Source organism: Vulpes lagopus, chromosome 3, assembly GCF_018345385.1.
Source record: "Vulpes lagopus strain Blue_001 chromosome 3, ASM1834538v1, whole genome shotgun sequence".
NCBI classification, from domain to species: Eukaryota; Metazoa; Chordata; class Mammalia; order Carnivora; family Canidae; genus Vulpes; species Vulpes lagopus.
The window spans coordinates 66,923,488-67,027,897 of record NC_054826.1 but is presented as its reverse complement, the minus strand read 5'-3'; the positions used below and the strand labels follow the sequence as shown (position 1 = coordinate 67,027,897).

Here is a 104,410-nt window from a genome sequence, read left to right as displayed (position 1 = left end):
GTGACAGTTGAGGGGATGGTGGATATAGTGGTAGTGGGGATGGCTATAACGGATTTGGCCAGAGAAGTGACAGGAAATCTATAGGTTACAACAGATTTTTGAACTCAGTCCAATACAGTGGTGGCAGGGCCTAGCTGCTACAAAGAAGACATGTTTTAGGCAATGCTCATGTGTTTGGGCAAAAAACTCAAGGACCAGGGGATCCCTGGGTGGCGCAGCGGTTTGGCGCCTGCCTTTGGCCCAGGGTGTGATCCTGGAGACCCGGGATCGAATCCCACGTCGGGCTCCCGGTGCATGGGGCCTGCTTCTCCCTCTACCTGTGTCTCTGCCTCTCTCTCTCTCTGTGTGACTATCATGAATAAATTTAAAAAAAATTAAAAAAAAAAAAAACTCGAGGACTGTATTTGTGACTAATTGTATAACAGGTTATTTTAGTTTCTGTTCTGTGGAAAGTGGGAAGCATTCCCACAAAGGGTTTTAATGTAGATTTTTGTTTTTTGCACCCATGGTGTTGATTGTAAATGTTATAGTCTGCTCATGACACTGAATAAATGTGTCTTAAAAAAAAAGGAATACCAAAGTCTTCTAGGTCTGTAGACTCACTGGAGGAGTATGGTGCAAAACAGCATCATCTCTTTCTCTTTTCTACTCTCTCTTTTGTCTTTCCACAAACCCAGGAGGTAGCTGCTTCTGGGCCTGAGGCTCAGAGGGGCTGGGTAAATTGCCCCAGGTCATGCAGGTAGTTAAAAGCAGGGCTGGGATCCAGGCCCAGGTGGTCTGACTCCCAAGCCTGCACTCCGGGTAACTCAGGCAGGGTGGTGGTTGGGGGGTGGAGGTGGGGGTGGTGACACACTCTTATTTCCAAACTCCACCAAGCCCCATGCCCTGTTGGCTACTGACCACAAGGCTGGCAAGATCCCAGGCTGGTGCATCCCCCACTCACATCAAAGGGCCCCGGGCTTCAAAGGCAGGTTGAGGGGAGATGCACATACCTGGCTAGGTATGCAGGAAAGCCCAGGAGAGCTAATATGATTAACCAGGGACCCAGTGGGGCAGGAAGAGTCTTCATGGAGCAGATCATTCAATGGAAGGAACTTGAATACATTCTCACCCACTCCCCCACCCTCAGGATCTTTCACTCTGTGGCTACTCACAGACGCTGTAGACACCTGGGGGTTAGGGGTGAGCTGGGGGCTGTGCCAAATGCATGTCCATTCCATAGATGGAAAAACATGTTGGAAAACAGTTGTTACCAAGTTTGTGCCAGGCACAGTGTTGAGTGCTTTGGATGCATGCCTCATGCACAACTCCAAGGAGCAACCTCCACGCTGTATTATTATTTTTTAAGATTTTATTTATTTATTTATTTGCTAGAGAGCAAGCACAGGCAGGCAGAGTGGCAGGTGGAGGGAGAGGGAGAAGCAGACTCCCCACGGAGCAGAGACCCCCTATGCAGGGCTCCATCCCAGGACCCTGGGATCATGACCTGAGCCAAAGGCAGATGCTTAACCAACTGAGCCACCCAGGCACCCCCTTCACATTGTATTCTATAGGTATAATTATTCCCATTTTACTGATAGAAAACCGAGGCTTGGATTGCTTAAAGACTTGGCCAAGGTCACACTGATATTAACCAGCTGAGCTGGAACTGGAGCCCAGGTCCCTTTTGACTCTAACTTCCATTCCCCATCCTATCATTTGTAAGGGGACAAACAGCTAAGACCCCAGGGTGTTCTTCTGGTCTTGCCTTCACTCTGGTGTGAGGGTGGCGGGCACAGGAGGTGGTGGCACTGTGCCTCGTTGCCCACTTACTACATTCGCATCTTTGGGGGACAGGGACTGGGTAATCCAACACTGAGATAATGTCCCCAGGATTTGAGGTGTTATAAATCTTCAAGACTCCCCCCACCCACATTATCCTGTGGCTCTCATATCCATCCCCTACACCCTGATCACTCCCCTGACAGCTGACACTCAGAGGCTGCAGCCTCAGAGTGCTGCTCTTTGCCCACGGGTAAGATTTAAGATCATAGGACCCTTTTTTTTTTTGGTTAAGATTTTATTTATTTATTTGAGAGTGAGAGCCAGAGAGATGACGGAGGCAGAGGCAAAGGGAGAAGCACACTCGCTGCTGAGCAGAGAGCCTGATGCAGGGCTTGATCCCAGGGCACTGACATCGCGACCTGAGCTGAAGGCAGAGCCATCCAAGCACCCACATCACAGGATCTTTCACTGCCTGTCCCTGCCTCAGGTCCTCAGCTGCCCTAGCAGGGCTGGAGGGGCTGGTAATAGAGACTGACAGGGCCCTGCCCTGCTGGGGTATCCAGCCAAGAAACCCCACCCCCACCCCAGGTCAGGGGAGCCCAGACAGGGAAGAAGGTATTGGTTTAAATTCATACCAGTGGGGACCCCTGGGTGGCTCAGCAGTTGACTGCCTGCCTTCAGCTCACGGTGTAATCCTGGAGTCCCAGGATTGAGTCCCACATCAGGATCCCTGTATGGGGCCTGCTTCTCTCTCTTCCTGTGTCTCTGCATCTCTCTCTGTGTCTCTCATGAATAAATAAATAAAATATAAAAACCTCTTTCTTAAAAAAAAATTCATACCAATGAGACTTGTGTGTATGTTGAGGGGAGGTGAAGGGAGCTGGGACTCCTAGGACCTCCTCTCCGCTCCACCCAGACCAGTCTGACCTTGGCCAAGGCACGTGGCCTCGTGGAGCCTGTTTGCGCATCTGGCCCCGTTCCAGGGCCCTTACATCATGCCCCCTATTGCCTACCTCCTCTTGGATCCTGAGCTTCCAGGGGGCAGACGTCTCCTTTGACCCCTGCGCTCAGTGCCCTGTGTACAGTAGGTGCTAATACATGAGGCCCAAAAGGGTACTCCTCTTACCGGAGGGCTCGCTTTCCCCAGGAAGGCCGGTGGCTGTCACTGGGAGGTGGTGGCCTCGGCCAGGGAGAGGAGGAGCCGGGGCCTTGGAGGCAAACCTTGCGTGCCTGCCTTGTTCCCCAGAAGGGTCTGGAAGGGATGTGAGGGCGCCCCCAGCCCTGCGCTGGCACCGCGGGGGGCGCGGAGATCGAGGACCAGACGGCGGGCCGAGCGCGCCCCCTCCTCCGTGGGAAAGCGGCCCAGCGGCGGGGGCCCGAGGCCGCGGGCCGGTGAGTGTCCCCACCGGGCGGGAGGGCCGCGGGGGTCCCGTCCCCTCCCCTCCCCTCCCCTCCCCTCCCCTCCCCTCCCCTCCGCCGCCCCGGGGCCCTCGGATGTGAGGCCCCCTTCCCCCCCCTCCAGCCGGGTGGTCAGCGGCGGTCGGATGGTCCCCCTGCACCTGCCGCATCCCCCCCTGGGCTCTGTCCCTTGGCCTCATTCTGCTGCTGCCTCTGGCCTCTGGGGTTCAGGGCCATCTGCAGAGCCCCCACTTGGTGCCGGGCTGGCTCTGGGGTGGGGTCCCACAGGCAGCCTGGGTCACACACATAACCCCCCCCCTTTTTAAAGATTTTATTTATTTATTCATGAGACAGAGAGAGAGAGAGAGGGAGAGACACAGGCAGGGGGAGAGGCAGGCTCCTCGCAGGGATCCCAGGTCTCCAGGATCACACCCCCCCTCCCGCTGAGCCAGGGCGCTGCCCTAATCCCCCTTTTTGTCCTCAGTGCTTCCTGCCCCCAGGAGCTCCTGCCGCCACTGGGCTCCCTGAGATCAGGGCTCTCCCCACCATGGTCCAGCCCCGCAGGAGCCGGGCTACACGAGCAGCTGCTGCGGTGTGTCACAGGGCACGTGCGCCTGAGCCAGACCCACGGTCAACACAGGGCACAGTTGTCTCATGGAGTGCTCAGAGCTCTACAGAGTGGGCACTGGGAGGTCCTGGGAGTCCCCCTAAAGCTCCTGAAGTATAAGCTTCCAAGGCCACCCACCCTATTTTGTATTTGTATTTTTGTATTTTCTTTTAATAGCTCCCTCCCCCCGCAGTACGAGGCTCAGGCCCTACAACAAGTGATTTTTACCTCCTCTGTCTGCGGTCCTCTGCCACGTGGGTGGGGGAAAGGTGGGGGTGGGGGATGGGGGTGGGGGTGTGCAGGCCTGGCAGGAGGGCCGGGCATGCAGACCCCGTCAAGGGGCTCATGTGACCGCCCAGCCCACGTGATTCTTGGCTTCCCCGGACTCCAAAAGGCCTGGCACCCTCTGGTCACCCACCCCCTTTGCCACCTGTGGAAGGAGCCAGCTTGGGCAGAGCCCTCGTGTGACCTGGAGCTTCTCTGTGGTGCTCAGTTTCCCTCATCAGAGGAAGGTGTGGTCCTTACAGGATTGACTACAGAACAGGGGGGTGGGGGGTGGAGCAGAAGGAAGAGGCTCTGGAAAGCTGCTGGGTCCTGCAGCCCTGCCAGTGTCCTGCGTTTGCCTCCATGCCCCTCATCCCACCAGGACACACCACTGTGCCCTGACACCCCATCTTTACAGCCACCCACCCCGATTCCCTTCCAGCTGCTACATCTTCTCACCGCCGAGTTGTTGACAGGTTCTGGCTCCGCACAATCCCTACCTCCCAGGGTCACTCCTCACCCCCTAGAGTGCCTCCTGCTGTCCCCACCCACCATGCTTGGGTTGTGGGCCACTTGCCAAATTGGTTCTGGCCCTAGTTGACCTCACACCAGCCTGTGACACAATTGGAACACTTCCCTACCCCCTGGGTTGCATGCCACTGAGCTTCCCTTCCACCTCCCTGGTGTTCCTGCTCAGTCCCTGTCCCCATAGCCTCTTCCTCCTTCGCTCTCCCACTCCCACACTCTGCTCCCATGACTCTCCTCTCCTCCCACTACTCGCTTCTCCTCGAGGCTTTAAAGCCCCCCCATACCAGTGGTGCCCTGACTTTCTCTGCCCCAGGCCTCTCCTCTGAGCCCGAGGGCCTTGATCCACCATCCCCTGCTCATCTCCCTTGGGCTCCCTGGAGGCATCCTGTGCTCCCTCACCCTGTCCAAGACTGAGCTCTGTGTATCTTGCCCACTGTTCCCATCCACTCAAGCCCCTCCCTCCACCCAATTACTCAACCCCCGATTCCCTCAACACCCCACATCCAATCCAATACCAACCCCGCTGATCCTGCTTCCAAAATGGTTCTCTAGAGCCTGCCTGTCCCTCTCCATCTTCTCTGTCTGCACCCTGGTCCCAGACACCATGGTGTCTCACCTAGACAACTGCACTGGCCTTCTTGCTGGTCTTCCTGTGCCGCCCCCCATGATCTACTCCCACGGGGGCTGCTGTCATAGGTGGGACTGCAGCACTTTCCTGGTGTAGAATCTTCAGAGCCTCCCACCGCCTTTAGGAGCACATACAAGCTCCTGAAGCTCCCGCCTGTGGGCCTCATCGCTCCCTGCTACACCAGCCATCCTTCGGGTCCTGGACTTTGATGAGCTTGCTTCCACCCCAGGGCCTTTGTCCTTGCCGTCCTGTCTGCCTGGAATGCTCTTTCTCCCACTCTACCTGGCAGACACCTGATCCACTTCCAAGTCTTTGCTTAGATAAGACCTCAGAGAAGCCTCCCTCGGCCACCCTGTCCAGTGATGCCCCCCTCACCTTCCCTCTGAACACCCTGTAGCTTTTCTTCAAGAGCACTTATTGTCAGTTCTAGTCTGTCTTTATTTGTGATTGGTTTACATCTGCCATTGGTTTATGTCTGCCTCCTCGACCAGACGGTGAGTGCCGCCGGGCTGTTGACTTTACTGTCTGTGTTGTTCAGCATCTCTACGCCTAGTACTAGTACGGGGCTTAGCCCACACCGTGGGCACCCAGGAGCTACCTGTTGTGAGGGAGAGGACAGAGGCTGGCTGCTGAGGCTGTCCCGTTGCTATCTGTCCAGCAGGTGGCCTCCCAGGACAGAACATGGGTCCTTCCATTCCAGGACCACTCCTCAGGTCCCAGGGCCTCCTAGTTGGAGATCTAAAAGGCAGGTACAGGGCAGCCCCGGTGGCCCAGCAGTTTAGCGCCGCCTGCAGCCCAGAGTGTGATCCTGGAGACTTGGGATCAAGTCCCACGTCGTACTCCCTGCATGAAGCCTGCTTCTCCCTCTGCCTGTGTCTCTGCCTCTCTCTATATGTCTCTCATGCATAAATAAATAAAATCTTAAAAAAGAAAGGCAGGTACAGCAGGGACGCCTGGGTGGCTCAGCAGTTGAGCAGTTGAGTGTCTGCCTTTGGCTCGGGGTGTAATCCCAGTCTGGGGATCGAATTCTGAATGGAGCCTGCTAAATAAATAAATAAATAAATAAATAAATAAATAAATAAGGCAGGTACGGGAGCCAGTCTGCCCCCCCTCCACACTTCTTTGAGACTTGTGACTCCACATCATGGTTTTTTGTTTTTTTTTTTTAGATTTATTTATTTATTTGAGGGAGTGGAGAGAGGGGAAGAGGGAGAAAGGGAATCTCAAGCAGACTCCTCACTGAGCGTGGAGCCCCATGTGGCCCATCTCATGATCTTGAGATCATGACCTGAGCCGAAATCAAGAGCCGGGAGCCCCACTGACTGAGCCACCCAGGCACCCACTTCCCCCACTTTTTTTTAAGTATTGCGCCCTGGTTGTTTTTGCCCACATCCCCTGCAGGGGTTTTGTGGTAACTTAAGCCAGAGACCGGAGCTAACCCATTTTTCCCCTTGGCGACAGTGCAAAGCTCCGTCCCTAAACTAATGATTGGTGGAAAACAAGGTGACTTGGTCCCATGGAAAGGCTGTTCCCTGGGTGGTTAATGTTAAGGCTGCGGAGCCCAGTTGCCGGGCCTCTAATCCTGGCTCTGTTGCTTACTAGTTGTGAAATTTGGGGTAAGTCAGTTAACCGATCTGTGTCTTCTTCTCTTTTTTAAATATTTTATTTATTTATTCATGAGAGACACACAGAGAGAGGGAGAGACACAGGCAGAGGGAGAAGCAGGCTCCCTGCAGTGAGCTCCATATGGGACTCAATCCCAGGACCCCAGGATCACGTCCTGGGCTGAGGGCAGATGCTCAACCACTGAGCCACCCGGGCACCTGCTTCTGTAAATGTGAGACTAGCACTTGCCTCCTAGGGTCATTGTGAGACCAGAATGAGGAAATACGTGGAAAGTATTTAGAATGGTGTGAAATAAATGTCAGGGAACAAGGGCTCAGTTGAACAATTCCCTTCCCCCCTGCCAGGCCCCCCGATGGCAGATGCGGGAGGGACTGCCCACCGTGGCACTGGGCAGCACCGTGTGTGCAGATGCGCAGCACGTGTGCACACAGCCATATAGGAAAAAGCCCAGGAACAGCCCCCAGCTCTCTCAGCCACAGCTCAGGCAGACCGAGGTGCCTCCCTTGCCAGGACAGGGGAGCCCAGCAGATGCCCTGTCACCTTCCTGGCACTGTGGCCCCGCCCCCTGCACTCAGTGCCACTGGCTTGACAGAACAGGTTGCCATGGCAGCAGGTGATGGGGCCTGTAGCGGGACAGGGGCTGGCCTTGGCTGAGCTCTCTGGCTTTTTAGAAGGCGGTGGCTTCCTGCCAAAGCACAGGCCCTCCTGCTGCCCAGACGTTCAGCTGGCTTCGGCAGCCGCGGCCACACCCGGAGCCCACCACAGCGTCCCTGCCCTGGGAACTGGGAAGCTGAGCATCGCCGCTCACTCTGGGTGTTCCCCCAGCCCTGGGCACAGGCCCCCTTTTGCCCATTCCCCACACTTTACTAGAAAGGTCTGGCATGGGCCTTTCTCCTCTGCTCCGTGGTGAACCCCTTAGGAATTTGGGTTGTGCCCAGCACATAGTGGCCTGTCTGGCATGTTTGTGGGATGGTTGAGAAAACAAAAAATGAATTTCCTCTCACTACCTTGAAGAGAGTCAAGATGCGAGACATAATCTGGCCTGCTCTAGAGATGGCCTGTTGATCCCACAAATATTTATTAAGTGGCTTCCACCGTCTGCCAGCCTTTCCTCTAGGTGGAGTTAAGATATGAACCCAGAGGGACAAGTTCCTGCTCTCATAGAGCGGACATCATCTCAGTGGGGAAAAGACTTGAACAAGCAAACCAAGCAAGGGAAACATCTGATGGTGATGGGTGCCATGCGGGGATCATTCCAGGGCTTGGAATGAGTGGTGGGGTGGCAGGGGAGGCTGCTCCAAGGAGGCCACATTTGATCAAAGGCCTACGCAGACAGAAGGAAGGTCTGGAGGAGGAAGAGCATTCTAGGAAGAGGAACCAGCAAGTGCAAAGGCCCTGAGGAGGTCTTGTAGTTGGGCAGTTTGAAGAACTCAAACAAGTTAGGCTGGAACTCGGGGGGTGAAGAGGCTGAGGAAAAGACCACAGTCCCGAGCTGATGGGCTTTCCCAGATGTGTATGTCCCCGTAACCCCTACCTAGAGCAACACGTGGAATGCCCAGCGCCCCAGAAGATTCCCTCAGGCCCCCTCCCAGTCAGTGTCGCCCCTCACGCAGAGGTGACCGCTGTCTGACCTCGACCCTCACAGGCTAGGACTTCAGTTCCATGGAGGACATCTTTTGGCACTTCTTCATCTGCCGTCCTCTTACTCACGGAGTCTGTGGTACTCATGCAGGATATTGTGTGGGTAGTTCATTCATTTTAGCTGCTGGGGCTCTTCCATTATGACATGACACCGCGATTTGTTTATCTACTCTCCCCTGATGGGTATCTGAGTTGTTCCCAGGACTTTCTCACTTGGGGTGGGGACTGGGGGTCTCCTGGCCTTCATTGTCCTGACAGGTACCCGTTACTCCTGGGCTGCTACCAGGGAGAAGAGAGGGGAGAGAGGTGTTGGGACTTTAGGGTCGTGCCCCCCTACTTACCCCCAGCAGCCCTGGGGCTGTGTGGGGTCTTCATCTCCCACATCCTACTAGTCTTCCTTCCTCAGAGCTGGACCTTGGGACCTTGGAGGCGTTTTGTGTGGATGTGGGTGTGGGTGTGGGTGACTGTTTCCTCCACTCCGTGGGTTGTCCTTTTTTAAAAAATTGTGGTAAAATACACATAAAATTGATCATTGGAACCACTTTTAAGTGTATGGTACAGTGGCAGCAAGTACATTTGCATTGTGCAACCATCGCCACAGTCCATCTCCAGAACTTTCTCATTATCCCCAAATGGAACTCTCTACTAACTCAAAGAGGCTTTTGGAATAGTGGTTTTCAGAGGGGCGGTGGGAGGTGGCCTGCCCTGAGTAATCTGGGGGAAGCCGAGAGGAAGCGAGGGAAGATGGAACAAAGGGATTTGCGGGGAAACCAGGGCCCCTGAGTGGGACGCTCAGCACGCTCTCCTCCAAGACCCCGCTGGGGCTTTCCTGACTGCCTGCACTGGGCTCTTCATTTCCTTCCTGCCCCCATCCGGGCTGCTCCCTCTCTCTTCACACTGGAATGGAGGGCATTTTAACCCTTTCACTGCCTCGCCCAGCAGCAGCTCGGCACTGCACCCCCACGGGCTGGGAGGTGGCTGCTGGCCCCAGAAGCAGATTTGTCTAGAGGTTTCTAAATGTCGAACATCAGCTTGGTGTGAAGTCAGAGCCAGAAGAGCAGCTTCCTGGGGGGTAGGAGGCGTGCTGAGTGGTGAGAGAAAGAAGCGCTTCATTCTCTTCTTGACCCTCTTGGGAAGGAGCCTCCTGGGGGAGTCTGGAGGTACAATAATAGTTAAGGTTTCTTCTGGTTCTGGAAGTTTCCCACCAGCTCGGAAGCCCTGGGCGTGTTAACAGCTGAAGACATCTGGGGCCCGGCTATGAGATGGGTATTTTTTCAAATATTTGAAAGAAAGTGGTACTTAGTGAAATGTGATCTGGTGGTCCCGGAGGGGAGGGGATAGGACCAGCTGAGGACTGAGGGGAATGACGGGAAGTGGGTGTCAGATTCATGTGAGGAAAAAGAAGAAAGACGGCCTCATGCCCATGCCCGTTGCAGTTCTGCAGGGAAGACTCTCTGGGGAGTGAGCTCCCCGTGCCTGGGGAGGATTACAGTCAGGTGGCAGTTTACTGGCTGGACACAGGGCTCTGGAGTCAGAGAGGCCTGGGGGCCGTTGGGTGAGTTCCTCAATCTCACTCTTTCTTCATAAAATAATAAGAGTAATGGGATATCCTTTTCAAAAGTGAGGAATGAGGTTGTGAATATGACGTCTAACACAGTGTGGAGCACCTAGAAACCACCCCGTGAGGGACAGGACTATTGTGGGGAGCACTCTTGGGTGAGGTGGGGAGTTCCATTAAATCCTCACCCAGGGGATCCTTCAGCCCTGATGTTTCATGGAAGGGGAACCATGGGGCTCATCCTGACAGAGTTCAGAGTTGTCTGAAGCTTGTCACCTGCCACCAGATGGGCAGCTGTCCACCTACCCACCACAGATGGGTGTGAGGAGAGTAGGAGATTACCTCTTGTGCTTCTGTGTAAGACAAGAATTACTTATTCCATTTTACAGACAAGGCCAGAGAGGTCCCTTGACTTGCCCCATGTGGACTTGGTGAGGCAGGAGCTGGGGCAGGGTCTTGGGTCTCCGGAAGCCTGGTCAGGGTCCCGAACACCCAGCCTGCCTGGGTGTGACCCCTTGGTTTTCCACTTAGCTGGAGGGGTTGCCTGATTGTCTTCCTGGGAACAAAGCTGGATGAGGGGCACCAGGCAAGGTTTTGAAGGAAGCTTCCTTTGGGCCTCAGGTGTGGAGTTTTCTGTCTTTGTCCCAGGAGGAGCCCCTGCCCGGGGCCTCTGGTGGACCTGCTGTCTGGACACGGTGTGGCCTCAGGAGAGCCATCCTCAGATGAGTGACATCACCATCAGAGCCTCATTGCTTTGGGAGGTGGGAGAGGCAGCTACTTCCCAGTTTGGCTGAGAATAACCAACATGATAAATTCGAGAAAGCCCTCTGTAACCCAAAAAGCATTTTATGGACCTTGGTCCCAAGCTTGGCATATGGTAAGTACTCCAGGCTTGATTTTGTTCCTTGTTTTCTCTGCCAAGAACATCTCTTACAGTGAAAGCAGCTGCTCTGCAGTGGTGGCAGGGTTGGTCTGGCCAATTATACACGAATTCATTAAGCTCCTAGTATATGCCATGCCCTGGGCTGGAACACAGTGATGAGCACTGCACAGTCCCTTGCCCTCCAGGAGGCCTGGCGGTGGAAGGGACAGGTAAGCCATGACCAATGAGTCATGCAGGGGGCGGGTGGCAGCCTTGAGGTGTGCTGCTCTGAGCTCCCTTCCAGAGAACTTGCTGCAGGATGCCCTAAGCAGACTGCCCCACTCCCTCCGGCTGCCCTGCCTTCAGGATCGGCTGCTGCATTCACACGCGGGGCACCATCTCCCTAGGCTGCTCCTGGCCAGTGGCTGAGCCCAGCCAAGGTACTAGCAGGGCCACATTTGCCAGATGAGGACTGCTTTACTGGGCAATCTTTGCCTTGGCCGCCCTCTGGGCCTGGCAGTGATGCATTCAGGGCTGTGCCAGGTCTTGGCTCTTCCTTCCCATCCTCCTTCCTGCCTGATCCCCCCCACAACCCATTCATAGATGTCAGGCCTGCAGTGCATTCCGAATGCTCTCCCTCCTACTCCTGCCTCTCCCCAGTCTCTCACATGCATTCTCCCCAGTAAGGCTCTTGAACAGCTCACTCTGCCTTACTGTCTGCTTTCCTGTGGGTCATTACTGACACATGGTATAAAGTGGCACTGCTTTTGGTGGCAGGCCGGAGGGGACCTCAGATGTCCCACTCGATTGCTGGAGTAAGAGGGCAGCCAAGTGTTATGGGGACAGAAAGGTGAACTTTGAAGTCAGGTGGCCTGGTGAGATTCTCAGCTCTGCCCCTTTCCAGCTGTGTACCCCGGGCTGGTTAATTCACTTCCTCAAGCCTCAGTTTCCTCGTCTGCTAAAGGAGACCAAGGAGACTCCTGCATCATGGTATGGAGGCAAGCCTTCAGTGAGTTAATGCACACGAACCGTGACACAGAGTGAATGCTCAGTGTCTGTCCTTTCCTGGAGGAGAGAAGACTGTGCAGAAGAGGGAGCAGGATGCCATCTCTGAATCTGTTGCCTCTAGCTCCAGAAAGCACTCTGGATTTGGGGCGCGGCATGGGCTCCTCTGAGCCTTGGCCTGCACACTCTTAAGAGGAACTGGCATCACCATGGGCCGTATCAGCTGCAGGTGGGAATGTTGCATCGGTGCTGATGGGTGGGGGAGGCCAGCATCCTCGTACAAGGGCAGGTGCTAGAGTTGGCATGGCCAGTTGCAGCTGGAAAAGCGCCTCGGAGTTACTGGCTCAGTGGTTCCCAAACACCAGACATGACTACAGCCTTAGCACCAGCCAGCCAGGGGGGCTTTCCCAGTCTCCGGCCCTGGGGATCTTGGCGTGGGAGGACTGGAGTGGAGCCTAGGGGTCTGAGGTTGAACCTTTCTCTACGGCAATTCAAATGCACACACAGGCAAGCCAGAGACCAACTCTCCAGTCCTGGCCCAGGATTTGGCCCTGACTGCCAGCACAGTGAATGCCTGTCTCAGATGGCCTGGGGGGTGCAGGCCGGGCCCTCCAAGCCAGCAGAGCTTCAGTGGCCTCCAGTTTCTGTGAATATGCATGGCGTGCCATTTTGCTTCCGAGTTTGTTTTGGAGAGGAACAGCCCCTAATGAGCTGGCCTGTTTCCCTGTGGCTTGGAGCGGCCTAGGCCCACTGCTGGGTGCCTCTAAGACAGCAAAGGGACACTGGGGTGGTGTCTGTCCTTTCTGAGAGGCCTAGTTCTAGGCCATTAGGGACAAAAAAGAGACTGGGTCAGTTAGTGAGCTCCTGGTCTCTGGGAACAGTCAAGCAGAGGCAGGGGTTTCATACAGGGAATCCTTCTATGCCTGGCGAAGTGCATGGACTCGCCCTCTCAGCCTTTGTTCCTTTAAACTGCATTTATTACATCCATTGTATGCATCCTGATGTGGGTGGGGGCAAAACGGTGTGATGTCGAGGGATTGCCTTAACATACTTCAGCGAGGAAACCCAAAGAGAAAAAGAGACAATAGCAGGTGAAGCAGGCACGGCAAAATCATGATAGTTGTCGTGTCCGGGTGATGGGTACATAGAATCAAGTGTACTGGTGTCTATTTTTGTGCGCATAGAAAATGTGCAGAATAAAAACTAAAAATGACTTAGTTAACAGAACGTGTCCTAGATGCACGGGGTAAAGAAGTCTACGGCACCAAAGGACAGTGAGTGGAAGGCAAGTTGGCTGCCGTTCCTGGGGCCCATGTCCCCTGTGGGGGCTGAGCCCCCTTCCCAGCATCCTCCGCAGCCCTGCCGGACACCGAATGTGTATATACAGACCTATGAGTTCACTTTTTTCCCCCCATTATTTTAAGACATATTTTAAGAGATAACAAATCACAGAGGCAGAGACACAGTCAGAGGGAGAAGCAAGCTCCTTGCAGGGAGTCCGCGGCAGGACTCGATCCCAGGACCCCAGCATCACACCCTGACCAAAGGCAGACGCTCAACTGCTGAGCCACCCAGGCGTCCCTCATTCTTCTTTCTCACAAGCACCCATGGCACTGTGTTTGACAAATGTTTTCACATAATGTACACATCCTGACTTCAAAGGACTTTGGTATTTTTCTATAGATAAACGTCGTTCCTTCCTATCCATGGTATTATGTGGCCGATCGAGTTCTGTTTATTAGTTTGTCCCAGAACACTGCATTTTCACCCTCACTCCCCATTTCTGTGTGTACACCTGGATGGTTGGGTGGAGCTTGCACAGAATTCCCTGGTTGGGGTCCATGTGACTCAGCCACTCTTGTGGAGATGGGCCCTGAGGCTGCCTCCATCCCTGCACCGTCCCAGACAACGCTTCCCTGACCATCCGTGGCCTCGTCCACGTCTAGACTTTGCTCCCGGCTCTAGACATCCTTTTCCATCAGCCCATATACACCTGTCTCGTGTGTTAAGAACTCTGCGTGGTATTTCCCAATTCTGGATGCTCCGGAGTTGATCTAGCCATCTAGCCATCTCTCCTTCTCCCGATCTTTCACCATTGCAAAGCGTGACTAGCCTTGTGCAGTCGTCAATCTGTGCTTGTGTACACATGTAGGCGAAACTCCTGGAGGTGGAGCTGCTGAAGCAGAGTCTGTACATTTGTCATTTGGATAGACGTTGTTGGAAAGTGTGACAGTGCTCCTTTTGTGCCCCCCACTGAAGCTGTCTTCTAGCGCTACGGTTCTTGGAGGCTCAGAGAGGGTGAGTGACCGGGCTGGGATGACACAGCTAGTGGGTGCTGACACCGAGACCAGAGCCCAGGAGGCTGAGCCTGGGCTGGCGATCTTTGCAAGGCACTTGGCTGGCTCCTGTGTGTCCCGAGCTGCTTGGGGCCTGGGACCTTCCCTGTAAGTCTGAAGGCCTCCATCTCTCCTGGAATGTGTCTGGTAAGCAAGCACCGCCCACTGGCCTGGTGAGGGATCAGCCCAGGAGCTTGTCACACGGAGGCCCTGGGAAGACGCGGTGTCCAGCCTCTGTAGCTCCCTTTGCCCCTGCCCTGCCCCCACCTTCCCTACAGCATCTTCATAAACGGCTCTGTCACAGTGAGGCATCCTTGGGAGCCCGAGTGGTGTTGCTTGGAGACAACTGGGCAACAGATCTGGGTTATTTAAAGGAGGGAGAGGGAGGGAGGGAAGGGGTGACAGCCTGTTTATTCAGGAGTGGACGATCTCCCTGCCCCAGGGTTTGGCAGACCCTGTCTCAAGCTCCCCCCACCTCCTGCCTCATTATTCCCAGTGTCCAGGGCCTGGGATTCTGCAGGGAGACCCAGCAGAAGGCCACTGGGAGCACCTTTCTGATAGTGGGGGCGGCGGATTCACTGCAGGTCCTGGGGAGGCACTGGACAAGTGCTGGCTGGGGGAGGCAGAGGAGGGAGGACGTTAAGGCGAGGAACAGGCCTTGGAGGGGCTCTTCTGATGATGATGGTAGCCACAGCTACTACTATGTATTGAGCTTCCTCTCAAACAATGCATTTTTAAGAGCTTTAATTACCCAGTTGAGGTAGATGTGTCTATTCTCTCCCCCCCTTTTTTTTTAAAATTTATTCATGAGAGACAGAGTGAGGCAGAGACACAGGCAGAGGGAGAAGCAGGCTCCCTACAGGGAGCCTGATGAGGGCCTCGATCCTGCGACTGCACGTTCATGACCTGAGCTGAAGGCAGATGCCCAACTACTGAGCCACCCAGGTGCCCCGTGACTATTCTCAATTTATAGATATGGAAAAAGAGACTCAGAGGGGCTCAGAGCCTCGCCTGAGGTCACACAGCTGACAAGTGGCAGCGACTGAATTAAAACTCAGGTCCATCTGATGCCCTGGGAGGAGGTAAAGTGTGAATGCAAGCTGGAATGAAGCACTGCACGTGGTTAGAGTTGGCAGGGCCCTTGCAGCGCACCCACTTGCATCCTGAGCTGACCTGGAAGGTCGTGCTGGGTGCCCCCCATCCCCACTCCCTGCGCAGGAAACACCCGGCTGGGAAACTATCAGTTTCTTTGTCGGCCTCTCCCACAGGTCTGTGAGCACCTAGGGCGGGGTGAGGTCTCGTTTACCTCTGTGCCCTGAGCCCAGGGTCAGGTGTATTGTATGTAGGTGCTTAGAGAACATTGTCACATGGAGCTGGGGTGCTTGAGCAGCTCTCCCTGAGACAGGGTCCTCATGGTCACCCTTATAGGGCCGAAAGGATGGTATCCTCCCCTGGAGCTTTCTCTGCCCCAGCTGGATAGACCTGGGCCCTTCGGCATTTCCCTGGGGCTGGGTTTCAGATCTGCACCCTCTGGCTGTCTTGCTGAGATCCGGCACCCATGTTCCTGGGCAGGTGTGGTCTGATCAGCCGGGAGCCCTTCAAAGCACAGGGTAGAGCCGTGAGGGCTGCTGGGTATGGGAGCACAGGGTATCTGGCTTTGCATGGTCTGGGACGCCCCACTAGAAGGAAGTTAACTCCTCAGTGCCCTAGCTTTTCGAGAGAGGACAACGCAAACTGAGCTAGGGTGGATCGTGGTGAGGAGGGTTGGAATAGAGCAGTGGGGGCGGAATGGGGAGGGACGAGCCAGGCGGGTGTGCAGAGGGACAAGTCAATACATGCATAGGTCGGGGCAGCCCTGGTGGCTTAGCAGTTTAGCGCCGCCTTCGGCCCAGGGCCTGATCCTGGAGACCTGGGATCAAGTCCCACGCTGGGCTCCCTGCATGGAGCCTGCTTCTCCCTCTGCCTGTGTCTCTGCCTCTGTCTCTTTCTCTCTCTGTCTCTCATGAATGGATAAACAAAATCTTAAAAAAAGAAATACATGCATAGATCCTGGGCTTGTGCTGCAGCTGGCACTGTCCCCTCATCCTCCTCTGAGCCCCACTGCACTGCCTTGTGCAGCTCATCACGGCCTGCCTTCAAATCGGGCCTTGGTATCCACCTAAACACGGTGGTGATAAAGGCTGCTCTGTGCCAGGGTGGTGCCGCAGGGTGGTGAATTCATCACCCCATTTAAGGGTAACACTCACCTGCCCAGGTGTCACTGTCATCCTTTTATAGATGCGTGCCCGGAGGCTCAGAGGCCTCCATCATTTCTCAAGTAGCCCTGTAGTACGCTCTTCCTTACTATTCTCTTGTGTTACTTACTTCATAGCATGAGTCCCTTCGGAATGATCTCACTTCTGGTGGTCCCGATGTTAAACCTATTTCTTACCTGGAGTCTTGGTCAAAAAAGTTGGAACCAGGTGTGTGAATTTCAGTCACAGGAGATGTCATCCCTGAACCCAGACCCAAAAGAGGGTACAACCAATAACATTAATGATCCTGCTGATGACTATGATGCCAATTGTTGAACATGTATCCCGTGCCTGGTAGAAGTGCTCAGGTCCAGGGCCCTGTGCAGAGGTGAGGGGGAAAGAGTCCAGAGAGACAGAGATCCTGTCAGCAGGGAAGACTGCTTGGAGGAGGTAAAGTGTGAATGCAGCCTTTGAAGAACACCTCTGCCCTGGCAGGTTCAGGGCTGGGTCAGAGTGCAAGCTCGGGTGGCAATAATAGTAACGCTAGCCATAGGTGTCATCAGTGAGCTCCAGCTGAGTGCCAGGCACCCCTTCAATCCTCCAGACATTCCTGGGAGGCAGGAGCCACTCACATCATTTTACAAATGAAGAAAAGGAAACTTGAAAAATGTGGGGACTTTTAGGGTAGGATCTCATGGTGGTAACGTTAGGGAGGCTAGATCCAGAGCTCTGCTCAGAGTCCATGTCTATAAGCCCCAGGCCGTACACGGAAGGGGCTTGAACCGAAGAGGGGTGCTGAGTCCTGGAGATGGGGCAGTGGGTCTGGAGGGCCAGACAGGCACCTCAGGCAGCCAGGGCAGGTGGGAATTGGTCTGTGTTGGGACTCAGACAGCAGGTGTGTGATAGGGAGGCTCAGGGGCCATCTGGCTCAAGGGGAAGACCGCAGGCTCCAAGACACCCCCCCACCCTGGTGGGCCCACCAGAGCAATGCCATGGGGAGCGAGGCTGGGTCAGCTCCCTGCCCTGACTCTGTCCCTTCCTCCAGCCCAACCTCCTGCGGTTTGTGGTGGGCTTAGCCGGGAGCAAGGAGCCGAGAAGCACAGGAGGGCCTGTGTCTCATCTTCCGCCAAGTCTCATCTTTGCTGTTTGAACTCAGCTCCTCTGCCTTCCGGCGAGCCATTTGTGTGCCTGTCAGGAAATAATTCTTGGCTTGAGTGTTCCCATGAGGCAACTGGGGTTCCCACAGTTTGTGTTTCTGTGCGGGGACTGAACATGAGAGTTCTCTTCCAAGAGCACCAGCACCTTGCCTGCTTGGGCCAAGGGGGCTGTGGAGGCCACTGGCAATTCTGGAAGTGTGAGTAGTGGGCCTATTGGTTACTCTCTGCAGCTCTGGGCTGCAGTAGGTTGGTTTGTTGCACACACACACAGGCTCATTTGTATGTCCACACTCACGCCCATTGGACTTTTGTGCATACATGTATACCCCTTATTCACATCTCTGCAAACATGAGCTCATACATGAGCAACACAAGCATGTATGTATGCACACACAAGTGCCCACCCATGGGGCCCTGGCATTTTTTTTTTTCCTGGCATTCTTTAGATGATAGGGTGATGTCTTGGGTGCTTATGTTAGGGTGATGTCTTGGGTGCTTATGCATGTAGAATGTGGGGTGGTGGTAGAACTAGCTGGTGGGGGTGCCGGCAGAGTGGGCATAGGTCCTGAGCCCTCTAGTGTTTGAAATCCTGTTCTGGGACCATTGATCCTTTCCCAGGGACCTTTGGGCTTCTGCTCCAAGCTTCCAGATGTCTCAGAAGCTTCTGGGGGCAATTTAGGCTCAAAGTATTGGCGTAGGGATTCTTGCCTCCTGCTTCAGGCAGGGGAGGGAGCAGAGTGCCTTCCCTTGGGCATACCTAGGAGTTGCTCTGTGTCCCTTCCTTGCTCTCTTCCTCCCAGGTCCAGGGTGGGCCCATCTGGTCCTGGGCCTTTCTTGTGGTTGGGAGGACCCTCAGCCCCATGACCCGCGGGGACTTGGTGGAACCTCAGGAGCTGGGGGTGGGCTGGTGAGGCTGAGCACTGTGGTCTGGATGGAGTCTGGGACGTGACCCTGAAATAGCTTCAGGCCTCCGGTCCTTTACCTCTGGGTCTACCCGCTGAGCCTCGAGGCTGTCTGTTGGAGCTAGAAGGGCTGTGATTGCTGGCTGTCCTGGGGACACCTCTGCCCTGGGTTTTTCTGCTTGATTCAACAAGAATAGTAGGTGCACACCTACTGTGTCCATGGTGAAAACAAATGAGTGAGTGGCACTGCGCTGGAGACCAAAAGACAGGTCAGAGTCAGAAATTTGTCTTCCAGGGGCTCAGTCTAGAGAAACAGACGGATGCAGACGCAGCCCCCAGCATCTGCTGGAGAGTGAGGGAGAGGGAGCAGCATGTATGCACATGTGTGTATTTGTATGCACGTGCATGCATGTATGTGTGCATGCACCCGTGTGCACGTGCTCATGCTCGTGCAGGGTACACCCTTACTTTAGTCCTGCCTCAAGGGGGCATTGTCCAGGAATGCAGCATCCTCAGGATGGCAGGCAGGGATATCCTGGGGAATCTGGCAGGGGGTGGGGTGAGTTATGTGGTTGTGGCAACAGGAGGAAGGAGGGGAATGGCCCAAGGATGGAGCCTACCATGTGCAGCATGCTACCCTAGGCATTAGGCACCCCAGCTCTGGGCTTCTCAGCACCCCCTGGAAGGAAGCCAGGCCGGCTTATGGATGAGGAACCTGGAGATCAGAGAGCTTGTATCACGCATCCCAGACCACACAGCCTGTAGACTGTGGGCCTGTTTGAGCCTAGCTCTGCCCGATTCTGAAGGCTGTTGGGTGTGTTTCTCTGGCCACTCCTGGCACATCTTGGGTGGGCAGAGGCGGGCCTGCAGCTGAGGGCAGGCCTTCCGGGGGCCTCAGTTTCCTCATCCACTAAAATAGGGTCAGTGACAGTAGTTAGTTCACAAAATCATTCCAGGTGAATGAAGCACTTGAAACGTGGGTGCTGGAGACCTGGTGAGAGAACCACCAAGGACAACAGTTCCTTTTGTCTTCATTTATTCCCAGGGCTAAGGGGGGGGGGTAATGCGGGAGCTGGGTACCCCCTCCCAGCCCAGCGCCCTCCGGCCTGACGTTGGAAGGAGGTGAGGCCACCGTCCTGGGGAGAGCCGGCTCCACCGGGGCCCCTCCGGCCCGCGCGGGGGCGAGACAGGTAGTGACAGGTGAGGAAGAAGGATTTCCCGAGCGCGGAGAGAGGGAGGAAGTGACTCGCTAACCACAACAAAGCCGGGCTGGGGAGAGGAGGCGGCGGCGAGAGTGAGCGCACGTGGGTGCGGGCGGCGGGGGCGGGGGAGCCACGGGCCCGCGTGGGCCGCAGGGCGCCGAAGGGGCGGGGTCGCGAGTGTCACCGCGGGGGCCGGGGGCCGGGGGCCGGGGGCCGGGGTCCCCTCGCTTTCCCAAGTGTCTGCCGCGCTCTTTGCTTTAAGCCTCGGGCCGCGGGGCGTCCAGGGCTGGGGAGGGCCCGCGACGAGCGGACAGTCCGCCCCGTGCCCGTCGGAGCGGCCGCGGCCCAGAGAGGGCCGTCGCCCAAGCTCAGGGTGCACAGCACAGGGCGGCATTTCCGGGCTCCCCGTGCTCGCCTGCGCCCCGCCGAGGCCCGGCCCCGCTTCAGGAAGCGGAGCGCGCGGGGGAGCCGCGGCCGCCGAGCTCCCGGGGAGCGGCGCCTGGGGGTGGCGCCGAAGCGGCCCGGGCTGGATGCAGGGTTTGGGCATCTTCCAGAACAAGCCGAACTAATGACAAGGGAAGAGGAACTGGCTTCGCAGGCAGGCTCCCCCGCCCCAAACTTTTCCTCCCGGCGGAGGGTGGGCGGGCGGAGGGAGGAAGCGGGGCGGAGAGGGTGGGGCCAGCCGTGCGCTCCCCGCCCCGCGGCCCCGGCCCCGGGAGGCCGATCCGGACGCGGCCGGGTGAGTGTGTCTTTAAATCCGCGCCCCCCGCCCCTCGGCGGCCGGGCGGGGGGGGCTCCGGCGGGCCGGGGGCGGGCGCGGGGATTGGCGGCCCGGCAGGGTCCGCCCCTGGGCGTGGGGGGCTCGGGCGCAGCGCGGCGCGCGGCCGGGGGGTCGGGGCGCGCATCTCCCGCCCGGCGCGCGGGCTGCGGTTCCCCCGGCTGCGCCCGGCCTGCCCGCCCCCGGAGCCGCCTGTGCCCACGGATGGGCTGGGGAAGCGGGGAGGAGCGAGCCCGAGCCCGAGCCCGAGCCCGAGCCCGAGCCCGCGCGGGGCGCGCCCAGCCGCCGCCCGACTTGGCGCCCGCAGTCCGGGCGCAGCGCGCCAGCCGCAGGAGCGCGGATGCCCCCCGGAGCCGCGGGCTGGCAGGTACCCACGCGGCCGGACCGGGGCTGGCGACGGGAGGGCAGGCCCGGAGTCCCCGGGCACCCCCGGCCGTGCGCGGGGCTGCTCGGACCCCCCCCGCCGGCCCCGGGAGCGCACGCCTCCTGGGCTCGCCTCCAAACCCGCCCGGGATTAGCGCCCGAGGGAGGAGCGGGACCTGGGTAAAGCGCGGGCGGTTGTGGAGCGGTTCGCCGTCCCGGGCTGGGTCCTGCCCCAAGGCTTCCCTCGCACTGGGGTGAACGTGGGCGGGCAGCACTTGCACCCTTGGGCCAGGCCGGGGGCACTGCCTTGAGCCAGGTTCCCCGCGCGCGTCGGAGGGGGGAGCCGGCTCCTGATCCGCACGTGGGGGGTCTCCGGGCGCATCTTTAAAGGACTGGAGGCCCATGGAACGGGTTCGAGTTAGGAGGGCCCAGTGGGCTCCAGCTTTGATTCTGAGCTCCTCTGGCCCTGTCCCTCTGCACACCTGGGTCTCCCAGGAGGATCCCTTTTCATCACCAGAGGTTTCTCCTGAAGAGCCAGGGACTTGTCAGAAAGCAGAGTGGGGTGTGGGAGGCCGGCTGCACCTGCCACTGTAGTGGCCAGGACGGTTGGAACCTGTTCTTATCCCTTGGGGACTGAGAAATGGAAGAAAGCTTCATGGCTTCAGGAAGCTTCTGGGATTCTTGACTCTTCCAACCAAAGGTCTAGGCACCAACTCCTTGGCTTTGCACAGAGCAGCTGGACCCAGTGACCCAGCACCTCTTAAGTGCCTGGCCCCGGCCTCTGCTGGGGAGGGTGGGACTGTGGGCGGACTCCCAGCGCGCTGTCCTCAGGTGGCTCAGGCCTGTGGAGAGTGCAAGACTCACATACAGAAAGTTTGCTGATACAGGCTTTCCATACCAGTCGCAGACTAATAATAGTGGAAGTGCCAAGAGGCTACATGTGATTAATTGCTACATGAGTGATGTAGGCTGCCATCAATGGGGGGGGGGTGCAGTGGGGCAGGGGTCCTGGGATCCCTTCTCAGGCAATCATATGTATGTTTAAATCTATACCATACCCATCCCCTCCCTGTTACCCTGCTGGTAGCGAGGACCTCTCCACCTCCGTGGACAGGGAGCAGCAGGAGGGATTCTCTTGCGTGTATGTGCCCCCATCCCAGTGTATGTGTCCCCAGCCCCACTCTCAGCGCCCCCCCCAACCCCCCGGTAGATTTCTATAGAAACCCATTTGGTTTTTGGAGTCAGGCCGAGCTCGGGACTCTCCCAGCTTCCCTGGGGCCTCTGAGGTTTAAGGTCTGGGTCCAACCCTATAGGAGGTTCAGAGGCCAGCAGGGAGGAAGTCCTCACTTCATTTCTGAAGAGCCTCTATTGCCCGGCGCTCCGGATGAGGCTGGAAGGCTAGAGGCCCTGAGCCAGAGTTTCCTGTGAGCACAGACGGGCGCTCTCCCCTTTGCTGGCCATCAGGTATTGGTGTGGGTATTGATGGAATTGGGGGTGCCGAAGGACTGGGCTGGCTTGATGTGGGTGGTCCCAGGCCAGCACTGACCTCACTCTGAAGTTCTGCTGTGTCTGGGGTCTGCTCCCTCCCCCATCGTCCCTGGCAGGTTTCTGCTTTTCTGGAACACTTGGTGGAGGTGGCATTGTGCTTGAGCTCATGGCCTTGGGCACTGTTCTGGGAGAGGGGGTTGCCGAGCTTGCCCCACAGCCCATGGCTGGCATTGTGAGCACTTGTGTGAATACACCACCCGCTTCCAAAGAGTCGGCACATGCAGGGGCACCCGGGCACAGGTGGGGGATACTGTTGCGCATGCTGGGGTTTACGGCTGTGTGGGCAGAGGCAGAGGGGAACTGGATGCAGACAAGAATGAAGACAGATGCAGGAAGGCAGCAGAGGTGGACCAGGCAACCCAAGAGTACAGATGTGTGCAGGTGACCATGTGGACACCTAAGCGTGGACCACACATGGGCCACAGACATGAGGTGGATTACACCTTGGTGGGGACTTGAGCCGCCCCATACAAGAGGCATATGTGTCATGGGCAGGCATAGGGATGATGGGCATGGATGTGAGCTGACATCCACAGACTTGGGGCCTGGAGTCACATGGAAGGGGCTCAAGTACCTGGAGCCAGATGTGGAGTTGGCCGTGGGCTCCTGGGGGAAGTGGACACATACACATCAGGCCAGGACATGGTCAGGTGGGTTCCAAAGTGTAGCCTGCAGTGTGCACTGCTCAGTTGCCCTTGTGACTCCGTGTGGCAGCGGAAAGTTGTCCCATTTTGGGTGGTGGTGGTAGTACAGGTGATTTGTGATGTGGCTTTGTTTCTAGGCCCCCACTGGGGTTTGAAGACCCCACAGGGCTTGCTCTTTGTTTTACTCTGAGCGTCATTTGACCTCTCTACTTCCTAAGTTACATGGCTGGGTGCGTGCCCTCAGCACCAGCAGGGGCTCCTTGAACCTTAAAGTCTCATCTATCCTGGGTTTCCAGAAGTTTCCTGAAGTGAGGCTGTATGGCCTGGGTAGGGAAGGAACCTGGCCGGGGACTCTCCTTCGGAGCCCAAGCCTGAGGCTCTCCAGTGGGGAAGGGATCATTCTTTTTTTTTTTTAAATACGTTTATTTATTTATTTGTTTGTTTTTAGTAATCTCTACACTCAACGTGGGGCTTGAACTCCTGACCCTGAGATCAAGAGTCACAGGCTGAGCCAGCCAGGTGCCCCAGGAAGGGACCCTTCTTAGGGAAGAGAAAAGTCAGACTTGTGGCAGCAGGGGGGCCGGGGGGGTATCTTTGTTGAGACTGTTGCCCTCAGGTATGGACTGCCCCTCCCTGAAACCCTGGGCTTGGACAGGGAAGGGGGCCCCCCCACCTTCTGGCTGTGGTCACTTCTGTTCTGTCCAGCCTGGAGATTGGAGCCAACCCAGAGTCTAGACACAGCCTGACACTAACTCACTGCGTGACCCTGGGCAGGTTTCTTAATATCCAAATTGATTTACCTTTAGCATGAAACTCCTCATCTTTAAAATGGGACCAGCATGTCCCTAGTCCTTGAGGGTGTTTTGAGGGCTAAATGGGAGAAAATAAGAAGAAGGCGTACGGCCCAGGGTATGGCACAGAGTGAGTGCGGCCAGTGGATCTTTGATTACGAGCCTTCCCCTGTGGCCAGGACCCCCCAGAGCTGTTCCAGCGGCCAGCTGCCTGGCCTTGGGAAGGCTGGGCAAGTAGACACCTCTCATTTGAAAGCTGGAGGGCTTTGTCCTCACCCCTCGCCCACCCGCCACTCCGCTCCTTAGTCCTGCGGGGCTCCACATGCAGGGTCAGGAAGTGGCAGGCGGGGCGTTGGGAAGCTTAGGCCTGCTGCCTGCCAGGCCTCTGGGAGGGGAGCCAGTGGTTTGCTAAGAATAGCCCCAAATCATGGCTCTGCCTCCCAGCAGGCAGCCGTGTGCCTCCCTGGTGTGGGCCAAGGTGCTTGCGGGGCCTTTAACGTTTCTTACGACTGGCACTCAGCACAGGGATGGGCCTGGGAGCAGCGGGCTCGGTCTGGGAAGAGGCTCTGCGGCTCTTCTTGGGTTGTTGGCTGGGGCCTGGAGAGAGAGAAGGCCTGGGAGGCACTGGTCATTAAAATCTCTGAGTTCTCTTCCACTCAGAGCTTGTGGGCTGCTCCCTGACCATCTTCCTCCCCACCAGGGGATCTGTAGTGGCTAAGAACACCGGTTCTGGAACCATACCACTAGAGTCTGAATCCCGGGTCCTGGTCTCATTAGCTGTGTGCCCCTGGGCAGCTCACGTACCCTCTCTGTGCCTGATTCCTTGTGTAACAGGGTTAATGACCGTAACTCCCTTATAGGGACATTGCAACGATGTAAGGAGGTGGTGCGTGGAGAGCCCTTGGGGTCGCATGAGGCTCATAGTAAGTGCTCACTAAACACCCAGTGCTGCTGTTATTTCCACAATTACTACTTTCTCCAAGAGGGAGAGATTGTGTGAGGCCTGGGTGCTTGCACAGTGCCTCATGGCTGGAAAGCCCTGGCATGCCTCCCGATTGGGGCTCCTGGCTCTGGGTTCAGTAAGAGGTGCGGGGGACCAAAGGTGAGTGAGATTGAGTCCCTGCTGGGTCACGGGGACACCTACATACATTGTACCACACCCGACTGGCACCTTCCCAGGGCCTGTGCTAGCTGTGATCGCAGCTGGAGGGAGGGGATGGCCTGCCTGGGGGTGGGGCGATGCTTCAGGTGGGCTTTAAGGATGGACCAGAGTTTGCAAGGGTGAGGGAAGCCTCCCCAAGCAGAAAGAGAGGCCTGTGCAGATGTGTGACAGCTTGGTCTATGCCCCTAGAGAGGGGACCCACACTTAGCCCCTCACCCTGTCAAGAAAACCCTTGTCCCTCCCACTCTGGGCTTGGAGACAGCCCTGGTTTCCCTGTTAGGACACAAGCTGGAGGCCCACCAGAATTCTAAGCCTCTCACTTCCCTTTTAGGAATCCCATTTGCTGTACCCTCATTCTCCAGAGACCCTCCTGCCTCTTGAAGTGCCTGCCAGCCCTCTCCAGGGGCCCTTGTTCTTGAGCTGGGGCTCCAGACTGCTCCTGCCCCAGGAACATGCCTGTTTTTTGCTCCTAGTTAAGAAACCCATGGGTTAATAGGTCTCCCATCTTGGGAATGAACTGAAGCCTTTGAAAACTCCTTAGCTTTTCCTAGGGAGTGAATGTCTAATGGTTGAATTCTGGGACCTCAGGAAGCATTTATATATATATGTATATAATATATATGAGTTATATGTATATTATATACATATATGTTATTTATATAATTTTATATAAATAATATTATATATATGTAACTGATGTGTGGACTGGCTTTAGCTCCGAGGGGTGTCCCTTCTTGGCTAGGGTACTCCAGTGAGAGAGGCACGGGGCCTCTGGGGTTACCTACATGTCTGAGGCAGGCAGCAGGGAGCATCTGGGAACTGGGTGTGTCATGCTGACCCTGTGGGCTCCCAGAGAGCTAGGGCTTTTGGAAACTCCAGGGAGGGTGTGGTGCTCGGAGGGCTGTGGGTCTGCTGCTGGGCCTCCAGCCCTCGCCCCTGAGGAGCAGCCCCACTGCCAAGAGCCTGCGCTGGCCCCATGCAGGAGGAGAGAGGTGGATGCCCCTGGCTGACCTTGGCCTTGCCAGCCTCTGCTGCCTGCCGAGCCCCAGGCACTGCCTGTCTGCAGGCTGTGTGGCCTCTGTCCAGGCCTTCTCCAGAGCGCAGGACAGGGACTCTTGGATGTTTTGAAGATTGTTGGATGTTTAGAAAGCACAGAGGGGAGTTTCCTCATCTTTTCTTTTCCTTTTCCTTTTCCGGGAACTGTGGATCCCATTGAAGAAGTTAACCCTTTCCTGCTGGTCACAAAGTGACTGCCAGGGGTGCCTGGGTGGCTCAGTCAGTTGAACATCTGGCTTCAGCGCAGGTCATGATCCTGGGGTCCTATGATCAAGCCCCATGTTGGGCTCCCTGCTCGGTGGGGAGTCTGCTTCTCCCTCTTCCTCTGCCCCTCTCCTTGCTCCTTCTCTGTCACTCACTCTGTCTCTCAAATAAATAAAATCTTAAAAACAACAGCGACAACAAAAAACTTCCAAAGTGACTGCCAGACATGTCCCCTTTGACTGCTGCCCTGTGGTTACTGAGTCCTGCCTCCTGGGGTCCCTGACGTGGGTGCTGACCTCTTAACTCTCCGGGGCAGCCCTCCGTCAGGGCCCTGCCATCCAGGGCCTGGAAGACCTCATCCAGGCTGGATCTGATGACCGCCCCCTCCCCACCTGCATCCTGGCCTAGCGGTTCAGCCTCGATGTGAGCACCTGCTTGGCAGCCCTGCCTTTGCATGGAATCTCATGGGCTTTGGAGGTCTCCTGCAGGGGCCGCTCTGCTGGCTCACCCCAAGGCCTGTTGGGAAGCTCTGGTTTCCAGATGTCCCAGAGAGAAGGGCCCTCCCTGGAGATGCCCCCCCCCCCCCCCCCCCCGAGGTGCAGAGCCCTTGAGGGAGGTGCAGTGCAGGTCTCTCTTCTCCCAGGCCCTGAGTTGGGCCTGAGGTGGATAAGCCCTGGACTGGCATTTCACCGCTGCCTTGGAGCCCAATTTCCTCATCTGCAAAATGTATGCAATGTTCCTCATCTGCATAATAATGTTTTCCCCTCCCTACCTTAAAAGAATTTTTTTGGGGGGGACACCTGGGTGGCTCAGTGGTCCAGCATCTGCCTTTCGGCCCAGGGCCTGATCCTGGAGTCCCAAGATCAAGTCCCACATCGGGCTTCCTGCATGGAGCCTGCTTCTCTCTCTGCCTGTGTCTCTGCCTGTCTTTCTGTCTCTCTCATGAATAAATAAATAAGATCTTAAAAAATTTTTTTTTGAGGTGACATTGACTTGATATAAAATTAATCATTTTCAATTGTACATTTCAGTGGACTGTGCATTTACATGTCATTCAACCACCGCCTCTGCCAAGGTCTAAAACATACTCATCACGACAAAGGAAAGCCCGGACCCAATGAGGAGCTAATTTCCATTCCAACCTCTTGCCTTACCTTAAAACATTTTAAAAAAAGATTTTATTTACTTATTGGAGAGAAAGAGAGAGAGAGAGCAAGCAAGAGCATGAGCTTGCTCATGGAGGGGCCGAAGGAGAGGGAGAAGCAGACATCGGGCTGAGCAGGGATCCCGATGTGGGGCTTGATCCCAGGACCCTGAGATCATGGCCTGAGCCATGCAGGTGCCCCTAAAAAAGTTATATGGAAGCATATGAACCATAAAATTCATGCATTCTCAGTGCACAGATGCATGAGTGCTGGTAAGTGCCAGGGACATGCAGCTACCACCTTGGTCAAGTCTGAGAGCACGTCACCATCTGGAAGGTTCCTCGAGCTCTGCTGCAGCCAGTCCACTCCCACCCCTGGCACTGGGCCCACTTATATCCTTTCTGTCCCTCTGGTTTTGCTTTTTTTAGATTGTCACGTAAATGGACTCACATCATAGGTAGTCTCCTCTCTGACGTCTTTGCTCCACGTGGTGTTGAGATGTGCCCACATTGCTGGACGTTTCGGCTGTGCCTGCGTTTTTGACTGCCGAGTAGAATTTCTGGGTGTGGGGGGACTGCTTATCAGGTTCCCAGGGGATGCCTGCCTGCCCTGCTTTTGAAAAAAATTTTTTTAAGATTTTATTTATTTATTCATAAGAGGACACAGAGAGAGGGGCAGAGACGCAGGCAGAGGGAGAGGCAGGCTCCCTGCAGGGACCCTGAAGCGGGGACCTGATCCTGAGACCTTAGGACCAATCCCTGGGCTGAAGACAGATGTTCAACCGCTGAGCCACCCAGGCATCCCTGAAAATGCTTTCAAATAAAAAAGAATACAAAGTAATTTATGAAAGATTCAAGTAGCAGCTTCGCACAGAGAGAGTAAAACAGACCCCACCCCTGCCCCACTTCCTCTCTTCGCCGGAGATAACACCGTCAGCAGTTTGCTGAGTATCCATCCACTTTGCTTCCGTGCCTCTGTGACTTTGTGTAGTGTTGATTTGGGGGTGTCAGTCACACTGGTCCATGACCCTGGGGCCTGCTTTTTCACTCCTTAGCCATTGCTCTTAGGGAGGGTCCCAGCACTGCCAATGGTACTTCACGTACCCTCCCTGGGAGCCGTACCCTGAGAGCCGAGGGCCCAGAGATGGGGGCCTGGGCCACGGGAGCAGGTGTCCCTGCCCTCTGGCTCTGGCTGGGGCTCAGCCAGGCTTTGGGGAGACAGGATGCAGGCTTCCTGCAGGTGGTCCATTCAGATCAGGTTTCTGGAGGAGGGAGGCATTGGGACACAAGAGATCAGACTGTCCTGGGGTGGGTGTGTGGGTAGCTGGGCATCTGGGTGGGTGTGCGTTCCTGCTTCCGTCACTACCACCTCCCACGGGGGGAGGCTGCAGGGGCTCCCTTTTCCTGGCTCTGTGGCGTATCGCTGGAAGGAGTAGGCCCAAGGAGAGGGTGATTTGTTGGACGACCAAAAAGGGACCCGGAGACCTCCCTTCTTGTTGTGGTGAAAATGCACCGTGTTGAGGTGACAGGAGCCCTTGGGTGTGCGGGTACAGGGTGGGGATGTCTGTGGCCTCCTGAGGAAGAGTGGCCTCCTGTGCCCACATTTGCATGAGCCTGGCTCTACGACCCCCCCCCCCCCGCCCCCCCAGATTGGGTCATGAAGGCTCTGCATCTGTGTTGTCCTGCTTCTTTCCTTGCCTCTTGTCATCTGCATATAAATGATTGACTTTCTGTGCATACTCACTAACATAGATTGTTTTAATCATTTTAAAGTTTTTCCTAGTTTAATAATTCAAAATAGGGTCTTACTGTTGTTGTATGAGGTGAGCTCCATGAGATGGGAGTTGTGTTCCATGATGGGCTTGTCTTGTGACTAAAGGTTTCATGTCAGCCTCTGGGGGTTTCTCTGAGCCCTTGGGGATGGTTTAGGAGGAGGGAGAGGGGAGTGAGCCTGGGAGGGAAGCTAGCAACAGGTGGGTTTCCTGATTTCCCTGTGATTTCTCCAGCTTAGTGCTGCTCAAACCTGGGTAACATGTGGACCCTTCCCCTTGTAAAAATAGCTTTTTGAGGGGTGCTTGGAGTGGCTCTGTTGATTAAGCATCTGCGTTTAGCTCAGGTCATGATCTCAGGGTCTTGGGATCAAGTCCTTACATTGGGCTCTCTGCTCAGTGGGGATCCTGCTTCCTTCTCTTCCTCTGCTGCTCCCCACCATTTGTGCTCTCTTGCTTTCTCTCTCAAATAAATAAAATCTTTAAAAAATTAAAATAGTGTTTTGAGATACAATTCACATGCCATACAATTCACGGATTTAAAGCACAGGATTTGGGACGCCTGGGTGGCTCAGTGGTTGAGTGTCTGCCTTCGGCTCACATCATGATCCTTGGGTCCTGGGATTGAGTCCCACATCAGGCTCCCCACAGGGAGCCTGCTTCTCCCTCTGCCTGTGTCTCTGCTTCTCTCTCTGTGTCTCTCATGAATAAATCTTAAAACCCACAGAATTTAGTAGCTTTTAGTATATTCAGAGTCCTGCCTCAGTCACCGCTGTCTGATTATATTTTCATGGACCCCAGAAAGATATTCTGTGTACGTTGCCACTCCACACCCCCAGCCCACTGGTCTGCTTTCTGTGTCTGTAGAATTGCTTCTTCTGGACATTTTGCATGGAATCATACGGTGTGTGGGTTTTTTTTGTGGCCTCCCTTTTAAAGTTTTTATTATTTTATTATTTTATTTATTTTTTGAAAGATTTTATCTATCCATTTGAGAAAGAGAACAAGCATGATGAGGGGAGGGGTGGAGAGAGGGAGAAGCAGACTCCCCACTGAGCAGGGAGCCCAACTTCACTCTGGGCTCCATCCCCGGAGCCCTGGATCATGACCTGAGTTAAACAAAGGCAGATGCTTAACCCACCGAGCCACCCAAGTGTCCCTTGTGCACTCTTTTTTAAAAGAAAAAAAAAAGGGAATCCCTTTTTGGGGACCTGAGCCAGGATCCCAAGACCCTGGCTCAGTCAGTTAAGTATTTGCCTTTGGCTCAGGTCATGATCCCGGGTCCTGGGATCAAGTCCTGCCTCGGACTCCCTGCTCAGCGGGGGAGTCTGCTTCTCCCTCTCCTTCTCCCTCTATGCTTTCTCGTTCGCACGCTCTCAAATAAAATCTTAAAAAAAAAAAAAAAAGTAAAAAACCTCACTTGTTGATTTAAGTTTTCTTATTAGAATAACTGAAATGTGTACAAATATAAAACTAGATGTAAATGCCTTAGAGTTACGTAGTTTCTCCATAACCATGAAATAAATGTGAAATACCAATAAAAGGAGAAAGCCAACCCATTGCAAAGGAACAATGTTACTGTTTTGGAAGGATGTAAGGGGCACCCAAATTGCCAATGTTGGGTTGATGGTAAAGAGCTGGGTCTCTTTCCCTGCTTCTGTCACCTGAGCTTGCTGTACAGAGTGACATTAATGATGTTGGCTGGTTGGATGGTTTGGAGTGAATTCTGATCACTCACGTTAGAGCCCAGCCTGCCAGTGACTAATGTTTCGGTAGTGCCCCACTTGGTATCTGGGAAGCTGGCTTGTTGGAAGATAAGAGCGGAATACTGGTGTTATGGAACTCTGCATCTAGTGGCTCTTAAACCCGCTTCCTGTGGGAATCAGGCATTTGGCATAGACAGAGGTGGTCTTTGCTCCGCAGGTGGTCTGCTTTTTCACGCAGATGCTGTCAACATGAGCATGGTCCTGACTCCTGAGAGGAGGGCCTTTGAACTGGCCACATCCAGGCTTCCATGGGCTAGCTACCGGGTGGCTCAGCCTCCACCCCACCCCTCCTCTGTTTGGACCACCACCTTTGTTTGTACCATGTGCAATGATGTCATTTGGCCTTCACAGAAAAGGAACTCGATTGTAAACACGGGGACCAACTTCAGCCCCAAATTGCATGGTGGTGCTTGCTTATGAGGTCATTTAGACAACCCAGGGGATGTGCTCTTTTTTTTTTTTTTTTAACAAATTGAAGTAAAATTCACATTAGCCCAAATTAACTGTTTTATAAACTTAAAAAAAATTATTCATTTATTCATGAGAGACACAGAGAGAGAGAGGCAGAGACACAGGCAGAGGGAGAAGCAGGCTCCATGCAGGGAGCCCGATGTGGGACTCTATCCCCGGTCTCCAGGATCACGCCCTGGACTGTAGGCGGCACTAAACCACTGAGCCGCCCGGGCTGCCCCCAAATTAACTGTTTTAAAGTGCGGAGTTAAATCAGTGGCATTTTGTACATTCACAACGTTGTGCAACCAACCGTTACCTCTGTGTTAAGTCCAAAACATTTCTCACAATTTTATTTTCTTGTGGTAAGAGCACTTACCATGCGATCTACCTTCTTAATAAAAATTTAAGTGTACAATACAGGATGACTATAGAGACAATGTTGTTCAGCAGATCTCTAGACTTACTCATCTTTGCTTCACTGAAACTTTATGCCTGTGGATGACTAGCCCCGTTTCCCCTCCCACTGGCCCCTGGTACCAGCATTCCACTCTGCGAGTGTATGAATTTGTCTACTTTAGGTACCTCATATAAATGGAATCTGTAGCATTCGTCTGTCTGTGACTGGCTTATTTTACTTTGCATAATGTTCTCAAGGTTCATCTACCTTGTGGCACATTGCAGAATTTCCTTCTTTCTTAAGACTGAATGATACTCTGTTGTACGTACAGACCACATCTTTATCCATTCATCCGTCAGTGGGCATCTGGGTTGCTTCCACCTCTTGGCTATTGTGAATTGTCCACAGTGAACGTGGGTATGTGAATATCTCTTTGCGATCCTGGTTTTAATTCTTTTGGGTAAATGTCCACAGAAGTGTGATTGTTGGATCCTATGGTAAATTCTATTTAAATTTTTTGAGGGACTTCGGTACCCTTTTCCAGAGCGGCTGCATCATTTTACATCCCTGCTGACCATGTGCGAGGATTCCAGTTTCTCTTAATCCTGCTAATAACACTTGTGGCTTTATTTTTTTTTTAAATAATAGCTGTCCTGACGGACGTGAGGTAGTTTTGATATGTATTTCCTTGATTGATGATGTCAAACATCTAAAACATTGTCTTTGCCCCAAAAGGAAACCCCCTGTCTCGGAAGCAGTCACTGGGGATCACCCTGCCCTCCACCCCTCTTCCCAGCTTCTGGTAACCACTAATCTGCATTTTGCCTCTGTGGGTTCACCTGTTGGATTATATAATATGTGACTTTTTGTGTCTGGCTTCTTTCCCTTGGAATCATGTTATCAAGCAAGGTGCACATGTGCTATAGCATGTAGCCGTGCTTCCTTTTTTTTTTTTTTTTTTTATAGCTGAATAAGAAAGCCATTGTATGGAGAGACCACATTTTGTTTATCCACGTATCAGTTCAGGGACACTTGGATTGTTTCCACCTTTCGCCAGCTGTGAATGGGGCTTCTGTGAACATGGGTGTGCAAGCATTTGTTTGGATACCTCTTTTCAGTTCTCTTGGGTATATACCTCGAATGGCATTTCTGGGTCATATGGTAACCGTGTGTTTAACTTTTTGGGTTTGATATTTGCAGTCAGACAGCGGTGATGGTTGTGCAACATTTTGTGAATGTATGAAATGCCACCAAATTGTACTTCAAAAGGGTGAATTTTATGGTATGTGAATTAAATCCCGATTAAAAAAAAAAGAGAGAGAGAGAGAGAGAGAGAGCTCACAGATCCCAGAGCACACATCGTGGAGTCTGGATTGAGTTGTGTTGCCAATGCCTGAAAACCCACAGCCCTGCATTGCCTCGTGGGTCCTGCAGACTTCCTGCATGGTGCAGATGTGGGACCTGAGACCCATGGTCCTTGCTTGGGGTGGTAGGTGGGAACTACAGGAACCAAATGGGCTAGCTTCCCACCCGCCCTCCTCTTTAGCTCATTCCGTGTCTTTCTGGCGTCTAAACGACAGGTGTCCACTGTAGAACCTGCTTCTCTCAGTTTCCCCACCTTGGCCGTGGCCTAGGCTCTGTGGGCAGTGAAGCTTGTAGGCATGCTGTGCTGGCTTCTCCACATTGGCCTTACGACCAGTTCGTCCTTCTTCATGGGTCTCCAGGGCCTGCTGCAGGATTTTGTTCTGCATCCTCCACTCCTAGAATAATTCCTCCCGCATGGTAGGTGCTCCAGGGACATCCGTCGAATGCAGGAAGCACGTATGAGTTAGTCCATTTTATAGATGAGGAAGCTGAGTCTCAGGTTGCCCTGACTAGTTTCTTGACTCCCACCCAGCCAGTTCACTGCTGTATGCTGAGCCATGATTTCAGCCTCCTTCTCCCTCTGTCCCTGTTTCCAGGGAACGCCAGGCCACACCACGGGGGTTGACCCTTCACAGCTCCCCTTAGCAAGTTGGCCTGATTGGTATGGTGATTATGGAGGTGACACGTGTGTCTCCTGGCATTTGTGCAGAAATGGTGGTAACAGGCTGCCCCTGCTTGTTGAGTGCTCCCTCTGTGCAAACCGAGCTTAGCAAATTAGGTGAATTTATTTCTCTCTTAAATCTCACAGTAGCATCCTGAGGCCGGGAGCGGGGGCACTGTCATCGACCCCACTCCACAGACAAGGATGTGGAGAGATTTTATATGGTCGGAAAGGACAAAGATCGATGACTTCTTGAACTGGTGAAGATGGGAGGAAACCGGCCCTTTTCAGCCGTGCTGGCTGCTGGGCAAAATGCTACTGCCTTTTGGAAAAATAAGACTACAGAGTCTACTGTGGTTTTATTTTTTTATTTTTATTTTTTAAAGATTTTATTTATTCATGAGAGACAGAGAGAGAGAGAGAGAGAGAAAGAGGCAGAGACACAGGCAGAGGGAGGAGCAAGCTCCATGCAAGGAGCCCGATGCAGGACTCGAACCCAGGACTCCAGGATCACGCCCTGGGCCGAAGGCAGGCGCTAAACCGCTGAGCCACCCAGGGATCCCCCTACTGTGCTTTTAAATGCACAGGCCTTTCTATCTCAGCAGTATGAGTTTCGGTGGCCCGTGCTACAGATGTGCACTATCAGGATGGAAGGCCGTGTGCACGGGGATTTTGCAGCAGTTCGCTGGAGACCACATGCTTTCAGTTCCGAGTTCCCCCTGCCCCAGGGCATTTGCCCGTGCTGTTCTGTCTGCCTGGAGTGCTTGGCCCTGTGGCTGGAACCTTCCCTGTCTTCGGATCTCATAGCATAGACCTTCCGTGACCGTGGTCCTTTCCCTCATTTTCCATCTGAGCTTCTCAGTCCCTTGGTGTCCACGTTGCGATGCATATAACGTATACACGTGTCATCATTGTATTTCTTGGTTGACTCCTTTGTCCTTCCATCCCTCTCGCCCTCTCTTTTCTCTCTCTTGTTGGAATGTCGGTTCCGTGAAGGGGCAGGACTGCGTCTGGCTGATTGACATGGTCGATGCTTAGTAGCTGTTACTTGAATGAGCAGTACCGCAGTCAGTGGCCTGCCCTGTCAGCAGACAGGGTGGGAGGTCTGTGTATGAACCGGAGGGGTGTTCGTGTTGTCTACTTAAGGGTTTGAGAAGCCTTGTTGTAGGAGGAAGTTTTTAAGAGGTGGCCTCAAGGAGGATGGGAAGGGCATAAACCTTTTCTTTATGCGTCTTCACCTGGTTTGGATAGTAAATACAAATACTCCCGTAATAAAAAATCTGGCCAACACCACCAAAAATAAACCGAACAAGGAAAAAAAAAATGGACCCGGTCAGAGGGAGCCTTAGGATTTGAACCCTGGTCCTGCTGTCTCACAGCCCATGTTCTTATCGCCACCCAACCCTGTCCACATGCGCACTCAGCAGAGCCTCACCGTGGTCCTCAGAGGAAGACAGAGTAGGAGTTATCGCTGTTGGCATTTTATCTTATTTATTTATTTATTTATTTATTTAGGCATTTTATTTTAAATTGAGGTCTCATTTACAGACGGTAAATCGGGCACAGTTTGAGAAGGATGCAGGTGTATCTCACCTGTGTGACCCCTACCCTGACCAAGATAGAGAACGTTTTCAGTGCCCTGGAAGGTTCCCTGGGGCCTCTTCCCAGTCCGTTACCTGAGCCCCACTCTCAAGTGTCCGTGCTTTGGAGCGCCTACCAAGGGTTAGTCTTACTTGCTCTTGAACTTTCTGTAAATGGCACCAGAGAAAATGAGCTGTTTTTTGTTAAAAAGATTTTATTTATTTATTCATCAGAGACAGAGAGAGAGAGGCAGAGACACAGGCAGAGGGAGAAGCAGGCTCCATGCAGGGAGCCCGATGTGGGACTCGATCCTGGGACCCCAGGATCACACCCTGAGCCAAAGGCAGACGCTCAACCGCTGAGCCACCCAGCTGCCCCAGAATGTGAACTGTTTTTATCTGGATTTTTCTGGCTTCTTCCTGTTGGCATCAACTCTGTAAGATTCATCTGTGATGCTGTAGGCCTCGGCGGGTTGTCCCTTTCCATTGCTCTGTAGTGTTCCGTTGTAGAGGCGTTACTACCTCACATTGGTTTTTCCCTGTAGATGGACTTTCAGTGTGTTTCCAGCTTCTAGTGATGGCGAGAAAAGCTGCTGAACACTCCTGCTCGTCTTGTGGTGGATGCTCACACTTCTGTCGGATGTATGGCCATTGGGTGGTGGGATAGAGGCTCATTCTACCAAGAAGGAAGCTAAGGAGTGTTCAAAAGACCCAGAGGGGAAGTGGCTTGCCCAGGGTCACACAGTGACTCACGATGGACCTCAGCCAGTCTACCCCTCCCCCCACTGGCCCTCTCACTCCTGTTCTTACCCATCTCCTACCCCCTAGAGGTGGCCTGCTTCTCACCCAAGCCCTATGAGTAGGGTTGTCAGGCAGAGGTCAGGGGGCTTCTGGAAGGTCATATTTCTAGGTCTCCTTACACGGGTGTGTCCAGTAAGCAGTTCTTGTTCACACACCTCCTTCCCCATTGCTGGCCCTGGAGATGGTAGGCAGGCTGCAGTTTACCTTCCAGGGTGGTGGGTGCTGGGGTTCATAAGGAGCCATTGTTACTGGACGTTGGTGCCTAGGCTGGCCAGACACAGGTGGGATTGGCCTGTGAGGGCTGCTCTGGTGTCTTTGGCCTTGGGAGTGTATGTGTGTGTGCCAGTGTGTGCACACACAGGCACGAGGTGTGAGAGGGGCCCTGCATCTCTCACACTCACTGTGCTCCTGGTGGGTGCAGGAGCCTGGGGCTGCCTCGCCCAGACCCCATCATGTCCTGGGAGGAGCCTGGCTGAGTGGGCTCAGCCAGGCCGGGTCCAGGAGGCAATGCGTGCCCCTCTTTCCTCAGCACCTATCATCGGGTCTCTGATGGCACCAGCTCCCTGGGAGGTGGCACCTTCTGCTTTTTGCATGCCTGTTCTGCCTCTTGACCCTGGACTATCCAAGGACAGGGACAAACCTTAATATGGGCATCACAACCACCCCCCCTTTTTTTTGGAATGAGCCCTTTAAAAAAAATTGAGATAAAATATATGTACCATAAAATGTACCCCTTTAATCATTTTTAATTGTACAGATCAATAGCATTACATACATTCACGCCGTTGTATAACCATTATCGTCATGTCCAGAACTTTTTCCTCTTCTGAAGCTGAAACTTTGTGGCTTCTAAACACTAACTTCCCATCACCCTCCCTACCCCGACCCCTGGCAGCCACCCTTCTAACTTTCTATCTCTGTGCTTTGACTATGCTAGGTCCCTCATGTAGGTGGAATTATACAATGTTTGTCCTTTCGTGTCTGGCTTATTTAAACATTTAGCATAATATCTTCAAGGCTCATCTGTGTTGTAGCATGTGTCAGAATTTCTTTTTTTTTTTTTTTTGAGGCTATAATTGTTCTTTTGAGCTCATTTATTTAATTTTATTTAAAAAATATTTTATTGATTTATTTGAGAGAGAGCACAAGCAGGTGGGGGGAGTGGGCTGGGGCAGAGGGAGAGGGAGAAGCAGACTCCCTACAATGAGCAGGGAGCCCAGGGTGGGGCTTGATCCTGAGATCCTGAGATCATGACCGGAGCTGAAGCCATCCAGGTACCCCTGAGTTTATTTGAAACATACCTCAGAACTTTTAATCTGCTGAGCCACCCAGGTACCCCTGAGCTTATTTGAAACATAGCTCGGAGCTTCAGGACTGAGCGAGGGGGTCAGCTTGATGGTAGGAGTGGGAATTGATAATATTTGTTCACATTTCCCAGGTGCCAGCCCTTTCCCCACATTGTCTCCTGTAATCCTCAGTACATCCTTATGAAGCAGGTTCCAATATTATCCTCATTTTACACATCAGGGGGTTAGGCTCCGAGAAGTTTGGTACCTTGGGCAAAGTCACACAGCAAGTCGGGGGTCAGTCAGGATCAGACACCAGGTCAGCCTGGTGCACAACCTGTGCTCTGCATTCCCACCCCCGTTGCAGCGCCCAGGCCAGGCTCGGCCTCATTTCCTTGAATCCTTCTCATCACCTCTCTGCAGCTGAGTGTGGAGCTGATTGGTGCCAGCTGGGGCTGAGCAGGCGGTGGCAGCAGCCCCCCCTCCCTGGCCGGGTCCTTGGTCCTGGGCCCCAGCATCGGTCGAGAGCCCGGCTCTGCAGCAGCCCCCCTGGCGAGGCAGGGTCTGCAGGGAAGTGGTCCCCGCTGCCCCCAGTGCAGGCCGGGCAAGGGCTGCTGGGCCCAGGGCGGCGGATGGCAGGATGTCACTCTTGGCAGGACTTTCCCTGGACAAACAGCTACCAGAAGCTTCTGGATCAAGAGGATAGATAAACAGGAAGAGGGAGAAACTTGAAAATATTTTTCTTCCCCTGCCGTGCCCTACTGTTTTCTCCCTGCCCTGCCCTTGGTTCCTGGAGGTTTGGGGTGGGAACCTCCCAGAGCCCCGCCAGAAGCCGCCCAGAGGCCTGGAGAGCCCCAGCTTTTGGGTTTCAGGTTTTGTTTTGCTTGAAGGGCTGGGAGAAGCCTGGGTGTGAGGGCCAGGTGGGCCCGAGTTTGAATCCTGGCTCTGCTGCTGCTTTGCCATGTGACCCAGGCCAGCTCACTCCGCCTGCCCGTGGGTCAGCGTGGCCGTGACACACCGTCTGCATCCGATGGATGCGGAGGCACAGAGAGGTGAAGTGTTTCTGTCAAGATCACGCAGCCGGTGGTCGTGGCGCTGAGGCTGGCGCCTTCGGTGTCGTCGGCGCCCTGCTGTGTCACGGTCTGGCATGCGATGCACACCTCGGCTCGCAGTGTGTGGGTACTATGGATTTCCTTCCCTCTCCTTTACAGAGAAGCCCAGTGTAGTTGGGGATCCTGGGCGGAGGTGGGGGGCACGGTGAGGCCTGCTGAGCTGTGGGCCTCAGGGGTCCCAGAGTAATAACAAGCCCTTGCTGAGGTGGTTCCCTGGGTGTTGCCTCTTCCGTGCAGCCCTCTTAGGCTGACACACAGGCACCATCGTGCAGCTCTTCTCACGCCCCAGTCTGCACAGCACATCTCACCCCACAGAGCAATATCCTGACTCTCTGGCACAGTTTCCAAGGCAGTTGGGGTTCAGCCCAATCCCACCCCATCCTGTATTCTGGCCTCACAAGTACCATAATACTTGGACTTAATACTCTGTACAGCACCAAGCATCTCTTTTTCTCTATGCGGTTTCCTCCCTGCAGAATGCTTTTCTTGTCCGTCAAATGTTGCTCCTCTTTTAAGTTGCAGCTCAGTGGTCTCCTCTTCCAGGAAGCCTTCCCTGAGTTCCAGACCTTGAATTAACATCTCCCTTCTCTGTGCAGCTCAGTGTAGTGGGGAAGGTCCTGGAGTCCCTGTCTCGTGGACAGCCTCTCTGAGCCTCAGTTTCCTCATCCGTGGATTGGGGATACCAGGAGTAGGGTAGGGGAGAAAGCCTGGATTCTCCTGCCCTGGCTCGTGTGGAGTTGGCAAGAGCCCAGGGAAGCATGGCCCTCTCAGGGTTAACTCCTTGCCACGTGAGGGACGGAAGTGAGGGCGACAGACTGTGCAATGAAGTCACTTCCCTGCCTGGGGAAGTGTGCCATGTGGCTGGCCTTCTGCAGTAAATCCTGTTTCCTCCTTGGCCTCCGTGTGCCCACCCACTCCTGGCTCCCATGACCCCGAAGGTCCCCAGCAGGTGGGGCTCCCGGTGGAATGTTGGCCTGTCATTCATCCGGCGAGGTCACTTCCTGTCTGGATCCGCCACCCACCTTTCCTGCCGTGGCCTTCCACGTGGAGGTTTCATGGGGATGATGGGTGTGGGTTCCAAGGGAGGCTACCCAAGGTCAAATCCAGTGTGCGGCGCGCACCGTCCGGTGGGGGCACTGATGGCCGGGGAGGCTCTCTGGGCGTCTCCCAGGGCTGTCACTCAGCCTTCTGGGCCCCCATTTCTTCTTCTGTGGAAACTGGGAGAACCTGTGTGTCAGATGTGCTCTGGGCCCTGACTGGGTCAGGCTGGGACATCTGTAACCTCATTTAACCCTTTTTCCACTACAGGGAAACTGAGGCTAAGGAGGTGGCCCAGGCCTCTGGTAGGGGGACAGGGCTGGGGTCTACCCGGGGCTTTCTGATTCCTATATCCGAATGATTTCCATGGGCAAGTGTTTAGCAAAAGCCGTTGGCGGCAATTCAGGACCACCCTCAGTCGCCTGAGCTTTTCCAGTGGGGTCAGGGGCTCTTCAAGCTGTTTGGGTTGACACACAAACAGGATTGCTGTTGTCAGTGGCCATACTGTGCAGTTCTTGGGCTTGTCTCTTTTTTCTTTTTTTAAAGATTTTAATTTTTTAAGATATTATTTATTTATTTGACAGAGAGAGAGAGAGAGAGAGAGAGAGAGAGAACACAAATAAGGGCAGTGGCAAGTAGAGGCAGAGAGAGAAGCAGACCCCCTGCTGGGCAGGGAGCCCAATGGACATGGGACTCAGTCTCAGGACTCCAGGATCATGACCTGAGCTGAAGGCAGATGCTTAACTGACTGAGCCACCCAGGTGCCCCATTCCTTCTTTTTTTCTATTAATAGTATATGTTCATTCATCATAGAAACATCAGAGAGGGGTTCCTGAATGCCACAGTCAGTCAAGCATCCGACTCTTGGTTTTAGCTCAGGTCATGATCTTGGGTCCTGGGATTAAGACCTGTGGTAGGCTCCATGCTCAGTGGGGGGGTCTGGTTGACACTCTCTCTCAAATAAATAAATAAATAAATAAATAAATAAATAAATAAATAAATCTTAAAAAAAAAAGAAACGTCAGAGAAAATAAAGATATGCAGGAAGATTCGAAGAACCATCTGTGACTCCACTTTGCAGCGATAACCACAGCTCACCATGGACAGTTCACCATGCACGTTTTGAGATGTGTCTTTCTGGAGATTTTTCCTGTGTGTGTGTGTGTGTGTGTGTGTGTGTGTGTGTGTGTATACTTCGCCTTTTTTTGGTGACTAAACATACAATAGACATTTTCCTATGTAAGTAAACTGTTACTTCTTATTTTTGAAACTTCTAAGTTGGAGTTTCACATGCCCAGAAAAGGACGCCCATCGCAAGTACACACCCTGATTACACAAAATGAGCACAGCCTTCAGAGCCTCCCCCCAAGTCAAGGGACAGAAGTGTTCCAGAACCCTGGATCCCCACACCTCATCGCCGTCCCTTCCTTCCTGCTCCAGATGGGACATCTTGTCTGACTTCCAACACCATAGATTAGTTCGGCCTGTGTTTGAGTTTTAGATGAAGGGAATCAGACAGTGTTTGTTGATGTTGGCTTCTTTCCCTCCACATTCTGTTAAGTGACGGCCATCTGACACTCTATCCATTTTAATGACTGCGTGATGACGTCTGAGATACATTGGACTTTGACCACTGTTCATGTGAAAGATGTTCTCAGTCTTTGACTAAACTAGGCAGAGCTGTGTCGAACATTTTTGTGGCCATGTCTCTGATTATTTGCATTGACTCAACGGATAGGAAACTTGGCTGGATCAAAGAGTTGCGTGCTCTTAAGGTATTTTAGAATTATTGCCGGATTAGCTGCTAGAGAGCAGTGCCAGGTTGCATCCTGCCTGGTGCTTCAGGGAGAGCCCATCCTGGCACCCATGCTGACACAGGGTGTGTCCTGCTGTTGTACCTGTGACACCATGATAGGCAAGACGTGGCGTTTCATCGTTTCCAGTTTTCAAATTACAAGTAAGGTTGAACATCTTTTTCTGACATTCATTGTCCATTTGTATTTCTGAATTGGGCTTTTGGGGTTTCTTGGGTCTGTTACAGTCTCAAGATATACTTGGTTTCTGGTTTGGAAGAAAAGCTGTATTGAATATGATAAATAATAAAAAACTGTCAAAAATATCTTTATCCAGTTTGCCATTTGCCTTTCAGCTTCGTAGTTTTTCTGTGTTGGTTAAAAGCTGGTCATTTTAAAAAAGATTTTTATTTTTCCAGTAATCAACGTGGGGCTTGAACTTACAACCTTGAGATCAAGAGCTCCACTGACTGAGCCAGCCAGGCACCCCAAAGCTGACCACGTTTTATGTAGTCTGATCTACTGATGTTTACCTGTATGTCTTCCCTAGCATTTTGTACAGAAAGTTCTTTTCTGCCCCAAATTGTCTTCTTTCACTTATGTGTGTGTGTGTTTTTTTTTTTTTTTAGTAAGTCATTATTCATCCTTCTACACTTCCTTTGGGAGCATGGTATTAGGGGAGGGATAATTTGGAGGGTGAAAGCACGTACTTGGAAGCTCTCTGCCACCTGTGTGCCCTTGGGAGGTCACTCAGACTCTCTGTGCCTCGGGGTCTGTACTTACAAGATGGGACCAGCTCATACATGATCACCAAAGGGTTACTGTGGGAGTTAAATCATAGCTATTTGGAAACTTCTTAGTTTCAGGACTCCTTCCTTTACACTCTTAAAATGTGAAGACGCCAAAGCATTTCTGTTTATGTGGGTTATATACATAAATTGATATTTACCATATTAGAAATTAAAACTGAATATATTTTAAAACATATATGTATACATTTACTTAAAAAATAATAGCAAACCCATTACATGTTAACATAAACAATTTTTTTTTTCCTGAAAACTGAGCTGTTTTCCCAAATAAACTACATTGGAAAGAGTGGCATTGTTTTGCAGTTTACAAATCACTATAAAGATAAAAAAAAAATTTTTTTTGAAGTAATCTCCCCACCAAGGCGGAGCTCAAACTCATGCTCCTGGATCAAGAGTTGCATGCTCTGCTGACTGAGCCAGCCTGGTGCCTCTGCAGATCACTTTAATGTCTGGTTTAATAACAGACACTTGTGTTCTCCTATCTACTCCTGTATTCAATTGTTGTGATATGTTGTTTTGATTGAAGTATATGAAGAAAATCTAGCTTTTTTGTTTTTTAAGATTTAAAAAAAAATTTATTTATTTATTCATGAGAGACACACACACACACACACACACACACACAGAGGCAGAGACACAGGCAGAGGGAGAAGCAGGCTCCATGCAGGGGTCCCAATGTAGGACTCGATCCTGAGACCCCATGATCACGTCCTGGGCCGAAGGCAGGTGCTAAACTGCCGAGCCACCCAGGGATCCCCAAGAAAATCTAGCTTTACCCAGATAAGTGATTGGAAAAGGGAGGAATATTTTATTAGCCTCTGGATATTTTCTTTTGAGACTACATAAAAATTCAACATGTGATAGTTTCTTAAAGGCCATTTGAAATGTAGAATCTGCAAACATATTAATGAATTTTTCATAGTTTGTTGCATTAAAATCCATCAGACCGTCCTGCCTGGATGGATCTTTGACACAGGTGTAATTTTGTAACATTTACATATTGGTCATCGGGAAGATGCTGGTTCATGGAATTACACAGGTCTTCCAAATGTGGACACATTTCATTTCAGCAATATCCAGAAATTACGTATGTTAACATCATCACCCGTATCATTGCAAAGTCTTTATGTTTGGGGAAGTGGTCAGACTCACAACGGCTGATGCCAGTTTTCCAAAGTTCTGATGTTTCCCTTAAAGCTCAAACTTGATCATTGGCAACAAATGTCAGTTGTTTTCCTTGAAAGGACAGGCTCACCTTGTTCATTTTTGAGAAAATGTCTGCCAGCTACCCAATTCTGAGTAACTGGTGTTTGTCTGCTGGCTGTTCTTTCTGTGAACAAAGATGCTAGTTGAGCTGACAGCTCAGCCTGGCTCACAGGTGCCTTTCCCTCAGACACCTGCCCAGGTACACGCCCGGTCATCTCACAGAGTAGTAAAAAGATGCGTACTCAAGGCCTTTGCTTCAGTGAAATTAATTTTACTGATTCATTAAAGACTTTTTAAAAGCGATTTTATTTTTAAGTAATCTCTACACCCAATGTGGGTCTTGAACTCATAACTCTGAGATGGAGAGTTGTGTGCTCTATTGATTGAGCCAGCCTAGTGCCCTCATCAAAGGCCTTTTTTTTTTCTTTTTTAAGATTTTATTTATTTATTCACAAGAGACATACAGAGAGAGAGAGGTAGAGACACAGGCAGAGGGAGAAGTAGGCTCCACGCAGGGAGCCCGATGTGGGACTCGATCCCGGGACCCCGGGATCATGACCTAAGCCAAAGGCAGATGCTCAACCACTGAGCCACCCAGGTGCCCCTCATCAAAGACCTTCTTAATTGATAGTGGCATCTTTTGTTACGTGAGTGACGGGTAGCTTTGTTGGGGGCCAGTGCCATGCCTCTTGCTGAGTGTCCCCCACTGCTGTGGCTTTGCTCCATCAGCATGCTCATTAGTGGCGAGAAGGCAGTGATACTTGGTACTGTCCTGAGAATAGTCTGGACCTTGTGGACACTGGAAGGCACTGGGGACCTGGGCTCTGCGGAGAGTGCCGTTGGAACTGTGATGCAGTGGTAGCCTCCCTAGGGCTCCAGCCTGCTACGCATACCTGGAAGTGCAACTTGGGGTGAGGGGGTGGGGCTGTAAGCCCTTTGGGGTTAGAAGTTCATCATTTGTGATTTTATTTTTTTTTAAGATTTTATTTATTTATTTGTAAGACACACACACACACACACACACACACACACACACAGAGGCAGAGACACAGGCAGAGGGAGAAGCAGGCTCCATGCAGGGAGCCCAACACGGGACTTGATCCCGGGACCCCAGGATCAGGCCCTGGGCTGAAGGCAGCGCTAAATTGCTGAGCCACCAGGGCTGCCCTCATTTGTGATTTTAAATCCTGGTCATGCTACTAATGTGTTCAATCCTCAGGAGTGAGTGAGGAGCCCAGGGGACTTTTTAGGTGCCGCATTTTTCTTGTCCCCCTGGGAGTCTGAGTCAACGCGAGAGATCAGGGGTCTCAGCGAGGCAATTCTACAGGGGAGGGTCTGTTTCTCAAACAGGGCCCTCAGAGTTACCTTCGCCCTTTCCTGGCCGGAAGGGGCTTCCACAGCCTCTGGCCTTCACGTCCCTTCCTCATTAACCTTCTCTGCCAGATGGGACCCAGGGGTCAGTGTCTCCCCCGACCCCAGCCCCATTTTCTTACTGCACTTGAAACAGGGCTGCATTTATAGAGTGCCTTTTGTGTTCTGGGCCCCGGGCTAAAACCCACCTGTTTTGTCTAATTTGTGCTCACAGCATGGACACCCACAGAGCTCATCAGTTTTTTTGTTTAAAAATCTGTCCAATTTGGTCATTCAAGTGGCTACTTTGTGCCAAACACTGGGATGCCATCGAAGGCCAGCCCCAGCCCCAGCCCCAGCCCCAGCCCCAGCCCAGTGGGTTTCAGGGAGGCTACGGCCATGGTGCGATGTGGCCTGGGGGACGTGGAGGAGGCTCCTGGTTCAGGGGATGGGAGTCAGCTAGGCAGAGGGAGCAAGTGGGGCAGGAAGATGTGCAGCAGATGAGCAGAGGCCGGTGCGTGGCTCTCCAACCTCATTTGCTGCTCGCTGGAGGATAACTGTATTGGACCAATTGAGAGATGGCCCAGCCTTGTCCTTTACGGGTTATATTAAGATTTTTTTTAAAAAGATTTATTTACTTACTCATGAGAGACACAGAGAAAGAGGCAGAGACACAGGCAGAGGGAGAAGCAGGCTCCCCATGGAGTGCCTGATGTGGGACTCGATCCCAGGACCCTGGATCATGACCTGAGCCAAAGGCAGGTGCTTAATCACTGAGCCACCCGGGCGCCCCTGAGCTGAAGTCTTTTGTGCTAATCTGTCTCCTGTGCTTGGTGTGCTTCATTCTGCGGAGCGGGAAGGCCCTTCCTGGTCAGGGTCTTTCCCGGCCCTGGATGGACGTGCTCTGGGAAGCAGATGGCCAGGGAGTTGCAGAGGAGAGGGGTATGGAACCCCGGCTCCTCACCCTGGTGTCCACTGTCTCCATGACTGTGGGCAGTTGTTTGGTCTATTCTGGACCTCAGTTTCCTCTTCTGTAAAATGAGAGGAACAGACTGGGGTCTCAAAGACGCATCTGACTCTGACTCGGAGATACATGTTGGTGCACAAGGTGTAAGTGTGTGTCTGTAGCGTGTGTGGGGAGGGATGGGGCCCAGGGCGGGTGGGGGCTGGTCTGAGCCCCTGCCCAGGGTGCAGACCTGAAGGTTTGACTTTCCCCTCCCCCGCACCCAGCTGTCCCCTGCCCCACGGTAGAGACCCTGCAGCATGGTGACTTCCCTCATGTTTGTTCTGCAGCAGAGGCAGATGTTTCCGGCAGCTGGCCACTTAGCCTCCTGCCCTATTTTTAGCTCCATTGTTACCCGCCCCGGGCATCTGGCTGCCTGGGGTGCATGAGAGCCCGTGGCCCTGGAAGGGGTCCTCTTTTCTGGGACCAACTTGTTCTGTGCCTCCTGCCAGGTCCCTGGTTTAACCTTCCCATCGTGTCTTGGGAAAGTGAGAGTCGCGTCAGGAGGAATGGGAGAGGGTGCGTGGGTGATGATGCAGTAGAACCAGGCTGTGGAACCAGAGGCCGGCTTCTGTTGTTATGTCACCCAGTGAACTCTCAGAGGCCTCAGTGTTTCCATCTGCAGAATGGCACAGTGGCCTGGGCTTCTGGCTCTCTCAGAGGATTGTTCCGAAGCAGAAATGAGGTCGTGAGCATGAAATTTGTTTAGGGAAATGACATTTGTGGGTTCTGCTCTGTGGGGGCTCTGGAGGAGTGCTGGATCCAGGGTAGGGAGATGGAGCATGTACTTACCAAACACCAGGCCAGTGAGCTCAGGCTGGGGTCGTGTGGGGCACAGGCTGCGTGCTGCAAACCCTGGAGGAAGAGGGAGTGAGGGGGTGAGGGATGGTGTTCCTGGTTATGGGACCAGGGAGGACAGATGCACGGGGACAGGGAAGGGTTGGATGTGTCCTGGGAGATTGGAGCAAGGGAGGGCTTTGAGCATCTCTGGCCAGTGGCCTTGGAGCTATTCGTCCCTGGGAGCAGGCCCCGGGTGGGGCTGGGGCAGGACACGCTGCATCTCCCTTCCTAAGCTGGCAGCCAGCGGAGTGGCTCTGCGGCTGGCTGTATTGCACATCGGGCTGCATTACACATTGGACTTTCATCAAGGATTGAAAGCGCTCAGCTGCTAAAATGTTTGAAAGCCTCCCATCCTGTCCAGCCCCTTCACTTTCCAGATGGCAATGAAGTGTGGCGCAGGGAGGGATATGCTGAACTTGAGACCTGTCCGAAAGCCCATGCTGGCGAGAAACACTTACTGGAGCTTTTTCTGCTCTGTACCATAGGGTATCTGGGACCAGGGCTTGCCTGGAATGTTGGGGATGTGGAAGGCAGTGGGGGTGCTGAAGACGGGAAGGGGGTTCTTGAGTGCCAGGCAGGAGAGTCTAGACTGGAAACCACAGAAGTGGAAGGATGGGGACAGACCCCAGAAGTGGGCTGTGGATTTTCTTTTTTTTCTCTTTTAAAAATTTTATTTGGGATCCCTGAGTATCTTGGCGGTTTAGCACCTGCCTTCGGCCCAGGGCACGATCCTGGAGTCCCAGGATCAAGTCCCACATCGGGCTCCCTGCATGGAGCCTGCTTCTCCCTCTGCCTGTGTCTCTGCCTCTCTCTTTCTCTGTGTGTCTCTCGTGAATAAATAAATAAATCTTTAAAATTTATTTATTTATTCACGAGAGACACAGAGAGAGGCAGAGACAGGCAGAGGGAGAAGCAAGCTCTCCACAAGGAGCCTGATGTGGGACTTGATCCCGGACCCTGGGATCACGCCCTGCCAAAGGCAGACAGACCCTCAATCACTGAGCCACCCAGCTGTCCTTAGGCCATGGAATTTCCAGGCTCTTTGAAAGGAAGCCTCTTGCCCCCATGACGTTACTGGAGGTCAGAAGTGGGGTCCAGCCTAAGTTCTCATTGGCCCTTTGGGGCCTAGTTCCAGGAAGCAGTCAGATGAGTATCAGCAGGCCCAGGGCCCTGAGTGGGGTCTCAGGAAACTCTAGGTTTCCTCCCCAGGGTCCTCCCCACTGAGTTTTGGCCTCCCCTCTCCCAGTCCCTGGTGCATGGATCCTGGAGATGGACGGTGCCTTAGACTCTTTCAGGAGCAGGATGACTGCCTCCCAGAGCAGACTGGGCCCTCCCTGGGAAGTGCTACATCCCCTCCTCTTGCTCCTCCCTGAAAAATCCAACCAGCAGGGCCCTTCCTATCCAGATAACACCTTCTTGTTTTCCAGAATGGCCAAGAGGGCCACAGAGAGACTCCCGGTGGTGGGGAGACACTTGTAGTCTCTCTCTGCGTTTTTGGAGCAATGGAGGCCAAGCCTCTCTCTATAGCATGGAACAGACATTTAGCTACTTGGAACTTTCTAGACCTCTGCGGCTCACCGGGGGAGCTGCTGGACCACACCATCTAGCAGTGGCTGGTGCTGTAATCATGTCCTGCGTGCGTTTCCTTAGCGACCCCGTGGGCCCTGGAGGCCGGAGACGATGTCTTCTATATTCTGTGAACCCCCACACCCCCGCGTGGGCTGGGCTCACAGGATCCTGGTGTCGCTCTGCCTGACTCTTACCAGCAGGGAAACTTGACATTCTCCTGCAAGAAGGGAAAGAAGTAAGTTCTGTCTTGTTGCCATGTGGCCTATCGGTCACCGAGGGTCAAACCTAAAAATAATGGAGTGCATTAGTCAGGATTAGATTTGGCTGCGAGTAATAGGACAAGCCAAACAGCAGTGGTTTATACAAGATGGAAGTTTATTTCTATGTCCTGTCCAAACCCAGAGCCTCGCAGCCCACGCCTGGCGCGGTGGTTCCACGCCACGGATTCCTTGGGGAACTTGACCTCTACCATTCCGAGGGTGTGGCTTCATGTGCTCGTGGTTCAAGATGGCTGTGAACTTCAGTCATCCCATCTGTGTTCCAGACAGCAGGGTGGAGGAAGGGGGGGAGAGGGAGGGCTCGTAGGGAAGATTCTGGAACTTGCCGTGCGACACTGCCCCTCATGTTCCATTAGCTGGGTCTGGTCACAGGTAGCTGCAGGGAAGGAAGGGGGTGTGTTCCTGCCCCCCTCAACTGGCTTATTAATACACATGGCAGGGAGGGAGGGGCTGGAGGCCTGGGGGGCACTTTGGTCAAACTGAGGATGCCCCCAGGCTAAGAAGTTGGACCAGCACTTTGGGGACCGGGAAGTCTCCCCGACACGGAGGTCAGTTTTATCCAGGGACCAGAAAGCCACATGTCCCACACCAGCCAGAGGATGCAGAGAAGCTGTGTAGGGTTAGGAGGCACCCAGTGGTCAGAACAAGGGAGGTGGGCCAGCCTCTCTGGAGGGGCTCAGAGTCCGGGCTGCTGGGACCAGGGGAAAGGACAAGCTCCGCCACTGGAGGGTGGCCGCGAGGCCAGGGGACTCCCAGAAGGGCTGCAGGTGCTGTGACAGAGGCAGACAGGATGCAGCGATTGCAGGGCTGCCCCTGGGAACCTTGCCCTCCCCCTCGAGGCCCCAGGACTGCCTCCCTGCCTCGGTGCCTTCAAGAGAAAACCAGAGATCTGCACTTTTATTCGAAACCCCTTGAATCTTCAGTACTTGCTGCTAATTAGAGTGGAAAATAACAGAACTGCAGGGGTCCTACAGACCTCTTCCCTCTAGATGAGATGCTTCCTTCGTCTTCTTCAGAGGGGAGAACTGGGGTGAGGGGGTCAGTGTGTGGAAGACCAGCTTCTCGTAGGGCAGCTTACCTTCTTAAAATTTTTATTTTAAACATATTTTCATCTGCAGTTTTTAAAAAATATTTTATTCATTTGTTCATGAGAGACACACGGAGAGAGGCAGAGACACAGGCAGTGGGAGAAGCAGGCTCCCTGCAAGGAGCCTGATGCGGGACTTGATCCCGGATCTTGGGATCACACCCTGAGCCAAAGGCAGATGCTCAACTGCTGAGCCAACCAGGTGTCTCTCATCCTCGGTTTTTTGTTTGGAAAACTTTCAAGCCAGAAGAGTTGGGGGGAGAATATAGTTAGTGTCTGAGCTCACCAGTGGCTGATGTTTGCTCCATTTGCTTGTGCCCTCTGTGTCTCTGTGACTCTGTCTCTCGGCTATCTGCAAGTGACAGACATCAAGGTGTCTCATCTCATCTCTAGACACTTCAGCCTGGATCTCCCAGGAACACGGTATGCACAACATCATCACACCCCAGGAGTTAACGTACTGATCCAGCACGTAGTCCGTATTCAAAATTTCCCACCTGTCCCCAAATTCATTCTAATCTTTCCCCCTTCCCCAATCCAAGCTCCTGTAGAGACAGAACTTTCTTTCTTTCCTTTTATTAAAAAAGATTTTATTTATTTATTTGACAGAGAAAGAGAGAGAGAGAGAGAGAGCGAGCGAGCGCGCCCGTGCTTGTGCACAAGCAGTGGGGCCAAAGGCAGATGCTCAACTGAGTGAACCACCTAGGCACCCTGAGACAGAGCTTTTGGTCAAGCAGAGCTAACCTGCAGGGGAACATCAGAGGTGGGGGGCTCCCCAGGATGGAGGCAGGCACCTAAGGGTGCTGGAAGGGACCCTTTTCCTTCCTGAGGGTTCCAAATTCCAGGAGCCTCGGGGGCCATGCAGGAGCATGTGGTGACAAGTGCCAAGGTCTTGGCTGGAGGAAGAGCAGATAGGGGCTCCTTCTCTGTCCTCCACCTGTTAGGGGAGCTGAACTGGAGGCGTATTCTCCCCTTCGCCAAAGGCAGAGGCTGGCGCTCCCCCTACAGCTTCTCCCAGCCTGGGTGCTCCATCCTCGGTGGGACCTGCTGCCCCTTGCTGGCCCCCCCTTGCCACAGCTCCTTGGCTGGCCCCTCACGCACTATGCCCACTCTGTCCACTCCTGGCTCCAAGGCCACCCCAACACGTCATCTCAGGGGGTGACAAGGATGACTTGTCCCTGCCAGAACTGGGATCCTCAAAGGCTCCCTGTAGTTTGCAGGCTGAAGGCCAGACCTCCAGGCTCATTCCACAGTGGCTGTCCGCCTGCTGAGTATGTGGTAATATTTCCAAACATTCCTCCACCTTCTGGTTTTAACTTTCAGATCTATCTTTTTTTTTTTTTTTAAAGATTTTATCTATTTATTCATAGAGACACACAGAGAGAGGCAGAGACACAGGCAGAGGGAGAAGCAGGCTCCACACAGGGAGCCTGACGTGGGACTCGATCCCCGGTCTCCAGGATCACGGCCTGGACTGAAGGCGGTGTTAAACCGCTGAGCCACCCAGGCTGCCCAACTTTCAGATCTTTTTTTTTTTCTTCAATTTAGAAGACATTTCAGAAACATACAGTTTAGCAGATGAAGATTTCCTGCGATTCCAGAGTCCTGGTGGCTTTATTTTTATTTTTTATTATTTTAAAAAGATTTTATTTATTTATTCATGAGAGAGACAGAGAGAGAGAGGCAGAGACACAGGCAGAGGGAGAAGCAGGCTCCCCGCGGGGGGCCTGATGTGGGACTGAATCCTGGGACCCTGGGATCCCACCCTGAGCCAAAGGCAGATGCTCAACCACTGAGCCACCCGGCGTCCCAGCCCTGGTGGCTTTATTTCATATTTTAATCTTCCAGTTTTCAAAAGAAGGAGGCTTGAGGGTTGGAGGTTGTGGAGGGATGGGGTCGGGTGACCCTCAGAGACACACATGGCTGGAACCATGTGACTCTGCTTCCAACCCAGCAGTGGAACCTGGGAGGAATTCATGTCTTTGGCTCTGCTTAGCTGGAGGCTCTTCTATAAAGTGGGGGTCATAAACCTTGTCTCACCTCCTCTTAAGATTGTTGACATTAGCAAAGAAGAAAAACCTCACAAAGACATGAAATATCCCACCAGGCTGTGCATGGATTGATTATGGAAACGTGGATGGCAGTGGGCAGAGGGCATGGGGGGTGGTGGATACAGAGCTAGAGGAGCATTGTTGGGGCCTCGGGGGCACCCTAGGTGAGGAGCTGGGACCTTTGTCCAACTTTGAAACTATTACAAATAACTATACTGAAAAAAAAAAAAAGGTTCCCGGAGTAATCACATCCATTGTAGGAGACTGAGAAGCGACGAGCAAAAGGAAAGTAAATACCTCTCTCTGTCCCTCCCACTCAGGATTAAGTACCACAGTGTTTAAGTAAACATCCTTCCTGTTCTTTTGTGCCTACGTGTTGCTGAGTGCCACCCCTGTTCCCATCCGTGGGGAGCCCGGCAGGGTGGGGAGGTAGAGATGGAGCTGATTTGTTCTGTGATTATGTGTGCAGCTCCTCCCCTGAGCCAGGCAGCTGACGGGAGCCAGGAAGGACACAGGATGGCCTCCGCCAGGAAAAGCGTGCTGTGGAAGGGAATGGAGTGTCCCATCTTGTGGTGATCACAATGGGCCGTGTGTGTGGAGAGGCGCGGGTGGGTGTGTAGTCTGGGAGGGCTTCCTGGAGGAGCTGGGCTTTAACCTCTAGGGGAGGATGGAATGTGGGAGGCTGGAGGGAGGAGGGCAGTCCGGGGCAAGAGGAGGATTGGATGGGAGCAGCTTCCCCCTCCCGGTCTTGTGAAGGATTGAGACCTGCTCCTTGGGGCCAGGTGCCCGCTCCTCTGTGCATCTTTAGAAGCTGCAGGTGCCTGAGGCTGGTCATATGTTCATCTCATTAATATTTCCTGAGCATCTTCCGGGCGCTGTCCTGATTCTGGGGCCGCGGTGTGGATCAGTCAGGCACTGTCCCAGCTTGTTGAGGGACTGGGGGAGACTGAGGTGACAGGGACAACCCCATAGTGAGGCAGCCGGGAAATGAAAGGGCTCGTGGATGGACAGAGGCTGTGGTGGGGGGTGCTGTGGGCAGACAGCGTCACCGGCGGCTCAGAGAGGAGGGACATTTGAGCCAAGACTGCAAGAAGGGGCAGCCCTGTGAATAAGCCGAAGAATGTTCCAGGCGGAGGGGCGGTAGGTGCGCAGCCTTGGTGAGGAGGAGTGGGCCTGGGGCGCTGGAAACAGGAGGGGCCTGTGGCCAGTGGTGGGAGCATGGAGGCCAGGTCATGCGGGGTGAGTGAGGTCAGGGAGGTGTGGCCTCCTCGGCACAGGGGCTGGAGGTTGCGGTGTGACCAGATAAGGAGATCATGTGACCTGATTCAGGGTTTTAAAGATCCTCTGGCTGTCGCATGGCGTCGGGAGGCCCAGGTGGGGGGAAGGAGAGGCCTGCTGGGGGCTGCTGCAGTTGGCCTCGTGAGGAGCTGGTGGCCTGGACTGGGTGGTGGCAGAGGTTGGAGGAGGTTGGAGGGGACACCCCAGTCTTCTGTGGGGAGAGTTCTGGAACGGGCAGAGGGCTTGCCCGGGGCCACCTGGAGCAGGGCTCTCCTGGTTCTTGGTTTGGGCCAGGAGTGGATGGCAACCTCCCTGGGTGGCCCAGCAGACCGAGCGAAATGGGGAGCTGTACCTGTGGTACCCAGGTAGGGCAGCTGCTGTGGCCTCGCCCGCTCTGCTCTGGTGCTTGCCCGAGCCTGCTCGTTCCTCCGGACACTTCCCTCCAGAGGCCTTGTCTGGGTCAGGCCCCAGCCCCGTAAGGGAGGTTCCCATCCAGCCGTGGCAGGGAGGGGACGTGGGAAGGGAGGAGAGGGAGGGAAGTGCATGGGGAGGGGGCTCCTGGGAGGGGAAGAGGGGCTGAGGGGTCGGAGCCCCTGCTTGGTGTCAGGCTGGCTAGCCCTTGCTTTCTGCACACTTAGGCTACCCAACCCAGGTGGCATAGGGACGCTCCTCCGTTTAGAGGGGAAACTGACACCCAGAGAAGGTAAGTCACACACCCAGGGGCCCCGAGGAGTGGTGGAGACTCGAGTCAGCCGGACTTGGGCCCCCGAGCCCGTGCTTCCCGGAGTCGGAGCCACTGTGTCCTCTACTGGGTGCCAGGCCATCAGATAGTCACCGACAGCTTCCGTGAGTCCCCAGCATCCTGGGAATGCTGGCGCTGGTTCCCAGGAGTCCTCGGGCCTGGCACAGGCTTCTTCAGTTCTCACCCACGGCAAGGGTTGGGGGTTAACCCTGACTGACCCCCCACAGCAGGCCGCGGGGTGCCCCCCGGACCGTGGAGCACTGAGACTCCGCAGCACCGTCCAGTCAGATGTCACCTGGACCACCTGCCTCATTCTAAATGGTCACGTTAAGAATGTGAGAGGAAATAGATGAATGTAATTTTAATGGCATTGCTTAACCCAATATATCAGCCCATATTATCATTTTGACATGACTCAACACAATACATTACATTGTTAACGGGATTCCCTTTTTTTTTTTTGTACGAATTCCTTGAAATGCGCACTTTTACACCTGCAGCACATCCCACTGAAATTGCTGGACCGCGAGAGACTGTAAAGCTGTCTTCCAGAGAGGCTGCACGATCGTACACTCCAGCAGCCATGTCTGGGATCCACTTTGTTCCACATCCTCACCAGTGCTTAATGGTGTTGGTCTTTTTTTTTTTCAAAGATTTTATTTATTTATTCATGAGAGAGAGAGAGAGAGGCAGAGACACAGGAGGAGGGAGAAGCAGGCTCCATGCAGGGAGCCCGACGTGGGACTCGATCCCGGGACTCAAGGATCACGCCCTGGTCTGAAGGCAGCGCTAAACCGCTGGGCCACCTGGGCTGCCCTGGTGTTGGTCTTTTAGTATTTGTTACTCTAATATATTTCCCTGATGATGAATGATGCTAGGTGTGTGTTTATGGACTTATTTGGCTCCTGCATATACTGTCAAATCTTTCGCCTGTTAAAAAAAAAGATTTTATTTTATTCTTAAAAGATTTTATTCAATTGAGAGAGAGAGAGAGAGAGAGAGAGAGAGAGAGAGAAAGCAGGGGGAGGATCAGAGAGAGAGGGAGAAGCAGATGCCTCCCTGAGCAGGGAGCCTGACCTGGGGCTTGATCCCAGGACCCCGAGATCATGACCTGAGCCACAGGCAGATGCTTAACCAACTGAGCCACCCAGGTGCCTCCAAATATTTTATTTTTAAGTAATCTCTGTACCCAGTGTGAGGCTCAAAACTACAACCCCGAGATCAAGAGTCATATACTCCACCTGCTGAGCCAGCCAGATGCCCCATCTTTTGTTCATTTTTCATTGGCTTTCTTGTTAACTTGGGACCATGTTGTAAGAGTTGGAGCCTCTTTTGGTCAGGCTTAGATAAGATATTCTTTTTTTTTTTAAGATTTATTTATTTATTCATGAGAGAGAGAGAGAGAGGGGGAGAGAGAGAGGCAGAGACACAGGCAGAGGGAGAAGCAGGCCCCATGCCGGGAGCCCGATGTGGGACTTGATCCCAGGTCTCCAGGATCATGCCCTGGGCCAAAGGCAGGTGCCAAACTGCTGAGCCACCCAGGGATCCCCTTAGATGAGATGTTCTATGTCGAGTGCTCTGCATGCAGAGATCTGCCCATCGGCCCTCCCGACACCCCCTCTCTGCAGTCAGGGTCACCGTTGAGACCCTCCCCTTGCCCCCCAGATGCAGGCACGGGACTCACACACTCTGGAGCACACCCGTGCTTTGGCTAGTGTCATTACACACTTGGTCAGTATCAGCTCGGCACCGTCTCCCTGTGCTCACAGCAGACTCTCCCCTTTGCTTGGGTCGGAGTGGGCATGGCCCAGCCCAGGAGCCTCTGCTTGGGAGGCAGCTGCTCTCGGCTTCGGCCTTGTCCTTGTGACCCGAGCACATCGCTCTCCCTCTCTGGGCCTCTGTTTCCTCACCTGTGGAGGCAGAGGGCTGGACTCGCTGGCCTCCAGCGGCGTAGCCAGCTCTGAATCTGCTGCTGGGGGCCCGTGGTGACAGCTGTGACCTGTAGTCACATCTTTCCCCGAGGTGGGACTTGGGATTTTGCGACAGGGCCTGGGGTCCATCCCGGTGGGCAGGGAGGGCAGAGGAAGGAATGGGGATGGGCACTCTCCACTTCAGTTTCAAGAGCCAGACTGCTTTGGAAAAGCCCACGGGATTTGCCAGGCCTGGAGGTCATGGCTGCTGTACCACGACAGGGACAAAGAAGGTAGGGGACTTGTGAGCTTTGATTACAGATGGGGAAACTGAGGCCAGAATGGAGACAGTTCAATCCTACCAAGAACCGCCTGAAAATAAACGGACTTGGGCAGCCTGGGTGGCTCAGCGGTTTAGCGCCGCCTTCGGTCCAGGGCGTGATCCTGGAGACGTGGGATTGGGTCCTCCGTCGGGCTCCCCGCATGGAGCCTGCTTCTCCCTCTGCCTGTGTCTCTGCCTCTCTCTGTCTCTGTCTCTCTCTCTTTCTCTTTCTCATGAATAAATAAATAAAATCTTTTTAAAAAAATGGACTTCGACTCACGAGGTGTTTGGGGGCCAAGACCTTAGGAGTCTGCTCTTGAACCTCTTGTCTGTCCCCCATAACGCCAGCACCTCCTCGGCTTGAATGCTGCCATTGACAAGAAAGCTCATCCCTCTGCAGCCCGGGCACTTGTGCTGTGGCATCAGGCATTTAGTGGATGAGCTAGAGCTAATGTTCCAGCTCCTGAAGTTGAATTGTTCCTGGGGAAACAAGGTCACCTCTCTGCCACCAATTCCATAGCGCAGTTTCTTTTGTCTCAGGAATGACTGCTTGTGGAGGCAGCAGGATGCGTGTCCGTCCATCGGCCTTTCTCACATGCCATGGTAGTGTAGTCCAGATGATTCTGTGGCTTCCTAGCTGATCACTGAGGGTCTCTGTCGGGGAAATGGGGCCTGGAGTCCTTGATCCCTCCGTGGGAAACCGTGCATCTCTCTCCCCGTCTGGGAGGCCGTGTCTGGGATGCTCTGGCAGAGAGTGGAGTGGATGAACGGGGATCCAAGAGCAAGAGAGGGAGAGCGTGGGGCATGCTCTGGCTCTCAGGGCAGCTGTGAAGAGGCAGGAAGGCAAACTGATGAGGAGCACATGTCAACTGCTGCCACTTAGCAGAGGTCAACCATCCTCCCTGGAAATGGACGCAGTAAGGCCTGGATCTTTTTTTTTTTTTTGTATGATTTTATTTATTCATGAGAGACATACAGAGACAGAGAGAGAGGCAGAGACACAGGCAGAGGGAGAAGCAGGCTCCATGCAGGGAGCCCGATGGGGGACTCGATCCCAGGTCTCCAGGATCACGCGCTGGGCCGAAGGCAGCACTAAACCACTGAGCCCCCCCGGGCTGCCCTGGGCCTGGATCTCAGGGGCTTGTTGGGTGCCTACTGCCTCGGGGTGCTTTGAAATGTTAACAAGCAGCAGCAAAGGAGAAGGTGAAAGAGGACCTATGTTTGGTGGGGAATATTCTTCCCTCAAATTAGGGTTTTCTTTTTTAGTTTTCTTCCAAGAGCCACTCTCACACTCTGGCAGAAACTTATGGAGTGCCTTTCCAGAATGTTTTCAGGTGCACAAACTATGGGATTACAGAGGAAGTGAGTCGTATTCGGAGAGCTGAAACACTACAAAACAAGTTGGTGGTGTAGTAACACGTGTCGCCGGTTATTATTTTAACAAGATAACCTATGACCTTGTTAGGGAGATCTCAAGGATGATGAGGCAGGGCTGGAGGGAGAGAGGGAGCCCTTTCCAGACCCAAGGTTAAATTTTATTTTGTAAAGACACAACAGTGACAGGGCTGCTGTCGCTCTGCTTGGATGGCGGCATTGAGCTGGAGTGTGCCTTTGATGGGCACCCGTCCGCACCATGGACACCCAGCCAGTCCTGATTGTCCTTTTGGTCTCTGGTGTCGAGAACCCCAGTTTGCAAATGGCACAGCAGCATCTTTATAGCTCGCTTTGCACAGTGAGGTTATGCTTTGTTCTCATGTCCTCGAAATTCACCGGCTTGTAAGGTCACTTGTGAGAGCCTGGGGGGCTCAGGACCACCGGGCACACAGTTGCCCAAAGTTGGTCAGTCATGTCACCCCAGTGCCTGTGGGCAGGGCCCCGGGTCCCTGTGGTTTCAGAGGAGGGATGTGTGCAAGCCATGTTTCCAGACATCTGCACAACAGCAGTGTGAAAAAGGGCCTGTGAGCTCTAGGGACCATGTCCCAGGCCCTGGGGTGCAATGGGGATGATGGCCTTCACTTGTAATCGAAGGAAGTTCTGGACCAGCATAATTGCTTACAAACCATCCAGGTTCCATGGACCCCTTCTTTCAGTCTCCCCATCTCCCACCCCGCCCTCCCCACTCTCCCCTCAAGCAGAGGTTTGAGCACTAGGGACCCCACTAACAACACCCCTCCTTGCTGACCACCTTCCCTGGTAGTGGGCATTGACTGCCAGGACCTCTAGTCTTAGGAGTCAGATCCGATTGAATCTGGAAGAAGCTGTTGGACCGTCCCATCCCTACTGCCATTTTACGGCTGCATATGTGGGGAGGATGAGGCCCCTGTGCTGGCGAGGCTCACTCCAGGCAGGGTGGAGAGAGGTTTTCAGGATGGGGGGAGATCTGCAGAGTGGGAGGCCTGGGGATCCTGGGGCTTCACCCTCTAGACAGTTTGGAAGCTGGTCAACTTTCAAAGGAGATTGTCCTTCCCCCACCCCTGTAGCCTGCAGCTGTGCACATGTGTATTGTCTCCCAGCTGTCCTTACAGGGCCCAGCTGGGGCCTGTTGTCGCCTGTGGAGCCCGTGAGAAATGGGGGTGGCTGGAGCTGGAGCTGTGGGGGTGTCAGCTGCAGCTCGATCTGGTGGGGGGCAGGACGTGGCCAGGGCTGGGCAGCTGTGATCAACTGCTGCCTTCTGTAGCCCCTTCCCACATCCTGTCCTTCCTACCCTCACTTGGGGTGGCTTCCCGTGCTCCTGTTCATGGAGGAGACTGTACTCGTCCATTCCTCCTTGGGCCAGGCTGCTGAGAGGGGTCTGGGGAACTTTGGTGAGCTGTGTTGGGAGCCCGCCAAAGCCAGTGAAGTGGAGAAAAGTTTCTGGCTCTGCTGTGGCAGGCTGGGGCCCACTGTGGAGCCCTTCGTGCTCTCCGAGCAGCCTGTGTTTCTGTTTGGGAACAGAGGCTCATTCCCTTCACCTTTGTCAGAGATGGAGAGGGGGAGGGAGGGAGAAATTGGATGGGCTATGGTGGGGCTCTTATAAACACAAGGTGTGCATGTTGACAGAGCTGTCACATGGCTGCTGGGAGATCTCAAGGATGATGAGGCAGGGCTGGAGGGAGAGAGGGAGCCGTTTCCAGACCGGAGAAGGACAGGGACAGGTGGTGGTTGGGGAAGGTTCGAGGAGGGGTGGGTGAGTCTAGTCATCTGTCTCAGCGGCTCTGGGGAGGGGGAGCCCGAGTCCTCAGGGCCTGGGGGAGAGAAGGCACAGTGTGCTCAGCCTTCACACTAACATGCTGACCCTGCCTCTGCCACCCACTTCCCAAGGTGCTGCTGCTGGTGTGGAGAGGGAGGGCTGGGGAGCGTGGCTGGAGCAGACTGTCCCCAGCACACGGAGCAGCTGACACCGGGCCAGTGGCCACTGAGGGATGGTTCTGGTGCTTCTGCGGTGCAGAGATGTCAGGGTGCAGATGGAGCTGGGGATGGGCGGGCCGGGTGGCCCCCTCCTGTCCTGATCCTAGATCATCGGGGTTGACTGGGGACAAGGGCTACTGGACCCTCAGAGCCCTGGAGCCTGTCTCTGCCCGTCGTCTCCCTTCCCTTGGGCCCCGAGGAACTCCCAGCCCCTTCCCTCCTCCCCAGGGCTGGTCCTCCGACCCCGGCCAGTCCTCCTCACGCCCTCCAGCAGCTCCTCACTGGTCTCTGGCTATTTCCCCAGATGTTCTCTTATTTGTCCTCAGTAGGTTTTAACTTTATTACCCAGTGTTCAGGGGAGAAAAAGCAAAAGGAGAAGTTAGAAGTGCACTCTTCACATGGTGATAACTCACATTAGCCTATTGTGTCCCCCAGACTTTTCTCTGATACGTTTCCATGAATTAAAAAGGGACTGTAGCCTCTTCTTGCCTTGCAACCTGTTCCTTCTAGCCCTGTGTCCTCGAGGTCTTTTCAAATCCATCACTGTGGTATTTTTAATGGCTGTTTAGCCTTTCACCTTAGTGATGCCCCCTCCTTTATTCAGCAAAGCCCCTGTTGTTGGCTGGAGGTTGTTCCCGGGGTTTTGCCATCCTAAATAACACTTCCAGCAACCACACACCCTGGAAGCCTGATTTCTGCGTGCATCCTTAAGTATTTCTCTGGGAGGGGAGACCACTGTGGGGTGGGGATCACTGCGTCCACCAGGGTGCCCAGCCTGCCTCACATGGGTGGAAGGTTCGGCTGTTGGTGATATTGATGATGGTGATGGCAAATTCGGGGGCCTGGTGCTTTCACTGAACCCTTGGATGTCTCTGGCCTCATTTCGTGAGATTTTGGCTAGCATGTCCTCCAGCATCCTGTTCCCATCCACATTCTCTCTCTCTTTTTTTGAAGATTTATTTATTTTAGAGCAAGAGAGAGAGGCAATAGGCAGAGGGAGAGGAGAGCAAGGATCTGAAGCAGACTCCCTGCTGAGTGCAGAGTCTGACCCTGGACTCAATCTCATGACCCTGAAATCATGACCTGAGTTTGAAATCGAGTCGGACACTTAACCACCTGAGCCACCCAGGCACCCCACATCCACACTCCTCAGAGCCAAGCCTGACTTCCCTTTGCACCTGCCCTAGGTCTTTGCACTCCTCCCCGTCAGCGGGGTTTGGCTTCTGGGTGGCCTGACCCAGTCACTTACAGCCCTAGGTCCTGACCAGGTGTGGAGGGTTAACCCCTTTCTGACAGTCATATTTTTGCCAGGGGAGTATGACTGTAAGGGGTCAGGGGCTGTGTCTTTGTGTCTCTTCATATCCATGACCCTCCGAAAACAGCAGCAAAGGGCCAGGCCCATAGCAGGCCCTCATGAACACGTGGTAGGCCACATACCTGCCCTGTGTCCAGCTACAGGTCAGCTGGCCCTTTCTGGGTCTCAGACTTGGTATCTGTGCAGTGGAGGTGGAGGGGGCCAGGTCCCTTCCTGCCCTGGATTTTCCTACCCCTTCCTCTACCATATGCTTCTTGTTCCACAGGTTTGGGGTCCTGAGGCTGCCAGCAGACTATGGGTACAACGGCCAGTACTGCCCAGCAGACAGTTTCGGCGGGCGCCCCCTTTGAGGGCCTCCAGGGCGGAAGCACGATGGACGGTCCACACTCACTCAGCGTCCACTCCTTCCAGAGCACAGGCTTGCACAACAGTAAGGCCAAGTCCATCATCCCCAACAAAGTGGCCCCCGTCGTGATCACGTGAGTGGCGGGGGTGGGGCAGGGCTGTGACCATGTCCCTAGAAGACAGGGTTGGGGCAGCGACCTGGAGGAGGGGTGGCACCCAGCACTTAGTCTGCAAACCGCTTTCCTAGATGAAGATCCTGAGGCCCAGAGAGGTTAAGCAGTTTGTCTGGAGTAACGCAGCAAGCGAGTGGCTGAGTGGGTCTCTAGGCTCATGTTACTTATGGGCATGAGGACATGAGGCATGGAGAGGGAGGAGTGGCTGGTGGGGGGACGCCCTTTTGAAAATAATTTTTGGCCCAACATTTTCTTCTTTTTTTTTTTTTTTTAAAGATTTTATTTATTCATGAGAGACAGAGAGAGAGAGAGAGAGAGAGAGAGAGAGAGGCAGAGATACAGGCAGAGGGAGAAGCAGGCTCCCTGCAGGGAGCCCGATGTGGGACTCCATCCCGGTCTCCAGGATCACACCCTGGGCCAAAGGCAGGCACCCAACTGCTGAGCCACCCAGAGATTCCCTGGCCCAACATTTTCAAAGGGAGTTTATATACTTGGATGTATAAAGCTTAGATTTTTATTTTTCACAACCAGTAATTATGGCTCGAAAGTGAGGTTAATACCAGGTCGTTAGAGAGCTGTGAGCTGAAAAAGCTGGAAGCTGTTGGTCACCTCTCTTAATTAAGTCCTTGAGGGACATTCCCGGAGGAGGCTGAGGGTTTGTTCTGACACTGTATTTGAGACAGTGCACTACATGCACCCAGAGGAAAGGGGTCCGGAAGGGGGCTCTGCAACCCTGTCTGCCCTTATGGGGTCAGTCAAGGAGGGGCTGCTGGGAGCCAGAGGCCAGGAGGACAAAAGAAGCATTGGCTGTGTCTCCTGGTGAATGGAGAAGCCTTATCTTCTGTTGAATCTGCCTCTGGGCCCCTCCTGGTCGCAGGAAGTAGGACACAGTGAGCTAAGAATGAACTGTGTTCCACACATGGAAGTTTGGCAGAGACCTAGTAGATGGGAATTTCTGTGTAAGGAGACCTGAGGGCCGGGAATGATAAATCCACCTTTTGGCTTTGAGGCCTGACAGGAAAATTAGAGTCCTAATCCATTACTGTGCTCCTGATAAGGGGAAGAGAAGAGACCTGATATGTAGTCCCTCTCCCAGGGATGACACATCTAGGTTTGGCCCCCCGAGAGCAGTGTTGAAGACACTGGTCCTGGGCCTTGCTTTGTGACCTGGGGCAAATCCTCTTCCCTCTCTGGGTCTCATTTTTCTTAGCAGATTATGTGGGGATGACATGCAAGATATTTAACCAACTGCTGTGGCTCAGAACAGTCACGGGGCTGCTGAAGAAATCTGCCACAGTGGGACTGTGTGTGTCTCCTGGATCCAGCATGAGTGCAGTACCCCTGGGGTTGCAGCATGGGTGGGGGGAAGAGACCTTAGAGATCACCCAACACGGGGTTTGGCAAACTGTATCCTACAGACCCAATCCAGCCTGGCATCTGTTTTTGTAAATAAAGTTTTATTGGGACACTGCCAGTCCTATTCACTTATATGCTATCCGTGGGTACTTAACACCTCAGTAGCAGACTTGTAGTTGCAACAGAAACTGTATGGCTCCCCAGCCAAAATTATTTACTATCCAGTTCTTGTTATCAAAGGTTTGCCGACTCCTCATCTTATACGTTTTAGATCAGATGTGAAAACTGGATCTAAGCGCATAAACTGGAACTCCTGGGGGTAGAGGGATTTGCGCACCACGTGGCGAGATGGAGGCAGAGCTGATAGCGGGACCCCAAGTCTCTTGACTCCTCGCCTAGTGCTCCCCTGTCCCACTCATTCCACCTCCCGGCCTTCCCTAGACGCAGGGAGCAGAGGAGCAGACACCGGAGAGGCGCGAGCGTCTTATCCATTTGTTATAATCGGCACGGAAGCTTGTGTCTTGAGCGCACAGACCCACCCTGGTTTAGCATCTGCATAACTCTAGTTTTGTACCTCTTAGTTTTGTTTGAAATGGCCCTGTGTAGAGGTAGCATTGCTACTAGTAAAAGTAATTCTATTAATAAACCCTGTGCCCAAGGCCCTTGGCTAAGCGCTTACGTTCAGCCGTGCCTTGAATTCTCACAGCCGCCCTGGGAGGTGAGGATTACTGGAAACGGAGCCACAGAGAGTTGAGTAACTCCAAAGCCACAGGGTTGCCGAGTGGTGGAGCTGGGTTCGTGCCCAGGTCACACACCCCCAAAGCCTGTGTCCTGAGCCACCTCACTGTGCTGTGGGATTGTCAGTGTGGTGTTGTTCTGAGAGACAATCTGATGGAAGGGTCACCTGGGACCCAAGTAACCCTTGAATAGGAGGCCTTGAACAAGACCAAAGCTTCTCTCTACACTAGAGTCCAGGAGGTGCTCCAGCCTGGAATGGTGGCTCTGGGTCAGCCAGGCCCCTCCTCTCTTGTCTCCCCACCACCATCAGCATCTACTTCTTGCCATCACTTCTGGGTGCTAGCCAGGGAGAAGGAGAGAAGGCACCCACCTTTTCTTTAGCGAATGGCTCAAAAGTTGTACACATAGCACTTTTCCTCATATCCCATTGGCTAGAACTTTTTTCTTTTTAGAGATTTTAATATATTTGAGAGAGAGCAATAGAGGGAGAGGGAGAGAGAGAAAAAGAGAGAGAAAGAGAGAGAGAGAGAGAGAGAGAGAGGAAGGGGAGGGAGAAGCAGACATTCTGCTGAGCGGAGAGCCCTGTAGGGGCTTGATTCCAGGACCCTGAGATCATGACCTGAGCCCAAGGCAGATGCTTAACTGACTGAGCCACCCAGGTGTCCCTCCATTGGCCAAAACGTAACCATATGACCATCCTATAGCTGCAAGGGAGGCTGGAGAATATAGTTCCCCACTGGATGGCCCAGTCACAATTGCAGGGTTCTGTTCTTGAAGGAGAGGGTGGATGTTGAGGACAGCAGGCCATCTCTGCCACAGAGGGGTGGCCCAGGGCCTGGGAAGGGTGGGGTGGCCCTGTTGTGGGGTCTGGTGAGGATGGGGGATAGTCAGATCGTGAAGGTTTCCTGACTTGGGCTCTGTTCTGCCCTGGCAGGTATAATTGCAAGGAGGAGTTCCAGATCCATGATGAGCTGCTCAAGGCCCATTACACGCTGGGCCGCCTGTCAGACGCCACTCCTGAGCACTACCTGGTGCAGGTGAGGTCAGCCCGGGCCCTCCCCCTTCAGCCTCTCCCACCCCTTCCCATCCTCCTGCCTCCCAGGGTCCCTCCCTCCTGCTTTCCCCCCTGGCTCCTCCCTTCTCTGCTTCTGCCCTCACCCCACCCTCTGGGGCCCCTATCCACTTCCTCCCACACCCTGGTTTCTGGGGGCCGCTCCCCCTGCCCCGTGGAGCCCCTGGCTCTTCTCTTCTGGCAGGACCCTGCCTGGCCCCAGCCTGCCCCCACCACACCCTCTGAGCAGCAGGAAGAACAGAGACAGGGTCCCAGCCTGCTCCCCCCAGCCTGGGGATCTCCATCCCAGTCTCTGAGTCCCAGAACTTCTCTGGCTTAGCTGTTTTTTCCCCTCACCTCTACCCTAGAAAGTGAGGTCTCCAAGCACAGATGACTTTTACTCTGTGGTCAGTGCGTCCATCCACACCAGCCGGGGAGGGAGGAGCCCCGTCCCTCTCAGAGCTCCAGGGCCTCAGGAAGGGGCTAGTGCAGGATTCCTCTAGCTGATTCCTGGGGCCCCAGTTGTGATCCCTATGTGGCCCTTTCTCCAAGCCCTTTCTCTGGCCAAGGGAGACATTTGCCTTCTTCGTGGAGAGCTTCGGGCCCCACCCTAGGGCCAGCCTCAGTCTCCTTCCTCTGGAGTGCCTCTCCCTGGTCTCTCCTCAAGGCCTGGCTCTGATGCTGCCTCCTGTGTGAAGCCTTCTCTGATTCCCCACCCGGAGGAATTGTTTCTCCCTTTCCCATGCTAAATGACACCTTTCTTGGGATCACAGATGGTCATGTATTTTGTTTGTTTTTTTGAAAAGCCTATAGACAGTTTGAAGAGCATGTCCCCTGCCCCATCTCTCTGTTCCCCATCCTCTGGGGCCTGGGATAGAACTCCACCTACGGAAGATGTCCCTGAGCCATCTGAGTAACCCCCTGTGGCTCTCCCCCTGCCAGGGACGCTACTTCCTGGTGCGGGATGTTGCTGAGAAGATGGATGTGCTGGGCACTCTGCGGGGCTGTGGGGCCCCCAACTTTCGGCAAGTGCGGGGTGGGCTTGCCGTGTTTGGCATGGGACAACCCAGCCTCTCTGGATTCAGGCAGATTCTCCAGAAACTCCAGAAGGATGGACACAGGGTAAGTAGCGCCGCTTCCAGGCAGGATCCGGCCCCCCAAATCTGGCACAGGGGCTTCCGGGAGGGCCCTGGCCACATGATAGGGAGGGTGGCTGGGGATGCAGACTGGGCTCTGCTGGGCATTGAATGCCATGATGATCATTGTGGTTGGCATGGTTGAGATTCTGGGCCAATATTTATTGCCATGTCATTTGTGGCTATGGGGGCCTTAAGGTCAGGAGCCCTTATACACCTAACTTTGAGAACCTCGGAGAAGTCAGAAAGGTGACGGTGACAAGAGGGGACAGGTGATAACGAGAGAGCCACAGCATGATGACCAGAGCTGACATATGCTTGTGTCAACCCTATGAAGGCAGGGCAGTTCCTCCCATTTCAGAGGAAGAACGTAGGCCCAGAGAGGATGAATGAGTGGTGTCAGCTTATGAGGCCCAGCTTATGAATGGTGTCCCAAGACCCAAACTAGGCATCTGGACTCTAAATGCATATTTTTAAAAAAAATTTTATTTATTCATGAGAGAGACAGAGAGGCAGAGACATAGGCAGAGGGAGAAACAGGATCCCTGTGGGGAGCCCGATGTGGGACTCCATCCCAGGACCGCAGGATCATGCCCTGAGTCCTGAGCCAAAGGCAAACGCTCAACCACTGAGCCCCCCGGGCATCCCTAAATGCCTACTTTTAATGTCTGCTCTTTCCTGCCTGATGCTGAGGTGGAGTTTTGAGTGTTTGCAGGGTGGAGGCTGAGGGCCCGCTGTGATTGCAGGCTCAGTGTGGACAGCCCACGCCTGATTTGACCTGAGGTTTAGCTGGAGAGTTCTCAAGTGAACCAGAGTGGGGTGGGGTGTTAGCTCTGTGCAGGTCCCGTCTTCTCAGCCCGACAGCAAGTTCCACAGGGAAGGGTCTGCCCACATACCTCTCTGGGTGTAAGGTGCTCAGTGAATGAATGATTGCATCATGGTGGTGGACATTCATTTCTTCACCTGGTGTCTGTCAAGCACTTGATTGATCCAGCGTTTCGTGCTAGGACTAGTGGGATGTGTAAGGAACCTGTAGTCCATGAAGGGAGATGTACTCACTGATCATGTTAGTATGAAGCAGGAGTTACCACCATGAGCTTCGGACAAAGGGCTGTTGGCCCCGAGAAGAGGGAGAGTCGGGGGCAGGTGGCATTTGAACTGAGCTTTGCTTATCGGGCAGGATTCATGTTGCAGGGACCGGGCGGGGTGACAGGCACTCAACGAGGGGGGAGCAGCCTGAACAAAGGCCCAGAGCTAAGAAGGTCGAGCGTCCGTGCTGGACAGTGGTGACAGCTTCTTCCGCCTTGGGCTCCTGGCAGGGGTGCATCATCTTCTGTGTGCGGGAGGAGCCCGTGCTCTTTCTGCGCGCCGACGAGGACTTCGTGCCCTACACACCCCGAGATAAGCAGAATCTTCACGAGAACCTCCAGGGCCTTGGACCCGGGATCCAAGTAGAGAGCTTAGAGCTGGCCATCCGGAAAGAGGTGAGGGTCACTGATGTGGGTGGGGGGGCCCCCCTTTGCTGGCAGGCCGCGGGCAGCTCATCGGCCCTCACTGGCCCATGCCCACTCACATCCCTCCCTGGCTTGGGCGAGCAGCTGGCTGGAAGGCCAGCTCATGGGAAGCCAGAGGAAGGACTTTTTTTTTTTTTTTTTAAGATTTTATTTATTTATTTGACAGGGAAGTATTAGCAGGGGGTCGTGGCAGAGGCAGAGATAGAAGCAGGCTCCCCTCTGAGCAGGGAGCCCGACATGGGGGTCGATCCCAGGACCCCGGGATCATGACCTGAGCTTAACCGACCAAGCCACCCAGCACCCCAGGAAGGACCTTTTTTGCCTCTGTTTGGCCCAGCTCCATTTGCCTCTGCCCCTTTCCCCCCCTGCACACCTCCTTCACACTCAGCACCCTTGTCTAGGAGGGAGTGGAAGTAGCATCAGACGAGGAGCCCCAACACTGAGGGTCAGCCCTCTATGAGCCGCCACTGCTCCCAATGGGCCTCTGTCTGTTTCTGAGGTGCCTCTCTTCTCCTCCTCCACAACATGGGAGGCCTGCCAAGTTCCTGAGGCCGTTGACACACCGTGGGGGTGTGTACCTGGAGTGTGTGGTCACGGGGCCCCCAGAGACTCCCCGGGCAGGAACCTCCTTTGTCTCCTCTGGTGCCCAGATGAAGGAGCTTCCCCTGTCCTTTGGCCTGATGGCTTAGCTGGCTCCTGCTGTCCACAGGGCGGGGCACTTCCTCCGTGGCCCCAGTGTGGGCCATGTCATTTTGTACATGGGTGGCTGCCCTCAGGCCATGGGCCACCTCTGTCCTGTCAGGACTCCCAGGGCACAGAGTACTTCCCTGTGGCCAGGTGCTTCCCCCTAGAGGCAGAGCGGCCCACCGGTGGCCTCTGTGGGGTCCAGTCCCTCTAGAGCTCAGCCAGGAAGGCCAGGAGGGGCCTGAAGGTCAGTCCTGGCCCCCCACCCCAACTCCTCCTATAGATCCACGACTTTGCCCAGCTGAGTGAGAACACGTATCACGTCTACCACAACATTGAGGACCTCCTGGGGGAGCCTCATGCTGTCACCATCCGGGGTGAGGACGACGTGCTCGTGACCAAGGAGGTGTTCCAGCGGCCCCTCTTCCTGCAGCCCACCTACAGGTACTGAGCGCCAGTCCCACCCGGGGTCACCAGGTGACTTGGGCCACACGGGATGCCAGTGTGCTGGGCATGGGTGCTCTCTGGCCCTGCTCTCCAGCTGTGGCCTCAGTTTCACTGTGTGCAGGGTGGACTAGTTCCCCACAGGAATGCAGGGGTGAGGGGGGATGCCTGGGCTGTGCCTGATGGGTCTCTCCCCCTTGCCTGGCAGGTACCACCGCCTGCCCCTGCCAGAGCAAGGGGCCCCCCTGGAAGCCCAGTTTGATGCCTTTGTGAGTGTCCTCCGGGTAAGTCAGGGCAGGAGGGGCTGGTGGGAGCACAGAGTAGGGACAGGTGCCTGCAGAGCGGGTCTGGGTCTGGGCCCTGTCTCCATGGTGAAGCTCAGGGCAAGTGTGGCCTCTGGCTTTCCTCAGAGCAAAGTGTTGTGTAGGAGGTGGAATGTCCGTATCTCTGTGGGAGTGTGTATTTGTACATTCTACGCTGCCAGAGCCCAGCGCTGACGGTCTGAAGGCCTGCGTTCTGGGCAGGCTCAGTTGTTAACTTGCTGTGTGATCTTTGGACAAATCACCTGTCTAGACACCAAGTTACTGGAGCTAAAGAATTCTTTTTTTTTTTTTTTTTTAAATTTTTATTTATTTATGATAGTCACAGTGAGAGAGAGAGAGAGAGAGAGAGAGAGAGGCAGAGACACAGGCAGAGGGAGAAGCAGGCTCCATGCACCGGGAGCCTGACGTGGGATTCGATCCCGGGTCTCCAGGATCGCGCCCTGGGCCAAAGGCAGGCGCCAAACCGCTGCGCCACCCAGGGATCCCCTGGAGCTAAAGAATTCTTATGCGTAGACTCCGGGGCTGGTGTTTCCTGAGTGCGGGTGGTGTTTCTTTCCCATCTCCTGCGAAAGAGCCACCTTATTTAATTTGTATTTCAGGGCTTGGGGGTTGTTAAATACAAGCCTGTCCCCTCTGAGCAATCTTACTTCTCAGACCAACTCCTTGAGCTCTGCCAGGGCCTGGGAAGGAGGCAGGGCCGTGCTCCTTGGGGCGGATAGGGCAGATTAGGCTTTGAAGTTTGGTAAGAGAGGCTGAGCCACCTGTCTAGGCACCCCACCCCCCATCCTTGCCAAAGACTGCAGGGCACAGGTAGGCCCACGTCGTGATCCCCCCAACCTCCCCGGCTTGGTCCCAGCAGAGGGGTTTCCAGGTCATGCTGTTGCTGATGGTTCTGGTCTTTCCCAGGAAACCCCCAGCCTGCTGCTGCTCCGAGATGCCCACGGCCCCCCTCCTGCTCTCCTCTTCAGCTGCCAGACGGGCGTGGGCAGGACCAACCTGGGAATGACCCTGGGTACCCTCGTCCTGTTTCACCACAGTGGGGCTGCCTCGAGGCCCGAGTGAGTGTGGGGATGAGGAGCGGAGCGGGCAGGGCTGGAAGGAGTCTGGGGACATGGCAGGAGCCCAGGGCCGGCGCTGGGGGTGGGGCAGGTGGTGTTCATCTCCTGGGTTGCCACAGACTTGCTGAGTAACGTGGAAAAAATCACTTGACCTCTCTGGGCCTCAGTTTCCCCAGTGGGGAGCATGCCCTTTGCTTCCCCCAACCTGAATGGGAAGGAAGACTTGGACCCTGTAGTCCAGGGCTTCTCGGCAGCCATGAGAATGGGAGCGTCAGCATGGTGGGGGGACAGAGGTAGAGGCCTTTGGGGGCATTGCCTATGCTACTGACCCCTTCCTTGTCAGGGCTGTCCCCCTGCAGACCAAGCCACTGCCCCTGGAGCAGCTCCAGGTGATCCAGAGCTTTCTCCACATGGTGCCTCAGGGGAGGAAGATGGTGGAGGAGGTGAGCCAGGGGTCTGGGGGTGGGGGTCCTCGGTGGGCTTTGCTTCCTCCCCGTTGCTGCTGCTTCTTGACAAACCTTTCTTCCCTTCCACCTCCCGCCATCCTCCCCCGGCCCTGCTCCCTCCCTGCTGCCCTCCTGCCCTGGTGGGGCGCCAGGTGGACAGAGCCCTCACCTCCTGCGCAGAGCTGCATGACCTGAAGGAGGTAGTCTTGGAACGCCAGAAGAAGCTGGAAGGCACCCGGCCAGAGGGCCCAGCCCAGGTGAGGCCCGGATGGTCTGCGGCTGCTGAGTCCTGCGACCTCATTCCGTGAGGCCTGCTGGCTGCTTTCTGTCCGACCGACTCTTCTGGTTGCTGCTTCTCCCGGAGGAGAGAGGTGTTCAGAGGAAGGGGAGATGCAGGAGCGAGGCCTGCAGGAAGGACAGGACAGGGAAGAGGGGAAGTTTACTTTCCCTGGCCCCGTCCCCTCGCTGCAGAATAAACAGGATGGAGGAAGGGGCTGCTGGCAGGGGTGCTGGGGGGCCTCTGGGTCCAGAGACTTCCCAGATCGCTCCTGGCTCCCCTCCTCCTGCCAATCAGTGCTTTGCTGTTGCTTTGGGTCGGCTGGGGTTTGGTCCAGCCTGCTGCGTCTGGAAGAGTGATGGGCTCTGGGCTGTCTCAGCGCCCTGTCCCTGCGCTCTGGGGAGAGGCAGTTGTCTTGACAGTGTTTGCGCATGACAGTGCATGGAAGGAATCTAAGGCCGGCAGAGACTTTTTCTTCTTTAACACTTAAAAAAAATAACTTTGAAAAGCAGTAGTCTGGTATGGAAAAATGAGAAATTGGAGAGGGAAGAAAGTCACCCATAATGCCAGCGTAGCTGCTGTGAGCATCCGGGGCTGGCTTCTTCCCACGTGCTTTGTGACGATCTTGTGTCGGGTGCTCCAGGGCACGTTTGCGGCCTGCTGGTAGCCCTTCTCTTCAGCTTCCCGTGCCACCCCTGCTTTCGTCATGGCCATGCTTGCTGGCTCTGTGACGTCAGCCGTCGTTGGCCTGCTAGGTTAAGAGCATGGGCTCTGGCCTGACCACCTGGGGTCTGGTCCTGCCTCTGCCACCTATGTAGGTGAGTGGACGTGGGCAACCTGCTTCACGGCTCCGTGCCTCAGTTTCCCCACTTGTAAAACAGGGCCAGTAACAGTTGCCACCCTGTAGAATTGTTGTGAGGATCAGCTGAGATATGAGCCATGAAGCCCTTCGATGGGAGCCTGGCACAGAGCAGGTGTCCTTGGAATGTCACCTGCCATGATTCACTCACTAATCATGTTCCCTTGGATGGGCCTTGGACAGTTGAGTTGCTTCCAGTTTCTCGTCTGTGTAAATTCCTTTGCCTCAAGATAATTTCATGAAAGCAAAGCTGTTTTATATTTAGGATTTTTTTTTCTCTTAGCTAGATTAGAGGTTGGCAAACTGTGACCCAAATCCAGCCCGGCCACCTTGTTTTCGTAAAGAAGTTTTCCTAGAACATGGCCTTGCCCATTCATTTCAGTCCCGTCTGTGGCTCTCTCAGGCTGCAGTGGCAGAGTGAGGCAGGTACAGCAGAAACCCTGGAATATTTACTACCTGGCCTTTGAAAGAAGTAGAAGTTTGCTGAGCTCTAGCCTGGATTCCCAACGATGGGGTTAAATGTAATCAAAGAGCATAACCTTCCTTTCAGGCCTGTATGAGCCTCACTTGCCCTCCAGAAGGTGGTTGTGACCCCACAGGAGAACCCTGAGATGCGAAGGTGGAGAGAGGGAGCTTGGGATCCTCTCTGATGGCTCCTTACCCGCAGAGCACACTGGGCTGGGGTTAGGACATTTGTCTGGGGACCCAGCTCTCCTTGCCATCAGCGGCCTGATTGAGCAAGTCACTTCATTTCTCAGAAGTGAGGGTGAAAATAATAGCCCCCTTGGAGCACCGTGAGGAGGGTCTTCCTTGTGGTGGGGTCACAGTTCTGAGGGGGGTGCCTCTGGCTCAGAGGTGGGTGTTTATAGACTTGCTTCCTCACCTTGATTATACAAGCGCACGACTTGGTGCACAGAGTGGGCATGGAGGTGAGGGGGTCCCAGCCTATCTCTGGGCTCAGAACCTGTGGGCGAGGCGGTCCCCAATCCGATAGCAGTAGTGCTGGGGTAGCCACCAACGCTTTTGCTGTGCCACAGACTAATCACAGCCAAGGGGGATAGAATTTCCAACCTCACAGGACTGCGTTATGAAGGAGGGGTAGACTGTGTTCCGGGGGATTTCTGAGGCTTACCTCCTGCCCGTCCCGGGATGGGCACGGGGACGGGATGGGGATGGGGTGGTGCCAGGAGCCCTTTACCACCGGTGTCCCTCCCTGTCACCTCCTCGCAGGGCCGCAGCAGCCAGCATGGTGTCCGGCAGAGGGCACTGCAGAGCCTGGAGCAATACTTTTACCTGATCCTGTTTAATTACTATCTGCATGAACAGGTGGGGCTGGGGGAAGGGGAGGGCCACAGCCATCCTCCTGGGGTCCCTCCAGCCTTGTCCCCCGTGGTGACTGGCATGGGGCTGCCGGGGTCCCCCGTGGAGCTGGGGAGGGGAGTGGGGACATCTGTGTTGGTTCCAGAGGAAGGTGGGTGTGGGGGGCACGTGGAGAGACCCAGTTAGAGTGGTGGTCCCAGAGCCGTGGGTCGGGCCGAGGGAGCACCCAGCTCTCTCTCCCCTGGCCCCAAGCTCTGTACCCTTTGCCGGGGCTTTGGGGCCTGGAAGGATCTTGCTTCAGACCTCCTGGCCTTCTTTCCTCATCCCTGCCCTGGACTGTGATGGGTGTCTCTGGGGGCTCCCCCGCCACAGGGCAGGCTGGGAGAGTTTGGGATGGCCTCGTGCCCCTGAACTCACGTCTCTCTGCCTCGGGCTGCAGTACCCGCTGGCCTTTGCCCTCAGTTTCAGCCGCTGGCTGTGTGCCCATCCTGAGCTGTACCGCCTGCCTGTGACGCTGAACTCCGCGGGCCCCGTGGCCCCAGGGGACCTCATCACGAAGGGCTCTCTGGTGAGTGTGGCTGGCTGGCTGGGGGAGTGGGAATGGGTGTGGGCCCGGGGCTGGCGGGCCCTTGACGCCTGATGGGTCGGGTTAGGCATTGCCCTCCTTCACAGAAGGCAAAGGGGCGATGGCCTTTGGGGCGGCAGGATCTTCCTGTGAGTGATGTAGAGTTGATCTCAGGCCCCCAGGAGCATTTGTAGCTTTGGCCACTGGTGTAGTCGCTCTCCTCATTCTCAAACCCATGTGCTCTGGGCAAGGAGGTGGGAAGCCTGGTTCTGTTTTTTTTTTTTTTTTGTAAAGGTTTTATTTTTATTTATTCATGAAAGACAGAGAGAGAGAGAGAGGCAGAGACACAGGCAGAGGGAGAAGCAGGCTCCATGCAGGGAGCCCGATGTGAGAATCGATCCCGACACCCTGGGGTTGTGACCTGAGCCCAAGGCAGACGCTCAACCGCAGAGCCACCCAGGTGCCCCGGGAGTCCTGGTTCTGATGTTTTTGTCACCAGCCTCTCATTTTTGAGCGTCAGGTTCCTCATCTGGAGAGTGGGCGCTGTCGCTTTTCTCCTCGCCAGTGCAGTGATGAAGTTGCAAGAGTGCAAGCGTAACTTTGTAAACTGTAAAGCGCCTCCTCTGCCCCACCTTGGGCCAGGCTTTGAACCTCAGTCAGCTGCTCTCCCCACAGGTGGCAGACGACCTTGTCTCCCCGGATGCACTCAGCACCATCAGAGAGATGGATGTGGCCAACTTTCGACGGGTGCCCCGCATGCCTATCTATGGCACGGCCCAGCCCAGCGCCAAGGTGACCACCCTAGGGGCCCTAGGTCCACTCATAGGGTCGGGGTAGGGCTGGGGGGGAAGGTTGAGCCTGAGTGAGCCCTGTCACTCACTGGTGGCCCTCCTGTCCCCCCAGGCCCTGGGGAGTGTCCTGGCCTACCTGACTGATGCCAAGAGGAAGCTACGGCATGTTGTGTGGGTCAACCTGAGGGAGGAGGCCGTGCTGGAGTGTGATGGGCACACCCACAGCCTGCGGTGTCCTGGGCCCCCCATGGCCTCCGAACAGCTTGAGGTGAGGCACCCCCCTCTGCCTTCTGCACATGCCTGCCTCGAAGGCCTTCTGGGAAACTGGCCTGGGAGGATCTTCAGAAGGTCCCATGCCCCTCTTGTAAGTTGGAGAAACTGAGGCCGCAAGAGGAGCAGACTCAGGGAGTGACTGAATCAGGACTCCCACTTTGGCTGTCTCCCTTGCTCTCAGTCGGACCCCTGAGGCTCAGGAAGGGGCAGGGGTGCACCCAGTAGCCAAGACTGGTCCTGGTCATGTCAGGCTCATGTCAGCCTGGCGGCTACCTCAGTGGCCTGAGCCCTCTGTCCCACCCTCCTCTAGCACCTGGAGTCCCAGCTGAAGGCCCACCTGAGCACGCCTCTCTCAGGCACGGGCGGTCCACCGACCCGCAGGTTCCAGACATGCCTGACCATGCAGGAGGTCTTCAGCCAGCACCGGGGGACCTACCCCGGCCTCACGTACCACCGCATCCCCGTGCCAGACTTCTGTGCCCCCTGTGAGAAGGTGAGGGGGCTGTGCAGGCCAGGCCTCTGGGGAGGGGGAGGAGGCCTTCTCCTGCCATCCCCTGCTCTTGCCTGGGCCTTGGTCCTGGGCGCAGCTCCCCCGAGGGACGGGGAGCCTGTTCCACGAACCTTCCGATTCGACCGAGTGGGTAATTCACAGCACTCCTAGCTTCGTGTCTGCAGGGCACGTATGCACCTGTGTGTTCATTACATGTGGTGGGTGTGTGTGTGTGTGGGAAGCACGTCCCTAGTGTTTGTGTGAATGTGTATTTGTTGGGGAAGCATGTTTGGAGGGTGTGTGGGGTCCCTGTGGAGCGTGTACGTGTGTGGTGGGTGTACTGGTGTGGAGTCTGTGATGCACGTCTTGTCTTTACCAGGGGAAAGGTGCGTGGCTGGGGAACCGTGTGGTGTGGTGTGTGTGTGTGGAGGGAGCCGTGGAGTGCTTGCGTATGACCAAGGTCGTTTGTGTGTTATGTGTGTGGTCTCTGGAGGCCCGTGCCTCTGTGGGAGTCTGGGCTGTTTGGGTGTCTCAAGGTCCATCGATACGTCCGTGGTGTGTGTGTCCTCACTTACGGCACGTGGGTCGCTGTGTGCCTGTGTGATGCCCCGGTTGTTTGGGTGGTGTGTCTACGCGGGTGTGGTTCTGTGCGGGGCGTGTGTGGGGATTTGGAGGTGCAGGGTGTGATCCCCTGGTTGCTGGTTGTTTGTCGCCCCCTGGTGGACCTGTGCTGCAGTGATCGGCTGTGTGTGCGCGCGCGCGTGTGCGTGTGCGTGTGTGTGTGTGTGCGTGTGCGTGTGTGTGTGTGTGTGTGTGTGTGGCCTTGGGTCCCTCGCAGGCACCATCGCCGCCAGGGGTCCCCTGGGGACACCGCACATGGGAGTGGCATACGCACGTTTTGTGTCCTGCCCGGTGGAGGGTGTGAGCGTGTGTGCGTGCGCGCTCACGTGTGTGACCGGGGCCTGGGGGCGGATGACAGTCCACAGGCGTGTGACTTTACAAGCACGCGGTCTGGCATGACCTGCGGGACTTGGGCCGTGAGCGTGACCCAGCAGGGGCCCTGGCCGGCCCAGGACAGCTGCGCTGGGGTTGCCGTTGGGAGCGGCAGGTGCGTGGGGGCCGCCCGGGGCGCCCGCTGCCCGACTCACACCCTGGTCTCCCCACCCAGGATTTTGACCGACTGCTCGAGGCTCTGCGGGCCGCCCTCGCCCTGGACGCGGGCACCGGCTTCGTGTTCAGCTGCCTCAGCGGCCAGGGCCGGACCACGACAGCCATGGTGGTGGCCGTGCTTGCCTTCTGGCACATCCAGGTGTGTGTGGACAGGGCAGGGGGCACCCGGGCCCGGGACGCCGCTGGGACAGAGGTGGTGCACGGGGGAGGGCGCGACCTGGACGGAGGTGCTCCCTGTCCCAGCCGCTGTCCTCCCTCAGGGCTTCCCCGAGGTGGGCGAGGAGGAGCTCGTGAGTGTGCCCGATGCCAAGTTCACCAAGGGCGAGTTTGAGGTGAGCGTGCCCCTTGGGGCCCTGCGGGGATAGCTGGGTGAGGGGAGAGGGCAAGTGTTGCTGCAGGTCTGGGGGGTCTTCAGAGCTCTTCTTACTCGTATCACCATTTTCCTCCTTGTCCTCTGAGTGCTCCCCTGCTCCCATTTCACAGATGAGCACACCGCAGCCAGGTGAGCGTGGCCCTGGGCCCTGGCAGATGGCTATTGGAGAAGGGGGGACTCAACTGACCCCCCTGCCTGGCCCTGCCCTTGGCTGCCCCTTGCCCGGGAGGAGGCCTCTGGCCACGTTTTGTCTGGGTAACGCTGACGACTGCCCAACAGGTGCCTGGGCCCCAGCTGTGGCTGGTGACCTTGATGTGGGGCCGTGGCATGTCCCACTCCACCCTCATTTCAGTCCAGGGCACTGGATGGACGGCCACTGACACTTCCTGTACTATGCGCCTGCCACACGCCATCATCCCAGACACCCTGCAAGTGGGCGGCAGGGACCCCGTCCTATGGCCGGGGGATGTGGAGCTCAGAGCTGGCATGTGGCTCTCTGGTGTCGAGGCCGTGGTCGGCTCCTGCCCCAGTTGGCTGGCCTCATCACATTCCCTTCCCCTGCTGTCCCTGCCGTCCTATCACCCTGGCCTCTGCACTCTCCCTCAACCTTGCCAAGCTTCCTCTGCTTCTTGGCCTTCGCATATGCTCTTCCCTCCCCTGAAACTCCTCTCTTCCTAATCCCCGCTGATTGGCTGATTCTTAGATTTTTATTTTTTAAATTGTGGTAAAATACGCATACCATGTAATTTACCATTTTAACCATTTTTTAAGTGTATGGTTCTGTGGCATTGAGTACATTCACTTTGTCGTGCAACCGTTACCACCCTCCAGCCCTCCAGAACTTTCTCTTCATTGCAAACTGACCATACCCATAAAACAGTAACTCCTCATCCCTCCCTGCCCCCAGTCGCTGGTGACCATGGTTCTATTTTCTGCCACTATGGGCTTGACCGTTCCACATACCTCATATAAGTAGAATCATATAGTATTTGTCCTTCTGTGTCTGGTTTATTTCACTCAACATCATGTCCTCAGGATTCATCCATGTTGAGTGTCTATTAGAGTTCACTCCTTTGGAAGGCTGAGTAAGACTCTGTTGTGTTGGACATACCACATTTTGTTTATCCACTCATCTGCCAGTGGACACTTGGGTTATTGTCGCCTCCTGGCGATTGTGAATCATGCTGCTGTGAACACGGGAGTACACATGCCTGTTCAAATATCTCCTTGCACTTTTGGAAGTGGAACTGCTGGATCATATGATAATCTGCTTCATTTTTTAAAAAAGATTTTATTTATTTATTCATGAGAGACGCAGAGAGACAGAGAGAGAGAGGCAGAGACACAGGCAGAAGGAGAAGCAGGCTCCACGCAGGGAGCCCGATGTGGGACTCGATCCCTGGACTGCGGGATCATGCCCTGGGCTGAAGGCGGGCACTAAACTGCTGAGCCACCCAGGGATCCCAAAATTTTAAAATATTATTATTATGTTTTCTGTTCAAGTTCTTTGCCCAGTTTTGATTCAGTTTTTTGTTGTTGAGTTATGGAAATTTTTAAATATATTCTGGAAATTGATGCCTTACTAGATAATGTGATTTGCAAATAATTCCATTCCTTCTGTTGGTTGCCTTTTTACACTGTGGATGGTGTCCTTTCTCTTGTTACCTTTCTGATGTCATATCCAAGAAGTCGTTGCCAAATGCAATGTCATAAGGTTTCCCTCTATTTTCTTCTGTAAGTTCTATGGTTTTAGCTCTGTGTTTAGGTCTTTGATCTGGTTTGAGTTAAATTTGTATGTGAAGATCCAGTTTTCCCAGCACCACTTGTTGAAATGGGCCTTGAGGTGGCCTTTAGTGTGGGGTGAGCCTGTTGCTGGGATTGGGGGTCCAACCTACCCCCCACTTTTCTCTGTGCTCCTTGGGCCCCAGGTGGTGATGAAGGTGGTGCAGCTACTGCCCGATGGGCACCGTGTGAAGAAGGAGGTAGATGCAGCCCTGGACACGGTCAGTGAGACCATGACGCCCATGCACTACCACCTGCGCGAAATCATCATCTGCACCTACCGCCAGGTGAGCCTTGCCCCGACCCAGGTGCCCCTCCCCTAGTGCACAGCTAGCTTGTGGCTGACTGGATGTGAGGTGGCCAGGGGTCACTCATCAGTTCTGTTACTTCTGCACCTTCTGGAAGTGATCTGTGAAATGGAAACACGCCCAGCCCCAACTCATCCTGGCTTGATTTGGGAGTGCTTGACGAGCTGCATGCTCTGGTGACAGTGATGTTCAGAGTGTTTGACAGCTGTGGCAGCCCTGGGACCGGCCAGCCATGTGGCCAGTCAGAATGAACACCCTGTCCTAGACTCCAGTGCTGCCCTGTGTTAACCCTTCAGTTTCTGGGTCATGGGGCTGCTGAGGGTCCCTGGCAGGAGTCATATTGGCCTTGGCCACTCCAAGGTCTTGGCAGGTGGCTGTTTAATGACCGGCAGGGCAGCCGTTCAGTGTTTTAATGGCTGATGATTGATCCATGCCTACCACTCAGGACCTACACGTATGTCTATGCTGCCTGTGGGCTGGCGCTGGCCCCCAGATTGACCTCTTCAGTTAAAAATTGTGTTTGGATAACTCATTCAATTATAAACATTAAAAGGTTTCCATAAAAGTACAAGTTTTATGTAAAAATCGAGAATTTCATCCTGTATAGGAAAAAAATGTGCCTTTCTGTTAGTTGTCAGCAGAGCACTGTCATACACAGCCCTCCTGGCCCCGTGATATGACCTTCTGGGAAAAGTTCACCCGCCCCCATTCCAGAGGCCAGGATGTTGCTGACCTCAGGGGTGGGAGGAGAGGGATCCCTGAACCCTGTGGGTCCAGCTCTCCTTCGTGGTGAGGGTGGCAGGTGGGGTGGGGGTGGAGCAGAAGCAAAATACAGTCATTCCTCAGTATGGCCACCAGGTGGCCTTAGTGAGCTGGGCCTGGGCCAAACTCTCAAAGAGGCTGAAGAGCAGAAGGCCTTCACTCTCTCTGCCTTTTTAACCCGGGTGGCACCCTAGTTTCACACAGGAGCTTTGAAACATAACCATGCCTGAGTTCTATCCCTAAAGACTTTGACTTAGTAGGTCTACTTGGGGGCTAAGGTGTGGGTCTTTTTTTAAAAGTTCCCTAGGTGATTGCAATGCAGTGTCAAAGTTGAGAACCATCTAGTCTAAGCAGGAGTCCCCAGCTGTGGTGAATTTCAAGGTCACCTGGAGGGCCCCGTTGCTGGGCTCCAGGTCTGAGTTTCTGATTCCATAGGTCTGGATGTTGGGTGAGCTCTTAGATGACACGGGTGCTCCTGGTGGGGGGCCATACTGGGGGATCTGTGCAGTCCTGTCTCACCCTCTTGCTGTCTTCTTAATAACAGCTTTATGCAAATAGAATTCACATACCTTACAATCCAGTTATTTAAGGTATGCAAGTCAGTGGTTTTTAGTACATTCACAGAGCTGTGTGGCCGTCACCACAGCCAGATACAGAACATTTTCATCACCCCGTTTCCCCCTCCCCCAGCCCTAGGCAACCGTGCATCTACTTTCTGCCTCTATGGAATTGCCTATTCTGGACATTTCATAAAAATGGAATCATACAATATATGGTCCTTGTGATCAGCTTCTTTTACCTCAGTGTGATGTTTTCAAGTTACATCTGTGTTCTAGCAGGGATTATTATTTCACTCCTTTTTATGACCTGTTACATGGCTATATCACTTTCTGGTTTTGATGTCGTGCCTCATCTAAGGTCCTGAGAATTTACCTCTAAGAAGGAAGTAGTTTTCTTCTAAGAGTTTTATAGTGTAACTCTTGCATTTAGTTTTTGATTCATCTTGAGTTAATTTTTATATATGGTGTGAGGTAGAGATCCGACTTCATTCTCTTGCATGTAGATATCCAGTTGTCCCAGCACATGTGTTGAGAAGACTGTTCTTTCCTCATGGAGTTGTTTTGACACCTCTAAAAAAATCCATTGACTGTAAATGTGAGGGTTTGTTTCTGAGATCTCAATCCTGTTCCATTGATCTATTTGTCTATTCTAGGCCAGAAGAATACTGTCTTAATTACTGTGATATTGTAGTGAATTTTGAAATTAGGAAATGAGTTCTCCCAACTATTTCTTTTTCAGAATTTATTTTGGCTATCCTGGGTCCCTTGTGTTTCCATATGAAATTTAGGATTAGCTTGCTAATTTCTGAAAGAAAAAAAAGCCAGCTGAGAGTTGATAAGTATTACATTGACTATGCAGATCAATTTAGGGAGTGTTGCCATCTTAACAATAGTTACTCTTTTTTTTTTTTTTTTTTACAATAGTTACTTTTTTGATCCATGAACATGAGATGTCTTGACATTTCCGTAGGTCTTCTTTACTTTTTTTTTTTTTTTAAGATTTTATTTATTTATTCATGAGAGACAGAATGAAAGAGAGAGAGAGAGAGAAGCAGAGACACAGGCAGAGGGAGAAGCAGGCTCCATGCCGGGAGCTTGATGTAGGACTCGATCCCGGGACTCCAGGATCACGCCCTGGGCCAAAGGCAGGCACTAAACCACTGAGCCACCCAGGGATCCCCTCTTCTTTACTTTTTTACAAGATATTTGAGAGTTGCCAGAGTGTAAGTTTTATATTTCTTATGTTAAATTTATTCGTAAGCAGCTTACTGCTTTTGTGCTGTTGTAAATAGAGTTGATTTCTCAATTTAATTTTTTAGTTTGTTCATTGTTACCATATAGAGATACAATTGATATTTACATATTGATTTTCTATCTTGCAACCTTGTGATATTAATTCATTAGTTTTAATACTTTCTTTAGTGATTTTCTTAGAATTTCCTATTTACAAGATCATGTCATATGCAAATAGAGATAGTTTTGCTGTTTCCTCTCTAATTTGGATGCCTTTTATTTAATTTTCTTGCTTAATCACCCTAGCTAGATCCTCTAGTGGAATGTTAAGTAAAAGTAGCTAGCACAGATATCCTTGACTTGTTCCTGATCTTAGAGGCAAAGCCTTCAGCCTTTCACATTAAGTATGATATTAACTGTGGCTAGATGTTCTTTGTCAGCTTGAGAAAGTTCCTTTCCATTCTTAGTTTATTGAATTTTTTTTTTCTGTGAGGAGATGCTGAATATTGCCAAATGCCTCTTCATGTCTGTTGAGATGATTATATGGTTTTTGTCCGTTATTCTATTGATATGGTGTATTACTTTCATTGAATTTTGGGTGTTTTATTTTTTTAAAGATTTTATTAGTTTATTCAAGAGAGACAGAGACAGAGAGGCAGAGACACAGGCAGAGGGAGAAGCAGGGTCCATGTAGGGAGCCTGATGTGGGACTCGATCCCAGAACCCTGGGATCACATCCTGAGCCAAAGGCAGACACTCAACCACTTGAGCCACCCAGGCGTCCCTGAATTTTGGGTGTTAAACCAACCTTGCATTTATCCAAGTGGGATAAATCCTACTTGGTCATGGTGTGTATCTTTTTACATTGCTAGATTCAGTTTGTTGAGGATTTTTACATCGGATTCTTAAGAGACCTTGCCCTGGTCTGTAGTTCTCTTTTTTCTTTGATATCTTTGGTTTGGTGTTAGGGTCTTGCTGGCCTCACAGAATGTGACTGGCTCACTTTTTTGCAGATGAAACCAAAACCTCGAGAGGAGAGAGGTCATCATTAAGTGCAATAGTCAGCTCGGGCTACCACAACAAAATACCGCCACCGCATAGCTTAAACAGCAGAAATTTATTTTCTCATATAGTGGGGGCTGGAAAGTCCAAGGCAAATGTTCTGACTGGCTTGGTTTCTAGTGAGTGCTGTCATCCTGCTTGCATATGGCCACCTTCTCACTGTGTCCTCTCAGGGCCTTTCCTCAGTGCCTATATGTGGACAGATAGTGGGGAGGGAGAGAAGGAAGGAAGGGGCCCTCTGGTATCTTTTCTTCTAAGGACACTAATCTTAGAAGTCTTGGAACTGCTGATAGAAAACAAAGAAAGAGGTAAAAGCAACCTTAAGCCCAGTAGTTGGGATGTCACAGGCCAGTTTTTAAAAAGGGGAAGGACCTTCCTAGCATTGCTAGTGTATAATCTTGTTCAGTGTGTCCATTTTAGAGAAAGGAAGGAAAGAAGGAAAGAAAGAAGCAAACATTCAAACACCTCACTACTAGGACACCTGGGTGGCTCAGCGGTTGAGCGTCTGCCTTTGGCTCAGGGTGTGATCCTGGGGTCCTGGGATCAAGTTCCACATCGGGCTCCCCAGAGGGAGCCTGCTTCTCCCTCTGCCTGTGTCTTTGCCTTTCTCTCTGTGTCTCTCATGAATAAATAATAAATAAAAGAAAGGATATCTTAGTACCAGAAAAGTAGAATGGACATTATCTCAGGGTAGAGTCCTTGAGTAGATTAATGTTTCTAATCCCAACTACTGGCCTGCTTGGTGTGGGTGTGTGGACTCTGGGAATGGTTGGATTGTTGTGGGCTGACAAGCAGAAGGAATGCGGATGTGGGAGTTGGAGGAGCCTGGGTTCGGACAGCAGCCTTCATCCTCTCTGACTGCCCATGTCCCCACCTGCTAGGCTAGACCAGTACTGCTCCCGGGCAGGGCTGTGTGTGGGAAGGACATGAGGGACAGGAAGCATGGGGCTGGCCTATGACACATGTTAAACTAATGGGAGAGCTCTGAGGGTCACTGTAGGGCCAGGGTGTTCTGTGATGTTCTCCGTAGAGACCCTCAGATTTTGGTGCTCAAGGGCTTACTGGGCATTTGTCCCCTCTGTTTACAGAGGAGCCAGAGAGCTGGTTGTCTTAAGTCCCATGTGAGTTGCTCTCAGAGCAGGGATGAGAGGCAACGATCCTCACTCCCAGCCCCAAACCTCTTCCCTGACCATGTCACCCTTTACCTGAGGGTCTTGAACCCTGTCGTCTGGTGGGTTGTGGGCCTCATTTCCTGAGGCTCCAGAAAGGCACCTGCTTTCCCTCCAGTGAACTGACTTCTCTTGAAATTGTCAGCTGTTTCTCGCCCTTGGTACCTGGCTATTTATTTAAACCCCTGCCCTCTAAGCAGAGGGCTGGAAGTCTCCACTCGGTGCCCAATGGAGACTGTAGCTGTCTGCCCAGAGCAGGCCGGGCAGGGATTTATCACCCACATCGGCTCTGTTTGCTTGGGAACATTCTAGGTCCTGTCCACATTCTGCCCATCTGAAGTTTTCCTCCTGGGAGTCCACAGCCATGGGATTCTGAAACCCTCGTCAGTATGTGGTACCTCAGATTCCTGGCCCGCAACCCCCCAGGCTCCCCAAATACTGAATTTCCCTTCCCTGGCCCCTGCCAGGTCCAGCGGGGAACTTAAACTTTAATAATTAGCAGTTAAGCAAACAGTTCTTGGAACTCGACGTGTGTGCTTCTTCCAGCAATAAAATGATTTCAGGGTCCCTGGCAGAGAAGAGTGGGAGCATTTGAGGTCCCTTCCCTGTTGTGGAAGAGAAAGGAGGGCTCGGAGTGCAGGAGCCTCTGTGCCTGTGGGCTTGCATGGTGAGGTTGGGGGCTGTTTTGAGCTTGTTGGTTGTTATAAAGACAACATCAGACCATAGTTTCAGCTCAGGGACACTTTATCCTGTTTGCCAAAGAGCCTTCCATCATCCTATTTACCGGTCATGGCGTCTGCCGAGCAGAAGTGCCCGTGGCCATGTGCTGTTCCTACAGAGGCGGCCCAATGGCTCACTGTCATTCTCTGGCCAGGTGATGCGTGGTGAGCATCATACTGCGTGTTGCTCTGTCTCTGGTGCAGACAATTTCTGTAGGCTGATGCGTGGAATTAGGATTATTGACAACGTTGAAAGGTCAGATCTTACTTTTCTTTTAAAGTATTTTGGAAAATTTTGAACAGAAGCCTTCAAACTTGGGAGAATAATTTCACGAACCTTTGTGTGCCTGCCTCCCAGCTTCTGGAATGACCAATCAGAGCTAGACTTAGTTTATCTAAAGCCTATCCAGCCCCCAGCCCCACCCTCCGGATCATTTTGAAGCAAGTTCCAGGCTTCAGTTCCTTCCTCTGTCAGTATTTCAGTACATACCTTAAGGTGGAGGAAACCTTTTTTAAAAAAGAGCATTATCAGCCATTATTGTCCCTAAAACCTAGAAGTTATTTCTTACCACTCAATACCTGGGCAGTGTTTAGATTTTCTCAGTGGTCTCACAAAGTCTTTGCAGTTGGATCAGGATCCAAACAAGAGCCACAGATCACATTTGGCTGGTGTGGCCTGTGGAGTCTAGAACAGGTCTTCTCCTGATGCATAGCCCCTGAGGTGATCGGGTTGCTCACTAGGCATCCTATAGTCTGGACCTGGCTAATTGCACCCCTGAGTTTTTTTTAAAGATTGTATTTATTTATTTATTCATGAGAGGCACAGAGAGAGACAGAGACACAGGCAGAGGGAGAAGCAGACTCCATGCAGGGAGCCCGACGTGGGACTCGATCCCGGGATGCCAGGATCACAACCCGAGCCAAAGCCAGGCACTCATCCACTGTGGCATCCCACATCCCTGGGTTTAACTGCGCTGTGCCACAGCTCCTGTGTTTCCTGTCAATGGGTAGAGCCAGAGGCTTGATCAGATCCAGCTTGGTATTTGGCTGGTATAGACACGGTGATGCTGTGTGCTGCCACAGGGGTATAGAAGGCCCTGCAATCTCGCAGCTGCTGGCGTCCCTCCCCTGGATCCTTTATTTCATTGAGGGTTTGCATAAATGGTGATATGTTGGCACTCTCATTCCCTCTCCATTAATTCCAGAAAGGTACTTGCCCGAGGTGTGATGGAGGAAGGAAGGCAGGCACAGGGCTTGGTTTTTCATTTGACTTGCTCATGTTCAAAGGAGGTGTGGGAGGTGCTTCTCTAAAGCCCAGGGGGAGCGTGTTTGATGTGGTGAGCCCCACGTCTCCTCCAGACTTGGATGGACTTGGGGTCTGTGAGGCGGGTCTGGGTGACCAGGGTGGGCTGGGGGAAGGAGGACATAGGGGCTCCCGAGGGGAAGCTGGGACTTGCTGGCAGCCAGTGCTGGAGGCCAGGGGACCCAGCCCCCACACCCAGCCCTAACTCAGAACCAGCGTGGGAGATGCCCCCAGCAGGCTGACTGCATTTTCACATCCCTGGTCTGGCTCCGTCCTTACTCCGTACCTGCGCCCGGTGAAGGGCAGGTTGTGACATCATTTTTGCATTTGAGGAAGGGGAGGCGCTGGGTTTGCCCAACAGCCCACAGCTGGTGGAGGGCAGAAGGAGAGCGGGACTCCAGAGTGTGATACCCAGATCGGGCCCTCTGTGCTTCCCCGGATAGAGGAGGCAGTTTCACTGCCCTCCCACCTCGAGCCTTTGCTGCTGTGGGAGAAAATGAGAACTAGAAGCCACGATCTGTGTCCCTTGTCTTCCCAGCCTGAGGAGGCCAGAGGTCAAGAGCACATCTCAGACTCAAGTCATAGGTAGAGATGGGGAGATGGGACCCAACGTGCACACACGTCTTCCACGGAGACAGGCCTTCCCTGGTAGGACAGTCTTGGCTCCTCTGTCTGCCTGGGCCCGTCCCAGGCTGCCTGGCCTCTGTGAGCTGCAGCCCAGGGTTGTGTCCTCCACTCTCTGGAGCGTCAGTGAGACTGGACCAGGACCTGATCAACCCTGCGTGTGCGAGGGCGCCAGCATGCTCAGAGCATTAAAAAAACCACCTCAAAAGGGAAAAAGAAAGAGAAAGCTCTTTGAACTAAGCCACTCGGTGAGGTTGTGATAGAGGTGACAAGGTTGGGCCCCAGGCTGAGGAGAATCTGGGATGGCCACCAGCCCACAGTGGTGACACCATCTGGTGGATTAGTTGTTTCCTGCTGGGCCTGGAGGGGGAAAATATTTGTGACACAAACCAAGGTCAGAGCTCCTGGAGGAAGGCCTGCTAGAGTCATTAATGCCAGGAGCCTTTCCCTTAGCCTTGGCTGGTGACGCTCATCCTTAGCGTTCTGTGTTTAAAACAGTCTGATGGGTCTCCCGTCTGTCCCTTCAGAAAGCGTTTGAAGCAAAACTGAGATAAACGTAGCCACACCGAGAGAAATGAAATGTCCTTTGGTCTCAAATGGAGATTTTTTCCTAGACAATCTTGAACTTTGAGCAGTGCTTTTAGAGTTTTAGTCTCCTCTGGTCCTCAGAGTGGCTGGTAAGGAGATGTTGGTGGGCTTTACTAGACCATTTTACTGAGGAAGACGCAGAGGCCCAATGACATCATGACCAGCTTGAGGCAGGACCAGAACTTCCCTCCCAGCTCCTCGGCCCATGTTCCTTTTCTCTCTGACGGCCACGACCCAGGGGGCCAGTTTTGTTGTGGTGGAAAAAGGAAGGGGCCAGTGAGGAAGCCAGGGGGCCTCTACTGCTCACGCTGGTCTGGCTTGGTGCAGAGTTGCCAAAGGTCAGAGATTCAGCTCGGTGCCCCCAAAGGCTAAGGTTATTATTTTAAGAAAAATATAGAGTGAGACAGCGCTGGCTCTGAGCCCCAGGCGGGGTCCCTGTCAGTCTCTCCACAGCTCTGGCTGGGCCAAAGTCATTCCCTGGAGACCTCATTCCAATAGGTAATGTGTCTCCAGGGCCTGCGTCATGCAATTAGAGCAGCCCTGGGGCTCTGTGAGCTGTCACATAACATATGACGGGAGGAAAGGGTTGCTTCCCGAGGCTCTTTCACACCCAGCCCAAAATAGAGCTAGTGGGTGGACGAGTGGCTGTCAGAACAGTGTGTGTGTGTGTGTGTGTGTTGTGTGCATGTGTGTCGTGTGCATGCATATATGCACACATGTGTGTATGTTGTGTGCCTGTGTTGTGCTCATGCATGTCCATGCATATGTGTGCATGCATGTGCACGTTGTGTGCACGCATGTGTGTGCGTATGTTGTATGCATGCCTGTGCATGCATATGTGTGTGTGCACGCATCTGTGTGTAGAGCACATGTTGTCAGTGGCTGAGACGTCTTGCTTTCCTCTCCTTCCCTTTGTGTGGCTGAGCTGAAACAATTTCCACGCCCCATGGGGACCTTCTGGTTTATTCCACAGCAGACATCCACTGAGCACCTGCAGTGGGCCAGGCTTGTTTCTAAGTGTGCAGCATCAGGCTTGGGAGTCTCCGTGGTTGGGGAGGGGTATAGATCTCTGCCGCGGCACACCGCCCATCAGCGAGACCCTGCCTGTGTGCTCACTGCTGACCTTGTTAGGTTTGTGGTTGTCACCGGGGGTGCCTCTGTCTGCTGCTCATCTCTCTTCTGCTGTGCAAGGGCTCCTCTCTGGGACCCTGACTCCCAGGTCCTGCCTGGCACAAGTAGGGCTCTACAGACATCTGTCTGGTGAGTGGATGAATGGACAGAAGGTTGAATAAGTCACCATATGATGAAACAGGAAAACTGACTCCTACCTTCCTTAGGCCTTTTTGTTCTTCGGCCACGTTGTTGGTCTGCCAGGAGAGGGCGCTCTTGTCCAGCAACCAAAAATACCCAGGTTCTGGGGTGGAAACCCCCCGTTCTAGCCTTGGCTCTGCTAGTAACTGACTCCCCGCACAACCCTGGGCGAATTGCTTTGGCCTGCGTGGGCCTCTTCTTGCCCATCTAGCACCTGGGATCACTGATGCTCTCCACCTGGCTTGAAGGGTGGTGGTGAGCACAGCCTGGGCACCAGGTGAGGTGGGAGTGGGTGTCGGTGCGGTGGGCGGGGGCACTGGGACACCTGGCTGGCTCACTGGGTTATGTGCAGGGCAGTGGGCTCCTGAGGCCCATGTCTTGGCACTGAATCCCAGAGCCTGGCCTACAGGTAAACAACGTTTGTTGGATGAATGGGACACAGAGAAGCCCGTGGTGCCAGCCTTAGTCCTTTCATGCTTTGAAAGTACTGAATGAGATGTGTTCTTTGGAAAACCGGTTACTTTTCTATGGGCCAAGGGCCATTTTCTCTCCTCTGGGGATGAGGTACAGAAAGCTTCCTTGTGCTGGAGGCCCCAGGACAGGCCCCAGGACAGGGTTTGCGGGACTTGTAGGAAGCCCCTGGAAGCAGCTGGTACTGATTGGTTGGGTCTGACAAGGAGGGGGTGGCACTGCACTTTGGGAAGGATGCTGAGGTCGGTGCTCCAGAGACTGGCCCAGAGATTGGCCCCTCACCCCTAGAGACTGGCCATCTCCGAGGACTGTCAGCTGCCTCCCCAGCTGGATGGCAGAGACCGCCGGGCCCTGCTCCTTCCTACTGAGCGGGTCAGGGAGAGGGCAGCAGGCAGGCTCCAGTAATGGGGGTGTCGTCTGGCTTGGACGGACTCATGCCCTGAGCCTGGCCTCACCTGCTCTTCTTGTTTCTCTCCTTGGGTTCTCTTTCCGCACAGCCTGTGCTGCGTCCAGCTCTCCATGGGACCCTGGTGGGTTGGCTCACCTCTTTGACCTCAGACTCCCCTTCTGGAAAGCAGAGGGTTGATCTGAGTAACCCCAGGCAGTCTGTGATGCAGGGTTTAACAGAAATGGGAGACAGAAGTATTAGTCACCAATTTGGCTAATATTTACCGTGTCCCTCCTAAGTGCCAGGCACTGTGCTAGTTCTGGAGATGCCTCATGAGCGGAACAGGGAAGTTCCTGCCCCCATGGATCCCTCACTGCAGTGAGGGAGACACACAAGGAACAATACAGAAGTCAAAGTCATGTTGTGTCACATCGAGATACATCTGTGGGGATAGCGAGATTGCAGTTTTACAAATGGTCTGGGTCAGGAAGGGGCTTGGTGAAAAGGTAGCATTTGAACACGGACCTGAGGAGGCGAATGGGGGAGCCATGCTCACATCCAGATAGAGGGATACAGCATGTGCAAAGGCCCTAAGATGTGGGGGGGCGGGCTTCCCGGTATGTTTGAGGGGCAGGGAGAGGCAGGAGAGGAGGTCAGAGGCTACAGAGGTCAGGGGTCAGGCAGGCGGGATGGGGCCCGGTCTGGGATTGCCTGGATGATTTCACAGACGTGGCTTCTACTCTGAGTGCCAGTGGGGGCCTGTGCAGCGGGTTGAGCAGAGGAGCCAGGTTCTAGCAGGCTCCCTCTGGGGCTCTGTTGAGAATAGGCTGCACGAATTGGGGATGAGGATGGCCTGGGAGGCCAGCCAGGGGCTGTCACTGAGGTGAGGTGGCTTGGCCTGAGGTGGTAAGAGGTGAGCGGCCTCTGGGAATGTTTGAAGTGGTTGACGAGATGCCCTGACTGGTTGGCTGTGGGGCTGAGGAAGGGCAAAGTCAGGGAGGAGGGCCGGGTTTTGGCCTGAGCAACGGGAAGGAGGGACATTCAGATGGGCAGACATGGGGTTGGGCAGGTTTGGGGAGAGTTCAGGAGGTTCTCCTGGGACGTGTTTTGTGAGTTTGAGGAGCTGGATCGATACCTACCGGGAGCCCTTAGGCAGGCAGTAGCACGTCATAGTCTGGATTCCCCAGGGGTGGAGGTACCATGTGGGGTCCCCAGTGTCCCATCTGGAATCTAGATTCCAGATGGCATTGGAAGCATGAGACCTGCTGAGCCAGCCTGGGGGGTCCGTGCTCATCCACCAGCCGGGTGCCTGCCGCATACCTAGTCCGCGCCCTGGCACTGACATCGGGGTGGTGGGGAGGAGGGAAGATGTAAACCTCCTTATAATCTGGGCCTGACCCCAGGCTTGTTTTCAAGACTGATCACTCCTTGGGGAGCAGAAGAGGCTGAGAAGAGGCTGGAGCACTCAGAGCAGGCTTCAGGAAAGCTGGGGCTTGGCCTGGGTCTGGAGTGACAAGTGGAGCAGAGCCCGACCTGGTGGAGGGGAAGGGCTTTCCAGGCAGGAGGAGGGCTGGGGGGAAGGGTATAGAGGCAAGAGTGAGGCAGGGTGTGGTTGAGCTTGACCGCGGCGAAAGGGCCCAGGGTGGTCAGCAAGCTGGGCACTTGGAATTTGTGTCTCACCTGGGGACTCTGACACCGGGCAGTAACTTAACCTTGTCTAGCCTCATCTGCAAACTGGGTGTCCCTCTTCTGCATAGGGTTGCCAGGAGAGCATGTTGGGATCTAACAGTCAGTCCTGGATGTGACATGCTCACTCTGGCACGTGGCATGCGCTAGGCCCTGGACACACCTGGGGAGGTGCATCAGCCCTGCCTCAGTGGGTCTCTTCCATGTGGCCAAGAAAGAGCAGCGCTTCCGGAGAGCCACCACCGGCGATGCTCGGCCCACGTTGACACTGGCTGACCGCAGGCTTCTCAAGCTGAAATGCCCAGCACCCTGGTCACCTTTCCTAGGCCCCTTCTATTTTAGGGCCCAGTCCCAATGGATGAGCAAGGCTTGTCCAGCTACACCACAGCTAATGACAGCCTAGCCTGCCAGGCCATTTAAAAACAGCTCCACTATTTTTATCAACAGGAGGAGGTTGGCCTAGCCTCCTCCCCAGACGGTGCCCACATGGGGTGATTTTAAGGAAACCAGGGCCTTGATAGGAAGATGGGCCATCATCTCAAATCACAGACTATGATTGTGCAGGATGTGTCCATGGAACGTTCTAGGGGGTGTCAGGTGTCACCTTTACTCGGGGTCCGAATTTAGAGATAATTCTATCCTACCTTGCAGGTAGGGCTCTGAAGGAATCACCCAGCCTCTCTGCCCTGAATATTCCTCAGACCCAGTCCTCTCTGGTGTCTCTGGGAGGAGCAGGCCCCTGTCCCCATGGGAGCTGGAGCTTGGAGAGGACAAGGCTGAGGTGGTTGTGCTCTTGGGCCAGCCCCAGAGCCCTCACCTGCTGCGACCCTCATGGGCTGGGGGAGGGGGGTGGCGCAGAGGACAACTGCAGAGCACCCAGAGTAGCCAGGCCAGGGGATTGAGACAGGGGGGGTAACCAGACCAGGATGGGCATCAAAGAGGCGGTGGTATTTGAGGTGGGGTGGGAAGAGGGAGGGGGCAGAAAGGTGATCCGAGGAGGGGAGGAAGGGGCCAAGAGTGGGTGTATCCAAGGTAGACTGACAGGAGAGGGGGCACAGAGGAGGAGGCAATCAGGGGGAGACCGGGGCCCGGACAGGGTATGGAAGGCAAGCGAGGCCCTGATCCTACAGACAAAGGGGGCCAGTGAGGGCTTCTGGCAGAGATGAGGGTGGCAATGGCCCCATGGCTGCTGCAGGAGATGACTGGAGCAGGGCCAGGTGCCTCTTGTCTTAAGGATCAACCAACCAGGTGCTCAAAAAAATTTTTTTTTTGTTTAGAAATTAGGCAATGGACAAAAACAAAAGGTTTTACTGAGAGACAAAGTATGGCCAGTACACCACCGCTCCGCTATCCCTAAGGAGGCCAGTGCTGCCCTGCACGAGGCCCTTCCACCCCCTTCTCTTCCACTGCCCGCTTATTGAACAGTCTCCATCCCTGGAGCTTATTGAACATTTTTCTTGAAAGAAGGAGGGAATCTCCCCCACAGTTTGGCCAGGAAAGAGCCATTTTAAACTACTTTCAATTAGTGCTCAAGAAACATCCCATGGACATGGGGCCTGTGCCCTCTTTGTCCTCGTGTTGTAGCTCTCCCTGCTATTCCGTGGCTTGCTGTGACTCTTCGTGGTTTACAGGTGCTTCCTCGTACCTTCTGCACCTGAGCAGTCCTACCTCCGGGAACACGGGAGCTGAGAGTTTAAATGGCAGAACCAGGCCCAGAGCCCAGTCAGGGAGCCCTCCGACTGGGCCCCATCGCTGCCCATCTTCCACCCCCGCCCCATCCCCAGTGCCCCAGAGCCCCTTCTGGATGGTATGGGTGGGCCGGCTGTGCAGGTTCCCATGCACTTACTCAAACCCCAGGAAGGCTCTTACCTGAGGCAGAAGACAGAGGGGGGACCACGGGCCCTGCAGACAGTCCCAGTACGGCTCCTGGCTCTTGGGGCTGTGGGTCGTGTCATGTCGGGGGCAGTGGCCCAGAGGACATGCACTGGGCTGAGGTGTGCCCATCCAGGCAGGCTTTCAGCTGCCGCCTAGCTTGGGGTGGGGGCAAGAGTGGGGTCCTTCCTGGTTCTGGGAGGCCCAGGGCTGGCTGTTAGCCCTCCTGAGGATGTTCCGGGTGCCCGAGGGAGCAGCCCCTGTGCTCCGTCTTCTTCCTGGAGTACAGAGAGCTGCTGGGGGCCCGGATGGAGGCCTGGAGGGTGTGCGGTGAGAAGGGGCGAGTGTGAGGTGAAGTGTGGCGTTCCTTTTCCTGGGCTCCCCGTCCGGGTGAGCTGTACATCTGTGTTGGGTCAGAGGAGCATCTCGGGCATGGTGCAGGGACACCCGTGCAGCGGGGAAGCTGACTCTGTGCGTCTTGGGGTGCCTGTGATGTCCACACTGAGAAAGCCCCAAGAGGACCCCATCTAAATCCCTTTCCTCTTGAGCATTAGCTTCCTGTGAGCCTTCTCTTAACCGGTCACTCCTACCCCTAAACCTTCAATGGTTCTCGGAAGCTAATGCCATGCTGCTGCACCCTGGCTGCACAGAGTCACCCCAGGCTGCACACAGTCTCCCCAGGAGCATCCCGTGTCTCACAGGCTCCCCTCTGATTGGTTTGGGCTGGGGCCTGGCATCTGTGTGCCGGGGTGGGAAGCCGGGCTAGGGCAGAGGGTGAGCTTCCTTAGCTGGCTGCCAGCCCAGGCCCCTTTCTTGTCTCTTCCCAGCCTCGTTCTGGCCAGGCCAGCCCCTTCCAGGTCCCCGTCTGCTGGGCACCGTCCTCATGTCTGCACTGGCCCATGGGCTGCTTGCTCTCTGCCCCCAAACCCTGGGCCCACACTGCCCCGCCAAATCCCACCCTCTCTGGGAAGCCTGTCTTTAATCATGTGGCAGTCCTTTATCTCTCTAGTGTGTCACCTGGCACCAGTCTCCTAGAAGGTGCCCAAGATGGCTTGTTAAAAAGATCGATGCCTCCCTCCTCACCCCAACACCACCCCCCCTCTTTCTTCCTCAGCCACTGTATCTCTTGTTGATCCCCTGCCCTGGTGACCTTTCTAGGATCTATTCCAGCCTTGGGGGAAGAGGGCCAGGGCCGGAGGGCTGTATTCATTCACCCCCTCCTGCCCCTGCCCCTGAGCCATTTGAGAAAAGGGCAATGAAGTCAGTGAAGGACCAGTCGGGGTCAGAGGCCAAGATGGGGGTCCCCCTCCTGGCAGAGACACACCGCCCTGCCTGTGAGCAGCTGGAAGCCTGGGAGCCCAGGCCGCGGGGGTGGTGGGGAGGCCGTGCTGTGCCCACAGTCGGAGCCCCGATGGCTTCGCCCTGCCATCCGCTGGGCTCCCCTGTAACCTGAGCCAGGGCGATGCCCTTGACTGTGCTGTCCCAATCCCTGCCTCCTGTCCCGGCCTCGTGCCGAGGGCGGTGGGGGTGTGAGTGTGTCGGTGTGTAGAGCGTGTGTGGTGTGTCCTTGCGTGTTGGGTGGGGAGGACCCCCCCGACTCCCACCCCATGCCGTCCTGCAGGCGAGAGCGGCCAAATCGGAGCAGGAGGCCAGGAGGCTGCAGCTGCGGAGTCTGCAGTACCTGGAGCGTTACGTGTACCTGGTGCTCTTCAACGCTTACCTCCACCTGGAGAAGACGGACTCCTGGCGGAGGCCCTTCAGCTCGTGGATGCGGGAGGTGAGAGGCGCAGGCTCCCGGTGGCCGGGGCGATCGTTTCTCTCCACAGGAGGCTCCCCGACGAGGTCTTGTCTCGTTCAGCTGTGGGTGTCCAGCCCGGCATCCGCACCTGGCCGGCGGCTGGGCAAAGTGGGATGAGTGGACAAAGGGAGAGGGGGGTTGTGGGGAGCAGCACGGGGCAGGGCGTCAGGCTGGGTCCTGCTCTGGGCACCCCCACCCCGGGACTGACGTTCTCTGGGTGCTTCCTCTGATCGCTGTGTTCACCCCTCACTGTGCCCTGCGAGGTGCAAGGTGGCGTGGTGGCCTGGCCCCTGCTGCCTTCCAGCTGTGACCTTGGATCAGCTGACCCTCAGCGCTAGGGGGGAGATCCTCTTGACTCTGTCAGCGCCACCTCCGAGTGACGTGATGGGGATTCCATGAGATACGTGGGGGGCCGTCTGCCAGGCCCCGTGTGAGCAGGTCTGCCTCATGTGGAAGAGACTGAGCACAGACCAGTGAGGCACTTGTCCTCGGTCAGCAGCAGAGCTAGGCACTCAGCTCCGAGCCCACCACGTGTGGCCTGAGATGTGGCCTTTTGTTCCATCCCCACCCCACGTTGCCTCCCGGTTCTTCTAGTTCTTCTCTGGCTCAGCTGGTGGTTACAGGGGCAGAGCTGCTGCCTTGGCACCTCCAGGTCAGGAGACAGGCCTCCTTCCCCCCTTGGCAGAGCGGCCTATAATTGCCCCTCCACCAGGATGCTGGCGTCTCCTGGCCTTGCCAGCCTGTCCTGATAGTTCTAATCTGCACTCAAGGCCGGAGTTAGCTCCTGTGGGGCAGGTGGGTGGGAGGGCGGGACTGGTGACCCCAGCCAGAGTGGGTAAGGAGGGGCACTGGGCCTAGGCAGTGTGTGGGTGGGGTCAGAGCTGCCAGGGAACAGAGGCGGGGCGGGGGGGCCACTGCAGTGCCTGGCGGCTGCTGGGTGGTTTATACTGAAGACCAGCCTTGAGGGTGGTCCCTGGGCAGATGAGTGTAGAGTCAGGAGGCCTGTTAGGGGCTGGATCCCACCAAAGCCACATTGGGGCCATCCTCTTGGGCAGGCCTGGGCTCAGCTTCCTCTTTGGACCCCTGGGTATTGGGGGGAGCTTAGGACACTTATGCTTGGGTTCTGTTTGGAGAGTGGAAACTGGGGGAACCAGAGGCTGGGCAGGAGTGCGATGCCCTCCCCAGCTGAGCCTGGGTGGTGCATGTTGGGGGATGTCAAGGAAGGAGAGAGCTGGTTCAGCCAGGAGCATGGGCTCCAGCCTCAGGGGCTCTCAGTCCCTCCCTCCCGGGGATGAATGGAGGGTGGGGGTGAGGGTTGCCTTGGGACCTCTGATCTGAGTGGAGCACATCCTCCCCATCTTCTAGGATGCTGGAGAGAGAAGGGGGCTGATTGTTGAATGGGTTGCATCTAGTGCCAGGCCTGGGGCCACCGGGCAACAGGGCTGATGGAGAATGTCCAGGGAGCCCCAGCCTGCCTGCCTGGTCCCCAACTGCAACTGCCAGCCACAGGGCTCTTGCTGGCTCCCACGCCCATGCCGCCTTCGCTAGCCCTCTGTGGGGTCCTGGCTGTAATGCCCAGAGCAGCCGGGCCTGCGACCCTGAGCATCTCAGTGGGAATACCCGGGCTTCATGGGCACAGGGGTACTTGGCCTCCTGTGCCACTCTTCTTCTTCCTTACTGTCTACTGGGTGCTTTCTGGGCTTCTGGAGCCCTCCATCATCGTCCTGGGGCATAGACACTGTTGTCCCCGTTATAAAGAAGCTGAAGCTCCTGGTCACCAAAAAAGGCAAACTTGCTCAGGTCGCAGAGCTGGTGGAAGGCCGTGCGGGGCCCCAGGCTCACCTGTGTGTTCTGCAGCCTGATGAGGGGAGGAGGGTGTGGTGACGTGGCAGGGGGGCAGGGTGACCTCCCTCCGAGAGTACCGCGCCCATCTCTGCTGTCTTCCCCCAGGTGGCATCAAAGGCCGGTGTCTACGAGATCCTCAATCAGCTGGGCTTCCCGGAGCTGGAGAGCGTGCAGGCCCAGCCCTTCTCCAGACTGCGCTGCAGGTGGCAGGAGCAGAGCCGCAGCCCCGAGCCCTCGACTGCCGGAGACTTCCTGTAGGACGTGCTGCCCCAGGCCCTGCCGCCCCCTCTTACAGGGCCCCGTGCAGGCTGGGGGCATACCAGGTGCTCTTCAGGGGGAGCGGTCCCGAGGAGCCCATTCCTCAGCTTCCCAGAGAGCCTGGGGTGGGGTGGGCACCCTTTATTAAAACCAGCTTTTTATAGGACAAGTAGCGCACAGTTATACTTGTAAACAGCAGCCGCGTGGACCTCTGGGAAGGCCTCGTGTGTGCCTTGCAGGCTGCAGACGGTTTCCAAGGAGCTCAGTGCCAGCTAAAGCTCTCACCATGTCCATGCACGCCCTCCTCTCCCGACTCAGTGAGGTCCTCACAGCCTCGGGTGCAGAGCTGCTTTCCCCATCTTGTGTTCTCTTGCTGCCCTCCCCGCTCGGCCTCTCCCCACTTGCTGCCTCAGGGGCCCCTGGCTCCCCAGTGAGTGGACAGGCTGTGGTGGATTTGTCACCTCACTGGCAACTGTACCAGTTTTCTTGCCTCTTGTGCCCTGTCTCCAACCTGGAGATTCCAAGAAGCACAACTACTGTCCTGCTGGGTCTGGCAGAGGCTCTGGCTCTCGTTCCCTTCCCCCTGTCCCTCCCCTGGGGCCGGCGGGACCACGGAGGTCCCCAAGGAGCTAGAAGGGAGGAGTCCCTCTCGGGGGGAGGGCCCTTCTAGGTGGATGCAGCCCCGTGGAAGAGGCCTGCTCCACTTCCCTGGGAGCCAGGGCTGGAGGTGCAGAGAGAGCCCAAGCCCCCAGAGGCAGGTCCCTCTGCATGTCTTCCCTGCCCTGGAGCCCCGCTGGGCCCCAGGTCCCCCGCCGCTGCAGCAGGAGCTCCGAGGACTGCTGGGTGACCCCGAGTGAACAGTGGAGTATGTGAGTCTCCAGGCCAAGGGAAGTTCCAGGCCATTCTTGCTGAGGACCCCTTAGCTTCACTCCAGAGGGAGCAGAGGGGCCGAGGCATGGTGAGCGGGAAGCCTTGGGAGCAGCTCTGTCCCCACGGTGGGAAGGCTGCTGGGCCTTGAGTCTTGCGCTTCTTCCTCTGGGGCCCACTGTCCGCCAAAGCCCTGGGGGGGCTGTGGCCGGTGCAGAGGCCGCCCTCCTGGCCTGGCTCGTGGCGGCCGGGGAGCCCTCCCTGGGTGGGTGCGTGCACTTCTGCAGAAAAACAGGTGGGTGGACGTGTCTCTGGTCACAGGAGAAGAGGCCAGAGTTGTTCACATCTACCTACTATTGGAAAACATTTGGCCTTCTTGGCTGAAGTCTTCTGCAAAACTACTGTATGTTTGTTCACTACCTTTTCCCATTTGTTTTTGTTTTTATTTTTGCATCTATTAGAGAGTTTTCATTTCTTTGCAGACAAGGTCTAGATGAGGGGTCAGAGATTAGGCTGAACTGGGAGGGATCCTCTGTGTTCTCACGGGTGGCCCTGACTTTCAGCGGTGCTGGGACCACTGGCCGGTTGCTGCGCCTCTTTGCCTCAGTTTCCCCGTTTGTAAAATGGGAGAATAATACTTGCCTACCTACCTCACAGGGGTGTTGTGAGGATTCATTTGTGATTTTTTTTTTTTTGTACAGAGCTTTTGAGCATTAAAAATGGCTAAATGTGAAGTGTGCCTGTCTGCTCTAATGTCTGTAGTACGTTTTAGAACTGATGCTCCTTCAGAGTAATGGGTGGGCAAGGTGAGTTGAAAGCACCAGTTTTCAGAGAAGGTAGGTTTTTCCAGACATCCCTCTTTTTCTTCACATCCTTCATGTATGACTGTCTCACTCTGGATGCCCAGGGCTGAGCCTCTCCTTGAAGAAAGCCATGTAACAGGCTAATTCATGCTGAAGTGTGAAGGACTGTCGTGTTGTTCAGGGACATGGAGCAACATGAAAATTCAGGGGCTGTGACGGAGGGTGAACCTCAGGCTCTACTCCCTCCTCTCACTCTTGCAGGCTTTGCTTGGCCTCTTTTAGCCCCCAAATGCTTGGACACAATGGCATCGAGAGGTTGGTGTGTAAAGAGGCAGAGAGCACCGACCCCAGGCTCCTCTCCATGCTCTCCCAGTGTTAGGGGAATAAGACCCCCTGGGTTGTATTTCCACGGTCAGCTGGAGGTGGTCAGAATGGAACCCAGAGCTCTATGTGCTAGGGTTGGTGATCTTCCCAGCCTGGGAGGGGAGGCCTCCTGGGGTTATTTCCCAGCACGACAGAGCCCAAGGATGCTCCACGTGGCTTCTGAATGGGAACGCAGAGACATGCATACCGGCGTGTGTGCGTAGGTGTGCGTGGTGTTGGAGGGGATGCTTCTTGGCCCAGGGTCAGAGGGTCTGGGTAGGGATATAGCAGAGCGTATGCTGTGTTCACGGGTGTGTTCCCCCAGGCTCCCTGGGCCTGTCCAGCCCGTGGGAGGGCATCTGGCAGGTAGGTGGCAGTACTGGATCCCATGCCTGTAGCTCTTGTGGTCCAGGGCATCGGAAGCCTCTGTTAAATGAGTGAATACAAAAAATAATAACTAAATGAGTGAATACACGTGAGACCTTAGAACAGCCCCTGACATGCCGTAAGCTTGCAGTCAGTTTTAGCCAACTTTGCAAAGTCTCCCTGCAGATCCTTTTGGGGTGCTCAGGAGTAGTCTCTCACTTATCCTGTGTCTGGTCATCGCTGTGGGGGCATCCCTACTGCTTCTGGAACTTCAGACATCACTGAAGCCCTCCCCTGCTCAAGTGCCCAGGTTAGGCGGTATCATGTGGGACAGGGCCTGGGGTCTGCGTTTACTTGTAGTTGAGGAACCTGCCTAGGTCCCTTGGCTGAGCTGTCACCCTATCCTCCCCCAGCCCCCTGAGGGCCCAGCACCTAGGCCAGCAGCCTCGATGTGCCCACTGCCACTCTCTTACCCTGTGTTCTTTCCCAAAGGCTTCTGAATTTTCTGGGGACCTTGCCACATCAGTTTGCCCCTGGGCCCAGACCAGATGGGCCTTCCCTGGGACCCTACCCGACTTAGGGGCATACCTGTGGGTGCTAATGAGCACATGCAGCCTTCTGTATCTAAGGGTGTAGGTTGGAGACGGCACGTAGGTGGGCTGTGGGCAGTGATTCAACTGGGCTGTGACAAGGACAGCCCCGCCTTCCAGGGCCTGTGGTATTTCGGGGAAGCCAGTCAACAAGTCATCCACACTGGGTATGGTGAGAACTGAGATAGCCCAGGCTGCCCGTACACAGAGCAGTGAGTATAGTTCAAGGTCAGAGTTCAGCCCGGGGTCCTGGCTTCCATTGCTGTTGTCTGACGTAGCTTCTAGAACAAAGAAAAAACACCAAGGGCATGGAACTTGGGGCCTGGAGTCAGGCCACCTCACCCAGAACCCCCACAGCACAAATGATCAGCGTTCTTTCTGACCCTGCTTACTCTCCCTGCCTGGACCAGACTCCAGGAATTGGCCATATTCTGTGGAAGGGGGACCCCTCAGAGGGCCTTTGGCTTCTCTGCTCATCCCAAGAACCAGTTTAGGATGAGCTGGAAAAATGGAGCGCCCACCCAGATGTTACCTGACAGGTCTTCCTTGCGAGGTCCAACCTCGGGTCCCCCAGCCTCACCCCCAGCAGAACCCGCACCATCAGATCTTCACATTGGTTTTACCTTACAATAGGCTGTTTATCTGTTTCTCACATAAGTAAGGCATGGTCAGCAGCCAGTTACGAAAATTCAACCAGTCTCTTTATCCCCCCAGCCCCCACCCCCGCTCTACCCTCTGGCTGTAGAAGCACACCCCTCTCTGCTCCGGCAGCCAGAATGCTTTCAGCCTGTGTACCCTGACATTTGAGATTGTGGGTGAGTCACCTTGTCTCTCTGAGTCTCAAGCATCCCCACTGTAAGTGAGATTAAAATACTTATTCTGTAGGGGAAGATCAAACCTGATGTAGGGGCCCAGTGCCGTGCCTTAGTGCAGGGGAGTTCCTGCAGGAATGGTCTCTGCCGAGTTTGTTAATATGAGACCCGGAGCAAAGGAGTCCGGCTGAGGTGACACCACAGTAGTGACGTGGACATGGGAGACTCCCTGGAAGTCGGGGAAGCTTGAGCCAGTAGGCGGGTAATGCTGGGGAGCCAGAGGCCCATGGGTGCCCCCAGCTCCCCGGGAGGCCGAGCTCCCCCCAGGGCTCCTTCCCTCCCGGAGGAGCCAGTTAGAGGGGACGAAGGCACTCCTCAGTGTCTCAGGTGGCTGTTAGGGAAGCCATGCTGACGTCTCTAACAACCAGCGCAGGTGTGGGGCAGCCTGGCCCAGAGGGAGCCGGCATCAGGGCGGATCCCTGGGTGAACTGACCAGAGAGTGTTTCTTAAATTTGTTGGCAGTTGGATGAGGGCAGACAGCCCGGCTTCCAGAAAATTGCCCTGCCCTCCCTTCTCCAGGAGGGGCCACAGGTCGTATGGACTATGGCCAGGACACCGCTGCTCTGTCTGCCTTGTGGATAAGAGGGGTGGAGAAGAGACGAGGACAGAGGAGTTGATACCCCCAAATCTGCATGTGGCAGTGCAAACCTCTGATTATTTCTAAATAAAGGGAATACCCCATTTTAAAGGTTTTTAATATGCACCTCCCGTGTGTGCTCTAGAAAGGTCCTTTTTGCTGTCCTATGTGAGCATGCTGTTTCCCACTCTTGCCAGCACTGCTTGCTACACTTTTAAAAAGTTCTTGCCATTTTGTGGCTCAAAATAGAATCTCATAATTTTGTTCACTTTTGTGTTTCTTTTAATAGGAACTTAATTTCGTGTGTATTGGCCACTTGTGTTTTTTATGAATTGTCTGTGTCTTTTGCTGACTTTTTCTTTGGGGCGTTTGTCTTTTCCTTCTTGATTTATAAAGATGGTAACGCTTGCTTTCCCATATATGTTTCATTATTTTTAGCCTCACAATGTCATCAGACACATGCATTCCCTTAGAGCCTGTCCCCTTCGTCCTTCTATGCCCTCAGCCTATTGGTTCTTAGATCAATGACCTTTGCTTATTTTATTAGGTTCTCTATGACTTAGTCAGGTGCTGTATTTGGCTTTGTTTATAGTCATGTCCCATTTGATACTCCAACAAGACCCCAAGGTAGTTTTAGGATTCCCATTTGACAGATAGGGATACTGAGGCCCAGAGAGTGTCTGATTCCAGGCCCAGCTCATTTCAGAGGTGGGTGTCGGAGCTAGCAATATTGGGATTCTCTTTGGTAGTGGAATCCTCTTTGACATTTTCAAGGATTGGAATCCTTCTGGAGGACAGCCCTAGCTCTCTCTGGTTGGGTGGGGCAGGCATTGTGGGGGACAGATGATTTCTCTGAAAACCCTCCCTCAAGGTCTTGTGGTTCTCGGACTCGATGTTGTTCAAACCCGTATGTTCTTTCAAGAGGTTCCCCTCAACGCCCACAAGAAATGCTTGTTTCCTATGAGTCACAGTGACAGATTTTCTAAGACTTGGGCCTTTTAAGTATGACTTCATATCTCCTCTTAGTGGATTCCTTCCTTTTCCTACCATCTGCTCACGTCACCCATGCACAGAGCCTATGGGACAGCATGTCTACACTCTCCTGAAGGAACTGTCATTCTCTTTGAACTACGTGAGGCCGTCTTCTGGGCTGAATTAAATACCACCGGTTTATGACAATACCCACTTCCCCCTCCTTACTCTGACATTTGAGGTCACCCATCTTTTTAACTTTTGCCAATCTGATGAGGAAAAAAGTAGTCTTATTTTTATGTTAATGTGACTTTTCCAATTACTATTGAGATTGGAACGTCTTTTCATATGTTTATTGGCCCTTTGAATTTATTCTCTTATGGGTTTATTTTTCTATCAGGTTGTCTTTCTTAGGTTAATAGGCCTAGGGACACCTGGATGGCTTAGCGGTTCAGCATCTGCCTTCAGCTCTGGGGTGTGGTCCTGAGGTCCAAGGATGAGTCCCACATCGCCCTCCCTGCGAGGAGCCTGCTTCTCCCTCTGCCTGTGTCTCTGCCTCTCTCTCTCTCTCTGTGTCTCATGAATAAATGAACAAAATCTTTTAAAAAAAAGATTAATAGGTATAAATGTTTAATATGATCTATTTAGTTCATAGATAGGTAGTTGGCTAGATGTACAGCAAGTTCTTTCACCCAGTCTATCTGGTCTTAGTCACTATTTTATTTTAAAAATATTTTATTTATATGTTTGTGAGGGAGAGAGCACAGGTCAGGGAAGGGGTGGAAGGAGAGGGAGAAGCAGGTTTCCTGCTGAGCAGGGAGCCTGATGCAGGCCTTGATCCCAGGACCCTGAGATCATAACCTGAGCTAAAGGTAGATGCTTAACTGACTGAGCCACCCAGGCACACCCTGGGCATATGCTCTCATTTCTCTTGGTTAGATAACTAGGAGGAGAGTGACACACACGCCAGGTGTGTGTTAGACCTTTTAAGAGATTGCCACGCTCATGAGCAGTTTCATCTCCACCAACAGAGTGTGAGGGTTCTAGTACCTCTACATCTTTACCAACACTTGGTATCATCTGTATCTGTAACGTTAGCCGTTCTGAGAGGTATGTAGTGGATCTAGTCCCATCCCCGCCCTCTGGTCACATTTTAAATGTATAACATTTCTAGTTCATTCTTTTTTGGGGTTGGATAAAGCCTCATCTCTTTGAAGATCTTGTTATCTGAAGGCTGATTTGGTTAGTCCTGGTTCCTTGGGTGTTCGTTCTTCAGTGAGTGGGGCGCTTGTCTTTCGTATTGTTGGTTGTCCCCAGCGGCTGGCGAATTTTGGTTGTGCGCTCATCTTTGTCTTGAGATTTCAGACTAGCCTGATTGTAAGATCCGTGCCTACTTAGCACAGCCTGAACTGGCAACTCCAGGGGAGGGATGGGACATGCTGATACCGGTGCGGGCCAGTGGCTGCCCTTCTGGCAGGGATGCCCCCTTGTGCTAGGTGTACTCCAGGGTGCTGCCCTCCGTGCCTTGCTCCCTGCTACTACATGGGGTAACCTCCACTGCTACCTTGACTTGATCCAGGCTACTTAGGGGGCCCAGGGTGAGTCAGACTCTCCAGATGCCTCTGCCGGAATGTTCCTAGCCATGCCACAATGGGGGCCCAGGCTTCATCCTGCTTCCTGGCTTGGCATCTCTGAGCTGGAAGCTTCCTTAAAGCAGGTTCATCCTCTCACAGAGGCCTTACCCACACGGCCTGTGGGCTTGCCCTCGCCCTTGCCTGACCCATCTCACGGGTCTTCTATCTATCAGGGACTCGTCACAGTTTCCAACCGACCTCTTCTTACTCCAGAACTGGCATAGAATTTTAAAACTGTACACTATTTATGGCATCTTAAGGACTTTGGGTTGGAAAAGGAAAATCAGAGCATATTTTTAATCTTAATTTTTAAATATAAATAGTTTATACTGTATGCCAGACCCTGTGGCCGTCAGGGTTCTGGCAGAGAATGAATGGTAGCCTTAGCTTGGATTGCCATGAGAATTTAATGCAAGGACCATTTACAGAGGTGTGCGCAGGTTAAGGGGACCAGCTAGGAATAGTGAGACTGCCAGGAGCTAGTATGGGGGCAAGTGGTAACCACCCCTGGACCTGTAAGAGATGGGGGCAGCATGCATTCCCTGAGCCTGCTGGAGGTATCTTCAGGGAAATCTGGGGACATTTTAACCCCCCAAATCAAGGACAAATTCGTGGAGTGGGGGTTAATGACAGGTTTTCAAGTAGACAAAGGGGTTGTAACACACTGTCCAGGTCCTTATTTTGTTCCTTTGTCCTCGACTGAAAATGTCAATGTGGACCTGCCTCTGGAAGCCTCGCTCTGCTCCATCTACCCAAAGAAGCAGCTGCTTAGAGCTTGTGTCCTAGAAGCTGCAGACAGTTCTGAAAGGCACCTGCTGGAGGGGCCTGGGCATGGGCTCTGCTGGGTGCCTGGGTGGCGTTTCTAGCAAGGTGGGTGGGGGTGGCGGTTTCCCCAGCTTTCCAGAGGGGAACGAACACAGGTGTGTTTATGCATTTCGCAGAGGGAGGTTATGTCCTTGTGCATTGGGTTCAATTTCCTCTTAAGGGTTTTGGGAGAGAATCTGAAGAATGTGGGCTCTGAGTGGCCCAAGCAACCTGCTGGATCTAACCCCCTTGGACGGGAAACCCTGATTGGGGAGGGAGGTTGGGGGGGGGGGTTATGAAAGCTCCAGGGAGAGGAGGAGCTGGCCATGTGTAATGACCCCACTCCCTTGTGGTTGCCAGGGTCCCTCCCTCCCTCCTGCATGTGGCTACTGCAGTCCAGACAGGCCCTGGTCTGTCCTGCCTGTGACTCCCTGTCAAGTCAGCATCAGCACACTGGCTGGTTCTCCTCTGCTAGGCCCCTTCTCTCCTTGGCTGAGGACCTGGCTTCCTACAGAGGTTTTTCCAGGGCAGGTTTGCTGAGGAGGGAGCAGGTCTCTGGGAGTGGAGGGGAGAGCAGTGGGCTGAGGACCTGGGTCCTTCTGTCTCCATGAGTGTGCAGCGTCTCCATGGATGAGTCCTCAGCTGACAGGTGCTATTGTGCACCTAATATGTGCCCGATCAATTGTTTCAATGGCCCCAGCCTCAGTCTCTGCATCTCTAAAATGGAGTTGCTAACGCTCCCCTGCCCCAGATGTTCTCCTTGAGCTCCAGCAGGATTCCCCAATTGTCTGTGGAACCAGAGGCAGTATGGGCATCCGCCCATAAGCGGGGTCCCTTTTTGATGCTGCTGTACTCGGCATGTTT

At 54.2% G+C, this 104,410-nt stretch overlaps 1 protein-coding gene and 1 long non-coding RNA gene across 8 annotated transcripts; one reads left to right on the top strand and one right to left on the bottom strand.

The window, feature by feature from the left end:
* The first annotated feature begins 2,921 nt into the window (after positions 1-2,921).
* On the top strand, positions 2,922-97,299 carry PALD1 (phosphatase domain containing paladin 1). Of its 7 annotated transcripts, none has more exons than XM_041748126.1 (20): positions 2,922-3,156; positions 60,839-61,052; positions 64,120-64,222; positions 65,179-65,358; positions 66,692-66,856; positions 67,854-68,014; positions 68,223-68,298; positions 69,244-69,395; positions 69,739-69,838; positions 69,994-70,098; positions 72,208-72,303; positions 72,737-72,865; positions 73,538-73,654; positions 73,766-73,921; positions 74,237-74,419; positions 75,585-75,725; positions 75,847-75,918; positions 77,888-78,028; positions 93,419-93,574; positions 95,546-97,299. In XM_041748126.1, exons 2-20 carry the CDS (start codon positions 60,868-60,870, stop codon positions 95,696-95,698), a joined length of 2,571 nt encoding a protein of 856 aa, XP_041604060.1. In that variant the 5' UTR covers positions 2,922-3,156; positions 60,839-60,867; the 3' UTR covers positions 95,699-97,299. The 7 variants fall into 7 exon arrangements, with proteins under 7 accessions (XP_041604060.1, XP_041604062.1, XP_041604059.1 ...); XM_041748128.1 differs by lacking the exon at positions 2,922-3,156 and adding an exon at positions 20,199-20,310; XM_041748125.1 differs by lacking the exon at positions 2,922-3,156 and adding an exon at positions 20,358-20,451.
* Positions 88,464-93,652, bottom strand: LOC121486818. Its single transcript, XR_005986744.1, has 3 exons — positions 93,518-93,652; positions 91,795-92,075; positions 88,464-91,610 (listed from the first exon to the last, which is right to left on the bottom strand). It is a non-coding gene; the product is annotated as an uncharacterized LOC121486818 (long non-coding RNA).
* Positions 97,300-104,410: the final 7,111 nt, after the last annotated feature.

Bases quoted from the DNA above. Each gene is read 5' to 3' on its own strand.
- PALD1 (XM_041748126.1), top strand. From the start codon at position 60,868: ATGGGTACAACGGCCAGTACTGCCCAGCAGACAGTTTCGGCGGGCGCC. The intron at 65,359-66,691 runs GTAAGTAGCGCC...GGCTCCTGGCAG, and splicing joins TCCAGAAGGATGGACACAGG to GGGTGCATCATCTTCTGTGT. The intron at 66,857-67,853 runs GTGAGGGTCACT...CTCCTCCTATAG, and splicing joins AGCTGGCCATCCGGAAAGAG to ATCCACGACTTTGCCCAGCT.